The sequence below is a fragment of the Anolis sagrei genome, chromosome 2, assembly GCF_037176765.1.
Source record: "Anolis sagrei isolate rAnoSag1 chromosome 2, rAnoSag1.mat, whole genome shotgun sequence".
Classification (NCBI taxonomy): Eukaryota; Metazoa; Chordata; class Lepidosauria; order Squamata; family Dactyloidae; genus Anolis; species Anolis sagrei.
The window spans coordinates 200550672-200694850 of record NC_090022.1 but is presented as its reverse complement, the minus strand read 5'-3'; positions in this window follow the sequence as shown (position 1 = coordinate 200694850).

Sequence of the window (144179 nt, the reverse complement as noted above, 5' to 3'; positions counted from 1 at the left end):
ATTATAAAATCATTGCTTTGTGTTGCATATTTAATAAGAGTATGGCTTATAAACTAGTTATAAAATATGTAACAAAATAAAACATAGGACTTTATGCCATAGACACATCTCCCGATACTGTTTCACCAACAAGCGTGGCAAGACAGCAGGCAGGTGGGGAAGCATCACCATACTTAGGCCAGCACAACATTGAAGCCAGCACAATATGGGAGCCTTCCCATGTTGGTGAGGAAGTGGGGGCAGAACCTCTACCGGAAGTTGAGGGATTGGCTGGCAAGTGTTGATGTGTTTCACCAGTAGGCAAAGATTTTCTCATTTAATGAGGCATCCAGTTTTTAACTGTTTTGGAGTAGTGCAAACACCTAATGTGTTTTGTACTCATCTAAATAAAAAGTTTTAAAGTGGATTGTTTTAATGTCCAGAAGTTTTGTATTTCAGACTGTTTCAGACATTGTTTTGAGGCATGGTGTGAGCCATGTTGGGTCCCATGTGTAAGAAAAGTAGGGTTCAAATAAAATTTCACCATTACTTGATCAGAACATTAACAACATAAAAGGAAAAAATTGAGAAGGAGAACATATGGAAATGGTTATAGATGTATAGTTGTTTACAAAAGAAACAGAAGAATTTATACTTTTTATGCTTCAGACAAATGGCATCAAAACAAAAGAAGAAATCATATGGGTCTTTATGATTCAAACTGATAAATGATTAGAGCATAGGATACCAGGCACAACTGTGTCTGAGAAAAAAAAGTTCCACTTATCCTGCTTTGAGTCTCCTTTGGGAGAGATAAAACAGGCTAATAATAATAATAATAATAATAATAATAATAATAATAATAATAATGCATGTGGCAATCCCAGGGATAACAGAATTAAAGACATAGTGTAGGATAGGTGATGAGATATCAAGACCCAAAGACTGAGGGCCTTTCCACACAGCCCTATATCCCAGAATATCAAGGCAGAAAATCCCACAATATCTGCTTTGAACTGGGTTATCTGAGGCCACACTCAGATAATGTGGGATTTTCTGTCTTAATATTCTGGGATATAGGGCTGTGTGGAAGGGCCCAAAGAAATAGTTCTTCTTGGAAAAGAAAACACCAGCAAGGGTGATAGATGCTATGGAAGTCATTCCTATTGGACTTTCAAAATATCTGAACCATAAGACCATCGTTAGAATATACCAAGAATACAATCACAAAAAAGTGACACTCAAGGACCTTCTTCATTGCCATATAATCCAGATTATCAAAGCAAATGATCCACACTATCTGCTTTGAACCAGATTATATGAATTTACATTGCTATATAATACAGTTCAAAGCAGATAATCTGGGTTTTATATAGCAGTGTAGACACTTGGGAGCATATCTAACAATACAATATTGATTTCTAGATACAAGTGTACAATCTGAATTATTTATAACCCAAAACCCTAGTCAGTAACACCTGGTACACTGAAAAGGAGGCCCCATCTACATTGCCATATAAAATCCAGATTAACTGCTTTGAACTGGATTATATGGCAATGTAGACTCATATAATCCAGTTCAAAGTAGATAATCTGAATTATCTGATTTGATAATCTGGATTATATGGCAGTGTAGATCCTGCCCGAGATAATAAACTGAAACTGATTCTTTGAAAGAAAGAAAAAACAGAAGGGCAAAAAAAAAAATGTGAGAAGGAATATACCTGTTTGTGTATGAAAATTCTGGCCACCCTCCCTGAGGTTTCTTGCTTTCTAGCCCATGGTAATGAACAAAGTCTGTGTTCCAAAGTTTAGCAAAACCCTGGGATATCACCATTATCCACTGACCGTATAAAAGTAAAATGAAACTGTGTCATCATAGATTTGGCATGAAGAAAGATTGTGATCCTTTCATCTGATACCTTTGAGAAATAGTGCTCTTGATTGTTGTTATATATGTTTTTCAAGGAAGAGGAGCCAACCAAGGGCAAGATGGATGGATGGTATCCTTTAAGTGACTGGCTTGACTTTGAAGGAGCTGGGGGTGCTCTGGCGTGGGCTGGTCCATGAGGTCATGAAGAGTCAGAATCGACTGAACAAATAAACAACAACAACATTTTTTCAAGGTCTTCATAAAAGTGACTCAAAAATTGTTAACTCAAATTAGGAAAAAGCAGCAACATTTTAAAAATGACAACTTTTCAAGTTTCATGTCTTTTGGATTTTGACATTCTCCTCCCCAAACAAAATTGTCACAGTTTCTTCATCTCATATTCTTCACACAGAGAGGGGGGGGGGAGGAGGGAGGGAGAGAGCGCGCAACAAAATTCGCCTCCCTCTAGTTGAAGTTAATTGATTCTCAGAATGGAAACATTTTGGTGGAATACATTCATACTGGATGCCACAGGATATTTTTTATCATTGCATTGAAAAAACACCTCTCAGTTGCAAGCCATAGGTTGCTTTATTTGGCAGTTGTCTTTACCCACATAAACCAATTCACAGGGGAATTTTAACATGCACATGATACTGCTCACAGTGAATATGATATAATCTGTCCAGCGTGGAAAGCATTGCCAAAGAGAGGATGATAAAAAAACATCTGAAGCATTGGCAGTTATATGTCATTGCTTCGAGCTTCTTTAGGCTTAAGTTTTGCCAAAAGTTAGTGAATTGGGGGAATGCCCACCTGTCCTAGTTTGGGAGGTCAAAGTTCTTAGTCTCTAGAAGTTTAAAAGGTATGACATTCAGTAGCTCCCTGAATGCTTACATTAATATTTGTTCATGTGGAATAGGAGAAATATCATACACTCTTTTCAGACCACACATTTACCCCTGAATAATAATAATAATAATAATAATAATAATAATAATAATAATAATAAAAAACTTAGATGCTGCACCAAAGATGTCAGTTTTTTACTTTTGATGGTTGTTCAGACATCCTTTTAATCTTCAGAAAATGAGGCAGTGGTTTCCCATTAAGGAACTTTCCAACCATATAAGTGTTCCTGTAGGGTATTTGAGAATACAATTGAACAATTCCTAAAAGGTGCCAATGTACTTTGCAGGTTTTTCATTTCTGAACGATCACTTTGGAGGGCTAGACATACCATGGTGTCAAAAAGTAAACAAGAAACATGCTGGCTTGCATTACACAGCTGCAAAAATCATGCTGTAGTTCTTTCAGTCAAAGAATATAGGCCTTCGTCCCTGCTCACAAATTTTATTTGTTTTAATAAGCTCTTTGCTTAAATTCTTGTAATCTCTCGCCCGAACCAAAATCTAAAAATTCAGCTTGAATTTTGCTTTAAATAATGCCTAGTGGTATATCTAGAGGTACATTGGTGGGCTTTCCTCAAGGCACATAATTTAGAAGACTGCCTCACATAACATTTTCCAAATACTCTCCACAATTTTTCCTAAACCTACCTGTCCCTCGGCATTTGTGCTCCATTCCAAAACAACAATGGGTATAGAGATTGCAAAGGATGCAAGTGATGGCAAGACTTCTAATACATTTTCTGCTTCTGACATGTTGCACTAAAATCAACCAAAGATAATAAAAATGGTAGAGAAAAAAACATTAGAATAATGGAGTCATAGAGTTGGGCCATCCAGTCCAACCCCCTGCCAAAAAGCAGAAAAATCATGTTCAAAGCACCCCAAAAATATGGCCATCTAGCCTCTGTTTAAAAACCTCCAAAGAAGGAGCTTCCATCACATTCCAGAGCAGAGAGTTCCACTGCTGAACAGTAAAGGCCACTCAGCAATAGAGCAATACTGGAATGCTGAGACCTGTTTTGGACACCATGATTTAGTAAAGATAGTGACAAGCTAGAATGTGTCCAGAGAAGGGTTACCAAAATGATCAATGTTTTGCAAACCAAGCTCTATGGGGAGCAGCTTAAACAGCTGGGTAATGTTTAGCTTCAAGAAAAGAAGGCTGAAAGGTGACATGATATCCATTTTTAAATATTTGAAAGAGTGACACATTGAGGAAGGGCAAGCTGGTTTTCTGCTGCTCTAGAACACAAAAAAATGGATTCAAGTTGCAGGAAAAAATATTCCACCTCAACATTAGGAATAATTTCTTGACTGTAAAAGCTGTTCAACAGTAGAATACACTACCTCCTAGTGTGGCGAAGTCTCCCTCTCTGATGGTTTTTAAGCAGGCTGGATGGCCATCTGTCAAAAGTGTTTTATTGTGTGTTCCTGCATAACAGGGAGTTGAACTGGATAGCCCTTGTGGACTCTTCCAGCTCTATGATTCTGTAATTCTATTAGAGCCATCATATGATGTGTTATTATCCTGGTCTTCTTACAAAGATGAGGGAACATTCAATCATATAATAATGTGATTAATGTGTCTGTATAACAAGATAGAATTCCACAATGTCAAAAGAAGGCAATTGTAAGATCACTTCCTGAATCTCTTTCTATTGGATAATTACCAGCCGTTCCCTAATATCCCATATTCAAGGGAAGGTATTGGAGTTGGTTTCATCCTCCAAGTTTCTGAAATTATTAGTTGAGGTGGATTGCCTAGCCCCATTTCTGGCTTCAAGATAGAAATAGATTTGGTGAATGATGTGCATTGGAAACTGGATGGTAGAGCATGTCCTGCTCTGTGGGACCTCTCAGCAGCTTTAATTAACACCATGATATCCTACTGGGGTGCCTTGCTGGAATGGGACTTGAGGACACTGTTCTACCACATATTCATTTTTGAAGGAATGGTGCTATGAAACTTCTATTTGACTCGGATATTTACCTTGGGCACGCCAAGTGGTCAGCTACTGGCCAAATGACATTTAATAGAATGCCAAATTTGTGTATGTGTGTTTTAAATACAATACAACTGTTCTGTCCCCCATCCTATATATGCTGGGAAAGGTTACCTGGAGGTTTAGGGTTTCCACTTCAATCCAAGAGAGTTGTTTCCATTCAAGAGCATTTTTATTCACAGTAATATTGAATTAAACCTACAAAAGCTGTATTGCTATACAGAACATTCTGTTTTCTGCACAAAGAGTGTGAATTTTGTGCAGAATAAGATCCAAACTGAATAATCTTCAAAAACTCTGCAATTTTCAAAATGTTTTCTTGTATCAGGAAAAAAATGGGTGAAATTTCTCATTGCTTCCTTTGAGAATGAAAGTGAAAAATTGCATTCCCAATTCTGTCCCATTTTAGGCCTAAGAATGCTATGTTTCATTTCCCCCCTTTTCAGTTTTTTTTAAAAAAAAAACCTCTTCAAAAAAGAGACCAAAAGTAGCACTGATATCTTAGAACTACAAGTGAAATCATAATTTATAAAAGCTCATGGACTTGCTTATTATATGTATATAGTAGGCCTGGGTAACAACGCAAAAATTTGGTTTTGTAATCGTTTTGTAATTGGGGTGTTTTTTTGTTTCGTTATTTAAAATAATTACAAAATTTTCCTTTTTAAAAGTTCGGTATTTACGAAAATTCGTTATTATTAACGAATCAATTCGTTAAAATGGCGGACGCGGTTGTGCAACTTGCTCCCTTCTTCGCCCGGCAGGCACTTTGGGTCACCCCGAATTGGCCCTGGCAGAGAGAGGGAGAGCGGGAGCGCGCACGCGCGCGGCCCTGAAACCAGGAGCCCTGATAGGAGTCGTCGCTGCCTCTACTGCTGCCTCCTCCTCCTCCTCCTCCTCCTCCTCCTCTCCACGCTTCAGGCTTCTCTTCCTCTCTCTCTCCCTCTCTTGGGGCCGCCGGGAGAGGCGATGAACCTACCCGGAAAGCTTGGCGATCTTGACAAAGCTAAACACACATCCATCCATGCAGCCGCCTGAGCTCTGCCCGCTCGCCTCGCTCGCCCTTCTCTCGCTCACTCCAGCAGCTCCATGCCTGGGAGAAGGCGGCTTGGCAGAGGGCAGCTCTCCTTCTCTTCCTTTCCCCAGCAGAAGAAGCAGAAGCAGCAGCAGCAAACCTTGGCGGGGACGGGAGCTGCTACCCCCCTCCGGCGAGTTGTTGCACGGCCAACAACTGGCTGGAGGGGGGTAGCAGCTCCCGTCCCCGCCAAGGTTTGCTGCTGCTGCTTCTGCTTCTTCTGCTGGGGAAAGGAAGAGAAGGAGAGCTGCCCTGCCAAGCCGCCTTCTCCCAGGCATGGAGCTGCTGGAGTGAGCGAGAGAAGGGCGAGCGAGGCGAGCGGGCAGAGCTCAGGCGGCTGCATGGATGGATGTGTGTTTAGCTTTGTCAAGATCGCCAAGCTTTCCGGGTAGGTTCATTGCCTCCCCATCCTCCTCTTCCTCCCTCATCTTCACGGCATGTTTTGCTTTCGGGATTCTTCCAGGCTTTCCCTGGGGGTCTCTGGTGCCTCCTGGCGATGCTGGCGAAAGAGGGGCAACTAGGCAGGAGAGGAACCAGTGGCCCCGGTTCAACTTCCTGGCGAGTCCCGGGGGCTCTGCTTCTCCCCACCCTTCCTCCTCCCTTCCCCAGAGCGGGCATCTTGATCTCCATCCCTAAGGGGCATTTATTCTTGCAGGAGCAGAAAAAAGTGAAGCAGCCTTAAATGCCAAATCATTTCTGAGTATATTAAGCAGAATGTCATTCTATAACCAGCGAGAAAAATGCAGCCAGCTGGGCTTAGAGGCAAGAAGGAGTACCAATACGCAGAGCTTTGGGAGCTGAAATAATAACGAAACAATTACAAAACAATTACAAAACACCTTTAAAAATTCGTTTTTTAAAAAAATTGCTCCAGATTGCTCCAGACTGATTCGTTATCGTTTTGTAATTCAAAAAATAACGAATTTTTTAACGAATTACAAATTAACGAAATGAATTGCCCAGCCCTAGTATATAGTCTACTGTAACCATGATATTACTGTCTATGGTATTTAAAATAATAGCTGAACAACTTTGACAGGTGAAGAGAAAACAGCTTCTGCGCTTCTCATCTGTCAGATAAAATTAAGGGTACATTGAGTAAAGTGGAAGAGTCACATTACTATAGGGCAGTAATTGTTTCATCAGATTCTAGCTCCCAGTGACAATCTAGTGAACGACCTAAGTACATTAAGTATAAAATGATAAATTTAGCTTGTCAGGGGATTTGGATGCACTGTGCTTCATAGAGGCAATCCTGGATAGAACTGAAAGACTATAAGTCATGACTTCTGCTGCAAGTTCATCTGTCAGGTAAATATTAGTCAAGTCAGGATGGCTTCACAGGCCTTTTCTACACTGCCCTATATGCCAGGATCTGTTCCCAGATTATCTTCTTATCCCAGATTATATGACAGTGGAGACTCATATAATCCAGTTCAAAGCAGATAACCTGAGATTGGATCCTGGGATATAAGGACAGTGTAGAAGGGGCCTCAGTGACCAGAACCAAATCTAGTTCTATGAGTTCTCCACACCAAGATCTATGAAGTCATTAACTTGACATGGGAGCTGAATAGTAAACATGGTGCTTTCTTGCTGAACTAATAACAGAATACTAAGCCCTAATATTTATTTTGACCGGATCAGTCCAAAGGTGGCATGCTTTCCTATCAGTAAACTCTGCTTTAAAAACCTATTGTTTCAGCTACTGTTACCATGCCTCTGTATTCCTACATTCCATGCTCAGTGGTGATGTTGTCATCCCTGGTGGATGCCACTTTTGTCTTTTCCACCATGTGATTCATCCAGATGTCACAAAGATCACACACAATAGTAATCAGGGAAGACTGACAATAGTCATCATCATAGGAGACTCCAGGAACAGATGGTGAATAGCTGCTCAAGACTTTCATTAGCAGCAGCATCTCTCTCCCTCTCTCAGTTGCACAAACCCCAAGGCCAATTTGCTGTTCTTGCAAAATGGTGTCATTATGACATTCAAATAGTGAAAAACAAAAGCGGCATCAAGCATATAAACAAGAGTAATCCCAAACAATTTCATGAATCATTAACTGCAAATGCTTATCACTGCTCTCTAGGCAGTGTCAGAAGTATCTGGGAGAGAAGGAACACATTGCAAAATAATCTGAAGTGCAAGCAACCATGATTGCAAAGAGAAATCACTAAGGCAATACTTAAGAATTGGGTTGAACTATTTGAAGAGATCTAAGTTTAAAAAAAAACACTAAAAAATGGAAATAGCTGGGAAACTTATTTAATACAGTATATAGGAATTTGTAAACCTTACCAGGTTTTATCAGAAAGATGACAAGGGCGAGGAAACAAGGACAGAGTTGAAGAGTAGTTGGTGCCAATTCTATTATACTCCTGTACATTTTAATTATTTATCATATAATCTGCAATCCATCCTACTAGTTTTCCGAAAGACGTATCTTACTTTATGTACTCATGAATAAGTAGATATTTTTGTCAAAACGATTGATTGAGAAAACCTGGGCTGACTTATTCATGGATCAATTTACATACTATTAAAAAAAGGAACCATCCCCTTATCAGCATAGAGTGGCAAAAGGCAAGAGTTTAGTCCATCCTAAAATAATCTAAAAGAAGCAATCCCAGTGCCATGCTACCACTTCTGGTCTTTTTAATGCCTGAACGGGAAAATAGTAGGGGTGTGCAATTCAGCAAAAATTCATGCCATTTTCAGTGTCCAGTTTTTGGCTACCCTCCTGTTCTGTTTTTAGAGGGCTTCCCAAATTCAGGAGGCGTTTCTGTTTTCATGCCAGAAAGTTTTGGTCCATTGCAGTCAATCGGGAAACTTTAGAGGCTCGTGTCTCTATCATTTTTTAGGACTATTAGCACAAAACTCACCTAAATTGTAGGCCACATTTATTTCTGCAAGCCTGCCAACTTTCAGAAAGTTTTACCAATCCATTGGGGTTTTTTTAAAAATGTTTAAAGTTTTTACCATAACATTTAAAAAAACCACAAGAAGGGGTTCTGGGAATTGAAGTCCCAAGCACACACCACAAGAGGGGAGAGGAGTACACACAGTCAGCCAGGCCTCTGATTGTCTGAGAAAGAAAGTGAGAAACACACAGAGAGAAAAATCTCAACTCTCATCATACCCTGGGAGGAAGCACAAGACTCCGATGTTTTGCAGCACAAAGTGCTGCTGAGAAAGCGAGTTCCCATTTACCTCAGGTGGGTGCAGGAAGGGATGGAGAAGGCTGCCAGGGAAGAAAGTAAAGGAGGAGTAGCAGCTTTCCTGATCAGCGATGCTGCTCTGCCCACACACTACCATGTCCACCTCAGGTAGAGTGCCATTCGCTCACCCCCATTGATTCCTATTAGCCTCCATTAGCCAAAAAGATCTGGGTAGTGTCATTTCTTCCAGTTAAGGCTTCAACTGCCCCCCACATGGCTCAATTTCATGGATTCAATAGCTGATTCCTCTGAACCATCCAGAGCATTTTCAAAAAGGGAAATGTGAACAGCCCTAGAAAATAGTGGCAGCTAGAGGTAGTTGAACTTTTAAATTAGTGATGGACTTTTCCTCTCTCTGCAGAATGACTCTCAAATTGTTCATGGGTATATCAAAATCTTTAATTTTGCCCCCAAAACTTGCCCTCAATGTATACATGAGGTTGATTTATATGCAAATATACATGGCAAGATTTCCAGCAATTCTTTCTCAGATCTCACAGCTTTATATCCACATATGTTTAGTCTCCTAGGCCTTTACAAAATGTGTAGCTTAATCTAGAAGCAATGTGAGAGCAGACAAAGGCCTGTTATGATCAGAATCATCCTGTGTGAAGGAGGAAGAAAAAAATCGAATGAAATGATACCCGAATACAGTTTTCATATTTTGATACTGTTCAGCAACTCCTTTCAGATCACAATCCAGACACTGAGATCTTAAAAAGCCGTATGCCTCTTATTTGTGTGACTAACCAAAGTACTCATTTATTCAAGATTCTTATAATATCACATAATGTGGTTTTGAAAGTTCATAGTACAGAAGGGGGTGTTTCTCAGCACCTTCATGGTCCTTTCCTCTCTCTCATTAACATCAAAAAGAATAGGTCATTTGAAGGTTATTAAAATGTTGGGAAAGTGAAATTACGCTATTTGTCCTGAGATCATCCCTAGTGTAAATGTAGTATAAAAGCTGAACAGCCAAAGGGTGATATTTCATTCCTTGTTGTTGTTGTTGTTCATTCGTTCAGTCGTCACCGACTCTTCGTGACCTCATGGGCCAGCCCACGCCAGAGCTCCCTGTCGGCTGTCACCACCCCCAGCTCCTTCAAGGTCAAGCCAGTCACTTCAAGGATGCCATCCATCCATCTTGCCCTTGGTCGGCCCCTCTTCCTTTTACCTTCCACTTTCCCCAGCATAATTGTCTTCTCTAGGCTTTGCTGTCTCCTCATGATGTGGCCAAAGTACTTCAACTTTGTCTCTAGTATCCTTCCCTCCAGTGAGCAGTCGGGCTTTATTTCCTGGAGGATGGACTGGTTGGATCTTCTTGCAGTCCAAGGCACTCTCAGAACTTTCCTCCAACACCACAGTTCAAAAGCATCTATCTTCCTTCGCTCAGCCTTCCCTAAGGTCCAGCTCTCACATCCGTAGGTTACTACAGGGAATACCATGGCTTTGACTATGCGGATCTTTGTTGCCAGTGTGATGTCTCTACTCTTTACTATTTTATCGAGATTGGACATTGCTCTCCTCCCAAGAAGTAAGCGTCTTCTGATTTCCTGGCCACAGTCTGCATCTGCAGTAATCTTTTCACCTAGAAATACAAAGTCTGTCACAGCCTCCACATTTTCTACCTCTATTTCCCAGTTGTCAATCATTCTTGTTGCCATAATCTTGGTATTTTTGATGTTTAGCTGCATTCCTACTACAGATCAATAAGTATGTGTTCCCCTTGTCTCTTTCTTTCTGTTTATTTAGAACTACTTCTTATTCAACAAGCTATTAACAATAACCTTCTTGAGGAAATATTCTAAAGCCCTTCAGCAGGTACACGCCTGATCTTGAAAAAATAATTTTGTCACAAAAATTATTATTTTGTTTATAAGTAGGTTGGTTAGTTTAAATCAGAATGTATTATTTTTCTAGAATTTATGCTATCAAGGAACAGCCCTGTATTATCATTACTCATTCATGGAACACCTTATTAATGTGTGGCAGGTTCTTTCAGAAGGGCATGTAAAGAATCCATGTGTCCTACTTTTTAGAATTCATACAGGAACTATTAGAAGGCGCCATGAGAAGGGTGTGTAGGGCCTTTAAGTTCCTCCTCAACTATCAGTATCTATACAGCAGACTGGATCTTAAACTATCAGCCACATTATATGCATATCTTACAATTAAACTTCCATTTTATTTTCTAACCATATTGGGTGAAAGTACAAACAAACAAATATGAGGAAGATTAAAATATATGTTCCTTCGTTTCACCAGCATGGTAACTTTACTTTGATGACAACATTTTTTTAAAGGAAAGGAAATGTTCCTTGCACATTAGTCATTTAAACAAGTGTGGTGTTGCTCTGAGCATCACTGTCTACCCAACTATGGTGAAATGTATAGTATTTCTGCATAACCTGCAGCAGTTCTTTCAAAATCTGAAGATTTGCCCATAAATCAGCTCATGTGAACTGTGTGCAAATCTGCTCCCATTTTTGCTGACGCATTCCATACTTTTTCATGATGCATAAGTAGTCACCCTCTTGCCATGAGGATACTGAGCAGAAAGTAGTGGGAAGTTTTCAAAGAGCACAGCCAGTTCTCACATAAAGTTCTGCATACACAAGAGACTATTACCATATCTGTCTTCCAATATGGGAAATATTATCCCGATATAGGGCTTAAGTATCTCAAAGGCACCAGATCCTATCTGTTCTTGGAACCTAAGCAAGGTCTATATAGATTAGATCCTAAATGTCCTAAAAGAAGCAGATGCTTTCTGATCTTAGAAGCTAAGCAATGACAGGCCTGGCTAGTGTCACAAGCAATTCAATGTGCAGATTTGACAAATATGAATTTAAAATGATGTGTGGGAATGAATGGAAGAATGGAAGGATGTATGGGTGGTTGGAGTTAATAATTTTGGAAACACCAGTATAATATTAAGGCCTGCAATGACTAACTACATGCTTGCTGGAACTGTGATCAAAACCTGCTAATGAGAATTGATAAGCAATGTGACAATGGTTCTTTCAAGTTAAGGAAATGTTTGCAACATTCCTTATGTTAAGAAGGAAGTCAACATAAGATGAACACGAATCAAGAAGATCAACATCTGGCCAGGAAACTGAGATGGATCCAGGATGGAAGATGTCTATCATTGATTTACAACTTTGGGACTACATCAACAGAATATTCCTATAAAAGACTCAGTCTAATAATGCTCAAAGTGTGGCAGACTGAGGAGTTTGTTCCACCTGCCATGCTCTGCTCCATGGGAAGGAGAGAGATGGTATATTCGGAGAGTGCAGATATGTTATGGGAAAACATGATTATATACGCTTTGGGGCTTCTTTCTCAAGGGAAGAGGAAGAAGTGTGCTTTTGGAGTCTTAGATTTTGTGCAGGGAGATCTGGTCCTTGGCATTGTTCTTAGAGAAAGAAGTTTTGGCATTTTGGCGTTTTGAAGTTTTGGTGTTATGGAAGTTTTGGAACTATGCATTGGCAGGCTGCAGGAAATCAGGGAGAAAATGATATGGTAATACTTGAATGCCTGAGGATGAATGTGTGTGTGTACATGTGGTGTGAATGCTGTGTGAAAATGTAATTCCCCTTTGTTTGTTTGTTAACCAATGTAATTGTAAATCCAATGTAGTTGCATAGAATCTGTATGTCTGTATGTCCAATGTCATTCTTTGTCTAAATGTTTTTTCTGTGATCTGATATACTCTCTCACACTGGAAATTGCAATAAAAAGAACCTATGCTTCAAAGTTATTGAAAAGCCATTCGTGATATTAGTACTTAGAGGAGAAACTTCCAACAAATACCAAATATTTAAAGAAATGCCAAATACTTTAAGTAGTGTTCTTAAACACTCAGATCATTGTGTATAGCCACATGCTTGTCTCTGCAACACTCATAGCAATACCACTACCTCTGTCTGCACACACTCCTTGCAACCAAACAGATCTCTTCCAAGCTTTGAGGCTTTTTTCGATATTTTATTTCCAGGCAAGCTCTATCAAATTACTGTAGTGTATACTATTTAGTCTGAACAATTAGTTTACCTATGAACTGCATTTTTTAAAAAATACACCCTTCATGTGTTCCTAATGGAGTATCTTGTGGCCCTTCCACACAGCCATATAACCCAGAATATCAAGGCAGAAAATCCCACAATATCTGCTTTGAACTGGGTTATCTGAGTCCACGCTGCCATATATTCCATTTCAAGGCAGAAAATGTGGGATTTTACTCAGCTGTGTGGAAGGGCCCTGAGATTCAAAATCACTTTTTTACAACATGAAGGCTCTAGCACCAATAGCCTGGTATAATACAGGACCTGGCTCTCATGGGGAAGTTTTATTTTATTTTTGTTAAAATTCAACTGAGAATCATAGCTGTGGTTTGGAGGGCACGGTTTGTGTGTCAATTCTGGTTCCATTTCAGAATCTTTTGAGTCAGCCTGAAAATGCCAACTTCCCAGAAAATTGTGAGAGAGTTGGTGATGCAAAAATAATCTGAACAGCTTCTCCTGACTGAAAGAATCAAAAACGGAATATGGAGGCTGACCATGACACTTGAAAGCCTGTCCTGAGCTACTCCAGAGATAAAGTCCACAATCAGATACAATTAATATTGGACTGCTTGACATTCAGTTTTATATTCCATGAAAGAAGAAAAAAGATGATGAAAAAACTCTTGCATAAAACAAATCATTTCTCTGGTAGTGAAAAGGTTACCCCACACACCACTTCCTTCTCTTCTGAAAGTTCAACTGGGGAAATAAATTAAGAATACAGCAACCACATCTGACTCAAATTTTGACTCACAAATGGTTACCTTGGCTAACATGTCATTATACTTGCCCAAAATTTGGGTGAGTAGCCAGATGAATCTAAATATGCTTGCTAAATCAGAAACCATTAAAGAGACATTGTGCGAGTGGGGAAATCCCAGTCAATCCCAATGTGTACTTCCCTAAATGCTACTTGAAATGAAATGATATCTAGAAACTCTAAGCAAAATTTAATATCATCAGAGCCTATGAGAGAATTGTGTCCCTGGCATTTCTTTGGCCTCTAATTAAGGGCAATCTACCTTTTAGAATTAATGTAATTTGATACCACTTTAACCAGTATGGCTCAGTGTTATGGAATTCTGGGAGCTGTGGTTTAGTGAGACATCAAGCACTCTCTGAAAGAAAAGACTGGGACATTACATGGGTTATCTCATTTTACATTACACTGAAAAAAAATTCAATTTCCCCATAACTATTCAGTAAATTTCATGATTGGGGGAGGGGAGCATCTGTGATCAGACAGATGTATACAGAATCAATTACTGTCCACAGAAATGTTATTTGACTCAATTATCTTCACTCCATAAAGTCCAGTACTCAGAAGAGTATTTCCCACATTTTAAGCAAACTGTGCAAGAGGAAGATAAAGGGGTCCAGTCTCCACTTCTCACTTCTTCATTGTGAGGTGGGGAAAAGTCTATTGTGTGCCAGTTGCTAAACTACAGAAGGAAAATTGGGGTTTTCCCCCCATTAATTGACCCTGATACCTTTGTCTGTCTTTTCTTTTCTTTTTTCACAAGTTTAATTGTTGAAAATGTGCATAAGTGCTACTCTGATCTAATGCCATCTGGATGAATAATCCTCTTGGATTCCAGCTAGCATGGTCAATGGTTGTGTTGTGGGTGAGTTAAACCCATCCCAAAGTGTATTTAAAATACCTCGAAGTCCCCCAAAACAAGCCTGAAAACTAAAAAAAACATACTGGGCCATTATGATGGTCCTTCTGTCCTCTTGGCATGTAGAAATATCATGCTAGGAGATTGGGGGGGGGGGGAGGGGGGGTTTTGTTCCTTGCCCTCCCTCCTTGTCTCCTGGTGCATCATTTCTATGTGCCAGAAGGATGGAAGGACTACAAAAATGGTGGCCTGGTAAGTTTTAAGTTTTCAGGTTTGTTTTGGGGGCTTTTGGGGAGAGGGTGGGTGCCATCTTGCAACTTTGGGCTCCAGGATACCAAAAGGTATGAGATGACAAATGGGGACACCCCCCCCCCCCAGTAGTTCCAGGTAGTCCTGGAAGTACCCAGAAGTGAATCCCCATAGGCCCAATACCCTTTTAGACCCAGGCCCAGATCTAATGGGTATCTAACCAATTTGGAACAAAGCAAGTAAATCCTGTTTGTTTGGAATTAATTCGGTTTTACTGGAGGTGTCATTTGGACGCCTCTAGTAAAACTGAGACAGGTCTCTCAGTTTAAAGGCCTGTCTGAATGGGCCCCATGAAATCCAGGGAAGATTATTACACTTTCAGTTAAGGAGTAAAGCAAAAGTCATGTTGGATGTAAGAGCTAGTTGGCTAATGCACAATGAACTTGACCTAGTAAGAAATGGCCTTTGGAGTATATGAGTAATGAGGGAAAGCAGGAAAACTATGAATTTATGTGCCTGCCCTTCAAAGCACAATTGCAACATTCCTCAGTAAGAACTTCAGGTGCTTAAGCCTCATTATCCCAAGCTTTACCTTAGCACACTGTGCTTGGTCATGCAAATCTATGCCATGCTTAGTCATGTAAAGCTGTGCCAGCATAACCATATATAGGCAGCATTCCATTCATCAGAACTTGTTGCATAAAACCTGTTTTATCTATTCATCCTACAACACTACTGCCTCTCTAACATTTGCCATCCCATTATCTCCAACACTTTTAAAATGTTAAATTGTAATCTTCTGGAAGACAGCCAGCATGGTGTAGCAGTTTGGACAATAGGGTTCAAGTTCCTGCTAGGCCACGGAAGCCCATAGGACAGCCTTGGGTCTCTCAGTACCAGAAAACCCATAAGAAGTTCACCATAGGGTTGCCATATGTTGGAAATGTCTTGAAGGCACACAATGATGACAAATAAATCTTCTTAACACAATGATATTTCTTTCATGCTTTAAAAACTTTTCTTCTCCTTTATGATTTTTAACACTTTTGAGAAATGAAGAAGCAAGTCAAACTCTGACAGCTTGCATGGTGTATTTTGTATGTTTTAGTTGGCCTAATAAAAGTATCAGTGTTTTGTGCAGTTTTGGAAGAATATTCAAACTTTGGGACTTGTTCTGTATAAAAATGGGAACATGTGGTAGATCACATATTAAATAACATTTTTCACACAGAAAATAAGTTTCCCTGCAAACAAAAACAAGTTCCCTTCAAAGAAAAATGTTACTGTTTATCTATAGAACATTTATTGTCAGTATAGAAAATTTAAATGTATGTGTGAGAATTCTGTGTGTACTTTTAGGGTGCAAAATTCATTTCAAATTTGAAGATCCTTACCCATCTAAAATTCTCCTTGTCAGGATTTCCAACAAACAAAAACAAATATATTATTTTATTTTTCTATTTGAAGAACAGGGGTGAAATATTTCTCCACCCCTAGGATTGGGACAGAAAATTGTTTAGTCACCCAAATAACTGCTTAAAATGTATCCAAAACCTGCATGTCTAGTGAACGAAAAATACTGAGAGAGATACTTATTACCATATGTCATACAATTGAGTATGGTAATTAAGAATGTTGTTTCTCAACTTTATAAATAACATTGTCGCTATATAGATTTGAGATGTTTTTAAAAGTCCACATAACAATTTAAATCATGAATAAAATGAACATATTTGTGAACAGGTTCATTAAGTATCTGACTACTTAAACTGTGAGCAGTTTCTCTTAGGATTTTGCTTACTTGCTGACCTATGCTTCTACTTAATGTGTGAAACAACACACTGGGACAGAAGGCCACATTGCTTTAACACTCCGAAAAGAAACACAGAGCTAAAACCTTCATTAAGCCCTTTAACTAATTCCCAACTGGTCAGTGGCTTAGAAATGTTCCACTGTCCAAATCTCTCTAATCCTTAATCTTTGTATTCATTTTGCATTCATCATAGTAGACAAGTCTTGGAAAGCCCTTGCGGAATGATCATTTTTCATAGTTTGCAATCATAAACTGCAAAATATTAATCTGGTCATAATATAAATATTTTTGAAGGCTTTCAGCTGAGCTGCTAACAGGACCTCCACGCATAACAAAAATGATCTTGAACAACTCCATGTGTTCAGTTTTAACTATTGTCATCAAACTGGCTTCCCATACTGTAGCTCAAAATCTGTGGCTTTTCATGTCAATGCGTGTTCACTGTCTTTGCTGAAGAAAATAGCCAGACTCCAGCAAGGCTCCTTGGCCTAGATACGCACATACACAAAAAAACACAAAGATTTTAAGGTCTCATTTATTATATTTGTGACATCCCAGAAAACTCTTGTTTAGATGGGCAAAAATGAAATATGCAAATATGTCATTATGGTATGGATCATCAGCTTACCTATAGTAATCTCTCTACAGCAGTGCTTCTCAACCTGTGGGTCCCCAGGTGTTTTGGCCTACAACTCTCAGAAATCATAACAGCTGTAATATTTGCTAGGATTTCTGGGAGTTGTAAGTCAAAACACCTGGGTACACACACGTTGAGAACCACTGCTCTACAGGTATGATGTAAACACAATGCATATCTTGAATGCTTAGCCAGTGTCTATATGTAACATGATTTGTTTACATTTCCATCTCTTTCTTGTATAGTTGACCCTTTGTATCCCTGGATGTTATAATCATTAATTCAACCACCAATTGTTTGATTTTTTTTAAAAAAATCTAGAAAGCAAGCCTTGATTTTGCCATTTTGTATAAGAGATACCATTTTACTACACCATGGGGATTTCAGCATCCCTGGATTTTGGTATGCACTTTTTGTTAGCCACCTCTCTTAACATAATTAAATACACAGATAAAACAAAGGACCATGAAAATTCATGTATTAAAAACACAGAACAAAGATTGAAACACCAATACTAATAAAATGTAAATATAATTTTCATAATTTAAAATTTACTCAGTAGGTCTGCCAGAAGAGATAAGCCTTTTGATGTGTTTTAGATTTTGATAGCTCATTTAGTTGTTGAATCTCTTCCAGGATGTTATTCTACAATCTAGGGGTGATTGATGAAAAGGTCCACTGAGAGATAGTTGCTATCAGTCAGATTCTGACAGGTTGAAATAAATGTTCTCCAGAATGTGGGGTGGATTATATGAGAGAAAGTGATCCTGTAGTTAACATATCCAAATCATGTAGGGCTTTAAAGGTAATAATTAATACTTATTACTTTGCCTATAAACTAATTGGCAACCAGTGGAGTGATTTGAGTATCCATGTAATGCTCGCTCTTAGATGTACCCATAACCAACCTGACTGCCATGTTTTGAACTAACTGGAGTTTCCAGACTATATAGTGGTAGCTTATTGTACAACAAATTTCAAAAGTCCAATCTTGAAGTTACCAGCACATCTACTGCCATATTTAAGTCTTCCAATTCTTGGATACTATTGGTATGAGCTCTTACAAACCCTAGCCAAAGTTCAAGGATTATGGAGGCTATGATCCCACAGCCTCTGGGTGGCCATATGTTCCCTAGTCCGGTATACAGAGCCCGAGATAGTCCTTCAAGCATCTCTTTGTGGGAGATCTCCTCACCATCACTTTCTGGGAAATGTTAAATGAAGTCTCCCTGAGTTGATTTATTTGAATGCCACCTATCAAGTTGTGTTGTAATCACATTCTTTGCCCTCTGGCTATGCTATTGCATAATTTAAAACAAATTTACCCCTAAAAATTTCAAAATAAAGCAGACTGTATTGGTGAAGATGAGAAAAAATCAATAGTCAAAAAAATTACTGTATAGAACCACAATTTATCCATGAGTTATGCCAAAATCCATAATTTTGCCCCCAAAGTCTGTCTTCAACTCATATGTGAGATCAACTATGCAAATAGATATACTACTCAAGGATGGCTAAGGTCTAGATTTCTCTCAACTACTCTTTCATTCAGGGAGTGAACAATGGGCCAAGAGTGTACTTTGCTGCACTGTTGAACCCATTAATTGCCAATGAGGCTCTATAAGAAACTCCATGTCACCCAGTGATTCAGATATTACCAGATGTGGAGCCAATGGACAACAATAACATTACGCACAAAACAAAGAGTCTGATATAAAATCAAATGTGTAATAACGTTCCCTCTAAACCGAGCCCCCTTTGCAAAAGCATTCATTTCCTTTGGAAAGAACATGAGTGTAATTTTTAAAACATGCTTTGAATACATCAGGCAAAATCTGGAATTGTGTATGGGTGGAGAGAGGGTTCAATCCGTCAAATGCTATTTTGTGGGCCATATCTGGGAAATTATGCAACATTCCAGGAACTGCATTTTACACGAAACTATATAATTTTCACTTCCCAAATCAATTCATGAACAGAAACACAGTTATTCTTTCATATTTGTACTTCTCCATATTGTTGAACACACTTTTCTGCTTTTTTTAAAAAAATGCATAGTAAATATGTATATTAATCAACGAAAGTACAGAAATGCATTATATTGTTTGGGGGTAAAAATTAGACAGATATGCATACAAAGTTGTGTGTATTAAGAGAAACACTCCAAAAGGTTTATGTACGCATCAGAGGGTTTTTTTTTAAAAAAAAAAAAAAAACCAAAACAAAACACACACACACACCTGAAAACTAATGGAAAAGAGAGAGAATAAATTTAAGGCTTAAGAAAGACCAAATGTTGTGTTTCTCTAAATATGAAGAGCTTAAATCTATAGTACCTTCTAACTTGTTGAAAAAGTACTGTAGAATCATTGGATGAGGTGTACTACAGATCATCTTGCAAAAGGTGCACAATGCCCAAGAAAAATAAAAGTGTTTGGTACCTTATTCTTGAAATGGAAACTAAAAGTCTCATAATAGCTGGATAATCCAGAAAGGCTGTCTTCCTGGGTTGAGACTGCCCATCTTGACCAAAAGTGAGCCATTACTGAAACTCTATACATTCACACATTTAGCTGCCTAGGGACAAGTCTAACCTGGCTGTTAAGAATGGTTCTAGAGTGTCCCCAGAGGCAGACACAGGCACGTTGTTAAACTATCTACATAGTCCAGTTTGGGTAAGACCACATTGGTCCTGCTACACCAGTGGGTCACCTTTCTTTTTACTGTTGCCACTCCTAACCAGCCTCAGAGCTCTGTCCAAAATCCTGGTCATCATGAGCACCCTGTTATAACATCTGCAGAGGTACTCACAAACCATGAGAGAGGGCTCATACTTCCTCTTGGTTATATAGGCACTCAGTGGATGTCAGAATAAGCTACTCTTAAGGTCAGGAGCTTGCACAGAGCTCTGTGGTGGACTAGAAGTGGCAAAAACAGCAGCATGTACATAATTCATACCCTTTTCCTTGCACTGTTGCAGGGGAAGAATGATGGTGGTGGTGACCTATCTGGATAGTAAATTGGAATCTGACCCAACCAAGCTATCCATATGCTCCCAATGCCATGTGTGGCTTCTATGTTTCAAACAATCTCCAGAACATCCCCCAACTTTGTAAAGTCAGGCCAAGTTGGGGTTTTCATGTCCATGTTGAACGGCCTCAAGAAAGAATCAGCAGAAGGACCAGAGCCATAGGGTAAGATCAGCAGGAAATGTGTAATTGGTACTATCAGCATGCTGATGATATTTCCCGTCTTCTGAGTGTCCATCTACATTGACAACTAAATCTGGGGTTGGTCTGAAGCATTGGTTGTTTGGCCCGCCCCTGGTTTTGCCAGGGTGTTTTCACCTCTCCATTCCTGAATTGTGGCAGGGTGGGAGCAGGCCTTGAATGTTCAGTTGGACTGAACCTGGTTTCCCCCACTGGATGGTCATTCTTACCTTTTGCATCCTTTGTCACCTCAATAGGGTCTAGAGTACTTCAGAGATCTCTTGACCATCACTAAACTGCCTTCGTCAATGTCAGCAAAGCACCCTCAGACCTTGGAGAGAGAAGGGGAAGAAAGAAAGAGTGATATAACTCCTTCTTTCCAAATTGCATAGATTAGCAACGACAGCTGGCAATGGTCAGGAGTTCTGCCAAAGTTAGGTGTCATCCCTTGCTGCAGAACATAGAGGAAACAGGACAACAGCACTGACCTATGTGAACAGTAGAACAGGTTCTGATTCAGAACTGGTCCAGCTATTCACACCCACACACATACACGCTGAAATGAGGGGCTGCTCCAGAGTTTCAGGGAAGCTTCAGAGAATACTCCAACTGGGTTAATTGGTTTTACCCCATGTTTGTGGTCGAAAGTCTCTGTATGTTGTTTGGACACCCAGGAGTGATTTCTGGCCCAATTTGTGTTATGCAGCCCATGGAGATAGGCCCTGAATCATATAAAATTGTGTAGCTGTTAAATTGGTATCAGGAATTAGCAGTAGGCTAGATCAAAATGAATGAGCAGAGGTTGGATCTTGAAATATGAGTAAGGGCTCAGATTCTGGTAACGTCTCAGTACTATACTATAATCCATTTAGTGATAAATGGCTAGCTTTGGATTCCCACAAAGTGTGCTAAAGAAAACCCTTACGACCTTATCACAAGGCTGCAGAAAATGTCCCATGTCACTCCGCTTCACCAGGGAGAAGCTGCCACCTCATGCCCCACATCACCCAGCTCCTCTGGCTGCTGATCCCATGGCAAGAATTGTGGTGTGCATGTGGTGTATGAAGCTTCACCTATTAAAATCAATGGCAACACAGGAAGCCTCCTTCACCCATGGAGCTGGAATGGCATCATCTGATGGGAGCCAGCTGGCTGGATGGGTGAAGTCCTTAATGTGCATTAGTGTCCTGTGGTTTGTGTAATCACCACCCAGGCCTCAAACTGGTTCCAGGATTTCCTTTGTAGTTATCTGCACAGGGAAAACACTTTCTTCAACACTGGTTTGAGAACTGAATTAAATGAGCAGTGTAAATGGGGCTTAAATTAGCTGAGTGCTAACTTCTATTGCAGTTTGAAGTCATTCTGCAGCAACTGAAGTGAACTGAGGGCAAATGTGGATATATTGGAGGAGGAGAAAGAAATTGGGACATGTTTAAAACAAATGTGCGTTGAAAGAGAACAAATCAGGACTGGCACTATTGAATTGGAAGAGTAGGAATATATGTAAAAAAAATCTTAAAATTTGAGAAGCAAAAGATCAATCAGGTGCCCTTAATATTTTGGTGCTTTGATCAAGGGCAAAGCATGCTAGGAAAAATAAAAAAGTGTTATCTATATCTGTAACAGTCTTACTTCAATAAGTTCATTTTAATCACTCAGTGCTAGAAGAGGAACTGTTTTGCTAAGAGAAAAAGTTCTCTGCCAATTTCCCCCCCACATATTTTAGATTTTGAATGGAGAAGATGGTTACATCTAAGAAATAGATATAAAAACATGGAAAAATTATTTCCTCTAATATCTGAGTAGAAGTTGTGGCCAAAAATGTTTTGGTTTTTTTTTTTAAAAAAGAAGGAGACCCTCTAGGAAAATCGGATATGCTTGGAATCCCCAGGTTTAAATTAAGTTCTCTTAGAGTACAGTTGGCCGTGTCCAGCCTCCATTTTATATATCCTGCTTCCTGGATATATAAAAGTCACTTATAAATGGTTACAGTATCCAATAAAAAGGGGATTCTTAAAAAGACAGATCATGTATAATAGCCATAAGAATAAACAGGGACAGACTACACAAAATTATGACACATCCATGAGGGTAGCTGCAAGCTCATCAACTTACCTTCCTTGTTTCCAAGTCTGGAAAACTTATTCCGTTGAAGAATGACAGGCTCAAATCATCCATAATAGAACATGATAGAATGAAGCTACCAATCAAACAACAGCAACAAAAAAATTAAAATCTGTAGAGAGACAAAATAAACCACTTTCAACCAACCACTTTCAAAATTCATATGGAATACAGACATATTTCTCATTTCCTTAATGAAAACCTTTTTCATTAAAGCAAGCTTTTATGGCAACAATGTTTAAGAACAGGTGATGAATGGTGTTATCTTTAATATCTTTTTACTTATTCATTTTAACAATGTTTTTATAGAATTGTTTACTAATCACAATCTTTAATTCTCATATTTATCTTTTGCAAGTTTTAAATTGACTATTTTTTAAAGTTGTGAGCTGCTTTTCTCCTCTTAGAATAAAGTGCGAAACAAATGAATTTAATCCTATAATATACTGCCTTGATGTGTGATCGAGTGCCCTTCTTTGGAGATTTCAGAGATTGAATGGTCATCTGTCGAGAGCTTTGATTGTGTATTCCTGCATGGCAGAATGGGGTAGAACTGGATGGCTCTTCCAATTCTTTGATCCCATAGCTGGGAACCTGTTGCAGTGTGAAATGTTTCTGCTCATGTCTCCAGCCAGTCAGCAAGATGTATTCTCTTCAACTGTCCCCATGTCAGGCAATCCTACCAATTGTTAGTCCTCTCTCACTAACTTCAGGGAGACTCTACAGCAGTGTTTCTCAGCCTGGGTGTTGGGACCCCTGGGGAGGAGTCACAAGGGGGTGTCAGAGGGTAAGCAAAGACCATCAGAAAACAAAGTATTTTCTGCTGGTCATGGGGTTCTGTGTGGGAAGTTTGTCCCAATTATATCATTGGTGAGGTTCAGAATGCTCTTTGATTGTAGGTGAACTATAAATCCCAGCAACTACAACTCCCAAATGTCAAGGTCTATTTTCCCTAAACCACCAGTGTTCACATTTGAGCATATTGAGTATTTGTGCCAAGTTTGGTCCAGATTCATCATTGTTTGGGTCCACTGTGCTCTCTGGATGTAGGTGAACTACAACTTCAAATCTCAAGGTCAATGCCCACCAAACCCTTTCAGTATTTTCTGTTGGTCATGGGAGTTCTGTGTGCCAAGTTTGGTTAAATTCCATCATTGGAGTTCAGAATGCTATTTGATTGTGGGTGAGCTATAAATCCCAGCAACTACAACTCCCAAATGACAAAATCAATCCCCCTCCAACCCCACCAGTATTAAAATTTGGGAGTATCGGGTATTTGTGCCAAATTTGGTCCAATAAATGAAAATACATCCTGCATATCAGATATTTACATTATGATTCATAACAGTAGCAAAATGACAGTTATGAAGTAGCAACAAAAATAATTTTATGGTTTGGGGTCACCACAATATGAAGAATTGTATTAAGGGGTTGCAGTATTAGGAAGATTGAGAAACACTGGTCTACAGTAACTTTTGGGAAAAGTATACCATGAAATCACCTGAAGGACCTAGCAAATGTATATATAGACAATTTTTCCCTAGACGCAAGCAAAACCATTGATATGAATTCTGCTGCTACCAGAATATTACTGTATGGCTTATCCCTGGTTTGAAACCCTTGGATTTTACATGGATTCTCTTCAAGGGTGAAGCTGCTTTGTCCAATTGATTTTAACATAGGTCAGTAAATAGTCACACAGAACCCTCCAAGCCCAAGCAGAGATGTACATGGTAATTCACCCACAAGAGAACAGGTAGAACATACAGAAGCATATGCTATCCTGCAATCCAATTCTCAATGTGTGATTAATTGTACATCTTAGCAATCTCTCTGGGAAGGCTGTAGAGTGCTTATTTTTTTCCCTTTGGGCAGAAGTTCTTGCAGAGAAGAACAATCCCATTAAAGCAATGGATGTCAGGAAGTTTGGCTACAATGGTTTCCATCTGCCACATTCATAAGCCACAGTCCTGGAAGCAAACAACAATACAAACAAACAAACAGATTTAGAGAGAACTAATAAAAAACCCACTTTTTGTGCATCCTCTTGCTCTGTCTCAAATCAGAATGTCTTCAGGGAGAAGAGCAAATAATACTGTATTCACAATGTTCAAGCCTTTTCTTTTCTCCTGTTTGGCTAAAAACTGACACAATGTGGTATATAAACACAAATTCACAAAGCAGCAGAAAACAAATCAAATACATGGTAGTCTGGAAAATATTGGCAATGGAACTGCAGCCTAAAGTGGGATAGGAACAGATGCACACTTTGACATCTGTGGCAAGCATTGTCTGTGTACTCATCTGTATCTAGTGATTGCCCTGCTACGTGCTTGTGCAAATGTACAAAACACATACAAACTGTAATTTAAAATGTGTGTGTGTGTTGAATGTTGGAAGACCTTCACTAGGATTTGCAGATGGAGCAATAATATCTGTGCAGGAACAACTACTAGTTACTTACTGTTAGAAAAATGTTCACATGTCATTCCCAACCAGCATGCAGAGTGGATAGCTTATGCTGCACAGACTTGCTTCCTTCTAATCCTCTAATCCAGCCATGAAACACACTAGATGTTGTGCTGTTAAATGGTTTTTCATTGTTCTACCTACATGACAGAACTGGGGGTGGGGGTGGGGTGCATTAATATTTTCAAGAATTATGTTCTTGTACCTTCAATGGGGAAATAAATTACACATTCACAAAAAATAGAGTCTTTCTCATGGTATACCCTACCAGGGAAGCGAAAGAGCAGACAAAGAGTCCCAGCCCTTGCTCTTTTCTAGTGCCAAATGGAAATGTTTTCCCCAGGTTAATAAAGGATTCTTAATCAATTTCCTTCCTTACTTGCTAATTAACTGAAGACTTAATGTCATTCTACACTACATTGCAGTTATCTTATTTGCTTTTTTAATTTGAAGTGGCAATATGGAAAAAATTATAATATTGATGGATGAATAAATCTAGACAACTGTTTCATAGCTGCATATGTTACTTGGCCATTATTGTCATGATTGCAACCCACCCCCAACTTACTTTGTTGAGCATTAGCTGCAGAGGAAGGAGGAGGATCATTCTGCTGATCATGCAATAAGTGGTCTTGTCCAGCATTTAAAGTGTTACTTAACATGGACTTGTCCCATGTTTAAAAAAAGACACACTTTGTGGCACTGTGAACCATTGGGCCAATTCCCATTTGGAACCAGCTGAGGTGTCCAAATGGTCATCCTACTTTCCCTAGGCTTGGGTTGTGCTTACCTTCCTTCTCTTGTCCTCAGCTAACTTGCAACCACTGGACAAAAAACTACTGATGTCACATCTGCTGACATTGGCCAGAGCAACAGAGTGATCAGGGAAGAGAGGGGAGGAAAGGAGGAATCAATCCCCTCCTCTCTCCCACATCACTCTGTCATTCCAGATAGCATCAGTTGATGTGATGAGCAATGACAAGAAGAATCCTGTCCTTGAAGTCACTTCAGTGCCAGAATACTGGCACAGAAGCAGTACAGGCTTATCATGCCCAGTAGATGACAAGAACATGGCACAAACTGCAGTTATTGATAGGATTTCCTGTCAATACTTGGGATCAAGTTTATTGCAGGGAGGTGGTAGACTGGATGTAGGTCTAGGAACTGCTAACCAAAATCAATGGTCCTATTTCAATGCTGGTTTGTCACTTTCGTGTGTTAAAATACCCATACCGCAGAATAATTCAGCAAATAATGAAGATTTCCTTACAATTGATAAGCATGCCTATCACCCATCTAGCTAAGCCCAAGTGTCTATGAACCGGAATGCTCTATTTCAACTTCCTACAAAAGATTTAGATCCAATGTCATAATTTTCCCCATATTTCATGCACACCCATGACAGAGTTAATTTATAGCACAGAACAAATTAAGTATACAAATTTCCCTGTCATAACAATCTTACCAATAATACTTTCTATCCCATTAGTTAAGAAAAGAAAACTGGATAAGTATCTCTTAAGGATGAGTTAAATAAAATCCCAGGGTTGATATAATTAAATGTGGGTTGGAATGACTGAGACATAATTAATTCTAGATTAGTGCATGAAAACATTCCAGAAAGCTTTCACACAGTAACATTACTCAAACTAATTTTCATAGTACAAAAATCTCCTCTTGTAAAAGAGAGATGCCATGGAAAACTGAGAGTGAACGTTAAAAATGCCATTTCTGCTGCTTTATCAACATTTAAAAGCCAAATGTTGGAAATCTGAAGAACAGGCAGGAATCTCCTTTCATATGTGGTGAAAGAAATATTGGAGACAAAGAAATTCAGGGGAAAATCCAAATAATATTAGACATCATAATTTCAATTTAAAACAGATTATTTTTATTAGGAATTACAGACTTTGAAATAAATAACAAAAAATATAAACTATTTACATATCTTATAACAGCAGCCAGAATAATATATGCTCAAAAATGGAGAATGAAAGAATTACCAATAACAAACAAATAGATTCTGAAAATAATAGACCTAATGAAAATGGACAAACTAACTCAATCATTATGTCAAGATCTCCTGGGAAAAAAGAAACCAACAGAGTGGTCACCACTATTACAATATATGAAACAAGAAAAAAATAAACTGGACAGAAAGGACTGATATATAAAACTAAAATTGCTCTCTAGAGGTGAGGGAATAGCAAGAAACACAAATAGGAGAAGAAAAGGACGATGATAACAGATGTGGGGGAGATTGGAAGTCAACCTTTCTTCTACACCCATTTCTATCCCTTTTTCCCTATATTCCCTTTTTTACATTGGTCTTTACCCTCCACCCCTCCACCATCATCATCCACATCCCTCCTACCATACACTACTATTTTTATATATGTTATAAGATATTTTAATTAAAAAATATTCAAAAATGTGGGTTCCAATTCTACCATTGCATTACTATATATTTTATATTTGTAGCCATCCCTTTCTCCATGGAGATTAATGACCTCATCAGAAGCCGGTGGCAGGAGACAGTGGCACTCCACATGGGGAATTGGGTGCCCCATGCCTCACCTTGCCCACATCACCCACTGGGAGGGCAATCATATGGGGGAAGTGTGAGCACACATGGAGCGCATGTGGTGCATGTGGCTTCCCCCCACGGATACAGACAAGCCTCCCATGTTGCTGCAGTGGTGTGCTGGCTCCACCCTTCTTCACCCACAGAGCTGGCATGACATTGTCTGATGGGAGCCAGCTGGCTCCATGGGTGACCAGGGCTAGATCGGCATATACCGCTAATTCTAGCCTCGTATGATGAGGTCGTATGACAGTGTACTAGCTTACATTATTTGCATGTATTCTCTATCAGTAATTCATCTTAACCTTGTTGAAACATGATTCATTTGTGCTCATCAGAAAAAAATGGGAGCCTGTGTGGTGTAGTTGCTTGGCCATTGACCTAGGACTCTGAAAACAAGATTTCAAATCCCCTTTCAGACATGGAAACCCACTGTGACAGTCGGTAAGCCACACACTCTCAGCCCTAGAGGAAGGCAAAGGAAAACCCTCTATGAACAAAACCTGCTAGGAAATCCCTACTGTAGTTTCAACTATTGTTGCCATAAGTAGAATACTGCTTTAAGACAGTCCACAACAACAACATCAGTAGCAATCATTAGAGCAAATGGGACCTATGCATCATGTGGATGCCATAGAGTCGGTTCACCCTACCCTGATTCATTTGGCCTGTATAAATGACTCTATGCTTTCTTTGTAAATGTCTTTGTATGTATTAATGTTAAATTTTGTTGTCAGAGTGTGTGAAAAAAATCTTAGAGATAATATTTGAATATGCTAAAATGAATAGCCTAGAACAGATCAACTAATAGGTTACAGATTCAGCTGGATAACCATTTGTATTACGTGAAAGAAGAGACATGGAAAGGTGGCAAAATCACCTTGCCTTGGCTTCCTTCCAAGAGCCCTTGTTCCAAAGTTGTCCTAAACATATTATTTTTTTCCCAGGTTAGGCTATTGTAGGCCAATTTGGCTCGACCAGGAAATTGGCTTTTTCGGGTAGATAGGGACTTTTCATCAACCCATTTAGGGAGCATAAATGTGTCCCAGTTATTTAGCCAAGAGCCATTTGAGTCAAGTATTTCTCAACAACCCTCTTTCATTTCAACTTGAAATAATAATAAGCATCAGGACAATTATTACGGCTTATAATTGATGTGGAACTTGAAAATTAATTCCTATGACATGACTTGACTGTCAAGGTATTCAAACAATCCCACGATCATCTTAATAACACTATTAATTGGTCATTGTCCCCTCTCCATATTTAATTTTACAGCTTTTTGGAAATGACTGGAATTTCTTGATGGGAGCAAGTTGGCATTGTTTTCAAGTGATTCTTTTGTTTTATTGTGACTGAAGATCTTGGTTCTATTTAATGAAGAAGAAGAAAGAAGAAAGGAGAGAGCTACATTGGGTTTCCCAGCTGCCATTTGTTTGCAAAACCATTAAGATGAGAAATATTTTGTTCTTAAGTTTCTGTCCTGGGTCCAGTTATTAAATGAATAAATGGATGGCAAATAGAAATAATCCTATTCATCCCTAACATACTTTTTAGCTTAGACTAACTGTAGTCTGTGCAACTTTAAATGGATCAGAAGAATGGCATCCCCTAGTAAAATATTCCCTCAGTTAGACTTTCATTTGATTCAGGGTTTCCAGATGACTTGTCAATGGAAGGAAATGGTCAAAATAAAATCTTGCTTATTACAGCTTCATGACAGTTTGGAAGCTTGCAGATACAGGCCAGTCTGGAATCCGAGCAGATATTTTGAAGCACCAAGGAGAAGAAGAAAGTTCAAAGTCAGGAGCTTTATAATACTGGACAAAAGTCCTATTTATTTATTGAGGCACTTGATACCTTCAGCACCATCCACCAGGTCAGAGCTAGATAATTTGTGGCTTTGCAATCCCCCCCCCCCCCCACCACCACCACCACCACTCGATACCATCAGTAACTCTCACTACAGCAAATGTTAAGGCATTATGGGAAATGGTCCAAAATATCTGGAGGACTACAGCTGCATAACTCTGATCTAGCTATTTACATTTATGGAGATGCAACTTGCAGCAGTAGTTCAGTGTTCCAGTACATGTTATAAATGGTCTATATCTCATCAGCCCCTGGCAGCATCTCTGATGAACAAATATGATGAGAGTCATAGTCTGACAATATCTGGAAGACCACTATTTTCCTAGCTGTGCTTTAGCAAATATACTTTTTCCTTTATCAGAATGTCTGTTATAATACAACCAAAATTTGTAATTCTAGGGTGGATCTACAGAATAGAATTAATGCAGTGTGTTGAGGCAAGGTATTACAGCTCCCATGATTCCATAGCATTTAGCCATGGCAGTTAAAGTGGTGTTAAAGTGCACTAACTCCACACAGTAGATGCACGATTAAACCTGGAATGAACATGAGGTGTGAAAAATGCAGTGAAAGTATGAATAAAATTAATATCATAAATAGAGATACATCCCACATATGAAGGTAAGGGACAGACACATAGAAATCTGTCAGTATAATTTTGCCGAATTTGTCAGAATCTTTGTTGTCACTCTCATCCTCTGTTAGTTTATAGGACTGTTTTTTCTCTAAACATAAATATACCCGTGTTTTTATTAACAATGCCTACATATTTATATCTCTATGCACTCAGTGTAATGCATTTGTGGAATTTCTCTAATGTAAGCATTTTGAGTCACACATATTTTTTCAAAAGAACACAATGGTTGTAATTTTTTCCACTAAATAATCACAGGCCTCGGTAAAAAATGGACTTTAAGGACAAGATATACTTCATCACATCTTGGGAAATGTGAAATGGATATATTTCACAGATATATTTCAACTGTCTTCTCTAGTCAGTTTATAGTGTTAGAATAGTATTTTAGAGAAACAACTTGAACACAAAAGCTGCCACCAGCAGTTAAGTTCTGGGACTTCTTTGACTCCTGTTTCCAAGACTTCAAAAAAAAATCTATATTCTTAACATTAAATATTCAAATTTAGGAACACGAAGGGCACAGACCGCATAAAATTGTTGAAAGACTTGTTTTGAATGCTATATTTTAAAAATTAAAAGGTTAAGTATTGGACATTGATAGAATATTTCCTTATAACAAACATTATTGAGTTCACATGTTTATTTGCTTTACACTGAGACCTTCACATTTCCAAGTTTATTTTTTTCAAATTTGATTATATGCAGATTTGATTCATTCAGTTGTCAGTCAAAGTTGATCATAGAACCATACTGTAGGCCCAAGGAATTCCTAGAGATAAATTCTCTCTAGTGAAATAAAACAGTGTTTATTTGTGGTTCATAAGGGTCCTGAATCCCTAAACTCCGCGAAAATAGAAGGAACTCATAATCTGAGTTATTCATGCTGTACCATGGGGTTTGTAGAGAATGGCATGTAGGATAGCAGTCTTGATCTTAGAAAAAAATGTCATTAACTCTGTCCTTTTAAAGTTGCCATTTTCTGATTGAGATTGTTCCCCGATTGGGCTACGGAGCCTGTAGTTATTTGAAAAATGGGGGGGGGGGTGCGTGGGAATGGTGGGAGTCCAACATTTGTAGAAACTATCATGTTGTTAAAACAAAAGTAACAATCTAAATAGAAGAGATTGCAAGGTGAGATCCCATGTTTTAAGATAGACTTTATGACAGACATGGGCAAACTTTGTCCCTCCAGGTGTTTTGGATTTCAACTCCCATAAATCCTGACTGTTCAGAATTGTGGGAGTTGAAGTCCAAAACACTTGGAGGGCCAAAGTTTGCCCATGTCTGTCATAAAGTCTATCTTAAAACATGGGATCTCACCTTGCAATCTCTTCTATTTAGATTGTTACTTTTGTGTATCTCAGAGTGGCAAGATGTGCAGAAAAAGCTGATGGATGAAAGACAATTACTTCTGTGATAAGTCATGTCGAATTACTTAGACCATCTATGAACCATCCTGGATTTTTTTAAAAAGAAAACTGCTCTAACTAGAACAGCCAGATATTTCAATTCTGATTTATAGCAACTGTAAATGTGTCTGGAAATATTTATAGAGATGGGCTAAAGTGTTGTTACTAACACAAAAAGTATCATTAAGATATCGAAAATGCCACATGATCAAAGCATGGTGTTGAATGTCAGTGATTTATTAGGTAGCTGAGTTATTTTAATCAACTGACTATACTGGAAAGCTGTGAAACTGCAATCCTTTTACAGGAGGAGACCAGACTTTAATGAATTATCTGCAAACCAGCCAAGGGTTCGCTGGGGCCATATTTCCTAACTCTCACCTTCTCTGATTCTACTCTATTTATTTCTTCTGCTTTATTTTTCTTTTTTTGAGATTTTTCAGTCTTGAGACATTGTCAGAGCAGATCTTACCATGAAGCAGAATGGGGCATTTGCCTCACACAGCAGGCATGAGCTGAGCATCTACACAGTTAGAGTGCAGCATAAATTGCCATTGGCAGAGTTGTAATCTGTTTCCATTATAAGGCTAGGTATACTTCATTTAACAAGGCTCTGACATGATATCTCCTGTCTCCTCAAGAGTAAGCAGATTAAAAGAGGAAGCAGAGGAGCCCATGAAAGAAATGGTGTAGAACGGTGGTTCTCAACCTGTGGGCCCCCAGATGTTTTGGTCTACAGCTCCCAGAAATCCCAGCCAGCTTATTAGAATTTCTGGGAGTTGAAGGTCAAAATGCCTGGGGACCCCCAGGTTGAGAACCTCTGGTGTAGAAGGATGCCTCCTGTATCCTTTAAGTGGGTGGTTGAGCTGGGAAGTGGCAATCCTGTAAATAAATTCTCCATCTTCTTTAAATATGGAATGTCATGCAAAGAAAACAATTCCACACACAAAGAAGATGATTTCCCCTACTTTCCCCAGCTTCATCTGATGAAATCCAAAGTCTTTTTTATGCTTGCCCATTTCCCCCTTTCCTCCTACTCCTCTGCCAAATTAAAAGGATTTTTTTAGCAACATCTACACTGAGTGGGTGTTGAAGACACACTGAACTTCAGAAACACATCTTGATCTTGGAAAAAGAGGGATTCTACACAGATTATAGTGTAGCTATGTGTGCCTTCTTACAACAGAGAAGGCAAACAGGAACAACCTTTGGAATCCCTGACCTTGCACTAATAACAAAACAGAGAAAAGGGGGAAACAGAAGGCCTTTTTATTTACCCCAGGATGTTTTCTATAAGTTTGCTTGCCAAAGCTAACTCATAAAAAGTGAAGGCTGGTAAAAGAAAAAGATACACCTGAATATATTTTGGGAGAAGATTTAGTCTCTGGATTTAGTCCCTAACTCTAGGGCTTAGTCCATAACCCTAACCCTGCAAAACTTACCTGAGTTATTTATTTTACACCGACCTATCTACAGTTCTGAATAAAATGCTGAAATATATCACACTGCATTTATTTTTGTGAGGGGCAAACCTATTCCTCTTCTTTCCAAGTTATTCTTCCTTTGCTAAGTTTCTGTTGCATAAAGAATGTCCAGAAACATGTCTATATCACTTGTACCATGGATGCCTATGCAGTGCTGCTTATATGAATCATTTTTGACATTTGTATGTTGGCCTTTTATTGGGCAATTTCACACATTCCACATTGGTAATCTGTGGATGCCACAGAGATGGCCCAGGATCCTAGCCATGTAAAAATCTTCACAGAAAAGCCTTCAGAAAATAGATTCAAAATGTCCATGTACACCCTGCAGAAATGAATACTGGGATCCCCACACCCATGACCAACTCCCACGGTGAGCCCATCACCACACCAAGAGGCTCTGAGGACCTGTGTTGAATAGAAATATTTGTTTCGTCTCCATGCCTGCACAAGTGCACATGTAGAATGAAAACATCACTGCTTAGCCAATAAAAAATGTGCTCTGCAGAACATTCAGTTGCAATCCAATACCAATGGGACTGTAAATGCTTTGCCTTGAAGTGAAGCAGTCTGGCATGAAATGAAACTGTTAGTATGGAAGAGTTATTTCATTGCATGACAACTGAAACGCATGTTGTGGAAGCATTTACATATGTTCTTTTGAATGCTCCAATTTGCTTCACTTAGATAGAACACAGATAAGAATATAAGAATTACTTTTGGTTTATTTTAATAATCCCCTCCCTCTTAAAATAAAAATAGATCCACCACCCCAAAACAGTTCTTTTCCTCCACTGATACACTCCCTCCAGAAACCTGTCACTGTCACTGCTGCTCTAGAATCACAAATAGTTCTCACTTCATCCATTTCAGGAGACGAAATGGCAAAGCTTTCTCTGCCAGACTTTACAACTGCACAGATAGCTTGTTTCATAAGACTGAATTTATCTCCATATGACAACACAGAAAGATAACGTTCTCCCTGACATGCTAAAGCTGAGAGGGCAAAGGATGCTAGTTTGGATGGTTTGGATGAGAAATACTTGGGATTAATGAACAGTTGTTGGTTGAGGATACAGGGAAAGAATGGCTGAATATTCCAGTGATTTAACATTTCACCATGCAGAAAATAGAACCAGGAAGGCTGCTGAATCTTTTAGCCATTACAGTATAATGCTCATATCAATGACATCAGTATTTGAGGCTTCATGTATCTAGGTCCAACAACATATGTCCTTGCACCATGACTCTATGGTACTTTTGACCTAGTATTATCCATGGTTCACTATTATCCATGTTTTAGTTCCTAGCTGTATATACCCAGTTCCTAGGTCACCAGACAGTACTCTGTTTTGCACTTCATTCACTCCCCCAGCCCTATGTTACACTATTTGCACTATCCCCTGCCCAGCCCTTTTATAGTTTGGTCTTGCTCATTTTAGAAATCTTGGTCATTGTTTTTGTTCAACTTGGTCTGAAGGAGCGCCAATGCAATTTGTTTTATTCTGTTATGTTTAATGTGTTTTATTGATATGTATATATATTTTTGCAGTTGTATAATATTGTGTTCTACTGATATTGTTATTGTCTGAATCTGGCATTGAATTTTTGCCTTAGTTTGTACGCGGCCTTGAGCCCCCCTTCTGGGGTGAGTAAGGCGAGGTATAAGTACAGTGAATAAATAAATAAATTAGATTGTTGTATTTTATGATGTTCCTACTTTAATGTGTTTATTTATTTAGAACATTTATACCCCGTCCATTCTCAACCTCCAAGGAGGGACTACCAACAGGCAACCATTCGATGCCGACACAATATAAACCCATAATAAAATACAATCAAATCCCTAATATAAATATAAATGGCCAGGTTAAAAACATCATCTAAATCAGTCCAAATTGTGGTCAGCAAAATCTCATCTTTGCCAGTAAAATCAGTCTAATCTGCAAATGTGCAAATGAGTTTTGATTTATGGATTGTTTGGTTTTAAATTTTGTGGACATTTGTCCCATATGTAAGCTATCCCAAGTCCCTTCAGGGAGATGGTGGCAATGTATGAGAATAAAGTTATTATTATTATTGTTATTGTTGTTTTTGTTTTTGTTTGTCCACTCAAAGACTGGGAATGTGCGTCAAACAAACATGGGCCCATACTGTGTAAAATGAAATAATTATTTTTCCATTCTGTTCTTCACATTATGATAGTCAGGGAGAAAGAAGAGTTACCTCTTCAATCATGAAATTGATTGACAAAAGATATGTAAGTTAAAATCAATTCTAAAAAAAAAAAAAAAGCCAGCATTTCCCATTTGAATAGTCAGCCATAGTTCATGAATTCCAACATTTTCAAATCTTTTCATCTAAAACAATAATGTTTATAGCCTATGATACACAAAGTCTGTCTAAATGACAAGAACAAGATTTAAAACCCATTTCTTGGAAGACATGAGAGAACTACACATTTTTTCATGTCAAGCTGGGGTCACAACTGAAGGAAGAAATCCAAACATGTTGAATGCTATTTTGCACCTTTGATTTTTTTTTCCTTTTCTGCTTTCAACATGGTTACAGTTTAGAAGAGAAGAGGGATTCCTGCCTCATGCACTTTTGAATCTCAAAACTACAGTTTTAGGTCTACCAATATGCTGAAAATTATATCTTTATTTTCAACTAGCTTTCTAAAATAATATATTGTATTTTCAACTTCACAAAGAAAAGAAAAACCCCTTCCTCGATGTAAGATCTTTTTCAGCCAAAATAAATAGTGCAACTTTGGTAAAGTTGTTCAAAAGCATTTAAGGAATGTGTTATTTCTTTTATCACTCTGTTACTGTAAGAAGGAGCCCTCGGTGGCACAGTGGATTTTGTCAGAACCGCTGAACTGCTGAACTTGCTGAATGAAAGGTCAGTGGTTCAAATCCAGGGAGTAGGGTGCACTCCCACTGTTAGCCCCAGCTTCTGCCAACCTAGCAGTTCAAAAACATGCAAATGTGAGTAGATTGATAGGTACCACTCTGGTGGGAAGGTAACAGCGCTCCATGCAGTCTTGCCAGCTATATGATCTTGGAGGTGTCTACGGACAATACTGGCTCTTTGGTTTAGAAATGGAGATGCCCACCAACTTCCAGAGTTGGACACAGCTGGACTTAATGTCAGGGGAAAACTTTACCTTTCCCTTACTGTAAGAAACTGAAAATGGTACTTTCAAAATAACAACACACTTGGGATATAGGCTAAACCAAGAAATAATGCCAATGGTTCTCCAAGTTCTCAAAGTAAGTATACTAACACAACATGAGGATGAATCTGCATTTTTATTCATTGAGCTAATGTACTCCGTTTGCAATCCTCGTAACCATTGCACAAACATTCAAAGCTGACTTCCATCTTACATCTAGTTATAGAATTCTATTTCAAATTTCACTAGTTATTTTTCCTGATGAGAAATGTTCACAGTAATTTTGTGTTAAAACAGAAATATTCACACTATTTGTTTTAAAAATCAAATCTCTCTTATCAAAAATGGTGTGCATGCCTTTTAGGTATGTGAGAAGTAGCCATGCTGTTCTACTTACTCTCTCGGGGAGTAAGGTACTACATGGGCCAAAACACAGAGGCCAATTTAAGTCAATGGGGAGACCTTCATTGACTTCACTTGAGCGTTGAATAAGAGCCTTTGGCATTTGGACTTGGAAGACACCACCCTTTTCACTTGCCAGTTCTGACAAAATCCATTTGAGCAAAGCCCTCATCTTTCAAATGGATAGCACATATCTGATAGAGAGGAGGAAGGAGGAGACCGAGTGTTTCCATTTAAACTGCATTACTAAGGACGCCTCTCTTGATTTACGCTGCAGAGGTCCTTGCCAAGTTGGCATTCACATTCACTGGAATAAGGAATGCATCCCGTTGCAAGTTCCAAAAGAATTAGAAACAGACTACACTTGAAGAAGACAGGGGGAAATATTTGGGAATGTGAAAAAAAACCAAAGACGTCACAGACCCAAGATCTGATTCCTTTCTTACTCATTTAATGATGTCCATTGTAACATTTTGTTTGATGACAATAACTTTGGCACTTCGTCCTGTGATGGCTTGTGGGAACAAGAGGCTGGCTCAGAAGAAGAAATGGAGGGATTATTACGCACATATTCCATGCAGTTAATGGCCATTATTTTATTTCTTTTTTTACTTGTTCTAGGACTGACACCAGGAATGTTGTGTTTGGGATTAGAGATATTGTGCATGTTCTGACCTCTTCTGATGTGGGAAGAAATAGGAGTGTCCAACATAATCACTATAGAACATTAGGGAGATCCAAAGCTTAGGATGCATCTCAACTGTAGAATTAATGCAGTTTGACAATACTTTAATTGCCGTGGCTTACTGTTATGGAATCAGGAGATTTGTAGTTTTACAAAGTCTTTAGTCCTCTCTACAAAAGAATGCTGACATATCACCAAAATACCAGATCCCATGGCTTCATAGCATTGAACCATGGCAGTTAAAGTGCTATCTAACTGTATTGATTTCACAACAGATTTCACCCAGATTCCTCTCACTGATCATGGTGGCTCTGGGATTCTGGGAGTTGTAGGCTAAACATAAAACTTCTCCAAGTTTTCACCAGCCCTAGGAATGAATGAATACTATGACACTGGATTTTCTGTACCTGCTATGAATGCCAATGGTCCAACTTTCTTTGGGCCCTTTCCTGTTTAATTATAGTACTATGGTCCCCGTTTTACTGCCATGGTCCCTTCCCATACAATCCGGGGATTTCCAACTCAGGCAGTGATATTTAGAATTCTGAACCAAAGAGCTTTAGTGCCTCTTCAAACTACAAATCCCAGAATCCTATATGAAGTGGACTTACAGTACTTTAATTGTCCATTTTGAGTGGGTTCCTTGTCCGGTAACCAGAGCAATATTTATTGATGGTAGTCACTGAGTTTATGGATTTTAAGCTGACCTCACATCCTCCAAAACTAGGTTTGGCTATGGCTCACCATGAATGCTGATGACAATCTGGATACTAAAAATGGCAATCCTTTTAAAACTAAGAAGATTTTGGTGGCTTTGCTCTTGAGATTAAGGCAAAGGAAGTAGATTTTGTACACTTTTGTATTTCAACCAGGAAACAAAACATGTGCACCAACTTGGACACAGCATGATACACAGAAATGCTGGACCACTCTAACAACTACCATGTCAGACTACATAGAGAAGGCATTGAAATCCACAAGCATGTGGACAATTTCAACAGAAAGGAAGAAACCATGAAAATGAATAAAATCTGGCTACCAGTATTACCCTAAAATCATAACGGTAAATAAGGAACAGCATTCAAAAACAAGTGAACTCCAGACAAGAAACAATCAGGGAAAGTTAATCACCTCTCAACAAAGGATTCCCCCAGGCAGTAAGAAGCCACACCTTGAAAACTGCTAGACCATTAAGTGCTAATCAAGGTGACCAATTGAAACGTTCACACCTACCTCCAACAGACAAGAGTTTTCTCCCACCCTGGACTTTCCACAGATATATAAACCCAATTTTCCTAATTTCCCACAGACCTCACAACCTCTGAGGATGCCTGCCATAGATGCAGGCAAAATGACAGGAAAGAATGCTTCTAGAACATAGCCATACAGCCCAAAAACTTACAACAACCCAGTGATTCTGGCCATGAAAGCCTTCGACAATACATGTGCATCTTCATCCAAACATTTCTTTGTTTCTTGGATTTCAAATGTTACACTGGAAAGAATAAACATGGAAAAACTTGCTCTCTTGAGGATCCAAACACTTCCTGCTTTAGCTTGGACCAGAAACAAGCTCAGGATGGAGTCAGACACAGCAGCTTTTGCTTCTGAGGACCAAAATACTTAAAATACACTGGAAATATTTGATTCAACTTCTGGGCACAGTTTCAGAAAAAAACCAAAAAGGATTATTTTTCCTTTTAATGGATCCAAACTGAATTGTTCTTTTTCAAAGAAGAAAAAAAAAACCCTTTCTACTAGATGGATAGTTAGTTGTAATATGACTCTGGAGAACTATAAAACGTTTTGAAAACCTCAAGGTTTACCAGCTTTAAAGATCCACAGTTTAGTACACAAAACAGGACATCACACTTGTGAAACATTTTGGCAGCAGAACTATCCATCTTGAAATCATTTTTTTATTTTCCAATATTGTATATGATTATTAAAGTAAACCAAATTCTTTTCATTTACTGAAACAGTTATGTAGTCAGAGTTATACAGGATGCATCTACAGTGTAGAATGAATACTGTTTGACACCATTTTAAGTGTTATGGCTCAATGCTATGGGATTGTGAGAGTTGTAGTTTTACAAAATCTGTATTCTTCTCTGCCAAATATGCTGCTGCCTCATCAAACTACACATTCCAGGATTTCATGGCAGTTAATGTGGTGCCAAACTGCATTCATTCTGCTCTGTAGATGCACATGGTGTATGTATGTGTATGAATATGTGTGTGTGTGTTCATTACATATTTATCTTGTGAATCCCAAGCAGCATACATTGCTCATGCTAACCCAATTTTATCCCCAGAACAACCCAATCAAGTCAGTCTGAGATTGAGTAACTGATCCAAGGGGTTTATTTAGGAAAATGGGATTTCTATATCTATGGAATGTCCAGAGTGGGAGAAAGAACTCTTGTCTGTTCAAGGTAGGTGTGAATGTTTCCTCCACCTCATCCAAGGTGAACTGAACCATCTCAGCTGGGCTCTGCAGGCCAATGGATACTCCACCATAGACATCAGAAGATCTTCAAGACCAAGAACAAGCCATGAGAGTAAAGACAAAGATTCACCCAGAGGAAAAGTGTTCTTACCATACATCAAGGGAACCACTGACCACATAGGGAAGCTGATGAAGAAACACAACCTACGAACTATCTGCAGACCAACTAAGAAAATCCAACAAATGCTACGTTCAGCAAAGGACAAGAGGGATCCTCTTACCTCTTCAGGAGTCTACTGTATACCATGCAGCTGTGGACAAGTCTAAATAGGGACCACCAAACATGAATGAAGAAACATGAAAGGCATTGAGACTACTTCAACCAGATAAGTCAGCCATAGCAAAGCACCTGATCAATCAACTTGGACACAGCATATTATTTGAGAACACAGAAATGTTGGACCTCTCTAACAACTACCATGTCAGGCTACATAGAGAAGCCATTGAAATCAACAAGCCTGTGGACAATTTCAACAGAAAGGGGGAAAACCCATGAAAATGAACAAAATCTGGCTACCAGTATTTAAAAAAAATCTAAAATCACAACAGTAAATAAATAACAACACTGAAAAACAGGAGAATTCCAGACAAGAAACAATCATGGCCAGCTAATCAACTCCCATCAAAGGATTCCCCCAGCAGTAAGAAGCCAGACCTTGTAACTGCTGGGTCATCAACTGCTAATCAAGGTGGCCAGTTGAAACATTCACACCTACCTCAAACAGACAAGACTTATTTCCCCTCACCCTGGACATTCCACAGATATATAAACCCCATTTTCCTAGTGTGGTCTACCTCCTCCCCATGACTATCCTGTCCCCTACTGTTGATGACAAATAGTTGCCAATCCCATCAACATTTTTTCTATTATCTTGTTTGCTCTTTGAGCAAATAAAATAAAAATGGAGACACACACACTCATATATATTGTTTTCTTTGACCATCGGAAAAATGTTGTATGTGTGTGTATATACATATACAGTGGCTTCGGGGTGATGAGTCGTAATTGCTTTTTGTGGAAATTGTTGGCTTCAACAAGTATTCAGATCCTGACCCTACTGTTTTTGAAGAATTTCCCTATGCTTTTCTCTTAAGCACATACAGGCTTGCAAGAACTGTATCCATGACTGAATGTTGACATATAATTGATCACTAGCATGATGGTTCAGCATGCATAAGTGTGACGAACTTCAACTATACACATGTGGATGCTTCATTGCATGAACGAACAAGTGTCAAGCCAGCTTTCTCCATCACAGAAGCCAAATAAGGTTCCACCTTCTGGCTAATTTATTATTTGGTTGTTAGAAGCCATGAGTGGGATGATGAAACAACTCACATCACAAGGATGGTTGGCATTATGAACTTGCTTTGTACTCTAGCCAGGTCAGATTTGGAGGAAGCCTAAGGGGGAAAGGAAGAAATACTAATGCTTGAGAGTTTCCAGTTTTAAAGCCTATTTAGAAATGAACAAGAGCCTAATTACTACACAGACACATTTCTCTCAATATCTTCTGTGAGACAGAAATGAAATCACCAAGAAATTGGATAACATGATTCATGGGATAAAAATAATGGTTAGTAAACTGGGAGCCAGTAGAAAAAGGGGAAGATCTTGTTACAGGTTAATTGATTCAATCAAGGAAAACACAGTCCTGACTTTTATAAGACTAGGGCAGGACAACTGGTGACCAGAGCTCTTGAAGGTCTCTCATTGATAGGGTCATCAAACTGACTTGATAGCAATTAACAACTGCACAACCACCACAACAACATTGCAGCAAATTACTACTTCACTTTCCTGTTACTATGCACCTCTGCAATCACAATCACCTGGGGCAGCAGTGAAGATGCATCTGCTCTGTAGAATTTATGCAGTTTGACTCCACTGTAACTGGTATGACTCAATGCTATAGAATTCTGGGACCTGTGTTTTGGTGAGGCACCAGCACACTTTAGCATTGAATTTAATAATGGAAAACTTCATTAATTATGTAACGTAGATGCACCCTGAATTATCCAGGATCAGCTATAGAGAGTACTTTGACCTTGTCATGATGGAGTTCTACCAGTTTGCTTCCAGTCAAACTGCAGTAACTATTACACTTTTATCCAATGACAGCACATAATATGAAAAAAAAAAACTCTCATACATACATTACAGTATTTCTTTGAATCTCATCTGCACTTCCTTCCCATCCATTTTCTATATCCAGTTGTAAGACTTTTATGTGTTTTTGCATGGAATTTGTCACATTTTGAAACAAAGATTTCTTCCTCTTCATACTACAAATGCATAGTTTTTACATGAATGTACATTTTTACCACAATGACTAAAAGCTCACAGGTGTTCAGATGCAAAATGCAATGAATCTGAGGAGATGCAAAAGGACTGTTGCCCCATGAAATGCTTTTCCATCCCTAGTGTTGTAATTGTCTTGCAAGTAAATCCTCAACCACAGAATAAGCTATCTTCATTAGATGTAGGGCCATTTCTATCGAGGATCTGATCCAAGAGTCTTCAACTGTATTGACGTTATATTTTTGGTACTCTATTTTGGGTATATGTTGTAGAACCACATTCATTACTGTCTACATTTAGATGCCGTTATACCAACGTTGTGCTTCTCTTCATAGGTTACATTAAAGACTCTTCCAGGCATATTATATAATAGTATTTTTTTATAAATGTGTGTGTATGTGGTGGCCTCTTTGACTTCACCACATTTGCTCATGCTGAAAATAAAATTGATTTCTGAGGCTTCCAGAATTTAAATGAAAAGTATTGGCTGAGTGTCTTGATTGTTAAGGGGTTTTTTATGTTTCTTAATATCTGTTCATATATACACATCTTACTAAATAGATCCAGTATCTGAAACACAAACGATTTTCTGCACAGCCCTATAAGGTATACATTTAAATGGACAATTCTCTTTTTTTGGCACTTTTCCTTAATACATGCAATTTTGACTGCCTTTCTGAATTGCAACTCACACCGCAATATTCAGAAAAAGCCTCTTGTAGTTCACAAATGGTAAATATACTGATCTTTTCAAAGTTTTGAATTCATGTGAAATGTAATGTGCAGGTCTGAAAATACTTTGGAAGATCTTGAAAGCCAAACAAGGTCAATCCTGATTAGTGTTTGGATGCAAAGCTACTATGAAATATCATGTCTTGTATTCCATAGGTTATTTTCTAGGAAATGTCGTAAGCCATTATTAGAAGAAGGCAATGGCAAACCTCTTCCGGTTACATTTTGTCAAGATAACCCTGAAATAGCATTGCCACAAGTCAATTGATTTGAAGGCACATAACAACAAGAATATGTTTAGTTCCATATGTCTTGGGAAGATGGTAGGGATGACTCACATCACATGTCATCCAAGTTTACCAATGATCTGACCTGTTGTTTCAATAGAATAAGTCTTGTATTTCTTGAGCCTCACATTCTCAAGAAAAGAAACCGTAAAGGTGCAGCACTGAATATGAAATAACAAGAATGTTGTAAGGTGTTCCAGCCAAAAGTGCTACAGATAATTTTATCAGACTCAGTTTCCCCCTTGGACCCCTCCTCTCCTTGTCACAAACAGAATTGCTTCCCTGAACACACACATTTACTCACATGTTGTTTCTCCCATGCATTTCCTCAAACTTTAGCAAATGGTCTGCAGGAACTTAGACCAATCTTGTTAAAATGCTATCCAAAGCACAAATCAGAGAAAGAAAGGGATAGACTGGTGGAGGGAGAAGAGACCAGAAAGCCCAATGCCTGACATTTCTTGGCAAGCTCACTTTGAGTTGCCTAGGAACTTGTTTTGAAAAACAAACACCATTATTTGCTTCTTTTTCAGCCAGCAATGTAAAATGAACTATACAGAGATGGCAAAGAGACATGTCCCCTGGCTATTCACCAGGGCAAATGATTCCTTACTGTTACAATTAGAATATTAATGCCAGGTGTTTGTGTGCTGAAGTATAAGATCCTCGGCACTGTATTTCTCTCCTCTCCACTGAAGATAAAGGATAGCTCCCCATAAATAAACAGTGCTTACTAAGCTGCTTGTGCATTCACCTTGCTGAAACCATTCCCCATCAATGGTCAATAGTTCAAGCAGTAAGTTGAAGAACAAAAAATGCATTATACTTTGCAAAGTAGTTCCTTAACTGCATTAATCATTATTTTGTCCTGGATGACATTGTACTCTATATGATGTATTCAGCTATACAAATGTTTAATCTTTTAAATCTGTGTTTAACTCATTATTACATTTAATGTGTTTTCACTAATTACATTATTTTTATTGTTTTAAATTGTTCAACTTGTTTTAATGTTGCTTGTAAGCTGCCCTGAGATATTTTGATATAGGGCAGAGTAGAACTAATGCATCTGATTCCATTTGATTTTGGAACCTAAACAAGGCTGTTTCTGGTTAATTACTGGATGGGAAATTGCCAGTGAATACCAGGTGCTATAGGCTATATTTCAGAAGAAGGCATTAGCAAAACCATCTTATATTATTTGCGTAAGAAAACCCTATAAAATTCATGGTGTCACCACACATCAAAAGGCAACTTGAAGTTATACATATAGACAGAGAAATATTTTATTAAATAAACAGTGAAATAAAATAACATGTGAGTCACAGTTTATAACAGCTTTCTCCAACTTGGCATCTTCTAAATGTTTAGGCTAAGACTTTCATCAGGCAAGGTCAATGATGAGAAGTGACAGGGATTTTAGTCCAAAATATCTGAAGGACATCTGAGATGGAGAAGTCTGGTCTCCAGCACAGTTCATCTCCCTTAGAAAGATAGTTTTCCATTTTATATAGCGCCTGGATGCCAGTCATGAAACACAAGAGAGATAAAACATCACAAACCACAATGCATTCTACCATTTGAGGTGTTTGTAACATTTTTTTTCATGTGGGGAAAACTGTGGGAAAACACATTGCCATCACTTGGTTAGTTTACAATTTTATAAGGCTGTTGAAAGAGAGATAAGATCACTCTGTGGGATGCTTCTCGCAGTCATCAGTGAAATATCACTGCTGTAGTTGATACAGAAGCAAAACCAGACATGCCAACACTGGGGTGCTTGAGAATTTTGTTTAATTGCATTTTAAACATGCCCACCTTATATTCACACTTCCCAGATTAATAAGAAGATTGTAATACAGTGTTTCTTTTGTTTTTCTCATTCTTTGGCACTAATAATGCAACACAGGTTTCCTTTTCTTTTTAAAAAAAATCAAATTCATGCAAAGACAGTGTGGAACAAACCTATGAATTAGTACTTGTGAAATTAACTGAGGCTGGGAACAGAGCAGTCAATTCCTAGCAGGATCTTTGTTTATCCACTTTCAAAATTATGTTGCAAAGATTTATTAAGGCTTAGAGGTTTATGGACACTTTGTCATAAACCTCCAGTTGTCTCTGAGTGCTTTTCCTTCTTGGAGTTGCCAGAAAATGCCCACTCCTCCATCACATGGCCATCCACCATCTATTGCCCACTGTGGATACTTTCAAAAATTGTGCCACATGGCATACCTCATACCAACACCAGACACATAAGGTTTGAATCCAACACCCCTCCAGAGGTGATTTGGGAATCAACCACTAGTAGTTTTCATATGAATAAGACAAGTGAATCTTCTCCAGGTTTCCGTTTGAACTTTAAAACGGCACTATCCAAGTAGCTAACCCTATTATATGGATAGAATTCAGAATCTTGGATGTCTTTTTTCATGACAGAAAATCTGAAATGGTTTCCCTGTCGCATTGGCATTAGTGCCACCAGAACCACTGCTTCTAAATAAATAGGTTGACAGAATTAATACACTAGATGCCACAGATCCTACTTTATCCTAATCACAAGTAAAACTAGACCTCCACTTTTCAGGGTCACTGGTGGGGGGTTAGTCCAGGAAACACTATTTCATTATGAATTTGTAGCTAAGTAGACAATGAAGTACATTGTTTATAGCCTCTAAGCCAGAATGAGAGCTTAGTAGAGAAATGGATACACATGAAGATGAATGTAGAAGAAAATGTCCGGCTTGTCTTCAAGAATGTATTTCAGGTTCCTTATACCATATCCTTATGCCTTTCCTGGCTTTATATTCTAAAATCTAAAATATTTTATGGAAATGAACACACCAATTAAGTATTTCTTCATTAAGATGACAATCACATGCCAAAGGAGCTGGATCAGACAATATCTGATTGTAGAAATGCTGGTATTTTTATTTTTATTCATTTATTTAGTATCTATCTTTCACAGTTCTTTAGACCTCTAAAACATTGTTTCTTCTCATCTTTAATTCCAATATTTATTGTACAATTTCTCCCTTAAGATTGTCTCAGGCTTGCTTTTGGACACATGCTGAAGTTATCATTTCCATCTTCACCCACCCCCAGATTACCATTTGCACCTCTGCACTCATCACATTAATCACTTTCCTGCCCAGGGTTCCATAGTTCAATGTGATCTCAAATGTGTCATTTGCAGTGCCATTGGTGCCCCCATGGATCAGAAAAGGAGGCACTGCTTTGTGTCTTTGATGAGCTTTGGCCACTTGTCAGTGACATCCTGGATATGTGCACACTTCCCAATTTATCTTAGCCAGCTGGTACACAGTTCCCTCTAGACTCCTCAGTAACTATTACCACCAGTACTTTTATTTTTTATTGCTGTAGTTGATGGTTAAATTGGTTAATTCTTTTGCCATAAAATATGTCTTATTATTACTGGTCTCCTATTTGCACATATTCACCATTGTGTGGGTGAAGAATTTCCAAATACCTTGTGCATGGTCTGCTTCTTAACTGTCAGTCGCTAACTGTTGGTTCTCTAGGATCAATTCTTTCTCTGCTCTGTCCAGGAAGTCTTCATGTTCACTGATTCATTGAAATCTCAGTATGTAGCTGCAGTATGTTGACCTCCTCTCTGAAAAGAGTCACTAGTTTGCACTTGCTGCAAGTGTTAGTGAGGTTTTCTGGCAAGAAACCAAATATTACATACACACATTACAGGAAATAATGACAGATCCTTCTGCCTTCATCCCCACAGTTAATTTTTCACTCCTTTCAGGCTGATCTGACTGGTATGCACTGCTAGCCTTTGGCAACTGAACTCCAAAGACTGAAACAGCAGTTATATAAAGCTATTAGCTCCACCCCTAGCTATGTCAGTGGATGAGAAAAAGATCCCTTAGGACTTCATCATGTGAAAGGACTTAAAAATTGTCAAGTATCATAACCCCCTCCCATTAAAAAAAACAGAACTCACTTTCTACTGTCTCCTCAGAGGCAAATCAAAACATGCTTCCACTTCATGGTCTACTTCAGCACTGAAAAGCCAAAAGTCACTGTCGAACAATGTAATGATAAGACAATAACATCTCATTCATTTAGGACATTGTGTTTTATAGTATCATGGTTAACAGTAACAGCCCTCAAGATTTTCTAAATCAAAAGATCTGTCCTGCCAAAAGAGAAAGTTTTCATTTTACAAATCTTTTCAGCCAATGTTATGTAGCATTTGCCAACAAACATTGTTACGTAGTGTTTGCCAACAAACAAAAAAACATTGGGATATTTAGGAGAAGCAATGCAATATATTCTCAGTGGGGCAAAAGTTGGAGTGGTTGACACTGCATGTGGTCACCATTTCTTTGCCAACCAGCCATTATTTTGCATCTGTCTAGTAAAACTTTATCTGGAAAGCATTTGATACTGAAACATAAAAATTACATACAAATATTCCAGAATGTGCCAGATTCCATATTTCCCTGTGTAAAGATCCATTACAAATCTAAAAGTTCATGTCATGAATGTGAAATATTTATGAAATAAAATGTATTCCAGGGCATTAAACTTGTTGGCACTTCTTTGGTACTTTGAGATTGACAAACCTCAGCTATGAAATCTCACATGCCAGGAAAATATTACAATATACTAAGGCACAGAGCCAATTTCTAGTTCGAACTAGAATACACTCATTGTTTTAATCAGATTTACACAAGAATTGCCTTCCCATCCAGCAAAACAATTATAGGGTTTATCTAGCTGAGATGAGTGATTGCATTTCAGCCTAAGTGCTGTTGAAAGTGAATAACAATGTTGTACAAGTCATCCAGCAAATATCAACTATCAAATACTGTCAAAGATCAAATGCTTTCAATTATACCAATAGTTTTCAAGCTGTTGGAAGAAATGGTACCCTAAAAAGAAGAATAGTGAAGAATGGGTAGGTTTCTTGCTAAAAGATACTGGCTTCTGCCCCAATGAGCAGCCATAAGATACCTTTTCATTTCAGAATGATGACATCCATAAGAGCTCCATGTAAAACAAGCATGTAACCACCAATAAAGGATTCAGGGACACATATCCTCTTGGTGTCATTTATCTACAGTTCCAAGGGAAATACAAGAGTCAACATCCTGAAAATTGCAGGTTTCCTATTTCTCATATAATATACCTTCAAATCATCTGTAACACACACTGATGATATGACAGATGGCAGGGGTTACTTAATCAACAGTGGAAAGCATTTCCTGAACATAAATCTTGGGAAATACTGTGACATGCCATTCTGTGTCAGTTTCAAAAGACCTCTTCACAAGGCTCCTGGGGCTGTGCCATGTCACTGGCCATTGCTGGAAAAAGGTAAGGTGTGCAAGGTGGCTCGTGGCACCCCATATGACTTCCCTCCTTCCCCCATTATATAGTGGGGATGGGACAAGGTGCCTTGTCCATGTGCCATCATATAGGAGAAAGAGGAGCAATGTGTGTTGCCCCACCACCCTTTCCTCCATCACACAGGGGAATTGAGAGAAATTGAGAGGAAGCTTCATTTTCGGGTTGGAGCTACCCAAAAAAAACAGTTTCCTCTCTATCATGGAGGAGGAAATGTTTGCAACGCTTCTCCTCTACTTTAAGATGAATGTGGGCAGGGCCATGCCAGTGCCGTCTGATGACACGCAGCAGGCCCCACCAACAAATGGAAGAATGAAACAACAACAAAAACCCTGTGTATAAAGGTCCTAATATGATCCCAGTGCAAGTTAAGTCCAGCCTTTCAATGTTAATTAAGAAACTGCATTTCTTCAAATAAGTTCAAATCTTATCAGGTAGCCAACACAGCACCAACCATAAAGGCTTTCCTTCATCCAGGCAAACATGGAAAGTTTGAGGGTGCCACACTGGAGTGTTCAGGATTGAAATCCAAAGTAACTTGCACTTTCTATGAAAGTTGGACAGTGAAAATATCTGACAGGCAGAGAAGCAGTTCATCTGAAATGATAGAGAAAGGTTCTATGGATACTGTGGACTGATAAAAAGAAAAATAGTGGATTGTAAAGTAAATCAAGCCTGAACTCTCCCTAAGAGGAAGATGACTAAACAATGCATGCTAAAGGTAGGCAATAGGATATGGCTAGATGCACTTGAGAAAGCCAGGATGACCCTTCATTTGCAAGACCTGAGCAGGGCTCTCAATGACAGGGTGACTTGGTGGTCTCTCAGTCTTAAGGTTACCATATGTTGATTATATATATATATATATATATATATATATATATATATATATATCGGTATACACAGAACTTGAATATAGTTTTTTAAAGTTCAACTCTCTGAATCCCCAAGGTAGGATAGTTAGGGGCCATTCTGATTTTTAAAAGTTCTGAACGTTGTAGTCCAAAAACAATAATTCTCCTAAGGGTTGTTGTTATTATTTTAGGGGCAGAAGTAATATTGGATTTAGCCATGAGTGTGTTTTTTTCTGTATAAAAGACAATTACTTTTTATTTCTTGTGAGTAGAGAGGACATGGATTCCCTTTAAATCTTGCCCCACCCACCCAACAAACTAAATTTAAAGAGAATTCTGGAAAGTTTCAGTTATATGACCCTCTCCCCAAATTAATGAAACATGAGTTTCTTTTGCATTTCAAATAGCATGATTTGTTGTGGTTTGGAACCCACTGAAGAAAGGACACGTAAAGCATTCTCAAATCAAACTGAGATTGTTCCAAAAGCATCCAAGTAGATTTTTCCATAAGCAAAAATCAAAACCAAAGCTAATTGCATTGTCACAGTGGCGGGGAAAAGGATGATAACATCATGAAATATTAGTTAAAATTTCTTAAATGAATATTTCCATTGGTGTATAATACAGTGAAAGCTACGTTTGCTTAGCAACTCTGCCAATAAAACTAGAGACCAGGTTTCGAATCCCCAATTATCCATGGAAACCCATTGGGTGTACTTGGGCAACTAATACTCTCTCAAGCTCAGGGAAAGGTAGACTCCCTCTGGATGACTCTTGCCAAGAAAACCCCATCATAGGTTTGCCTCAGAATTGCCAGTCAGAAACAACTTGAAGGCACACAACTGACAACAAGTCCATGCGTTTGGATGCTGACAAAATTCTTCATCTGAATTTCTTCCTAGTCTTAATTGCAGGCTTACATCAATGAATTAAAAAGTAGATATTTATTTTGCTCTTTTAAAAAAATTCAGATGGTATATGGATGTCACATGGAAGGAGCAAGTTTATTTTCTACTGCTCCAGAAATCATTAGATGTATTCAAATTGCAAGAAAAGGGATTCCACCTAGACATTGGCAAACTTGTTAAACTATTTCCCAATCATATAGACTGCTTCTGAATGTACGGTACTCTCATTCATTGGGGTTCTTTAAATGGAAGTTTAAAGAATTGCAAAATATTTGTATATACTAAAATGTAGCTGGAACTTGAAATGGAACTATTGGGGATGTACACCTTCACTCATTCAATGTTTACTTATGGGGATGAAAGATGTCCGAAGTTTTCTTGAGATATGATGAAAAACATTTTAAAATTATTATTTTCACATTAGCTTTTTGAGGATGGGGAGGGGGGCATTTTATGATTATTTGTTTGGTTGATGTTTTTTAGCACAAATGCTATGGTTTAGAGGGGGCGAAAAGAGTTTTAATGCTGAGGTCTTCGGCCATGAAACTTAAAGTGCTGTCAAACTACATTAATTACATGGTGTAAATCAGTCATGGGTATTTGGACTTCAACTCCCACAATTCCTAAAATTCTGGGAGTTGAAGTCCAAAACACCTGAGGGGCTGAAATTTGCCCATGCCTGGTGTAGATGCACCATAGCTTTTAGACTGAATTATAAAGTTGCTTTCCAAAGTCCTGAAGGTCAGTACATGAGATAACTCTCTTAAAATTCAAGCCAAACCCCAAAGTAGACACTGAACCATAGAGTTGGAAGACACTGCAAATGTTAGCTAGTCCAATTCCTGCTGTGCAGAAATGTGTAAAAGTTGATAATCTAAAATCTGTTAAAAGACCTGTAAGGAAGGAAAGTCACACACCTTTCCTTGGGTAGGTAAAAAGAAGAGAATAAAATTATTAAAAGTTGCTCTGAATATGCGAAGGAGAAACAGACATAAACAGAATGAATCTGGCAGCTGTTTTCAAACCCTCAATGTAAAATAATAGTACAGAAATCTTTTGAGCTCAGAATTCTTGGTAATTGCCTTGTAGGTGGATTTCAAGAAACTGTCAGCATCTTCTTGGCAACCAAGTTGTCACTTTAAAATAAACTAGCATTAATAAAAACACACCCTGCATTTAAAGAGGAGTTCTAGATGTTTGGAAAAAAAAGAGTATCAAAACAACTAGCCGAAACCAACCCCTATCTGCATATGTATGGATTGTGAAACTATGATCCTTAACTTAATGTACCAAAAGAGATCAGATTAAATTCAAAGCAAGCATAATGAGGCAATAAGCTTTCTTAAATAAATAGTTTCTCAACTATGTTATTTATTCCACATGATATGGACAGAAAATATTCAATAGATACAATTTCTGAGAACATTAGCAATATATTTTTGAAGGTAGAAGGTATTAAAAACCAATTTTAAACAATAAGAAGAAATGCTGCAGGATTCATACCTTATGAAGCTGAAAGGATCTTCTATTGAGAGTGAAACAAAAATAATTTTCCTCTGGGTGGATCTTTGTCTTCACTCTCGTGGCTTGTTCTCAGTCTTGCAGCTCTTCTGATGTCTGAGATGGAGTATCCATTGGCCTGTAGAGCCCACCCCACTCAGACCCATCATGAGTGCCATTGGATCCCCCACGTACGACTTAACAAAATTTCTTGCTGCATAGTTACAAAGCCATATTGAGCTCACTACACACTACATCAAGGACTCAGCACACTTCATAGAAAATCTCAAGCTAAATACCAATGACAAACTGATCAGCTTCGATGTGGTATCTCTATTTACCATGGTCCCAGTAGCAGACACCATTGCACTAATCAACCAGAAGTTCCCAGAAGACATCACAGCTCTGTTTCACCATTGCCTCACCACCAGCTACTTTCAGTGGGACAATGAATTCTATGAACAGAAAGATGGAGTAGCTATGGGGAGCCCTCTCAGTCTGGTCATAGCTAATTTCTACATGGAACACTTTGAAAAACAAGCCCTGGAAACAGCAACAAAAAAGCCCACTATATGGTTCAGATATGTGGATGACACTTTCACCATTTGGAGCAATGGAGAAGAAGAACTAAACAGGTTCCTGGATAATCTTAACAGCATCCACCCAGACATCCAATTCAACATGGAAAAAGAAAATAAAGGAAAACTGCTTTTTCTAAATGTCCTAGTCATCCATAAACCAGATCAACAATTGGGTCACACCGTTTACAGAAAGCCCACACACATGGATAGATATCTACATAAAAAATCTAACCATCACCCAAGCCAAAAAAGAAGCACCATTAAAGCCTTGGCAGATCATGCAAAAAGAATCTGTGAACCCCACCTCCTCCAAGATGAACTGAACCACCTAAACTGGGCTCTACAGGCCAATGTATACTCCACCTCAGACATCAGAAGAGCTGCAAGACCGAGAACAAGCCACGAGAGTAAAGATGAAGGATCCACCCAGAGGAAAAGTGTTCTTGCCATCCATCAAGGGAACCACTGACCGCATAGGGAAGCTGATGAGGAAACACAACATACAAACTATCTACAGACCCACCAAGAAAATCCAACAAATGCTACGTTCAGCAGAGGACAAGAGGGATCCTCTCACTTCTGCAGGAGTCTACCGTATACCATGCAACTGTGGACAAGTCTACATAGGGACCACCAAACGCAGCATTGCCCAAACACGAATCAAGGAACATGAAAGGCACTCCAGGCTACTTCAGCCAGATAGGTCAGCCATAGCAGAGCACCTGATGAATCAACCTGGACACAGCATATTATTTGAGAACACAGAGATGCTGGACCACTCTAACAACCACCATGTCAGACTACACAGAGAAGCCATTGAAATCTACAAACATGTGGACAATTTCAACAGAAAGGAGGAAACCATGAAAATGAACAAAATCTGGCTACCAGTAATAAAAAAAACTCTAAAATTACAACAACAAAACAACAGAGGAAAAACAATCAGGGACATCTAATCACCTCTCAACAAAAGATTGCCCCAGGCACTGCCAGGCCAACACATGCTAATCAAGGTGGTCAGTTGAAACATTCACACCTAGCTCCAGCAGACAAGAGTCCTTTGTCCCACCCTGGTCATTCCACAGATATATAAACCCATTTTCCTAGTTCCAACAGACCTCACTTCCTCTGAGGATTCTTGCCATAGATGCAGGCAAAACGTCAGGAGAGAATGCCTCTAGAACATGGACATATAGCCCGAAAAAAACCCTACAACAACCCAGTGATTCCGGCCATGAAAGCCTTCGACAATACATTTAGGTGAATGTTAGGCACACTTAGATAGCCATTTTCTGGAAATAGTAAGAGTCAAAGCCATAAAATCCCTAATATTGCAAGATATGGAGGATTTGTTGTTTTATGTTTTATTGATTTTATTGTTTATGGAATTTTAAGGATGTTTATATGCTTTTAAGTGTTTATATTATTGTGGCATCGAATTGTGCCAGTTTTGTAAACCACCCTGAGTCGCCCTCGGACTGAGAAGGGCGGTATAGAGATATAGTAAATATAAATAAATAAATAAATAATAGAAGGCTAGTTTAGCTAAGGCAGTATTGGTTTCTAAGAAATAATTCAAATAGCAATAAATGTTGGCAGGACAAACCAATATGAAATTTTTAGCCACACTACCTAGGTGATGTGTTTGAGGACATATATCTTTGGCATCAGAGAAGAAAATCATGGCAGGAAAAATGTGTTCAGTCTGGTATTTTCAAATACCAAATTTGAAACTCATGTTCTCCCTGCCTGAAGTTTAGTAGTGCATTAGCAGTCTTTGCAAGAATGTTAACTACATTTACAGAGCCAGATTTTTGGTCTGTATTCCTACACAATCCCAGATAGTTGAAACCCTGTGGCTTCAAATGTTGGAGTTCATAGTTTATGTGATGTCAAACTGTGGTAATTCTGCAGTACAGATACATGTGATGACCTATGAAAAGGTCAGAGTTTGCCCTTCTGCAGGGTCTGGTGGGGTCTTCCAGTTATTACTTATTCAGTCAATTTGGTCATTGTAGCAGCAGCTGCAAACGTTAGCTGAGGTCAACAATTAAGTACAGCAAACAATATTTTACACAACTTGTTCTTATAGATAATTGAAGAGTTCATTCCCTCTGCCTAATGTTGAGAAGAGAAGGGAGGTAGAGAGAAATCTATCAGATGAGCCATAACATGGTGCAGCAGTGTTTTACAACCCATTTGGACAGAGAACTTGTGGATACAATAAAACACACACTACTATCACTTAGATTTTTGGTCAACGGCCCAACAATTACTAAGAAGCACCATCTTGTTCCAATCAAGAACACATCAGTACAAATGGGAGCCTAGTACCTTTAATTCATTTTTAGGTTGACTCGTGTACAAACAATGTAATCAGATGCTTTCTATATGCAATGCTCTTGCCAACAGGGAGACAGTCCAAGTGCAAATAGCAGCACACATGTGACTAACTTGAAATGCTATTGCTCTCTAGCTTCCCAAACTACATTTCCCAGAATGCTGTATTCAGAGTCTCCCACCCAACTTGGCTACTCCCACCTCCAGCTGCCCTTCCTTATGGTGACTGACAAAAGGGTCTTAATTTAAAACACTAGCAATAGTCTTGGGCGAAGTTGCTTAACGAAAAAAGTAACAAAATGTCATTACTTTCATTATAGTAACATTTTTATTAACTATACTTTAGAAACACTTTAGAAATGAAATGCTGACACCCCCAAGTTTTGAAATGATTTTTGAAACATTTTAATCGATCGCACATGCCTAGTATATAGACATTAAATCTGTGGAACAAGTATATTGCCCTGCCTGTGTGTGTGTACTTTTGCATGTGTCTGTAGATGCCTGGCAAGTTATGGATTTTGTAGGCTTTTCCTAGGCAAGGAATCATCAGAAGTGCAACCTACAGCACCTGGTATTCATTGATGGTCTTCGATCCAATTACTAACCAGAGCTAATCCTACTTAGCTTCCAGATGGGATCTGATATCTTTAGGGTACTTAGACTTTGTTTTTCTATAAATATTGGAACAATTAAAACAGATAAGCACACACACATATGTACATTTCTCCTCCCAAGTTTGCAAAATTTGTGTTGTTCTTTTTTATCTGTTTGTTTGTTTTGTTCTGTTAGAAATGTAATACAATGTTCTGGTTGCGGATGACACGATAAATAAATAAATAAATTTCTCCTCCCACAGTTGTGGTTTTCAATTTTACAGATTATTCACAGACTTGATTAATATGTTCTTTCTAGGCAACTATAGGTTCTCCACTATGAATGTAGGGTTAACATCCACTATAGAATTGTGCTGGAGGACCTACAGATTCCTAGAGGTAACATTTATTTGGGTATTTGCAGGTCCTCCAGTATTTATTTATTTATCGTGTCATCAGCAACCATTGTATTACAATTCTAACAGAGTAAAACAAACACAGAGATTAAAAAGAAAAAGAAAGAAAGAAAAAAAACCCACACAGATTTTGCAAATTTGGTATTTGGTTAAATGTCCTTTGACCAGTATCTGGCCACTTGGAGTGCCTCTGGGGTTGCCGCAAGAAGGTCCTCCATCGTGCATGTGGCAGGGCTCAGGGTGCATTGCAGCAGGTGGTCAGTGGTTTGTTCTTCTCCGCACTCGCATGCCGAGGATTCCACCCTGTAGCCCCATTTCTTAAGATTGGCTCTGCATCTCGTGGTGCCAGAGCGCAATCTGTTCAGCGCCTTCCAAGTCGCCCAGTCTTCTGAGTGTCCAGGGGGAGTCTCTCATCTGGTATCACCCATGAATTGAGGTGCTGGGTTTGGGCCTGCCACTTTTGGACTCTCGCTTGCTGGGGTGTTCCAGCGAGTGTCTCTGTAGTTCTAAGAAAACTATGTCTTGATTTAAGTCGTTGACGTGCTGGCTGATACCCAAACAGGGGATGAGCTGGAGATGTCTCTGCCTTGATCCTTTCACTATTGGCTGCTACTTCCCGGCGGATGTCAGGTGGTGCAATACCGGCTAAGCAGTGTAATTTCTCCAGTGGTGTGGGTCGCAGACACCCTGTGATAATGCGGCATTCTCATTAAGAGCCACATCTACTGTTTTAGTGTGGTGAGATGTGTTCTACACTGGGCATGCATACTCAGCAGCAGAGTAGCATAGCGCAAGGGCAGATGTTTTCACTGTGTCTGGTTGTGATCCCCAGGTTGTGCCAGTCAGCTTTCGTATGATGTTGTTTCTAGCACCCACTTTTTGTTTGATGTTCAGGCAGTGCTTCTTGTAGGTCAGAGCACGGTCCAAAGTAACTCCCAGGTATTTGGGTGCGTGCAATGCTCCAGTGGGATTCCTTCCCAGGTAATCCTCAGAGCTCGGGATGCTTGTCTGTTCTTAAGGTGAAAGGCACATGTCTGTGTTTTAGATGGATTAGGGATCAGCTGGTTTTCCCTGTAATAGGCAGTAAGAGCCCCTAGAGCTTCGGAGAGCTTCTGTTCTACCATCTCAAAGCTCCCTGCTTGAGCAGTAATGGCACGATCATCAGCATAGATGAAACTCTCTGTCCCTTCTGGCAGTGGCTGGTCATTTGTGTAGATGTTGAACATGGATGGAGCAAGCACGCTCCCCTGAGGCAGGCCGTTCTGTTTCCGCCATCTGCTTCTCTGGCCCTGGAACTCAACAAAAAAGCTCCTGTTTTGTAGCAGGTTTCCTATGAGGCGGGTGAGGTGGTAGTCCTTTGTGATATTATACATTTTTCTCAGGAGGAGGCGGTGGTTCACAGTATCATAGGCTGCTGACAAGTCTATGAAGACAGCTCCTGTGATCTGCTGCCTTTCAAAGCCATCTTCTATGTGCTGAGTCAGGTTCAGCACTTGCGATGTGCAGCTTTTGCCTTTTCTGAAGCCAGCTTGCTGTGGGATCAGACAGGGGACTATATTTTCCATAATTCTATGCAAAATAAGTCTCTCCAGAACTTTGTAGAGGTGGCACAACAGGGAGATTGGTCTGTAGCTTCTTGGGTCATTACGGTCTTTGCCTGGCTTCAAGATGGCGATGACTTTTGCTTTCCTCCAGATTTTGGGGTCCTCCAGTGTGATTCTGCTTCAAGCAAAGGTTGATCATATAGTTGTGCTAGAGTATTTAGATATTTCTAATGAGGTGCTTTCTCAGGTACAAATATAATATATTTTAATGGTGATTTTTCCTCTTTTGTAGGGGCTCCCGTGGCAGTAACCCAAGAATGTGGAGGGCTGATTCTAGCTATGGTGAATGCAGGCATGTAGCCGGGGGGGGGGGGGGGGGCTTGAGGGGCTTCAGCCCCCCCCCCCCCGAAATTCTCATGGTGGTTCACGAAAAGGCCTTACTGGTGCATTATTTAAACTGTTATGTTTATTCATATCATGATCTGATCACCATACTCAATATATCCCATATACATGGGGGTATTGGGGTAATGATACAAACAGTTTGCTAGGCTAGACCCTCTTTCACTCAGACTCAGCCCCCCCCCCTGAAACTCAGCCCCCCAAAACCCCCCCTGAAATTTTTTTAGCCCCCCTCCCCCGAAACGAAATCCTGGCTAAGGGCCTGAGTGAATGGTTAGAAATGTGCAAATGAACCAAAATGCATAAAAATCTGTAAACATTAGGAAAAATGTGTAAAGATTTGCATAAATGTCCATGCATGCACACACACACACACCTACATTCTGAAAGATTGAGACAAAACATGAATGGGACTTTAAAAAAAAACAGTTTTCACATTCACAGCTACAGAACTGCCATTGCTGTACAAGTACTCCCTTTATTTGCTCAGAACAAAGCTAAAAACCATTCAAATATGCTTTGATTACTTTCCCATGTAGAGTTTAACTATAAATCACATGAACATATAGACCAAATCCTTCCCATGTTAACCAGCAGAGGTTAAACTTTCCCCAGTCATTGTATTTTCCATTCTATCTATATGTTGATTTTCTTTGACTTCACTTGTCCCTATGGGCATTGAAACAAGGCCAGCCTCAAAGGTGACAACCTTATCTTCCTTTAAAAGGGATAATCCTTTGTGATTATTTTTTAATAAAGAACCAAACAAGTGAGAGGTATGCCTAGATTTCTGGAAATTCTTGGCAACAGCTTCAGTGATGATGGATATGCATTAGATGCTGTAAGAGCAAATACTTACTCAACTGGTTCGCCCTGCTGGCAAATGATTTCTTCACCTTCTAGAAATAGCCCATGCCCCTGCTTTGTTGTGTAACAATAATTAACTAGTAAAATAGATGTACAGTGTATTTTGACTCATTCAGTTGGCTAGATAGGAAAAACTATCCCTCACATGAAATGTGGTTATACATGTTCAGCGAAGTACATTTTCTGTCAGGGTGTTTGATGGGGTAGAGAAGTGCTAATTAACAAATGAGTTGGTTATTTTAAAACTAACCCTCTAACACGGCCCAAGACAAGAGAGTAATGTGCTTTGACATTCACCAGAGCTTCAAAGACAAACAGAGAATTATCCAGTTCCTTGAAATTTTAGGGCCAAAACATAAGACTGTGAAAGGGTTTTTGTGGGGTTATAGGGATGACGTTTTATGATATCAGAGAGATGAAGAAGGCAAAGGCTGGGCTGGGTGGTGGACCTGCTTCTGAGTTAGCTGATTGTAGAAAGAAGCATGAAGAGACCAGCAATTGACCAGCAGTTGGGTGTACATGACAAGGGACTTCATCACATGCAGTAAATTCTGTGCTTCTACACTGTGGTGAAGTGTGAATTTTAATCTGCAGTTATGTGTTATTATAGATAGGTGTTTAAAAGGGTAAGTATTTAAACTAGCATAACTGGGGGGGGATGGTAGCCAGCTCAGCTCAATCTGAGCTGGGTTGCCATGGAAAAAGGGGCAGAGCCAACTGCCACTTGGCAGGGCAGCCATTTTTAAACAATTAGTCTGTAGTCAGCGAACTACAGGGAAGGCTGGTTGTGTGTTGAGAACCAGAAAGGTAGTCTGTAGTCTAAGAACTACAGGGAAAGGCAGATTCTACTGTGTTGAGAAACAAGAGGGTTTAGGCTTTTAGCCTGTGAGGTTTAGATAGGTCAAGTTGAGTTATTTAGATTAGTGGTCAGTGTATGAGTAAAAAGGGAGAGAGAACCCTAATAAGAATCTTTACTGCAACAGAAATAACATAAGGAAAGAATAAGCTTGCAATTGAAGTAATCTGTTAAAGAAAGATACACATTTTGAAGGAAAATTAGTTTAAAACCTGTTTAGTGGAAGGAATAGTCATCTTAAGAGTTGTTTTATGAAATGTATTAAATGTAACCTCTGAAGAAATGTGCCTCTAAGAGTTAAGAAACATTGAAACAATCCAGCTTCTTCTATACTTCAATAAACTTGTTACAGTTTCTTCTAAAGCCAGTCTCTGTTACAAATACTTTCAAGTTAAGCCACGCTACACATTGAAGAAAGCACAAATCAATATTACAAGCTATTAGTTGTGTTATCATTTTAGTAAGTCCTTACAAAGTGGTGGCTCCTTTATAAATCGTTACAAATTGGTGGCCTCTTTGCATACACATTTTAAAAACAGGAGCCCATCACACGGCATTCCATGGTTTTCTAGTCTTTTGCTGTTTCTAAAGGTGCTTTTTCCTGACATATAAAACTCGATTGGCAATTGACTTCATTTTCAATTCCCCACGTAGAGATGGGGGAAAATGGCAAATTTCAAGTGTAATGGGAATCCCCCTTGTCTGCTTGTAAACAGTACAATGATATTGTGCTAGAGGGAGGATCCGAGATGGGCAGTACTGTTTCCTTTCTTCCGCCATTACCATTTTGGGACTGTGGAGGAAAGAATGGTAATTCATTTATTTTGTTATTTATTTTGTCTGTCACTTATTTTCCAAATGGGGCACTGCAAAGCTAAAGGGCATAACTACGATCCCCAATGGAATAAAGTTCATAGTGTGATAGACAACATCACCAAAGTGGACAGTTGGGTTTCGATGCTGGCTTGCCTCACATATGTGAGAAAGTCCAAAGACAAAGGAAACAGGGAGGGAATGGTGGTGAGATACCCTTCAGTTAATAACAATTTGTTATGCTGTCATATTCCCCCAAATCTTCTTCCTGAGGTACCTATCTCTTTTTGCCTGGTGGTGAACTTGGCCCAGTAGGGAAAAAGAGAAGGGATTATCCTATAGATCTGAGTAGCTGTCACTTCAATGTATAAACATTTTATGGCAGCAAAGCTATACTACTAGAAGTTCACAGCATTCTGAGAAAACCAATTGTAGTGATGCAAAAATCTGCAAAAAACCAAAACAAAACACAAACCAGAACAGAACACGTGTCCGCATGGAAGAAGGAAGGACATATATACTTTGGACAATGTCACGACCACAGTTCTGCCTCCAGAACTAAAGAATGGCTTTGAAGAATGACTCATAAAAGGAGTCTCACTATCTTCTCAACAGAAGAAGCCCCAGTGGTGCAATGGATTCAACCCTTGTGCCGGCAGGACTGAAGACAGACAGGTTGCAGGTTCGAATTCAAGAAGAATGCAGATGAGCTCCCTCTGTCAGCTCCAGCTCCCCATGTGGGGACATGAGAGAAGCCTCCCACAAATATGGTAAAACATCAAAACATCCAGGTGTCCCTGGGCAACGTCCTTGCAGATGGCCAATTCTCTCATACCAAAAGCAACTTGCAGTTTCTCAAGTCGCTCCTGACATGGAAAAAAAATCCTGACAATATAAAACTTGATTGGCAATTGACTTGATTTTCAATTCTCCGCGTAGAGATGGGGGGGAAATGTTCAACCTTCAAATGAACAAGCGTCCATATATTTCTTCCAAATAAAAGAGTTGAGCAAATTCAAGTAATAGCTTTAAGCAGTTGGAGAAAAAAAAATCACAAAAGCCTCTTGTTTTAAATGTGCAAAATGTGACTATACTTTCAGAATATTCTCATCAAAGGAAGAATTCTTAAAATCTAATGTTCTCTTCAAAATTAAGCAAATTTCATATGTCATCCCCTCCCCCCACCATTCAAAATGAAGATTTCCAGGACTCAAGTAAAATGTGAGGTTACTAGCTAGAATGAAGAACACCACCTCGTAACGGCAGGAAATTTAAAATGATAGATTTAATGCATAAGAGCAAGAAAAGCTCCTTGAATTTTTGATTAATAACATAAGCTGAGCATATTTACTTAGAAGTAAAGTTATTTACTCAGCATGAGATGCAAATATGCATAGAATTCTAGCCTTAGCTGTAAGCCACGTGATTGTTTTAACCTGCAAACTTCTCCTTTGAAGGAACATAGTGCAAAACCTCACTGTCCCTAGAGAGGGATTTCATTTCACACGAGAAGCTAAAAGCTTCCAGTGTCTATAATTACAGTGTGCCTGAATGTTTTGTTCTTCCTTTCCCTCTCTACCCTCTTTTCTTCCCATGCCATGTACTTTTCATTCTGTATCAGCTAAGCTTGAAGGAAGGGGCTATTTTATTTATATATATCTTTATGCTGCTATGGTGAGAAAGCCAGCATGGTGTAGGGATTTGAATACTAGAGTATAACCAAGTTTGGCCTTGAAAGACAGTAAGAGACATTGACCAAGTCACATGCTCTCAGCTTCAGAGGAAGGCAATGAAAAAATTCTTCTAAACAAGTCTTCCCAAAAAAGCCCTATGATCAGTTTGCCTTAGGGTTACCATGGGTCAGAAATAACCTGAATGTGCAAAGCAGCAACAACAACAACAACAATTTGTTCTTGGAGCCTTTCCAGCTGGAGAGAGGGGTATCAGTGCTATAAATAAATACACAAAGCTTTGAAAAGTTGTTTCCAGAGTATGGCTCCAAAAAATCCCCAGTCTGCATGAAGAATTGCATTAGAATTAATGCAGCTTAACACTACTATAACTGTCATGACCCAATGCTATGGACACATGGGATTATAATTTTACAAGATCTTTAGCCTTTTCTGTCCAATAGTGCTGGAGCCTCTTCAACTACAACTCTCGGTATTCCATATCACTGAGTCATGGCAGTTCAAGTGATGTCAAACTGCATTAAATCTGCAGTACAGGTGCACCTTAAAAGATCATTCTGTTGTCTTCTCCCTTCCTTTTTCTTCACCTATTCCCCTCTTGCCTTCAGTGGCAGGAAAAAAAAGCCAATGGGATTCTGGCCTGCATAAATAGGCGTATAGTGTCTAGATCTAGGGAAGTCCTGCTACCCCTCTATTCTGCCTTGGTCAGTACTACAGTACTGTGTCCAATTCTGGGCACCACAATTGAAGGGAAACGTTGACAAGCTGGAATGTGTCCAGACGAGGTCGAGTAATATTATCAAGGGTCTGGAGAACAAGCCCTACAAGGAGCAGATTAAAGAGTTGGGCATATTTGGCCTTCAGAAGAGAAGGCTGAGAGGAGACATGATAACCATGTATAAATATTTATTTATTTATTTATTTATTTATTTGATGCACTTATTAACCGCCATTCTCAGCCCATTTGGGCGACTCATGGCAGTGTACAATACACATAAAAGACAATTACAAAGAAGCCAATTACAACAACATATAAACTATACAACAACTACATACTACACTAAAAATCCGCTTCGTCTCATAGTGGAATCATAACCAGTCTCATATTCCTTGTTCCATTCCAGTCTTCTTTACCACATTGTCGTAGCACTTAATTAAATGCCCTCTCGAACAGCCATGTCTTAAGGCTTTTTCGAAAGGACATGAGGGAGGGCGCCTGTCTGATGTCTGCAGGGAGGGTGTTCCACAGCCGGGGGGCCACCACCGAGAAGGCCCTCTCCCTCGTCCCCGCCAGCCGTGCCTGTGAGGCAGGTGGGATCGAGAGAAGGGCCTCCCCAGACGATCTCAAGGTCCTCGTGGGCTCATAGGCCAAGATGCGGTCCGAAAGGTATTTTGGGCCGGAACCGTTTAGGGCTTTGTAGGCCAAAACCAGCACCTTGAATTGGGTCCGGTAGCAAATCGGCAGCCAGTGGAGCTGGGACAACAAGGGCGTTGTGTGCTCCCTGCCACCCGCTCCAGTTAGTAACATGGCTGCCGCGCGCTGAACCAGCTGAAGCTTCTGGGCCGTCTTCAAGGGCAGCCCCACGTAGAGAGCGTTGCAGTAGTCAAGGCGGGATGTGACCAGAGCGTGTACCACCGTGGCCAAGTCAGACTTCCCGAGATACGGGCGCAGCTGGCGCACGAGCCTGAGCTGTGCAAATGCTCCCCTGGTGACCGCTGAAACCTGGGGGTCCAGGCTCAATGATGAGTCCAGGGTCACACCCAAGCTGCGAACCTGCGCCTTCAAGGGGAGTGCGACCCCATCCAGCACAGGCTGTAACCCTATACCCCGTTCGGCCTTGCGACTGACCAGGAGTACCTCTGTCTTGTCTGGATTTAATTTCAGTTTGTTCGCCCTCATCCAGACCGTTACAGCGGCCAGGCACCGGTTCAGGACCTCGACAGCCTCCTTAGTAGCAGGTGGAAAGGAGTGACAGAGTTGGACGTCATCTGCGTACAGATGACACCGCACCCCGAAACTCCGGATGATCTCACCCAGCGGCTTCATGTAGATATTAAGCAGCATGGGGGACAGTATGGAACCCTGTGGCACCCCACAAGTCAAAGGTTGTGGTGCGGAACAGGAGTCCCCCAATAACACCTTCTGGGTGCGGCCCTCCAGAAATGACTGGAGCCACTGCAAAGCAATGCCCCCAAGGCCCATTTCCGCAAGGCGCCCCAGAAGGATACCGTGGTCGACGGTATCGAAGGCCGCTGAGAGGTCCAGGAGCACCAACAGGGACACACTCCCCCTGTCTAGCTCCCGGCGCAGATCATCCACTAAGGCGACCAAGACCGTCTCGGTACCATGTCCCGGTCTGAAACCAGACTGTGCCGGATCCAGATAATCCGTGTCTCTCAAGAATACCTGGAGTTGTGAGGCCACCACGCTTTCCATGACTTTGCCCAAGAAGGGGAGATTGGAAACAGGCCGAAAGTTGTCCAATTTAGTGGGGTCCAGTGATGGTTTCTTCAGCAGCGGCTTTATGATAGCCTGTTTTAGGCTCGCTGGAATCTTGCCTTCCCGAAGGGAGGCATTCACCACCACTGTTACCCACTCAGCCAATCCCCCTCTGGCCTCCCTCAGAAGCCAGGATGGGCAGGGGTCTAGGATGGACGTGGTGGGCCTCATTCCTCCAAGTATCTTGTCCACATCCTCGGGTTTCACAAACTGAAAAGAATCCATCAAAATGGGACAAGCAGGTGCTCTTGTTACATCCTCGGAGACTGCATTTAACGCGGCGTCCAGCCCAGAACGGATCAAGGCGACTTTGTCTGCAAAGAACCGAGCAAATGCTCTCCCAGCACAAGGAGCTGTTGAGACTCCAACGCCAGGCTCGAGACCACCCCAGCTAGCTCAGGTAGGGAGACTGTAGTGCAGCGAGGTGGACGGTAAATATGTGAGGGGAAGTCACTGAGAGGAGGGAGCAAGCTTGTTTTCCACTTTCTTGGAGAGTAGGACGCAGAACTATGGCTTCAAACTACAGGAAAGGAGATTCTAACTGAACATTAGGAGGAACTTCCTGACTGTGACAGCTGTTCAGCAGTGGAACTCTCTGCCCCAGAGTGTGGTGGAGGCTCCTTCTTTGGAGGCCTTTAAGCAGAAGCTGGATAGCTATCTGTTGGGGGTGCATTGAATCTGCTTTTTCCTGCTTCTTGGCAGGGGGTTGGACTGTTATACACTAATTTTGTTTCAACTCAATGTTTCTATGATTCTATAAGTCATTTCCATGTTGAACTCTGTGGAATGAGGAGGTTGGCATTGTCTACTCATGAAACATCTATGTGTGTAAAACACCAGAAAACATGTTTCATGCCACTGTGCAATTCATATTGCCAAATGGCGGAGGCTTATCCGCAGAGAGAACAACAAATATCCTCCTAAGATAGACTCAACGTGGCTTTTGTACCATGTGTCTCAGAACACAAAGGTCACTGTGGATTTACTCATTTCAGTGATATGTCAGAGTAATCTGGCTTGCTATAGCTAATGTTTTATTAATACTGAGCCAATCCTTGTTCTGTTTGAGTGTTGGCAAAAAGGCAATTTCCCTGTGACAGAGGTGAGGCCAGGACGGGAGGAAAGATAAATGTATTTCCTGCAATGTTATAGGGGAACAGCAGGTTGCTAAAAATGTGTCACCAGGGCAAGAAGGAAGAGAAACTGTTTCTTTTCTTGGCTTCCATTTGGTGTAACCTAGTGAAAATTTCATAGCGTCTCATGGAGACACATTTAGACTAGGCTGGGTCCTCCAAATGCTGCTAACCTACGATAATTTTCTCACACCATGGACTAGACTGACTGGGATTTATGGGAACTGGAGACCAACCACATCAGCCTTGCAATGAAGCACTTCAGAATCATTCACATTACATAAACAAACAGGGCCCAACATGTATCAAGTCTACCATATGTCAAATCCATTCGTCTGTGCACTAAGAGACCCCAGAATGTGGTGTACTTGTTCCTAGTCACTAAGCCAGGATGCAGACAGAATATCAACATATGTGAGAGACTTGTCTCTTTGCCATAACCAGTCTCACAATCTCTCATGAGCCAATTCTGGATTTCTGTGGTGTATGCCACTGCATACACCACGGTTTGGCTATCCAAAGATTATCCTGAAATTTGAAATGCTCCAAAATCCAAATTTGTTCTCCTGGATGGCTGAGATAGTGACACCTTTCTTATCTGATTATTTTTGTTATACACTTTGTTTCATGGTCATACATTATTTTAAAATATTATATATAAGATTACCTTCAAGGCTATCTTGCCAAGAAAACCCATCTTAGGGTCATCGCAAGTTGGAAACACCTTTAAGGCACACAATGGCAACATCAATGTATATAATGTTGTAGGAAACATAAATGAATGTTGTCTTTAGCCTTGGACTCCATCTCCAAGATATCTTGTTAAGTATATGCAAATATTTCAAAATCCCAAAATAATCTGAAATTGGAAACACTTCCAGTTCCAAGCATTTTGGATAAAGAATACTTAATTTGTATTAGGTTATTGGTGACCATATAGCCAGAAGTCATTTCTGAAATGGAAAAAAAATCAAATCTGGAAAGAGCTCTCCAAGGTGCTGTATCTATATGTGGTGTAAGGTTAAGCACTTTGGATACTTCATTTAATGGTCACATTAAAACCCAGAGCAGATTGATGATCCTACTGCAAATGAGAAAACAAAATTAGACTGGAGACCTCATAGTTACAATACATGGCCTAATTTTTGACTTGTCAGTTCTCAAACCTTTCTTCTTCTTTTTTTCAACATCTAACAAAATATCTTCCTGTACACTACAATTGTTTTTGAGCCCTGTCATGAAAACCTTCATCTTAGGTAATTCCTATCAAACCGATATAATAGTTTAAACATTGCTGGTTAAAAATACCCCAGCATCAGTCCAAACAAAATGTCAGAGCAGGTTATTATTGGATGATCTTAGATCTTGTAATTAGTTCTCTTCCCTTGGTTGGAATTCTTAGTATGAGCCCTTTCCCCCCGCTCAGGTAGCAGCATTGCGTGATGCCACATGCCTAGCACAGTGAAGCTAAAAAAAATCCCACTGTTGTGATGACTCAAGAGCCTACAAACTATCTCTGGCACTTTAATATTTTAATTACTCCTTCTACTTAGAGCCAACTTTCATAAGCAAATAAGCATGGCATGCTGACAAGCTGGGTGATTTGTTTCTTAAAACCCTACTCAGCTTGTTAGACTTCTGATGGAACTGGGAAGAACAGCACTCATTGTAATTGCCACTGAAGTGAAAACTCAGATCCTGATGTTCTTGTGGAAGGTAATTGAGTAAGTCAGAAGGACTGCACCCTTTCCTGCCTTTGCTGTCATGCTGTAAAAACAAAAGCGAAGTCTAAAGCAAATGGGGAAAACTAAAATGAAAAGAGGCCTCCTGGCATTCCTCAACAATCCCACTTCAAAAGGCCTAGGGATAAACAGCTCTTCATTGGAGATTAATGATACTGAAACCACTAAAAGTCCATTGATCATCCGTATAGCATTCCTAGCAGAGCCTGGAGCACATGAGATTTAACAGGTTGTTTCCTAGGGGAAAAGTTAGACATTAAAACATTTACAATCAGTCTGGAAAATTAATATATCCCAAAAAACAATTTTTAAAAAAACCATCAGATAATACATTTTATAGAATCATCTGTTCTTTTCAGGCCATAACATTATGCATAAGCTATATCTCATAGACTTTCAGAGTTGGAAGAGGTCAGGAGGGCCATCCAGTCCAATCCCCACAATCAATCTTCTCTAGATGAAGGTCTCATTTCTATCCCACACCCACACATATATATTATTTTTATGTAGGATATGTGTATGTTTGTATCATTGTGAAAGTTAGACAGTAACGAAAGCTGACAGGAAGAGAATCAACACATTTGACATTGAAGAGAGTTCTACAAATACCATAGACTTTCAGATTCATGATGAAATTTCTATTTATTTTCATTTTGTTGTATCTTCTTAGGAATGGTAGAGGCAAATAAACACTCAGGTAGCACTGATTTCTTTTCCCAAAGTCAAGAACCATTCACCAAGTCCTGAGATTGAAATCATCAATCTTCATCTGTATGTGTTAGTTATGATCAAACAAAACAACAAACCTGCATGCCATTTGATGCATTCCACTTTTGGTGGTATCTTTATCAGGACTTTATTTTAAAAAGCCCAGTTTAAAATAAATTCTGTTGTTTTAAGCATGCTTGTGGAAGCTGAGAAATTCTGGAATCTGAAGCCCAAAGAGTAACTTCTCCAATCTCTGTTTTAAGAAGCTGCCAAAAATAAGAAAGAAAGAAAGAAAGAAAGAAAGAAAGAAAGAAAGAAAGAGCAAGCCAGGAAGTTGGTTGTATGTGAATAAGTATCTGTAGAAATTTGATCTGAGCTAGGTAAAGTGTTGTTCATTATTGTCACTTTACAATTATTTATTTCACATTCTCCAAGATTTCAGCTTATCATATAAAAAAATTTGCTTCAAAAACCTGTTTTTGACATATAGGAGAGGTTGACTTATAGAAGATTATATTATATATGGGAAGTTTTTAATTTTTCATCTTGAGGAATTCCTTCAGTCACATCAAACCATGGTTAACAAATGTGTTTTGCAGGATTCCGTAGATTCACGTTCTACACTGTTCTACACTGTAAAACACATTCATAACCTCTCTTAGTGGTGAGTGGATGCCAGTTTATTGACAGACCACTTTTTTAAGTGGTTGTCTGCTATTAAGTGGGCAAAGAAGCAAATTTCTCTGTTCCACATTAAGATGAATATGAATAATATCCAAATAACTGCTTTCCGCATACTTGACAATAAAATAACAAATAGTATCACTAACATTAAGTGCTGCCTCTTCACAGCATCCAAAATCTGCCCCCAACTTCTTGTTGGGATGGATCATGATCATTTTAACTGCTTCTATGAGGATGTTTGGAAAGATTTTAAAGTGCCTCAGTGGTTATTGGGACTACATCTAAAAATCCCTACACTCAAGCTTGTGAGACCAAGCTTTAGCTCATCAACAAGCCCTGTACTTTTCAGGGATTGGACTTTAGCCCTATAAAGCTAGATCTTTGGTGTGCTCATTCGAGGAAAAAGTAGTTTTTCACCCGATGCATATAGCAAATCCAAAAGATGACTGATAGAAAAGTCATAAAACAGAAAAGGCCTCTCTTCTGTTTACCCACCACTGAACAGCACTTGACAGTCCTCTCAACCTGCTGGGAATCCAACCAAATTGACCTTGGGAAATGTTTGCTCTTGGAGGAGTGCCAGCAAGTGCATGAAAAATGGGCAAAAGGCTACCACCTCATTTGACCCTTACCTTGACTTCAAGGTATTTGGTCTTCTGTGTGACTATATTAAAATCTGAGATATACATTTCCTTGGCAGCAAAGGAAACTTATGTTTATGTGTGCCATTTTATTACATTCAGCTGACATTTAATACTGTACTTTTCTTGGAATTTTTTTTGTACTAAGGTTGTAAACGTTTTTCTAGGTAACCCAGCTTTCACTTCACTCTCTACACTAATAGAAAATGATTGGTATTTGTCCTATGTAGCTCTTACGACTGACAGTTCAATCCTACATTCAGGAACAAATTTCATGGAGTAAACGACCTTGCTCCCAAGCAAGTGTGGACAGGCATATTGCTGCAACCCATGTTTGGGTCTCATGCAACAGGAAATCATACTTAGAGATGCAACCTACATGCAGAAAATGAATCAAAAGAGAGGTCAGGAAGTATAAGGCTTTATAAAACAAGTATGTGATTCCACTGCCATTGCACCATTGTTGAAGAGGAAAGAAGACTGGTTCTTTTGTGTATGTATGGAGCTTCCCTTTTTCTGTTTTAAAATGGCAACATGGATCCTCATGACATGAGAATAGTCTATCAGTCAAGGGATTTGTCTTATGCACACACATAACCAAATATGACATGCATATTCTGGTGATGAGAAAAGTAGCATCCCCAACCATTTTCGTGATATAACATTTCAGTTTGAAAAATGCTATCATATTTAAGAATCTGGAATACAGACTATCCCACATCAAAACCTTGGAGTTGGAGTTAATGTAGAGACAATCTCCAAAACAAAGCTACTCTTTTGGAATTGTGTTTTTGGGATGTTTTTAAAAAGCTCTTTGGAGGAAACAGGTATGGAGGTTCTCCTAGATGAGGGACACATAATCCAAAAAAGGTTAAATCAGGCAGGTGGCTGCACACATACACAGGAGAGACAGAGTGCAAGCCAGCTGTGCTCACTGCCTACCCCAAGACAATGCCTCCCTGCCTACCCAAAGATGATGCCAACACTGCCTCCTCCATGCCCAGGACCTGCCCCCTTCACCTCTGCTTTCCAAAGTCAGGGCTGCTTCATTCATCTCCTGGTGAGGCCCCTTCCTTGCATCAGCCTCAACTGGACCCTAATGGATGCCATCCCCTCCCCACCTGCACCACACCAGAAAGTTGAAGGAAAAGGTGATGCAGAACCAGTGCGGACAGCCCTGACTCTGGTGAGGCAACAGATCATGGGAGCAGAAGAAGGGAAGGAGGCAATGGCAGCATGACTTGGGCAGGTAGAGTGTCCGACACGCACTCCCACTGTCTCTCCCGTGTGTGTGTGCTCACCTACCTGTGGCCCTTTACTATATTAGGTGAATGTAATGTGCACCCCAATTTTGGTATGGCAATTTAGCCAAAAGAAAAGGTACACCTTAGATTCACACAAATGCTTTATATTTTCTTGTTTAAAAACAAAATCTAAAAAATGGGAAGGGGGGGGGTCAGGTTGCTGGAATGGAAAAATGAAGAATGCACCATGAATCAAGCTTCTAATGATGTTCTTCTTTTAGACTAAATGTGATGAAGGCTTTCAGGCCAATCCTACTTATTTGGGTATTGCCTTGAATTTCTTAAATCAAACATGATACTAAAAAAACCCTTCATAGATTTGATATTCATAGTTTCACTTACATATGCTCTTAAAATAGTGTTTAAAATAGTGTTTTTGTGCCTGTCGAGGTCCTCATGTCAACCCTATGGTATGCCTCCTGCCAAAGCATAGTCAAAATTTAATATTCACTATTATCTACAGTTTCAGATATTTACAGGGGTCTTGGAAGATGTCCTCCACAGATATGGGGATCATATCATATATACATGCTACTCTCTCTCAAGCCAGTAAAATGTCCTCATTGGCTTTATATAGATAGTTAAATCTGTTACACAGAGTAAAAAGGTTTTATTTCTTGAGAAAGGGCATATAAATGAAATTCTTCCCTGAAGGAGCCAGTCCTAACACAACCAGTAATGACTATCCATCAGGTTTTTCTTTCTTGTCTTTTCTTTTCTTTTTTCTTTCCCCTCCTTCCTCTTGGCCTTTTCTGATGAGTCAGAAACTTGGCTGTCCTAAGAGAAAATAACTGCTCCACTTACAGCAGAGTAGGGTCAACAAGGCTAATACAATCTGACCTGCTTGTTGACAAGGCGCCTATAAACCGCTTGTTTGTTTTGGAGCTGTTCTTGCCTTTGGCAAGTTTGCTTCAAAAGTATACAAGAAATCCAAATATTTAGCCCTATGGGAAGGTAACGTACAAGAGAAATATATTGGAGAGGACAGACAGTTTGAGCGTTCTCTCTGTTAAACCATCCCTAACTTAAAGACAAAGCATATGTCAGTGAACATCTGTATATTTTATTCCCCCATTTAAAATACAGAGAAAATTCCAGATGCAGAGAGAATTTCCAGGAAGAAAAACCACTCTCAAAAGAACCAGGTTAGTTATCCATCACTGAAATTTTTCACACTTTTCTTCCGGCAAATTCTGTCCTCAAACTTTTGCAAAACCTGAGAGGTGAGTCAAGGTTCATCTGCTTTCTGCATGTGACCTTGCCTTTAAAAGTAGCATAACTGGGATTTGTTGTTTCCCATGTACAAACATAAGTTTGACACTACAAAAATCCTCAACCAGGATTCAGTTATGTGTGTTGTTCAACATATAAGAAAACAGTAGCAATAGTGTATGAGCTGTTTTGCATCAGTCCCTAATGTGGACGTAATGATGGGATTCAGAAACTGTGTTCGTGCAGGTTGAAGTCTTTGGCAATGACTAACTCTGTCCCCTGGCTATCAGAGTGGGGCAGGGCAGGCAGAGTTTTACATAACATCTTAATCGAGAATTCTGATTACTGTTGCCAGGTTTTCAAAATAGCAATAAAGGGCAGTTGAAATTCATGACACGCAGGGTTGACAAGCAGGAATTCACCATTAAGTTCTTGTTGCATCTAAGCACCAAATGAAAGTATTGATTTTGGTCAACTTAGTAATGCATTTCTCTGTAACATTAACATATCATCCACATTCATAAATTATATGATGCACATTTCCATCTTCACAAAGATCCCTCTAACCCAGTGTTTCTCAACCTGGGAATCAGGACCCCTGGGGGGATTGTGAGGGGGTGTCAAAGGGGCCACCAAAGAAAATCAGAAAACACAGTCTTTTCTATTGGTCATGGAGGTTCTGTATGGGAAGTTGGGTCAATTCTATCATTGGTGGGGTTCAGAATGCTCTTTGAGTGTAGGTGAACTATAAATCCCAGCAACCACAACTCCCAAATGTCAAGGTCTATTTTCCTCAAATTCCACCAGTATTCACATTTGGGAATATTGAGTATTTGTGCCAAGTTTGGTCCAGATCTATCACTGTTTGAGTTCACAGTACTCTCTGGATGTACGTGAACAACAACTTCAAAACTCAAGGTCAATGCTCACCAAACCCTTCCAGTATTTTCTGCTGGCACATGGGAGTTCTGTGTGCCAAGTTTGGTTCAATTCCATCATTGATGGACTTCAGAATGCTCTTTGATTGTAGGTGAACTATAAATACCAGCAAGTAAATCTTCCAAATGACAGTCAATAACCCCACCCCCCACCCCATCCCACCCGACCCAACCAGTATTCAAACGTGGGCATATTAGGTATTTGTATCAAAATTGATCCAGTGAATGAAAAGACATCCTGCGTATCAGATATTTACATTACGATCTCTAACAGTAGCAAAATTATAGTTATAAAGTTATAAAGTTGCAACGAAAATAATTTCATGGTTGGGGGTCACCACAGCACGAGGAACTTATTAAGGGGTCATGGCATTCAGAAGGTTGAGAAACACTGTTCTAACTCAAACATGGATATTTGGGGTTTGGTTTGTTTGTTTTGTTACATCTTGTTCATTCTATATAACAGGATGTTGTAAGACTGCATAAAATGATGTAGCAGGTCGAATTTGGCCCAGAGGCCTTACATTTGACACATGTGCTTTATAAAATGAAAAGCATTCTAATACCAATACAAAGTATCTCAATTATATTATATGACACATCAGCTCTATAAGGAACAAGTTGACTGGCTATCAACTATAGAACATGTCTTATAACAGAGTGAGCAAAGTGTCATCTGTGGGCCACTTGAGACCCCAAGGGCTGTTTATCTAGCACTCGGAACCACCCAGAAAATGCTTCCAGAATGTTTGTAGGTCATCTGAGCCTCCTTGAAATCAAACTTTCCCCCTAAAATGCTCCAAAATATCCACTAGGACTGGAGTGCATATCCTTCAATTTGTATGGGTCTTCTGTACAAAAAAAAAGTGCATTATTCTTGCCCAAGACAGGACTTGTTTGAAATTCAAAACATGGTGGTAGTGTCCTAGAAGTGTATGGGAAGGTGTTTTGATTTTTTAAGGACCAATCATGGCCCTTCCAGGTCTTTGGCAAGTTAATTTAGTTCTCTAGTCTTCCACAGTTGTCCAACCCATCTTATAAAGGTAAAGATTTTCCCCTGACATTAAGTCCATTCGTGTCTGACCCTGGGGGTTGGTACTCATCTCCATTTCTAAGCCAAAGAGCTGGAGTTGTCCGGAGACACCTCCAAGGTCATGTGGCTAGCATGACTGCAAGGAGTGCCATTACCTTCTTGCCAGAGTTGTACCTATTGTCATGTAATATGTTCCGCAATTGATGGTGGTTGGTGATGGATTAATGTAAGTATTAGTTCTAAAGGGTTTAGTAATCTGTAAGTAAGAGTTCATGGGTGAAAGCAATTAAGGATGGAGGTATGCAAGAGATAGGTTGCAGCTGGGTGTTTCTGGATACATGGAGTATATCTGATTTATACATACGAGTAATATCAGGACAACTCTACTTCATACCTTTGCTGTCCTAAATAAAACTGGCTCCTGTGTACTGACTTCTGAAAAGTTGATTGAACAAACATTGGGGTTTATCAGCACAAGCAAAGCTGCCAAGCCAATGTGGATAACAGAAGTTCATTATCATTGTGCCCTTTCTCAAAAGAACAGAATTTAAAGATAAAGGCTCCCTCTTATATTAGAGATAGTGACAAGGATTAAATAGAGGTGGGTCCACACCAAACCTCTACTGCGATTCTATTGTAGGTTTTGTTTACTTACACAACACAATGGAGGGAAAGGCATACGTTTAGGCCAAGGGTTAGGACGTTTACACAGCAGAGTCCAGCTTAATTGAAAAAAATGACTTAGTTAAAGAATTTTGATTTTTCAAGTGACCCCAAACGAGAAGAAACAACATCCAGCTAAATATTTACATTTCATAGAACTTAGAAAAAAATCTTACTTTGACTACAGATTCCAGAATCCAGAATCTAGGAACTTATCCCATTGGAGGGAGGGGGGAGGGTAGAGTATCGAAATGTGGCATTTAGTCCCATAGCATTGCAAATCATATTTTATCACATGTCATCTGAATTTGCTGGTTTACCTGTTAGAATCACAGACACCTTAAAGGGCCAGACTCAAAAGTGGCTTCAATACAGAGTTTATTAAAACAAAGGAAAAAGGACGCAGAGCCACTGGTCAAAAATGCAGTGCCACTGGTCAAAAACTTAAGAAACAACCAGTCCTGGTTCAAAAAGGTTTACAGAAATATCATCCAGATTAGTTGGATAAAAGAAACGAATCAACAAAGCGTTCTTAGGTCAAACAAAAAGACACAGTACACAACTAGTTAACAAAAGGAGGAGCCGCAGGAAGCGAAGCGTCGTCAGCCGAAATACAGGGTTGAAGCGGGAGAAATCGAAAACAGCGCACGTCCAGAGTCCATAGAAGCAGCATCTTTAGCCAAGCTGATCCAGGTCCAGGAAGGGAGAAGTCCGCACTCACGCGAAGCCAATCCGGGTCAATAACAAGTAAACAATCATGAGATTCAAACTGCAGATCCCAAACCAACACCGAACATGAAACTGGCAGCAGCAAGTCACACAGCACCCAAAACACGAACGTACTCCAATACCTTGCCTTCTGCAAGGACCCCTCATCCCTGAACCCACTTTTATTTACAACTCATCATCAGAAGATGAACTGACCACCACCCCATCATTAGCCCCCGCAGCTGCTTCCAGCTCTTCACGTGAGCCACCTTGTCTTCCCCTCCAAGTCCTCCATCTCCTGTCAAGACTTAGATCCCCCCACAACTCAGTTGGATCCCCTGATTGCTAGTCTTCACCCCCAGAGAACTCCATAAAGGTATCACTAGTTGTCGGCTCCTCACAAATTAATGTACTTCTCTTATCTTAGTCCAATCCGTGTTGTCTCCTTCTTCTCCTTTACTCATTGACCCATCATCCCCAGAGAATCCTTCAAATGACTCCTCATCTGTAGGCACTGTAAATATGTCCCGGATCCTCTTTCTCTGCTGCTCATCATCAGATTCCTGCTCCCGAGTAACCCTTTTTCCCCTTCTGGCACCCACACTACTGCTTGTAATGTTACTCACAGGCTCTATTACAACATTACCCATTACTATGCATTGTCATCCTTATCCCACAAGTGAGTAGATTCCCTGCCCTCTCTCTTTTTAAAAAAATGTGTCTAACTTCAGCGTTGCAAAGGATTGAACTCTAACATTAAAGGCAAAGAAACTAGCAATCTCCTAAAGATTGCATTTAAAGTTTTTTTAAAAAATACTGAAAAGGATTAGGTGGCTGCATTATGTCAGAGTACTGGAGACTCATTGCTGATTGGGAGACCACCCAAAGGACAGCCCATTTGCCCATGTCATCCTATTTGTTTCAATGTGGGAGATTCCAAGAGCTCCCCCATCTCATGTATTTTGGGGGTTTTGGAAATGGCACTTTTTGGGGTCGGTATGGAGAGGCCCCCAGAAACATCCGTGTTATTTTAACGCAGCTGCTTCTGGGACAAAGGTCTGTCTGGATCTGGCCTAGATCCACCAGCACAATTCTATGGTCACCTTCTGGCAGACATTGACTGAAAAGTCACATCAGAGGACCTAGATGTTCCTTGAGAGGCTTTCTCTCAGGTAAAAATGTTGTGGGATTTGCTGGTACATAAAGCAATTTATAGTTTCCAAAGCAAGACCTCCTCGAACCACTGCAAGCTGGGTAGCAAGTGTCCTAGAAACAAGCAAAAATACAGCAGAGTCCTTTCACAGCAAAAACATGCACTTCTTCCCATCTATCATCAGAGTCAAACTGCCAGCATCTGACCTTATCTATACACACTGTTGAGTAAACTCAAAAATTCAGGTTTTCATCCTAAATATCTGGAGGCTTTAATCTTCATAGTTACAGTTCATACAAATATATAAACAGGATTCACTGACCCACTTTTCTTGTACTTGTAAACAATCAGAGTAATCAAATAGTCACATACAACATAAACAGATACTTACACTGGCTCACACAGGAGAGAGAAAGATGGATTCTTTCATCCTCCTTCTATAGCCACCTGCTGATAGGTCATCAGTAAGGTACTCTGGCTTATGCAACCTCCCTGCAATAACCCCTCACATAGTTATAACTCAGTCATTACCACATTCCCTTAGGTATTGCATCATGACATCCACAGTCATTACCCAGATGCTATCAGACAATCACACATTCATCAAACAGTATTTTTATGTGATTACAAATACTGTGCCATTTCGATCTAACAAAAAAAAGTGGTTTTGTATTCATAGTTTCTACATTTTTCAGGGGGTGGGGCTGTGCCTCTCACCCCCAGGAAGATGGAAGGCGTACCATATAAAATCAAAACCAATCCCAGATGTGTTGGATCTTTTTCATCAGCACTGCCATCTCCCCAAGACTTCAACTGGATCCCATCTGCAGAGAAAAATCAGAAGTTATAGATTTTCCAGCTGGATTTGTGACGAAACACTCTGTTCTCCTGGGAATAAAAACACCTGCAGCTACCTGTTCTAGTTACCATGGAGTAATAACACACATTGTATTAGTAAGGGCTATTCTCCCCTTTGGGTTCCAAGGCACTTTAAAGACAAGTACCTAAATTCTTCAAATAGGCAACAAGTTACAATATATGAGAGCTGGACATTTTCCATCACCAAAGTCCTTTAGTTTGGGTTCAGACCTGCCTTTTAAATGTATTTAAGGACATGCAATTAATTCTCATTTGTAGCCAGTCATGTTTGGGGAACTTGGAACTGGACAGAAAGGTAGAATATAAAAACATATAAAATCAGAAAAGTATAAATAAGTAACATATTCCCAATTCTGTGATTAAAAAACCTTTTTCAATATCTTTCCTATTTTTGAAGTAATTGGGGTGCTGAAAAACACAATAAAAATGCCATACTGTGCAAGTTCTTTCACAAATGTCATTACTAATTTCATGCAGTCACATCTTACAACATGGAAATGTTAAAGTTGTGAAAAATACTGGATTCAGAATGCCACGTTTCTATAAAACCAGCATGCATTTTTTTAAAAAGTGTTTATGGCCCTCAATTTTCCAGGCCTGTGATTATAATATATAGCAATATTATATATTATGTTATTATATAATAATATATTATATGTTATAATAAAACACATTATATACTGTAAATATATTTCAATATATAATATAATGTCCTATGATGTAATAGCACATCATATAATATTGGCCCTTCAGTTGCCAGGGCCCGCAAGGTCAGCTAATACTAATTAAAATCAATAATAAAATACAGCAACGAGCCAAAGCAGCAAGGATATTATGCCATAGGTGAAACATAATATTAAACTTATAAAGTAAACACCTGTCTAAATAAGAAAGGCTTTGTCATTCAGCAATATGTAGACCAAAAATGCCAGTCTGGCGTCCTAGGACAAAAGATAAAGGTTGGCCTTTAAGAAGATCCATTCTAGGATGCATATAATACCATACTTGTCATGCTCCTCTTTTCATTTTTGTCTTTTCTTCCCTTTTCTCATATCTCCTATTTTAAATAAGGAATGGATAATACACTGTTTATGAGCCATACATAACCAAACTGTGGAATGGCAAACTATGACTCCAGAGACTAAAATTTGATTCTCTGCTTGGTCATGGAAACCCACTGGGTGCCCTTGGGTGAGTCACACACTCTTAATTCCTGAAAACCTCACAAAATGTTAAATCTTAGGGTTCCATCAGTCTGAAACTTCTTGAAGGCACACTACAACAGCATGAACCATTTGTTTTTTGCAAAATCTCCACAAAAAAACCCATCTCATTTTGGAACATAATCATAGAATTAGAAGAGACTACAAGGACCATCCAATCCAACCCCCCACCAAACAGAAATATACAAAGCACTCTCAGTAGATGACAATACAGCCTCTGTTTAAAAACCTTCAGAGAGGGAGACTTCCCCACATTATGAGGGAGCATATTCCAGTGTTGGCCAGCTTTTACCACCAGGAAGTTCTTCCTAATGTTTAGGTGGCATGTCTCTTCCTAAAAATTGAATACACTGCTCTGTGTCCTATTATCTATATAGCCACAAAAAATAAGCTTGCACCCTAATCAATATGACAATCTTTTTAGTATGGATACCCACCTCATAGCATGTCATCCCTGAAGAGGTTCACCTGGTGCTTATATCATGATGTTTGGATCTTAGAGCCTGTCTACAACTTGATGTCAGTGAAAGGGCCTAGTGATGGCCAGGAGTTCTCCAGAGCTACATTAAGATAAGCAGTGTCATTTCATCCCTTCTCCCACAGCTCTTGACCTGAGTCTGAATTCTGCTCAGCAGGATCTAAGCACTGAGGGATTTTATTCTGATGTGTCATGGTATTTTGTAGGCATGCTAGGAATTGTATTAGGAAGGAATGCTGTATGGCCTTTGCCAACTGAAAGTAGAACCAAGCTCAAAGAACTGACCACTGAATGCACTGACTCATGGTGAGTAAGAGTTAGCCTCTGAAATGTTCCAGGGGAAGAGAATAAAAACTTATTGTGTTGCTTGGCAGAAACATCAAGAAAGTGAGAACAAGGATACATCAAATGAAGTGGGACCTCAGCAATGTATGGTACCTAGAAATCGGTCAGCAGACTTCTTTATCAGACAGAATCTTAACATACTACTGCGCCAATCTAATTTATTCTTCTTGCATATTTACTGTCAGGGAAATGTATTTTAGGAATCTTGCAACCAAAAATATGAATATAATTCACTTTATATATCATTACTTTTTGGACTGGTATGAGAGCTAAGGTGTAGATTATAGTGTCCCTTCCTCAGCCCAGGTTTAAGAAACAGATATCCCGGAAATTATTTTCAAATTTAGGAAGACAAGATCTTTAGTATGAGGTCTACATCTGTGGGTGGGTGACTCATACAGTAAAAGGATAAATAAGATGCTGCTCCTTTCAAGTTTCTGATCAACCTTTCTATATAAAAGGCTGCTCATATTTGTATGTATACTTGAGTGTGTGTTATTGGGTCCCTGCATCTGAAAAAAGATCAACAATGTACCCTGATAAATAAGGGTATTGGATCTCCAGAAAAGAATTCTCTCCTCCCTCCACTAAATGTTTCCTTCCGTTTCCAGATTTGTGACATTGCAGAAAGCAGTGTTCACACTGATAACTTTTCAGTTTGCATTCTCTTGGGAACTCTGCCTGTATGTGTATGTGTTTGTCAAATGTTTTTGATATGACCAATGGGCTAATCAATAAAATGTACTACAACTCTGCCTGTCCCTTCTTTAAATGCCTCTGTTTTTTTTCTAAATGCTCAGCTGATGTTTTAAGTTGCTGCAATGCAGAGTAAAGAAAAAATCATGCTGGCAGACTTTTTATTTGAGGGGGGGGGGTTGCTTTCATTTTGCTACCTTTGCAGATACATCCTTGAAGAAGAGTCGTTCAAGAAATAAAATTGCAAATTGAAAGCCATTAAGCAGTAAAAAGTTTCCCTCTGGCTCTGTGGTACAAAGTACACCCTCCCCTTTTACAAAGTCCCCCCTTTCCCCAGAGGGATTTGGAAAAGGCTTTCTCTAAGTGAGAAATCCCCACAAGATCTCATATGCAGAAGGCTCCGCCAAGCTATTTGGGCAGACTGTGTTTAGTAACACTTTCAATTTCCTAGAGAAGCAATAATTTAATAAAGGCAAACTAGAGGGTGAGGGGGAGTAGGGTAGTTGCACAATAGGCAGAGGATGTTACACATTTGGAAACAAAAACAGTCCCCGGGAATCAGCTGAACGCATTCTTTGGCCCACTGAGCAGCAGCGTAAACCAAAATAAACAGGTCCATTCTACTCACAGTGGTAACCATTTCTCATTAATTTTTGTATAAGAAAACCCATTCCAGCCAATCCTATAAACATCACTCCCTCTAATCTTTCGATGCTCATTTCATCAGGAAGTTAGTAGGATGTGGCTTTGGGACAGCACTTTCCCTTGTGGCAGCTACTGGCACTGATATGAACACATGGGTTTCCCATTAAACTTCTCTCCATAGAAGAAGCCAGGTCTCAGCATTCCAACAAGCACTTCGAGCATTCCTTTGCACTACAGATTTACAAAGGAACAGAATTCATAACAGGGTTATGAAAATGCTATCACAAGAAGAGAGTGGCTGGATGAAGCTGGAAGTCTTGCTATCTAAACTTCCCCAACCTGGGTCCCTTCAAATGTGGACAAAGTGGTGGATATGAAGGATGGGAGCTGTAGTTCAAAATATCTAGAGAGGCCACATTTGAGAAAAAAAACTCATAAATAGAACAGAATATGATAGAATCATAGAGTTGGAAGAGACCACAAGGGCTAGCCAGTACAATCCCTGCCATGAAAGAACACACAAAGTGCTTCCAACAGATGGCCATCCAGTCTCTGTTTGAAAACATCCAAAGATTGAGTCGCCACCATGCTCCAAAGCAACATATTCAACTGCCAAACAGTTCTTACCAGCAGAATATTTCTCTAATATTCAAGTAAATCTGCTTTCTATTGCTCCATGCCATACATTAATTATATCTAGAATTAACATAGTTTGACACTACTTTAATTTGAATTCATTGCTCCAAGTCCTAGTTTCCATAGCAGCAGAAAACAAGTTGCTCCCTTTTCCTTATGGCATCCTTTCACATATTTATACATGGCTATCATGTATAAATATGTGAATGGCTTTTATGTAATTTTATGTAAATTATGTAATGTAATTGGTAATTTAATGTTGTGTATTATGTTTTAGATTTTCAGTGTTAGCATTGAATCTTTGCTGTTAGCAGGTCTGAGTCCCTCTGTAGAGGTAGAGAAGATCGGGATATAAAAGTTTTAAATAAAATTAAATAAATAAATGTAAATGAGTGTTATGTTTAGACTTGACTTCCTTCTCCAAGATACCTCATTATGTATATGCAATGTATTCCAAAGTCCAAACAATTTCAGAATACAGAACATTTCTGGTCCCAAGCCTTTCTGATATTTTCCAACTTTACCAGCTGCAGTGCACTAAAAAAGATTGGCCCCAGATTAACCATGATGGTAGCCACATATACAGGGCCAAACACCTTGGAGCACCTTGATATTCAGAAAAGTCCAGCAGCCTGAAGACCTCATTGGTCCCATTGGTCCATCCCCCTTATTCACATTTTGCTACCATTGCTCCTCAGCAGACAAAGAGTTCCCTGAAAGAGCCTGGCCATCATTTGTTGCCTCTACTGAAGTAAAAATAGGGCACCCATGTGATCAGGAAGGAGTGGGTAAAGTGACCCTCTCCATCTTGCTGATTGCATGGGCACCCCATTTTGACTTCAGCAAAAGTGACAGTGACCAGGAGCTCCAAGACTGGTGAGGAGCTGTTGTTGCAATATGAAAATAATTCATTTCTTTTCTTCTCTGATTAGCACAAGGAAAGAGTGATGGCAGTAATGTGACCTGTGCAGAATGGATCAGAATGGAATGGACCCAATCCAGCTTTTCAGATGGCTGCAAAGACTCCAGATATTCCAGATTTTCCTGCAAACTCTCCCAAATTTGCTTAATATGGTGCAAAATCAGATTAAGGCTACTTACTGGATACTTACTGGAAGTTGCTGTGCATCTTAAAGACTGTCAGTGCTGGAATTGTGGTGAGTATGTGTGTGTGGTTTGACCCCTAAATTGGAATGGTGTGGATTTGAGTGCATGGGACATGGTGAGGTCAGGTTGGTGGATGATGATAAGCTGAAGGGTGGATGGAACAGTTGCCAATGTGTCACTTGGGCTCCTGCTTATCTACAAAAGGCTGGAAAGTTCAGCACTATTTTTTCCACTCCATAAATACACAAATCTTTGAATATTTCCTTACCTTTAGATGTCCTTTTGAGGAAGGTAATGGGGAGGAAGTACTGTAAAACATGTAAGCAAAATTGAACTCAGTAGGATTTACATCTGAGTAGATCTGTATAAGTTTGCACAATATACCTTTAATCCAACATCCACTTTCCTGGGAATTAAATTTTTACAATGAGGGCAGAAAATTAGAAGAGGGTAATGGCAATACATGTGAGGAATGAGCTAAATGCTCTGGCATGCATCAGATCCAATGGGAGTGCGATGAACATTCAGAATTACAGAAAATGCAGCCCTGCCAGTTTAAAACAAGGCTGCTATCTAAAAAACCACTCATTTTATTGTAGGCCCACTGACGTCAATGAGATCATTGCAGAATAATTTGAGGGAAAGATTTTTTTTCTAGATTTGAGGAATTCTGCCAAAAGAGGGATCCAGTGCCTACACACGGGCTCCCTTGGGAAAGAAACATATCTTTTACTTAATCTGTTAATTCAGCATTGAACACCCCGAGGCCTCATTCTTTAAAAAGATATTTCTTGAGAATAACCACATTATGGTTAGAGCTGAAGGAGCTTCAGTTGGATTATGTCTGGCAGAAAAGGGAGATAAAACGGTATTTCACCAAATCTTAGTGCCAAAACTTAAACGATTCAATTTCTTTATGTGTGTAGTGTGCTAGTTTTGTCTTAGGGAAAAAACCTATGAAGGACTTACAAAACTAATTGTAAAATGCAATTTTCTGCACCATATTTAGATATCAGGCCTTGAGACTCATTCAACAAAATGCTGCTCCTCCCCCTTTCCCAAATTACCGCACAGTGCCCACCAAAACTTGATACATTGTTTTCTCACAGACATCTATATACAGTATGCATGTATGTGTATATGTGTGTGCATATGTATTTTATATAGATATAGATACAGATATCTACACATAATTTTCTTTTTATTTGTATTTGTTCTATTTTTCTTTGTTCTTTTTGAATGTTGAATGTTGATTACTTTGGATGGGAATGAGAGTGTCTGTACTGAGATAAAACAAAATGGACAAAAACTTGTGCTGATATTGCAATTCAAGATTTTAAGAAGCCATTATTAGGCTTGGTTGATCAAAAAATGGTTCAAAACTCATTTCAGATCTAGGGGGCACTGGTGGTTCTATTCTAAGAAATATAAACTTATTAGTATTTCAATGGTAGTGTGGGCCTGCTTTTGGCTGATGAGATAGGATTGTTGTTGTTGTTGAGTGCTTTCAAGTCATTTAAGACTTAGGTTGACCCTGAGCAAGGGCTGGGTAAATGATATTGGAGGGCTGTATCCGGCACCTCGGGCCTTAGTTTGAGGACCCCTGTTATAGGGGATCACTCCACCCAACCCAACCTTCAGACACATTCATACTGTTGGAAGCCACTGTTTGTGCAGCTGAGGCCCAGCAAGATTGGGAAATGTAGCGTCAAGTCCCCAAAACACACTCCAGAAAAAAGGGAGAGAGCCCAATAAAAATAGCAAAGCTTTCGTGGTGAGCAAAAAAGATGTTTCCAGAAATGACTTTATTAATTTCACCCTCTCCCTGCCTCCCAAACAAACGTTTCCTTCTTTCTCACTCTTCTCAGGCTCCAAACGCTTCCTCTCTCAAAATGTTCCCTTCTGCCTTGCCTTCCTCCATTATCAAAAACTCCTTTCCTCTGGGTCCCCACCCTTTCTTTCACCCCACACCCAACAGCAACAAGCAGCAGCAGCAACAGTCCAACATCCCCTCTCCTTTCCCTGGCTGCCAATGAGCCTTCCAGCCATGTGCTTGGGTTTATATACAGCAATGGCTACCAGATGCTGCAAACCCCTCCCCTACCCAAAACATAACCCTTGATTGGCTGGGAGGCAAGGGGCTTAGGCTTTGCCTCCCAGCAGGCTTAGTTGCATGAAAAACACTTCATCATAGTTCCGACTCACTTCCGCATCCCTGAAATCAATCGCGCAAGGCGAGTCGAAACTATAGGAGACTACAGCCTCACGGAAACATGGCAGAAGTCCCTTCGGAAGGCAAAAACATCATTTTTTTCTGAATTATTCCACATCCGAGCAAACCTATCCAATCCTAGCTTGCATTGCTCCCCTTGCTATTTTAAGTGAACATGGCCTCCAGAAACTCATATCTGGTGCTTCTCATTTCCATCTGAATCCTTTATAAGAGCTCTGAGTTAAGCATTTATTCTGCTTCTACTTTTTTTAAAAAAGCTCCCACCATTTAAATTACATAATAAGCCCCTAAAGGTCAAAGCAAAATTTTATCCTTGTCTCTAAAAAGAAAATCATCAAATCTTATGTGAGGCTTGGCCAGAATTCACAAATACTGAAAACGAAACCTCTCATACTCTCTGACACCTGATCTTATGAAGTGTTGCATAAGTAGAGTCAAAGGATTCTATTTTAATCAATTCCATAAAGTGTATAAGTAAAGGAATTGTGAGGTGAAATTTGCACTACCAGGTGCCTTACATATACTATTTTACTAGCTTCTTCTCTCTTTATTTTCTCACAGTTTACACATTATAGTTTAGAAACATGTAATTGTTCAGTTAACAGAGAACAGAATATATATATTAGGATGTATAATAGAAGAGTGTCAAAGATAATAGTCCCTATACGATTAAAGTTACTCTCAATGAACTGCTCGTTCAAAACATCATTATCATTCTAGCTGCCTGAGAAACTGCAGAAGTGGTTTGAATGTGAGAATTTGAAATGTTCTGAGGCTTTGGTCCAGATATTTTTGATGTCAACTACCAAAACATTTGAAGCAGAGAAGGGTAAGAGCCACTGATCCCAATAGTCTTAGAGTGCATCTACAATGGAGAATTAATGTAGCTTGAGACCACTTTAAATGTCATAGCTGAATACTATGAAATCATGAAAGCTACAGTTTTGAAGGGTTTTTATTCTTCTCTGACAAAGAGTGCTGGTGCCTTACCAAATTACAAACATAATGGATTCCACAGCATTGAGGGGTGGTAGTTAAAGTGGTGTCAATCTGAATGCTCTCCCGGATTCAGTCTGAATCCAGGAGAGCATTTATTTATTTATTTATTTATTTATTTGATGCACTTATTAACCACCATTCTCAGCCCATTAGGGCGACTCATGGCGGTGTACAATACACATAAAAGACAATTACAGAGAAGCCAATTACAACAACATATAAACTATACAACAATTACAGACTACACTAAAAATCCGCTTCGTCTCATAGTGGAATCATAACCAGTCTCATATTCCTTGTTCCATTCCAGTCTTCTTTACCACATTTGCACTACTAAAACCTGTGCGCCAGCTGCGCCTGTACCTTGGGAAGTCTAACTTGGCCACAGTAGTCCACGCTCTGGTTACATCCCGTATAGACTACTGCAATGCTCTCTACATGCCTTTGAAAACTGTCCGGAATCTCCAAATGCTCCAATGAATGGCAGCCAGGTTGCTAATGGGAGCGGCACTCAGGGAGCACGCAATTCCTCTGTTGCACCAGCTCCACTGGCTGCCAGTCTGCTACCGGTCTGGCTTACCTATCCGAACGTATCTCTCCTTATGAACCATCAAGGACTTTAAGATCGTCTGGGGAGGCCCTGCTCTCAATCCCGCCTTCCTCGCAGATGTGTTTGTCAGGGACAAGAGACAGGACCTTCTCTATCAGTGGTGGCCCCTCGGCTATGGAACACCCTCCCCAGGGATATAAGATTGGCTCCCTCCCTTCTAACATTTAGCAAAATGGTTAAGACCTAGATCTTTGAGCAAGCTTTTTCTACTGGAGCATAATTAGATGTAAACGAATATATGGAATGACTGACAATGTAACTGGACAACGATTTTAGTAAGGAGATCTTGTTTGTACAGATATATTTGCTTTTTAAATTACATTTTAAATGTTGAATTGTTTTTATAATTGTTTTAACTGTATTTTGATATTTGTTATGGTATCGAATCTCTGTCAACTGTGAACCGCCTTGAATAGTCTCTGGCTGAGAAAGGCGGTATACAAATGTGGCAAATAAATAAATAAATAAATTTTACAGTGTAACTCCACCCTCTGAGATGGATACAGCTATCAGTTTAACTTTCTCTTCAAACATGAAGGCAAGAGAGATTGAAGACTACACTTTACAAAACTGGATTATGATCTTAGACTAACTGCAGACTAAGAGTGTCTCTGCATTGTAGAATTTATTTATTTATTTACTGTATTTTTACCCCGTCCTTCTCACCCCATAGGGGACTTAAAACGGCTCACATATATAGGCAACAATTCGATGCCAAAAACATACATCTAATAGAATAAACATGTACATTAAAAGTAGCCACTAAAACATATCAACATTAAAACTATTTATTTAAAATTATGCAAACCAATACCATAGTCAGAGTTCATTCCAGTTGTTATTGCACTATTCTGATTTTACATATTGCACTGGTAAATTGCTAGCTGAAAGCTTGCTCCCACAACCACATTTTTAGCTTTTTCCTGAAGGCCAGGGGGAGGGACTGATCTACTTTCACTAGGGAAGGAATTCCACAGTCGAGGAACCACCACTGAGAACCTCCTGTCTTTTGTCCCCACCAACTGCCCCTACAGTTGGAAACCAACTGCTATTCAAACCTGGGATTTATTATTTGGTGGGACACCATAATTCTTTGGCAGAGAGAGCTAAAGACCTTAAAAAACAACTGTTCCCATGCTTCAATAGCATTTAGCCCTCACAGGTATCTAACTGCATTAATTATCCACTGTTGATGCCGGAAGAAGGAAAGTGTGATTATGAGGGCGATACAACAATACATACTATACATAAACTCTTAGAGAGTATACACATAATACCAATTAAATGTTATGGCATACCCATTTATTTAAGAGAGATTCATGTTTATGGGTATATTTGGCCTGCCAATTCCAAAAATTGCACCATTTTTCCCTATTAGCTCTAGTTTTTGAGATATAGATTACATGCCATCTGCTCACTCATCAAAATAATGATAACCATATCTAAGAAACTAGAGTTAATGCAGTTTAATCAATGTAATTTGGTCCCCAAATAACCCCAGGAACAGGCCTAAAACCCAAGACACCAAGAATGCTTTTGTTGGGCTGTGTTATTGTCTGCTGAAGCAGATGAGGAGTAGACCAAGTAAGTATGCCCTGCCTGAAAATCTTGAATCCAGGAGAGCCCAGTTTGAGTAATGTAATTGGCTTGCAAGTCAAAAATACTGAGTATAAGAATGTAAATTCTTCTCTGTCTCTAAGGAGGATCCCACCGAATTTTGGAGAATGTCAGCCATATACACTCAAGTGCACTTCTGACGATCATGTGTTCCATGGAATTCCAGACATCTGGTTCTGATCACTGTACTGACCTTACTGAAATAATTATTTAATTACTCTTATTTGCACTTTCTCCATCTCCCTCCTGTTTTCCTCAGTACTCCCTTTCCTGGCTGTGAAGATCCACATAAAAACTTTGCCAGAAACCACTATTCCTCACATGAGCTCAATATGTAATAACAAAAACAGAGCCTGAATACAATTGAAAGAAACTCCGCAGAACTTCAGGGTAGTATACTGTGTTTCATCAGTATTTTAAATAATAATTCCTGTACCTTCTTCTGTCTTTAATTAGATGTCCTCATTGTATAACGAAACCATTGGAGAATAAATCTAACCACAATTTTACGAGTTTGTGTCAGCTGAACACTTCGACAGCTGGTGTACAGGTCCATACTTATAATATCAATCAAATCTAGTTCTTGATTTGGAGGTTTCTCTTTTATTTTCGTCATCCAAATTTGGAGTTGCATCAAGAATGCTTTAGACCTTTGAATCCTGCCAAATTCTTCTCCCTATTTGACTCTGAAATTGCTTAGGAAAATTTATGCTTCTCTCCTCATTGGCTGCTCTGTAATCATACTGATCAATCACAACTAAAGGGAACATACACCAAATATTAAGAGAAACAAGGCAGCTGAATTTGAGCCTCAATATTATTATTGTTATTATTATTATTATTATTATTATTATTATCATTATTATTTGAAACACAACAAGAAGAGTCCACAGCAAAAAAGATCATTCTGCTGGCTGTTGTATTGGATCACATGTCGGATACTTCCCAAGTGTATAGGACTGTGTGATGTATCGGCGAATAATGCGTGCAAATCCCAGTAGGGTGGCCTTTTGCAGCTGGCAGATGGTAATCTTGTCAACGCTCATAGTGTTTAAGTGCAGGCCAAAGTCTTTAGGCACTGCACCCAGTGTGCCAATCACCATTGGGACCACCTTGACTGGTTTGTGTCAGTGTCTTTGCAGTTCGATCTTTAAATCCTCATATCGAGTCAGTTTTTCCCGTTGTTTCTCTTCAGTCCTGCTGTCACCTGGCATTGCAACATCGACGATCCACACTCTCTTTTTTAACATGATCATGATTGTTGTTGTTGTTGTTGTATTTTAACATTGTGTACTATTATTGTAATTGAATTGTTATTGCTTTAGTTTAATTTATTGCTTTTTTTTACTTTAACTCCCATAAAGGGATATAAGACTGATGAAAATAAGAATCTAGATTCATCCCAATCTTAAAAGATGTACAGTTTACATTTAAGCTTGATTTCAGTAAGGCTTTCGACAAGGTCCCCCATGACCTTCTGGCAAGGAAACTAGTCCAATGTGGGCTAGGCAAAACTACAGTGAGGTGGATCTGTAATTGGTTAAATGGACGAACCCAGAGGGTGCTCACTAATGCTTCCTCTTCATCCTGGAAAGAAGTGATGAGCGGAGTGCCGCAGGCTTCCGTCCTGCGCCCGGTCCTGTTCAACATCTTTATTAATGACTTAGATGAAGGGCTAGAAGGCAGGATCATCAAGTTTGCAGACGACACCAAATTGGGAGGGATAGCCAACACTCCAGAGGACAGGAGCAGGATTCAAAATGATCTTGACAGATTAGAGGGATGGGCCAAAATTAACAAAATGAAGTTCAACAGTGACAAATGCAAGATACTCCACTTTGACAGGAAAAATGAAATGCAAAGATACAGAATGGGGGATGCCTGGCTCGAGAGCAGTACGTATGAAAAAGATCTTGGAGTCCTCGTGGACAACAAGTTAAACATGAGCCGACAATGTGATGTGGCGGCAAAAAAAGCCAATGCGATTTTGGCCTTCATCAATAGGAGCATAGTGTCTAGATCTAGGGAAGTAATGCTACCCCTCTATTCTGCTTTGGTTAGAACACACCTGGAATATTGTGTCCAATTCTGGGCACCACAATTCAAGAGAGATATTGACAAGCTGGAATGCATCCAGAGGAGAGCGACTAAAATGATAAAAAGGTCTGGAGAACAAGCCCTATGAGGAGCGGCTTAAGGAGCTGGGCATGTTTAGCCTGAAGAAGAGAAGGCTGAGAGGGGATATGATAGCCATGTATAAATATGTGAGAGGAAGCCACAGGGAGGAGGGAGCAAGCTTGTTTTCTGCTTCCCTGGAGACTAGGACGCGGAACAATGGCTTCAAACTACAAGAAAGGAGATTCCATCTGAACATGAGGAAGAACTTCCTGACTGTGAGAGCCGTTCAGCAGTGGAACTCTCTGCCCCGGAGTGTGGTGGAGGCTCCTTCTTTGGAAGCTTTTAAACAGAGGTTGTATGGCCATCTGTCAGGGGTGATTTGAATGCAATATTCCTGCTTCTTGGCAGGTGGTTGGACTGGATGGCCCATGAGGTCTCTTCCAACTCTTTGATTCTATGATTCTATGATTCTATGAATGCAGAGTTTATTATCTTATGTTGTAATTCCAGGAAACTGGCATTTTTCTCCCCTGGGATCCTCTTGGGAACATGGGCACACCATCAAAATGTTCCCCTAAAAACAAAGTGTTAGTAAAACTTGACAGTCCACTTGAGGGATTTGCAGATATACAAAAACTGCTTGGTGGGCACATTTTGACCATCTTGATGTAAATTTTATCAAAGCATTCAAGTGAGATTAAAAGTAAGACTTAAGCAGAGATAACAGCCTGGCCCCGTCTCTTTCATCATGAAATACCTTTCTATACCTGGAGCTGCTCCACATGTCCATAAACCTCAGGGTTCCCAAAGGGGTACATTCAGCATTAACCACATATACATGATGGTGCTTTCCATTTGTCTCCAGCCTGGCAATCACACCAAAAGATGGAATTCCATGGTGCTGCCAAGCAGGATGCTCAAAGATAACACATGCATGCAGGCCCGTAACCAGGATTTTGATTCAGGGGGAGCTGAGTTTGATTTGGGGGGGGGGGGCTGAGTCTGAGTGAAAGAGGGTCTACCTGAGCAAACCTTTTGTATCGTTACCCCAATACCCCCATGCATATGGGATATATTGAGCATGGTGATCAGATCATGATATGAATAAATATAACAGTTTAAATAATGTACCAGTAAGGCCTTCTCGCAGACCACCATGAGAATTTCGGAGGGGGGGCTTGAGGGGCTTCACTGACCACTTATAATGCAGTTTGAAGACAACTTGACAGCATGGTGTTGCAATAACATGCACAGAGAATGTACACAAAAACCTGCATTAAGGATTTTAAACCGAATTAAGCAAAGTCAGGGCTTACTCCAAAATAGAGCCCATAATGCATGTCAACATGCCTAAGAGTAAACTACATCGCTTGGAGAAATCAATTAAAGATGAGTGTTGTAGCACTGTCCCCTCACACTCATAACCTGGACCGAAGAAAGTCAAGAAAGATGTATTCCTTGAAAAGAAGTATGCTTGGAGAGCATTCATTTGGTAAGAAGTTGATGACTAGAGTATGGTGCTTTTCACCTTGTGGATACAATAAATCGCCCCAGTATCAGAAATATTTAACATTATGGAATGTTACTGAACACTTTTGAAGTGTTCATGGATAGCAATTCTTAAAGCTAAGGAGGAAACAAGGCATAACTTGTCCGGTTTCACGTTTCCATTCAAAAGCTGAAAAATCTAAATCCTACATGATTTCATTGGGAGTAACTTGCAGGATAATTGGACCCTGACTTGCTTAGAAAGGTTTGCCAAAGTTCATGATCCTGAGCTTAAATTTTGAGCCACTCAGAGACAAATTGTGGTTTTAGGTGAAATTAAGCCAAACTCAGTGGTTTAGACCCCAAAACAGACAAGCTCAGTTTTGCTTTGATTTTCCCTTTTTTTCTCTTTTGCATTTAGAAAGCGGAACTGAAACCACACGAGTGGTTCATGTATAATCATAGCTTGAAATACAATGCAAGGAGAAGTGTTTTTAACCTTTAGTTTTCCTCTGTTAAGGATCCTGCATACAAAGTGTCATAACTGATGTTAGCCAGACTTTCCCAATGCATTTCTTATTCGTTTAGCCATTGAAATAGTGAGTGTTACCACTTCTTAAAGATGAAACAAATGATTGCACATATAATAACACAATACTTACAAGTGTTATTGTATATCAAAGACATGCCGGGAAAACAAGCTAATGCTCTCTCCCTCCATCCTACATACAATAATAACCAAAACACATTTTGAACATATGAAACATTTTCAATATGCTTTGAAGTTCTTGGGATCTTCTGAGGTTTGGTTCCAGGACCCCCCACAAACACCAAAATACCTGGATACTCAAGTCCTGTTATATACAATGACAAAGTAAAATGATTAAACAAAGGTTTGCTTTTGGGATTAAGAAAAACATTCTCAAGGCATGGGTGGCTGAATCCATGGATACAGAATCTGTAGATATGGAGGGGTGAGTATACAACAAATATTCATTCTGTTTGTGGTGAGGCCTTATTATCATTTTTTCTGTGTGATAATTTAAATATGCAACATTGTTCACACTTAAAAAATGACCTCTAGATGACATGTATCTTTAAAATACAATAGATAAAGTGTGGCCCTTGGCTCACATGTGGTCTCCAAAGGCCATTTTTGTTCCCTACAAGAGCCAGACAGAAATTCAAAATAAATGCCCCTAAATGCTTTCTAAAGAGGGAGGTTGGCATTCCAAATACATTTGGGGCTCTTTGAGTAAATTTAGGTCCACAACATATGCTTTTTGAAACAGGAGGAGAACAGGAAATGTCTTCCACCCAAATCCTGTTAAGAAAAATGCCTTGAACAGGGAGGTCCAAAACCATGGGAAAAATGCCACCATGTGTGAGGAAGTAATTTTCTACAGTTACCCAGCCCTACTTTAGGCCATAAATTGACTATGGATCTCATCGCACGGAGATCAAAATTGCGGGTGATACTGGGGAGGGGGGGAGTTCACCATGGATTGAACATATGAAACACATTGTGGTGAATCTGGCATGGGGAACCTGTTGCCCTGCACCCCACATTGCCCACATCACCTTTTACCTAATCCCACAGGGGAAACATTGTGTCTGGCGTCCCCCCATTCTTCTCAATGATAAGCCTCCCATATTCTTGCTGCTGCCTCTTACAACAGTTTCACCTCACTTCAGGGACGGAGCCCCACCGGAAGTAGATCTACATAGTCTGATGGGATCCAGAAGGCTCTGTCCCTAAAGTGAGGTGAAACTGTCATAGGATGGGCAATTTTGCCTGTGTGATGAAACCCTTTAATCCACTGTTGACAGCAGTGCATAGGAAGATCCATATTTGGTCATGCCAGAGAACCACCAATCTAGAAAAGCATTATGTTCCCACAGTGGCCAACCAGAGGTATACAGGATGTCTACAAGAAGAACTGAAGCATACTAGCATCCTCCAACTCCTGTTTCAGAGAGACAGTTTTGTTACTGGACACAGTCTTTTGGTTAATGCTTCTTGCCTTTTTACTTTTTGGTCATATGTTGGTGTCTTGACTTTTAGACCCTGGGATTATCTGAGGCACTGATTCAGATTGTTGCAGCAGATAGACTGTATCAGCTCTAGTTTCTTAGATATGGGTTATTGTGATTTTCTATGGGCAGGCAGATGAAGACTGTAATATGGTATATGATGTTTCTCAAAAACTTGTCCTGATATTCAATAACACTCTTTGGTGTTTGGTTTATGCATTTTCTGATACTTTCAGGAGTTTTTAATCTGTGAATCAGTGGTTGATACTTTTCTTTTTTGTACTGAAATATGTTAAATATAAATAAAGTTTTATTATTATAACATAAATGGCACAGTGCTACTAGTATGTATATTGAGGACATATTTTGGGTTTCAGTGACTTAGCTCTGAACACAGTGACATTGAGGGAAAAAATCTACAGGAAGCAGAATCCCAAAGCCAAGCTATTTAATGAGTTGCAGAGGTCTGCCTTGATTCACCCAGGCTAGAAATATTCACAGCGGCTTTTCTTGTGGTCTTCCATACTTGGTCCGTTTCTATTCATTCTCTAAAACCAGGAAGTGTGGGGGTGTTCAAAAGTGAAACCCTCATGAAAAGTCAACCAAAGGACTTGTTTAACCTCTTCAAACCAACATACATATCCTAGGTTTCCCAGATTAGAATTTCAAACTAAACAAAGCCATTCAGAATAATCATTGTGGATAATTAAACTTGAATTGTATGTCAAGGAAAAGTGAAAAAAGAAAACTCAGGTGATTTTAGAAGGCAAAACAATAATAGGTTAACCCTATTAGTCAACTATTCCCTTGCCCATCACACTCATTTTCAGTTCTCCCCCCACCCAATTTTTCATCCTACCTTCAGATCATCAGCCAGCATTATATAACCCAGGCCTCACGGGATCCCTTAGAGTTATTTTCCCCTCACATATTTTGTACTCTTAAAAACCCTTGGGATTCTTCCAAGCCTCTGTATAAAACTCATAAATATAGCTGTATATAGTCATATGTAAGTCTATAAAATTTAATCAAACAATTGGCCCCCAAAACCTGGATTGACTTATCCACAGGTCAATATGAGTACTGTACCTTCCCTGAATAGGGTGGCAAAAAGCATGAGCTTACTATATCCTGGAAAACTGAAAGGAAGCACTTAGCAATGTCTACTTTCTTCATCACAATGTGGCTTCTGGCCTTTCTGAATGACTGAGAGGGAAATTGTAGTGGTGGTCAGTGGTGACTAGTCTCTTTAAGTCAGTAGTTTTCAACCTGTGGGTCCCTAGGTGTTTTGGCCTACACTCCCAAAAATCCCAGCCAGTTTACCAGCTGTTAGGATTTCTGGGAGTTGAAGGTCAAAACATCTGGGGATCCACAGGTTGAGTACTGGCCCCATTTCTCTCTTCATGGAATGATCCCCTGACGTATCCATGGGTCACATCAAAATCCAAAACTTAGCCTCAACTAATACTTGAGGTTGATTTAAACATGAACATATATGGGTTTTTTGGACAACAGAAATGTGGGGTATTAGGAGCTACATACCAAAACAGGTAACATTTCCAAGGTATCCCTCTGAGCTAATGAGGCAGAATATGACATCATACCCCCCCCCCCCCCCAATCTTGAAACTCAGGAGAGTTTATAAAATGACCCTTATGATTTCCCACTCAGGCAGTGACTAAACTCCAAAGGTTTTGGCTTCAGCAAGGTTGCAGCATCATGTGCCCTCAAACAAGAACTTGGCATCCTAAAGTGATTATCCTCAGAAGAGCTCCAAAGAAAACTTTTAAGTGCTGGTTAAGAAAGCAAATGCAACTGACTTTTGCATGATCCAGCAGACAACTTTCCATTTTCCTCCCTTCTTTCTGGAAGAATCACATGGAACATTATATTATAACTGGTTCAATTGGCCTAGTGATTGCTAAATGTTGCCGCAATCCTGTTTGTAATCATAAACAGAGTAGACCAAATATAAAATACTGTTCTCTGCACAGAAAATGCTGTAATTGGAGATTTATTCTAAAGAAAATTCACACATCCATGATTTTCATAGACAATATCTTTTTCTGCACAGAAAATAATATTTCTGCATAAGGATATATTTTATGCACAGAAAATGCTGTTTTCTTTACAATTTTCATACAGTATTGCAAAGGTTAGCATTGGCCCAGTTTGCTTCTTGTCAGGGTTTTTTGAAATGCAAAAAAAAAGGTTTTCCCATATTGTTTTCAAGTATTTTTTCAAGTAAAATAATCTTTCCATTTCAGTTTCTTTCCAGTTTCTTATCTAGCTGTGGGCACACCTGCAGAAAACTGCATTTGCAAATCTCTTTCTCTTAGTGTGATTATAATGTTATATTAAGATGTTTTTAATTCTATGTTATAATTGTCTAAATGTTTGTTTATTTTCTATGTTTAATATGATTTTAATTGTTTAATTTATAGTTATATGTTATCATTTTAGTTATTATACTTTAGTTTTAAAAATATGTTGGCATCGATTGTTCCATTTGGGCGGCAGCAGGCCAACAGTAAGGTAACATTGAGTGATCAGATTCTCCTCTCCCATTTGTCTTTTTGTAAAAAAAAAATGATGGAATTGCACTGTTGTACTAAAAATAAATAATAATGATTAAAAAATGAAAGGAACTGTAATAGTATAGGAAGGCTGTGGTATTGGGGGAGGGGGGTGAAACTACAATCATAAAATCTCAATGGTAAATCAGGGCAATTATCTTAATGAAAAGAAGTGTCATATCAGAATCATTAAGTTGGAGGAGACTATAAATCTAACCCATATCAAAGATATTCAACATGGTATTTATTCATCCTTACATATGCTAACAAGGCCATAGCAGAATAGAAAACTGGTGTGATAAAGTCCTAGGAAGTAAAAACAACAAGAGGTAGTGAAACACACTATGGCTTTATAAGAAGTCTGATAAAGAGAGTAAAGTAGTCTCAGGCCCCTTTTACACTGCCCCATATAATCCAGATTATCAAAGCAGATAATGCAGATTATCTACTTTGAACTAAATTATATGTGTCTATACTGCCATATAATCCAGTTCAAAGCAGATAATCTGGATTTTATATGAGGCCCCTTATACACTGTTCTTATATTACAGGATCTGATCCCAGATTATCTTATCTCATATTATATGGCAGTGGAGACTCATATAATCCAGTTTAAAGCAAATAACCTGTGATCAAATCCTGGGAACTAAGAACAGTGGAGAAAGAGCCTCAAATACTCAACTAGGCTATCTTAATTCTTGGCAGAATTCTTGCCATTAATCAGAGCTATTAGTCTTTTTCATAAGTACATATACCCAGTTTTAAAACTGAAAATTACATTTGCCATATCTATTAGTTGTTTGTTATAAGATATTATAAATCTCATGAAGGTATTAGAATAAAATAAGAACAATATTGGCAACTGTAATTTTTTCCTAGCCAAACTTCACCTTCTTCCGGTTCAATATGAGCTCAGCGGATTATATCTCCCAGCTTCCTTCTCATACTTACGAAAACCCCTTTCATAATCTCTTATTTTTCCGGCATTTTTACATTACATTTTTTAATTTCCTGGACTTTTTACCATACATCTGGGCTTGGAACCTACATAACTGTATGGCAGATTTCCACAGGGAAATTAAAGTAATGGCTCTTGTTCAATTATTTAGTTGTTCTTTATTAATACAAAAACCAGCAATAGCTACTATTTTAATAAATCAATGGTGGCAGTCATCAGTTTTCTACACATTTGTACACAAGCCTCATGTTGCCTGGTTTTCCTTTTATTTACATAGAAGTGCATACACAAGTGCCACGGACTCTGATCTGCCACGAGATATGATCAAATTTTTCTTTAATGCATATCTTCATATGAAGAAGGGAACGCCTAAACTAATATCCCAAAAGCAGCTGGGACCCATCACTAATTATGGAAAGAAAACAACCTTTGGTGAAAATCATTCCTCAGTCAAAAACAGGGAATCCCCAGCTGCATTTATGGAATTCAGCTGCTGGATCTTAGCCCTGATTTTCTGGAGAGCAATTTTTTTTCTGCCTTATGAATGTAAGAAATTGAACTGTTTTTCATTGTATGCTATGTAAATGTTTTACAGATTGGTGCTGAAATAAGTGAGGCTATGAAAACAGCCATAAAAGAACCAGAAAATATCCTCGATTGTAAAGATATACCTTTGAATGCCAATGTGATGTTACAGATTTCTCCAACTGAGCTGGAAAGTCAAGAAACCTGTCCAAAAGAAGATCAGCTCATCATAAATATAGTAGTAAAGGAGAAATTGGTAGTAGATAGATACCATAGACTTCAGAAAGACGAGTGAATGAACATCAGGAGAAATTAAGAAATTAAATGAATGAACATCAGAAGAATTAATGAACATCAGAAGAGATTTCCTTAGAAGCAAACATGGGGCTGAAATGATGTGACTTAATGGAAAATATATCTCAATTTAGAAGACAGTAGAAAAAGATAAAGACTCCCTCATAAGTGAATAGATCCAGTCAAGAAGCCATGGCTCTGAGCAGAGCTGTTAATATGGTGACTTAGAGAGCTATCATTCATAGAATGAACATAAACCAAAGTTAACTTAATCACATTTAACAATAACAACAAAGAGAAATAATTATATGCAAATATTCAGAATGTCCAGTTATGACAGTTGGATAGTTTTTAATATCCCATAATAAAGGCCTTTCACATTTTGGGATGTCACCCATTTGCTTTTATTTTGGTAGGTGTGAGAATACAGCTTGAAAAACTGAATGCTGTCTGTTTTAAAATATTGCTATATTGAAGTGCAGTGTAATGCTAAAATGCAATTGTCAATTAACTATCGGATATCAAAAGACAGATTCTGAAATAAGGCATACATGAATATCAATATACACAAGCTGGATATTCAGCAAATAACCTCACAACCTCTGAGGATGCCTGCCATAGATTCAGGCTAAACATCAGGAGATAATGCTTTTGAAACATGGCCATACAGCCTGAAAAACTTACAGCAACCCAGTGATTCTAGCCATGGAAGCCTTCGACAATACATATTCAGCAAAAAAAGAGACCAGGATTGATCATTTCTCTTGTATTGCACACAAAAGCCAGTCAACAACTTATTTCTGATTTTACATTATCTTGCCAGTCTTGGATTGTTTTCTGCTAAACTAAAATGCAACAAGACAATAACTCATTGCATACCCCACACCTTTAATAATGTCATCAATGAATTGGAATACAAACTTGCTATTCTGGATTTTGCACCTCGTGTTTTTTTTTAAAAAAATTACAATTTCTGAGAACTAGAACTTTTTTGTTCAGTTTACACATTTGCTTCATTGTGTAACTTGGCAAATATGGATTTCTGAATGCAGAACTAGCAAAAGATTTTGTCTGACCTTACTTGGAAGAGATTGGGGAAAGGGATAAGAAAGGAATTGAAAGAACTGAAGGAAAAACACTTGAAAAGGTGAAGCAAGGGCTGTGTGTATGTATGTGTAAGTGATATAGAGAGGAATAAAAGGCACACGATAAACAAAGTTGTGTTCTCAACACTTCTTTGCTCCCTTAATATGCACTGTCAGAAGAAGTTGTTTTATTCTGATTAATGGCAATGCCACCACTGGAATCCCGGTGCCCTTTGCCCATTTCCAGTTGTCTAGATTCTACACAAGGTATGAATTGTGCAGCTCTCCAGAGGATGTCAACTGTGACTACTAGCAGCACTGACCAGAACAGCCAATGGTGACATGATCCCACACCTGGAAAGTCTCCTGATGCCTATAAATGCATGATGTTCTTGTGTTAGCACTTGAGATTTGTTTTAGACCCTCAGTAAAATATTGCATTTAGTGTTTATCTAAGAAATTCGTAACTATAAACAGAGTAAAGTTTATTGATTAGTCCACTGATCTTATCAACAGTAAAAGACAAAAACAAAACAGTACATAAATCGACACAGAGTTCAATGCCTTATTCTGCATTGCTCCCAATTCCTTTCCTCATATTATTTGCTGCAATTCATACAACTATCTAAAGCAGTAGTTCTCAGCCTATGGGTCCCCAAGTGTTTTGACCTACAATTCCCAGAAATCCCAGCCAGTTTACCAGATGTTAGGGTTTCTGGGAGTTGAAGGCCAAAACATGTGGTTGAGAACCACTGATCTAAAGTGATGGAGCTTTAGTAGCTACTAACATAAGTTCTTGGGACAACAGGAGTATGAGGCTCTTTCTCATGTTGTTCTCTTTATGTCCCTGTGTCAATGAGATGATGAATCCCCTCTAGGTTTTAGTATGAAGCTTAAAAGCTAGCCAAGATTCCCAATCTTTTCAGAAGACAAGAGAGATTTATCTCATAAAGCTACTATTCTGCAGTAGTTGTGCTATCATAGATAGCAGATATATACTGAGATGACCATCTGTGATATTGCACATTATTTAATTTGTTAAATTGTGCAGCTTTGATATAATGCATGTTCTGCATTCTTTCCTAATTCTGCTTTCCTGCACTTCACTGCTCTGTAGATTTTTATTTTTTATTATTTTCGAGCAATTTCACAATTTCAACAATGATTTTCTTCTTTTTTTAAAAAAAAAAGGATATACCTACAAAATATAAAATAGAAGGAAAGAGAGAAAATGTCTACTTAATATAAAATACTTTATTGCCAGCCTGCTGGTACAGAAGTGTAATGGACAGATACATTGCAGGATTGCAAGTTATTGACAGGTTTTGCAAGGGACAATTACTTACTTTACTTAGGTGATCCCTCATTGTCCGAGTAGGATAGTCTTCCAAGATCAGTGTACTGGTGGGTCCGTAGGTGACTGTGGAGCCCTATTCTTGATCTGCATCTTCTCCTACAGTGAGGGCAATGGTTTCCAGGTGGAAGGCAGTCTCAGTCAGGGTTGGCTTGACGCACCTACCTCTTGGCACATTTCTCTCTTTTGCCCTTCATTTGTGCCTCTTCAAATTCTACAGCACTGCTGGTCACAGCTGACATCCAGCTGGAGCGCTCAAGGGCCAGGGCTTTCCAGTTCTCAGGGTTTATGCCAGAGTTTTATGTTTATGCCAGAGCCATCTTTAAATTTCTTTTCCTGTCCACCAACATGCCATTTTCCATTTTTGCATTTGGAATAGAGCAACTGCTTTGGGAGATGGTGGTCAGGAATCCAGACAATGTGGCCAATCCAGTGGAGTTGATGGCGGAGAACCATTGCTTCAATGCTGGTGGTCTTTGCTTCTTCGAGCACGCTGACATTTGTCCGCTTGTTTTCCCAAGAAATTTGCAGGATTTTCCGGAGGCAGCGCTGATGGAATCGTTCCAGGAATTGCATGTGACGTCTGTAGACAGTCCACGTCTCACAGGCATAAACCACTGTTAGAAGAACAATAGCTTTATAAACAAGCACCTTGGTATCCCTACGGACAAGGGACAATTAGGAGGAGGCAGACAGGCAGTGGAGATGTGCATGGCATCATGTGATAAGGACTATTACCAAATGTGACGGTACACCTTCAGTGCTAGTTTACCTTCCTTGATGACAAAGTTCTGAGACAGCACCTTGGATAGTTCTCTTAAAGTTCAGACTAAAATCCAGTGCAAAATTGCTTCTCAGTCCTTTATGCTTCAGTGGAAATAATAGCTGTTCAATACCAATCTCAATATTGGTTTGCATCTCCTTTCCATCTTTTCACACTAATTGCCTTTGACAGATAAAAACTTGTTATATTGTTCAAATTGACAAAAAAAAGGGGGAGAATACGCTTTGGAAAAACAATAGGGCCAGAAACACACACATACCCTCCATTGCATCATGTTCTCATTAGCCTTTCAGCTGAATTTCAGCTAAGTTATCAGGCAACTTGCCAAAAGGAATCACATACAGCATAACTGCATACCAAAGAGATGAAGACATTCAAGGCCACAATACAGAAGATCTCTCAAGGGTGGGCTTCTTCTCTTCTTCCAAAGATACTGGTGGGATGACAATACAGCTTTACGCATGTTGCTGCAAGAAAAATGCCGAGAAAGGAAAAAAAAGAAGACACCCTCTGTTCTTCTGTGTTAACTCAGCTGGAAGGTTGCTGATTTTCCACAGCTGGATCCCTTGCTGAAGAAGTAATGATATCTAAACTGAATGATCATGAAGCAAAAAGACACAGAAATCTCCCATAATCTCAGCAGGTTGTATGTGTGTCACTAGGCTGGTAACATCCAGAACACTTAAACTTCCTGTTTAGTTGCGCGAACACATCCTTTCCCCAAGAATATCTCAGGGAATCTTTCAACAAGGGTCAGAATGAAGCCTTACAATAATATATTGCTATGGCTGTTGACTATCATAGAACTGAAGATCTGTAATACCACCTACACTTGGCTGTGACTTCTGTTGGGACTCTTTTCTCTGAATTCAGTGAATATCAATTAATCCTTTTCACCTATGTCATACATATAATTAATTTTTTATACACACACAAGTTGCCACTTTCCCTATGAAAAATGTTTGTATACCCCCAAAATTTCTCTGGTGGAGCAAACAGCTGGGAGGGGGGGTCATTTGGAAAACAGAGTTGAATTTGGTCTAATCCAGATTTATTTGCTTTTTAGTTTTAATTTTATTGTATTTTACTTTGCCAGAATCTAAACAGAGGTCCACCAATAGAGCTCTATGTGGGGTATATCAACACTGCAGAATTATAGCAGGTTGATGCCACCTTTACTGCAATGATATAATGCTATGGAATTCTAGAAACTGTAGTTTGGGGAGATTTTTCACCATTCTCTGTCAGAGAGCTCTGGTGCCACAGCATACAATGAATTCTAGCATTCCATTTGATAGTGATGTGGTGTCAAACCGCTATAATTCTGCAATGCAGCTGGTCTGACAATCTCATTTAATTTGGTCCACTATTTCACTTTGTGTCTAGACATTTCCCAGCATAGCCATAAGATTTCTTTCCCATCTTATATTCCATTCAAATATGTAATGTCAGCAGCATTGCTTCTTTCCAAGGTCATCCTTATTTTCCATTTTCAATTTCATAGAATCATAGGGTTGGAAAGGCAAAAAGAACCATTCAATCTCCTGCCAGGCAGGAATACACAATCAAAACACTTCTGACAGATGGTCATTCCGTTTCCATCTGTTTAATTATAGCTGGTATTATTCATTATTTTTCAATTGATTTTATTGTGCACTGCCCTAGGGGCCTCAGATATAGAGTGAAAGATACGTATTTTAATAAAATAGTGTAATTAAAATAAATAAAGGGGCTTCACATGCTCATATGGAGCGCCACCTGACTACAGCTGGATATCCACATTTTGAACTGAATAAAAACCTATGTGCAGCTCCATATAAAGCACACTGCAAGAATTCAACCTGGTGTTCTGGCATTAAGTCAGTTTTCCAATATTAAGCAAACATAATGGAGGTTTAAGACATTTTGGATTGAAAATGTGTCATAATTTCTTTGAAGCAGAAGAAGAAACTGACTGAAGATCTGGTGAGGACAAATAAAGACAGAAGATGTCAATACACACCTCGTGCAGGGCTTCACTGTTGTTAACAGTCTAAAGTAAATATGGAGGTTCTAACCACCACCAGAATTTGGTGACAGTTGAAATGATTTTCTGTGATGCCAGTGCACCTTCCTACACACTTTCGCTTCACTACATAAATACAGCTTATTTCTTTTGTTGTCTGATTTCTTTCTTTTCCTGACTGAAGCAGAAGAAGATTCAGATGAATATATTTTGGAACAGATCTTAAGTGGTCGATTTTCCCTTTGGACCTGGTGCACCAGCTGTTATTATATAAACCATTTATTCCATCATTTAATTTCCACACCTTTGCTTCATTTCTAGTAATGAATTCACTAGCAGTTCTTGGATGGAGATCTTTTAAATGTCAGCAACATCCACCATAAGACACTAGCCAAGACTATATTTTTGCGGTAAAAAAAATTGCAATCTGTCAGCAATAGCTAGCAAGGTGTGTGTCTGAGTGTCCATACATGTGGAAGGCCCATATTCTCAAAGAAATATGACCACTGACGTTCAAGGAAAAATAATATTAAAACCGATCTGATATTTCAGGCACCATCCCCTCATTCGTTGCACATGTAGCAGTTCAGCTGACTTGCGCTGCTGTTTACATTGAGGCCTCACTGCCGTTGGGAGATGTTATAGGGAATCAGCTCTGTCCATCTGTGTATATTCTCTTGTTTTATTGCAATAGCATTTTATTCATATTTTTAAAATGAAGATTTTGCCTCTGGCACCACAGCTGTTTGGCTTTCAACTTCCCCAAAGGTTTTTATATGTATATTTCCTAATCAAATGAAATTGAACGCTTCATACATTCAGGTTCATAAAGTGATTGCAGCAGAATTTTGATGACTTACATGTGTGGATTGGATGTTAGAGATCTTAAAGCATGGATAGCACTTCCATAAAATTCCTTGTAGACTCAAGAGTGTATCTACACTGTAGAATTAACGTACTTTGATACTACTGCCATGACTCTATGCTATGGAATCCTGGGATTTGTGGTATGGTGGGGCAGCAGTACTCTCAAGGCTAAAGTACTTGTAATACTACAACTCCCTACATCATTGATGTCAAAAAAAACATTAATTTGACAGAGTAGATGCACCCTCAAACACAATGGCTCACATTATCTGTCACCAATCCTCAAGTCTACAGTGATCCAGGAATTGTTTGCAGAGCCAGCACTTTAGCACTCTTGATAAAGATGTCGTTATTGTATGTCTTCAAATTGTTTCTGACTTAGGGTGATTCTAAGGAAAACTTATGACATGGTTTTCTTGGCAAGATTTGTTCAGAAGGGGTTTGCCAATGTCTTCCTCCCACACTGAGTATGAGCTGCCCAACAACTCCCAGTCATTTTCACTGACAAGTGGGGTTTCAGACTCTGGTCTCCAGCATCACAGTCCACTGCATCATCATGGAAATTCAACTACATCATTACATACCTTTTCAATAACATCTGTTTAGTTTTTTACCCACTGTAACATGCATTGCTTACCATGTAATTGTATGCTTTGTTTTAATGTATTTGGGCTTAGTTTTTGACTGTACACATTTGTAGATGTTTGCAATTTCAGAAAAGATAACTATTCATATATATACTTCATTTCTCCAAAGTACAACTTGAGTGTCCGAGAGGAGTGAATTTCCGACGCAAAGCTAATGGGCAAGCTGACAACTATGAAGAAGTACAGATACAGTCACTAGAATGAAGGTGGGAAAAGAGTTGGTAGCAGCTGAACTTGAACTTAGGCTAAAACTAACCTTGGCAATGTGGGGGGAAATATAGGGTAGACTCATGCTATTCCATACCTTGGGAGGAGGGAAATTGTTTGGCCAAGTTTTTGAAGCAAACCACTTTAATTCTTGCCTTCTGAAATGTGATCCACCAATTGCATGCAGATTGTTAATGTGAAACTTATTGTGAAACTCTTTTTTAAAAAAAAACAGATTGATGAAAAAGTTGAATGTAAAAAATCATGCCTGAATGCTTGTAATATTATCAAGGATGTGATATTCCTTCCATTGATCCTGAGATTAGAGAAGAGAGTTGGAGAGGAAATTTGGACTCCTGGTCCATAAAAGTTGTTTACTCTACCTTATGGTATGGTTGATAAACATTTTGTTTACTTTTTAAATAACAAAGTGTAAAGCATCAGTCTACAATGAGGCCTTCTGAAATCATGCCGGCCTGTGCGTGTAAGCCTGCATGTTATGATCATTTCTGAATTCACCACATTGTTGGATGCCACTCCTTGGTTCTGTTTGCTCTCGTGTTCAAAGTTACTCTGTTTCCTTATCCCATACATTGCCACTAGGTATTTCCTATTGTTGGGGTGATTAAGCCAGGATTATAATGTTACTGCTGGTAATGCACCATGAAGACATCTATAGAAATGAAATTCCCTGTTTTCTTTTAAGCATGGATCAGAGTGATGAAATACCTGTTTTTCTCAATGCTCCAGCTTCTGTGACGAAGGAAGAACAGAAGAGAATAATGAGAAAGACAGATACATTGTTTTCCTCACCAGGAAGTCTTACCTTTTAGGTGCAGCTTGAAAAAGAAGGTTAATTTACTGCAGGCAAAGAATTAAATAAAAACTTTGTAACTTTATGTTAACACGCCTAACCTAGCTCCATATGAAATATCAAAACGTGGTTATATGTAGCACATTTTAGCTACTTTTGAATTTCAGTGTTGCACACACAATCTCTGTCTTTCCTGCTCTATGTAATGATGATGATGATGATGATGATGATGATGATGATGATGATGATGATGATATTCTTATACCCCACCTCCATCTCCCCAAAGGACTGCATGCCCATAAGACAATAAACAATAAACAAATAATCCATCAAACAAAACACAATTAAAATAAGAACATAATCAAATGGAGTTTGACTACATATCTTCCTAGTCTTCATTACTCCATGGTGGAAAACAGAGAATTATTGGATGGAGATGACTGACAAAGGGGGGGTCTTCCACACAACACAATTATAGCATATTGATTTCATTTAAACTGACATGGCATTATCCTTCAAAATCATGAGATTTGGAATCTGGAGAGGCACCAGAGATATCTGGGTAAGGGTTTAAAGTGCCCCTTCTCAAAGTGCAAATCTGAGGATACCTTGGCAGTTAAAATGGGATCTTGGTATATAACTGTGTAGGACTGAAGGGTTGAAGTCTGACCAGAGTACAGCAAAAAAAAGAGGAAAAAACTGACAAAAGCTTATCTTGGCACCCTACATTGTGACCCCACCCGATAATATCTTTGAATCCCAATGTGCAATTTCTAAATTGAGAGTAATGCTTTGCTGATGCCCCAAGAATATTTTATATTATTGATTGATAGGTTTTAATATATACAAATCATGCAATTCACAGTCAGAGTAAAATGAAGAACAGAAACCAAAAGTAAAAGATAAAAAGAAAAACATATGTGAAGATAGGCAGGCATAATAACTCTAAGACTAAAACTAAGCTAAGACAAAGGACACATCTATGAGGCTGATCAGGCTTTACCTTGTGCAAAGCCACTTAATAGTTCTGGGATAAGCCTATTTAGGGGACAGCATGAATTCTGATGCAGGATTCAGGTTCTCCCCAAAGTTAGGGACTGTCAAGGTATCTGAGATGGTTCCTAACCCAAACCTGTTCCAGCTGTCTTGACTGCCATTCCATGTTCCCCAGCCTCAGGCGACCCAGGGACATTAGATGGCAGTTCCCTGTTGCCTCCTCCCTCTGTGTTGTGATTGTCGCCAGTGGCACACCTTCATGTGGACACTCTGCCTGATGTCAACCAGGGTGTCCACTTCCTGAATTGGATGAAATGGAAGTGCTTTGCACTCTCCCAACTTTCTTAGTGATATGGCTGAGTCATGCCAGGCTGCTTTATCACTGCAATCTTGCTGTTGAGGCAAATGGGAATGTATTAGATACATACTTGTTTGAAAACCATCACTGCAACACCATTTTCAGTGCTATGGTGCCCCCATTAACTTTTCCTCATCTCTTTCAGCCCTCCCTTTTCTTGCCCTGTCTCTTATCTCCTCTCCAGCCTATTCCTGATCTTCCTTTCTTAGGACTTCATCACACACATGGGGGTGAAACACAGGAAAGTGGAGAAAAGCAGAGGGAACCATTTTACCCCATTCCCTCCTGTCTTTCCCCAGTTTCTGGAATGGCCAGTCATCCCACCTCCTTTCTTTACCTATGTCCATCTTTCCCCTGCTTTTCTCCATTTGGAGTCAGGTGCCACCAGACTTCTGAAAATTCTGTTTCCATGTGCTCTGAAAATGGAGCCCCATGAAGTCCCACCAGAAGTGCCCTTATGACATGGCCTCTGTGGGACTTCGTTTCCAAATATCATTGAAATTGAGCCCTAAATCCATGGGATCAAGTTCTTAGGCTTTACAAACTGAGTCTTTTCACCACTCATTCTGAATCCAGGGAATATTGGGTATGGGCTCAGTACCATATCTGCTGGTTCTGGGCAGCCACCTCCTTTGTATGGCCCTACAAGTGATCCTAGCCATACATGGAAGTTTGTCCATGTCCATGGTCATGACTGATGTCAAAATTAGGTACCTGTGCAACCAACAAGGATGATGGGTCTGATATCCTCTCCTAACATGTCTGTGATGTCTGACATCACAGCTAGTTACTCAACCAGAGCTTTATAGACGACTATAGTGGCAAAGATATATAGATGAGCTATCCTATTTTCCTACACAGATCACTGCAGAAAAAGGGTGATGGTGGTGGTTTTTATCTGGACAGGGGATCAAGCTGAAAAACTCATGTCAAGTTCATCTCAGGGTTGCAATAGGCCAGAAATGACCTGAAGGAAAACAACAACATCAACGGGCAATCAGGCTATGTACCAGCCCCTTTGACAAGAAAGAATAGGAGGTGGCACATGAAATTTTGTAAAGTACTGAATAACATGTGAAGACAAGTTTGGGAAAGGTGTTTGGGGGCTTCTAAATATCCAAGGTTGATTAGCGTTATAACCCCCAGATTATTTTTCCAAAAGCTATAATCAGAGTAAAAATAATAGAAAATGGTGAAACTTTCATGGTTAATATGTTCTGCCCAAATACACAGGGACATCTTCAGAATATCCTATATATATTCCCCTGCTGGCATGAAAATAGACGTAGCTGATCATTTCCCCATGTATAACTTTGCTAAAGCTTTGCTGCTTTACTGAGAAAAAGTAGTTCCTCCTAATCAATGGTTTGTGCCACCAAGACTTAATATATTACTAATTGTTTAACATATGTCCAAATCAAAGATTTCCCAAGGAAATATAAATAGCAAAAGAAAACATACATTGCTAACCACAAAGAGCTTAAGTTAGGGAACAGATTTATGCAAGAACTGATTCATTGAAGGGTAAAAATTTAAAAATACCTCATAACCCAAAGTGAATCAGAAGAACATAATGTCCATGCAAGTTTGATGCCCGTTCCATGCTGAATACTTCTGGCCAGACCACTGTGCCATCTTGCTGGGAGGGAAATGAACTGCGTGGACAGAGCAAAATCTTTGTGTAAACAGCAGGAACTCCAGCATTGCCTAAATTCCTCACAGTGCCCAGAAGCCAAAGCACTTCATGACATCTCATTCTTTGGAAACAAAAACCCTCTCAGAGAAAAAATAAGACTGAGGACACATTTCAGGCAGAGATACCCCCCAAACATAGGGAGGCAAAAAGACAGAGACATTCAGAATGGAAAGACATTGCACAAAGCTGTCTTAAAATCCTCACCATAATTAAAAAAAATACAAACTGAACATAGTTATCAAATATAGGAACAAGGAGAGAGGAACTCAACTGTCCTTTAATTGTGTGCAGTTTATCTACCAAAATTATTCCTCTTCTTTTTTGGTCCCTGCATATGTGTTTCGTTTCTTGAACAAAAAAAAAAGAATGGCTAGAATTCTTTTGGGAAATTACAAATGCATTAAGCATAATCATTATGGTGCTATATGGTGACAGTTCTCCTCAGCTCCACTTACTGGATAGTACCTATTGCAATTAATAAAGTCTGTTCACTGTCAATTGGAAAGTAGCTGACAGTCTCATCCTCTCCTTTGAGTGGTTTTCAGTACAACATGGAGAAGCAAGGTCTCTGTCACAATTATTTCTTCTTCTGGAGATCACTCCCACAAGTGGGAGGGGGGGGGGGTAATCAACTAGCTACTACATGAACAACAAATCCCTGTCTGTCATAATGATTGTGGCCCAGTAAGTGAAGTTTGGGAGACTTCAAGCTTCCTATGAATTCTCTGTGTGGTGTAGTTGTTTGAATGTTGGACTATTATTCAATTGCCCATTCAGCCATGGAAACCCGTGATCTTGAGCAAGTCATATGACTTCATTAAGGTAAAGGTAAAGGTTTTCCCCTGACATTAAGTCCAGTCGTGTCCAACTCTGGGATGTAGTGCTCATCTTCATTTCTAAGCCAAAGAGTCGGCATTGTCCGTAGTCACCTCCAAGGTCATGTGGCCGGCATGACTGCAAGGAGTGCTGTTACCTTCCCGCCAGAACGATACCTATTGATCTACTCAAATTTTTGCATGTTTTCGAACTGCTAGGTTGGCAGAAGCTGGGGCTAACAGCGGGTGCTCACTCCCCTCCCCAGATTCGAACCTGCGACCTTTCGGTCAACAAGTTCGGCAGCTCAGTGCTTTAACCCACTGTGCCATCAGGGGCTCCTTCATTACATACTGTAAAATCAGCATTTCTATACATTTAAGAAATGACAGCCCATGTTACCTTTCACACTAAGCAAACTTTAGCTGTGGGGATAAGGTATTTTGCTGTTTCTCAAGTGTTGTTTTTCCGACAATTCCAAAAATGGTTGGCAACCGACTTATTTTAAAATTCCCCTCATAGAGACCACCAAAATGGCCAATTTTTCAATATGATGTTAATCCCTGTTGCCTGCTTGTAAATAAAATGATGACGCTGTGTGGGGGAGGAGCCGAAATGCCCATTGCCCCAGCTCACCAATGCAGAGGCTTAAGGAAGGGGTTAATTTAAAACCACTTTCTACGATCGCCAATGCAAAGGCTCTGGAAAAGATAAAGGTACTTTAAAACCACTTCCTACAATCCAGGGTAATATATATTTTTAAAAAGATAAATAATCGAAATCCTGGAGAGACAATGAGAGGAAATCTCAATGTAAACAACCCCAGGGAAAATGCCACCTTAAGAAAGGCCCATTTACACTGCCAGATAAAATCCAGATTATCTGTTTTGAACTTGATTATATGGCAGTGTATATGAAGCCAAAGGTGCTTCTGTTTCAGTGGAAGGGTCTTGAGTGCAAATGACCCCAAGGAAAGTGCTGCCTTAAGAAAGATGGCTTCAATGCAAATAATAGAATGATAGAGTTGGAAGAGACCTCGTGGGCCATCCAGTCCAACCCCCTGCCAAGAAGAAGGAAAATCGCATTCAAAGCACCCCAAATGCCCCCATGAAAAGTGCTGCCTTAAAAAAGATGGCTTAAATCTGCTTCAGTGAAAGGGTTGTGAGCACATATGACCCCAGGGAACATGCCACTTTAAGAAAGGTGTTTAACTCCATTTCAGTTTAATGGTCTTGAGTGCAAACAACCACAGGGAAAGTGCCACCTTTTAAAAAATGTCTTAAATCTACTTGAAGGCAATGTTGCCTTAAAGGATGCCTGTTTTACAAAATGTGCTGGTATCCTTGAAATGGAAGGAGTCATTGCATGCCCGTGTGATGGAAATAAACAGATGGTTGAGTAAGAAGTTAGCATGATGGGAGTGAGTAAATTCTTCATCTTCTTTAAAGACAGAATCCCATGAAACTCCACCCTTTCCCCTGCTTTCCCTCGTTTTCTCCAGCTACTTGTGATGAAGTCCATACACTCTCAGCCCCAGGAAATCCCAGAACTTCTACCTTAATGTCATGTACAACATGTAGCTCAACTCCTCTACCTTACAGCTCCAAAAAGTTACTTTTGTGTCTAAAACTCCAGGAATTTTCCAGTCTCAGAAGAATCCCTAGTACCGCAGAGATGGCAGCAAGGGGTGCCACAATTTCTGCCATGGGTCAATCAATGCTATAGAATTCTGGAGTTTGTAGTTTTGTGAACTATTTAGTCAGAGAGCTCTGATGTCACAACAACTACAGATCCCAGAATTTTGTAGCATTTAGGCATGGCAGTCAAACTGATATCAAACCGCTCTAATTCTGCAGTTTGGCTACAAGCTAGGAGAATAACTACTAACAGGGAGAATCTGGGAGTTTTTATTTTTTTAAAAAATCTGGATGCAACTTAAGTAGAGTCTATTCCTCTGACAAGGGGTGGAGATGTACGGCACAGATGACACTGGGAAACAGGTTTTTGTCACACAACCCTTTCCTTCATCATGTGTTAATGCTTGAATAGATGGTATACATTTAAAAGATACATTTAAATAGATTTTTTTAACTGTTGCAGATTCAGATCCCCCCCCCCCCCCCCACACACACACACACACAATGTTGTAGATTATCTAGCAGCCTTACTTATTCTCTGAAGGCCTTGGGTGGCAGATATCCCACACAGAATGTACTTGATTATTGACAGCTAGTCTTTATAATCTTTCTCATCACAATGAAACTGACCTGTAATGCTTTTTGAAGAACTTCCTGCTCCTTTGGAAGGTGGTGTAATGAATAAGCAGGAAACACCTGTTTCTATTCTAGTCCATTTCCATTTTTTTTCTATTGTGTGGAATAGCGGGATGGGAGAGAGAGTCATCACTTGTATAACCAAACTAGTTAGACAAACATTACCTCTATAATTCCCATCATATGCTGATTCCGTGCATGTACCTTCAAGTCAGCTGTTGACTTATAATGACACCATGTATTTCAGAGGATTTATTTTAGGCAAGGAATACTCAGAAGGGGTTTTGCCAGTACCTTCTTCTAAAATATAGCCTACAGCACTTCTGAACTCCCATCTAAGTATCAACCTAGGGTGACCCTGCTTAACTTCCAAGAACAGATGGGATCTATAGCCTTTAGAGTATTTTTTTCATAAAACCTTTCAAATCCTCTCCTACCTCTTGACAAATCTTGGACCTTGCAAAGCAAAGAAAGCTACTGGAATAAATATTTCTTGAGAAAGGTGGAACAAGTATCTCAGGTTCCATCTACACTGACATATAATGCAGTGTAACTAGTAGCTACCAAAATGATGCAGCAGGCTAATGTGTTTTGGCCCAGGGTAGGCCTTATACTCCAGATTTTTAAAAATCAGTAAAAAATTTGGATTTTCAAGAAAGATCCAAATATTTGTAGGTGCTGTGGCTGTGGACACCACACCTGGGAACACCATGAGCAATCCCAGATGGCGTCCCCACAGCCATTCCACAATATCCAGGCAGCCCATTGAGGTGGGATGGCAGTGCCCCCAAAGCATCCCTACACCCCAGTTCTTTACAAACATAATAGGGAATTGTCATTACCATTGCAGGAGGTTGTCCTCTTCCTGGATCACATCATTAAGGACTGATGGATCTTTGTTAGAGGGGAGGAAGGCTTCCTGCGGCAAAGCTCCATCACATTCTGAGTGATGTGAACCAGGAAGAAGGCAGCATCCTGAAATGGTAAGGGTGATTCCACATTGTTTTTCCAGGGAATGGGTGTGCAGGAGGTTTGGGAGGCTGTGTTCACACTCAGCCATGGTGAACCAGAATCAATACAGCTGGGGGTGGGTGGGGACATCGTGTGGCTCCAAACCTGCATTTTTTGTGTTGCTTTGAGCTGCATTTTGAGCCAATGTGGAAGTGCTCTAGAACATTTAAATGAAACTTAGGCATCAAAGATATATCAAGACTCTTCCTGCCAAATCCAGAAAGTTATAGAGTATGATAATCAGTCCTCTGTGTGTGTGTGTGTGTGTGTGTGTGTATACACACACACACAAATTGATATTGCCTTTTCTTTTGTTGGGGAACATCCTGGTTATATGATTTCCCTGGGCCTGAGATTGGGCCTCAGAGATTTCTGCTCTGTCAGAAATGTGGCCATGGGACTTCACTCTGACAAAACATTGAAGTTGTGAAATTCTAGCAGTGGTGTGATAATCAGGGTCTCCCTCTGAGATGTTGCCTTCATCCCTGATCATGTAAATGAAGCAAGACCTATGGTCTAAGCATCAAATAAACTACTACGTAAATGAAGCAGGATAGCAGCATCATGCAATAAAATCGTACATCAGACTAGAAGGTAAAACAAGGCCCTTCAAATGATGGCTCCACAGCTTTAAAAATCCTCTTAAGAAATGGAACAAAATTTACAATCCCAAAGAATAAGGACTGGCTGCTGAAATTGACTAACCTAACTGAAATGGATACATTGCATTATTAATTAGAAGAAAATCATTAGCAACACTTCTGAAGAACTGGGAACCCTTGATTGTCTTTGTTGTTGTTGTTGAAAAAGGAGAAAAACGTGTTATAGATGGGTTTTGAGAATTAATAGGTTTGGTTAAGCCAGTGCATAAGTAATACAAATAGTTTTATGCAGTAAGATGTATTACCATCATTGGGAAAGTCAATGCAAATTCTTTTGTTACACATATATTCTTAGTTGCTTTTGCTTTTTTCTTTTGTCTGAATATATTTCTTTCTTTCTTTCTAATGTATTTGAAAGTCTTTAAAAAGAAAAAAAATGTATTGTTGAAGGCATTCATGGCCAAAATCACTGGGTTGTTGTAGGTTTTTGGGGCTGTATGGCCATGTTCTAGAAGCATTCTCTCCTGATGTTTTGCCTGCATCTGTGGCAAGCATCCTCAAAACCTCAAAACCTCACAGCCTCTGAGGATGCTTGCTGCAGATGCAAGTGAAACATCAGGAGAGAATGCTTCTAGAACATGGCCATACAACACACAAAAAACCTACAACAACCCATAAAAAGATCTCCCAAGTCCCTATTGGAGACTTCTAAATGAAAGGTTTTTTCTTCTTCTTAGCTTTCTCTTGATGGCTTTATAATGGACTACTTTAGGATCATACTGAAGGTCCAGCTTCAACATACTCCGTCCTCGTGCAGTTTCCTGAGACCCTTACAAAGCCAAAAACTGATTAAGGACTGCTCTGTCTCATTCATCCCCGGTGCATAGTCTGTGGTTTAGAGCTATGATTATAGATTCCCCACAATATGTTGGACTGACACCACATCAGGATCATTGTGGGAAAATTAGAAATAGCAGTTGCAAACCATCAGTAGCAGAATGGAAATGATGCCTCAAATCTAAAGTCTTATTGGTTTGTTCTCTAAAATTTTAGAATATGACTATTTTAAGTTGCCTTATGGGGAACATGGGGACACCGGAAGTTGCCTTATATAGATATAGCTCAGTTAACGTTGTAGATATGTTCCTGGGCATCACTTAGGCCCCATCTACAACTGGATCTACACTAGTGCCCTATATCCCAGGATCTTATCCCAGATTATCTGCCTATCTTGAATTATCTGTCAGTGTAGACTTATATAACCCAGTTCAAAGTGGATAATCTGGGATGACATCCTGAGATATAGAGCAGTGTAGATCCGGCCTACACTGCCTTATAAAATCTAGATTATCTGATTTGAACTGGATTATACAGCAGTGTAGAAATAATAATAATAACTTTATTTATATTCTACCCTATCAGGGCACATTTCAACAACAAAAAGGCAAACATCCAGTGTGTGAAACAACAATAAGTACAAATACAATTATAAACCTACCAGAACCTAAAATAAACCAACCTATACCACAATAAACCCACATGGGCCAAAATAAACCCACATATATGACCAAAATTATATCATACAACCTAAAAATTAAATTAAATTAAACTAAAATTATATCAACATAAAAACATGAACCTTAATAGGATAGATCTACACAGTTGGGGGGAGGTGGACTATAATTTTGACAAACTATGGATGTGTGCACACTGCACATATCTTATTTGTAGAGAGAAAAAACATGAAAAACAAATTTAACCAACACAAACTCACCAATATTTCAATGGAAAGTTTGGTCTTGCTTTTTGGTGGATGGGATAGACAAGTTAATCAGGATTGGTGTGCCTTCAAGTTGTTTCAGACTGAGGGTGACCCTATGTCTAAAGTTTAGGGTAGGGACCAGGTAAATGAACTTGAAGGGCCACATCTGGCCTTAGTTTTGGGACTCATGCTATAGACTATAGCTCCCAGGATCCACCAAACACAATAGCAAAAGTCATTGGTTTTGCTGGCTAACATGTTTGAAAAAAATTAGTCCAATTTATTTAGCTCTGCTTAATGGTGACATCAATACATATTAAATGAAACAACCAGCATATTAATGTATTTGGCCAAAGCTTTCATCTAAGATTACAGAAGAAACAAAAACACCAAATACTTGTCTACACAAAGAAAATTAAGTACCTAGCCTTCTTTCTGGAACATGGGTCCAAAAATCCTTTGTTTCCCCCTCACAATAGAGGAACAATAAATTAGCACAACTTATGCAGTTTGACATGATAGAGTCCAGAAACACGAGTGGAGGTGTAGGATAACTCTCTGTCTAATTTTGTACTTTGTTATTGCTGTGACAGCACTGATTTACTTCTGCCAACACCCGCATGAATTCTCAGGTTCCTGTGACCATAATGCCACCCACCCACACCTTCACACAAAGAGTAGATTGTGTGCCTTCTCCTAACAGGGGACTAAAGTGTTGAAATCAAGCAAGATGTTGTATATTTGTGTGTTCTTTTTGTGGGCAAAGTCCATGTTTGAAGCATTGTCTATGACAGTATTTATTTTGACTAATTTGAGGAAGAGGAGGAGGAAGAGAGGTTACAGAGACTTTGTGCAATATTTATTGAAACTCATCTGCGTGTTCATCATCTGAGGCCATTTGGAGCTTAAAGCTGCAAAACTATTTCAGTGATGTTTTTACAAGAGAGAGCATAAAAAAGTTTAAAAAAAACTCTCAAAGCTGTGTCGGAAAACTGCTTTCCAGAGCTACATTGTGCAAACAAGTTTATTATTGTTTTTTCCATTCCAGATGTTTATGGGATTTTTGGTTTTCAGAGTAATTCTTACTGCAATTACCAAATAGAAATGGAGAATGGCTGTTCTAGTCTCATAACAAGCAGGCTAGGACCATATTCTATGTGAGGATTAAAGAGAACTACAAGGCTTATTTTTAGTCTTAGTTTGTAATGTTTTCTCTAAAAGGAGATTCGCCAGTTCTACAAATGTAATTCATTTTAAACTCCCAGCATTCCTCTCTATTGTCTCTGCTGGCAAAGGTTGCTGGGAGCTGAAGTCCGACAACATCTCGATGACTGAGTAATACCCGTTGATTTAAAGCATGTGTATCTTGACATTTTGATGCAGAAGGAACCACTTGGGATGGCTTAAAATAATTTAAAACTGAATAACTATAAAAACAACACTATGGACTTTATCACACAAGTCGGATAAACTGCAATTATCACACATTTGGATGGATTTCACTGTGTGGCACTGGGACTCTCCAATAATCACATTGTATTTGAATTGTGATTGGATCTTTTCTTTTCATTAATGGGAAAATTTGTCAATGAATCCAATATCACTGTTCTTCTGTTATTCTTCCTTGTGTGATAATGTGTTTTCACTGCAGTCCTAATTTGTGAAGGAGAGGAAGCCAAAACTTTGTGACTGCAGAATTGCAGCAGAACAGGAAGGTGAAAGGGAAAATAGAAAAAAATGTGTACATGTGCTCAGTAAGGCAAACTTGGGTAAGAAACAAGGCTGTGCGGAAGACCAAGTGGGGGAATTGATATCCACAATGTGCCAGCATTGCACAATTGCAGGAATGTGTGAAAATGATTGTTCAAATAACAGTATGTTTCTGTTTGCTTCAAGAAAGTGATTGCAAAAACACAACAGGTTAGTGTGATAAAGCCCTTGGGACATTTCTAGTCCCAAGTAGAATAGATCCAAATGAATCAATTTTTAAATGGTGAGTCATTACTTACATAAATTATAATGATATACTGTAATACATCAACTCTTGCTGGGATAACATATAAAAAAGTGTGTGGAGCTTAGCGACCTCCACAGGCTAACGACACTCCTCATCATTGTTTTTGCTCACTATGGATACAAAGCAGTTCTGCAGATGTCCACTGCTGTTCAAGCTGCCATTGTCCTCCATGAGCTATTTATTTATTTGTTTGTTTGTTTGTTTGTTTGTTTATTTATTTATTTCTATCCCACTGTTCTCCAAGATTGGGACTCAACGCGGTGGATCGGGACTCAAAGCGGTGAATCAGGACTCAAAGCATATGCTGCTGTGGCTTTTGATGCTTCAAGCTTTGTATTAAATATTAATAAATATCTGCCACACACAAGAATCATAAGATGCATTCTACACTGCCAATTAAAATAAAGATTATCTGCTTTGAACTGGATTATATGACAGTGTAGACTCATAATCCTGTTCAAAGCACATAGATTATCTGCTTTAATAATCTGGATTATATGGCAGTGTAGAAGAAGCCTAGGTGACACCTGAAAACTTTTAAACTTTTCCCTCCAGACTTTCTATCTTTTTAGGCTGTTTTCAGTCACTTTTATCTGAATGTACCTTTTACAGCGATACAATTTTCAACGTTTTAATAGCATTTTTATTTCTGTTTTTAGGATGCTCCAATAAGCTATTTTAGTCATATAGCTAAATTAAAAAAATGGTGATGGGAAATCTGTTTCAGTCTTCAAGAGTAAATGGATTGCCATATACAGGTGGTATCTGCTAAGACTTTATTTTAAAAACGTGCTTTTTATTGACATTTCTAAGTGGCTTGTGGTTTCTGTTCAATGATGAAAAATAAATTAAGAAACCACTTGTGTTCCATCCGAAAGTTTTTAATGCACTTTAAAGTACTTTGCTTTTTATTTTCCCATTTGCACATACACATTAGTGATGAATAGGGTTTTGTTTTGTTTTTTTAAACTATTCAACATAATATTGATTCCAATAATGAGCAGAACACCTTGATCAGAAAGTCATTTTAGGTGAGCCCACTTTGAGATAAACATTTGAGTACTGGAAGGCAAATAAAAGCTTGCAATCATCCTGTTACCACCATCAATAAGACAGAGGAGGCAAAACTTTGGCTTTCTCAGGCAGGCCAGCCTGCATTATGAAAAACCTGGCTATAATACAGAAAAGCAAAGTTTTTATTCTATAGGTTAGTCCCAACTAGAACAAACCCATCAAACCATTGATTGATAAGTCAACATGTTCTTAAATTCCACTGGTTCAATGGGTCCCTTCCAGTTGGACCAAGCAATGATTCAGACCCAAAAATACAAATGTTAGTGATGCGAATGATGGGCTATGTCAAGATAGGTACATTGCACTCTTCCAGATATTGTTGCATTGTATCTCTTATCATGCTTCAACCCTATCTATGCTGACTCAACCCAATTCCATCAGTCCAACATCTGAATGGTCATATTTTGCTAACTTTTAACTTACTCCCTTACAATACAGTTAGCCCTCTACATTCACTGGGATTAGGGACACAAGACATGTATGAAAGTAAAAGAAAATGGTGAATAAAGAAATATCTGGATTCTCCTGTATGACTTGAGAAAGTTGACCATAGAGATACATTGGTGGACCCAGAGATTCCATGGGAGAACATTTTAATCAAATCTATGAATAATCAAATCTACAAAAGTCAAAACTGCAAATGTGTAAGAACTTCACTTTGTTTAAATAACTAGACTCATAAGGTTGGAATGGAGAACACAATATTGCTTTTACCAAGAGATATTTAGACGTCATGCAGGCAAAGCATTATAATGCTCCTCCCTCATTTTTTTATAAAAAATATTATTTAGATGGTTAGCAAGAGTGTTCGGATCTAAGGAAAACATCTGCTAATAGCAATGAGGGCAGTGGTACTATCTTGCGTTTCCAGAGTTTGCTCAAATGACTAATTTTTTTTCTAGACACACAGCAGGAATGTTTATGATCATAACAATGATGTTTATCTTATGGGGATTATGCTGAAACGAGTTTAATTGTATTAGTCGAAAACAGATCAATGCCGAGGCTGATGTAATGTGTTTAGCATCAATATAAAGGTTGCTAAGTGTTGTGCTTTCAGATGGAATTAAAGGAGCAATAGGACAATGGAACATATGGAAGCCATTTGGGGTTTTTTATGTTTCTGTCTAGCAAGAAGAATTAGTGTGTTTGCTAAGTTTCTGGAGGGCCATCGGTGCTTTGCATTAGCAGTTTTTCTTTCCTTCTCCTTTGAGTTAAACCTGAACCCAAATGTTTAGAGAGTCTTAAGAAGCCTGACAGCTGGTTGTAGCTTGCAATTATTCAGAACGTGCTTCTTAATGGGTTATAAAAGTTGTGGGATATATACAGTAACATCTCAAGCGTGAGAGGTTGTATATAGACGTGTGCCAAAAGGCCTTGTGGATTGAATTTATCAATCTATATTAGTAACGGCAATGTAATAATGATGGCAAAAAAGGGTCTGGTTTTTCTCTGGGCTTCAGAAGGATCTCCCAATCAATAAAACATGAGCTGGTGGAGGAGATGCCGATTGATTTTCTTGAAGACAGATGACATCTATTGTTATTGTGTGCACAGGGCAGTTGCACTACATTATATATCTATGGTACCCTCCTATTTGTTAGATAAGGATTTGTTTGGATCTTGGAGACCACACTGGAAATAACACTAGATGCAAACTACAGCTCCCAGAAGGCAATGTGATAAAATTCATGGGCATGAAACCAGCACACATAAGTCAACAGCATGAACTCGTGACTGAATTGCCAATGCTATAGAGTGATAGTTTTTTCATTGCTCACTGAGAAAATTGGTCCAGAGTATTTGATCCAATTCTAAGCCAGGCCAGGATTAGTTCACTTTTCAGTAAGAAGTTGCCAGGGTGGTGGGGCTTAAAAGCATTTGGAACTTAATAATTTCTCAGTGCCCGGGCTCTGAATCCACCAATCAGTATGGCCCATGTGAACCACCACCCCAACAAACATTTTTCCTTAGACATACCAGTTTCCTACATACCGGTTTCCTCTACATAGCAGTTTCCTTGTCACATTGGGGTTAGCAACTAAGACACAAAGTGTATACCAAGGGAAAAGCTTATGTTTATGGAAGAACTTTAACCAAAATTTAGGTGCCAACTATTCTTTTCATCCCTACAGAAAAAGTCACATTTTCAAAGATTGTCTATGGTTCAACTTGTGCGGTGAAAAAATGTCTGGTTTAGATTCTATTTAGTTCTTCCCTGGTTGAATCCTATTCTTATTTCCCTATGGTGTAGGATACAATATATTTCTGTCAAGTTATTCCAATTCTTCACTTTTTCATGTGGCATTCCTTCCGCAATGTCTACACACACTCCATAAACAATCCAGTGCAGCCAGTTCTGTTCCAGCCGGCCGTACTTTCCTATGTAACCATTATATGACCACAAAACTAGATTGTTAAATAGGAGGAGTATCCAGAAGAAAGGGTGACAAGATTTCCAACAGAGAAGAATTATGAAGATATGCGCGCGCACACTCACATAGAAAGAGCTGAATACCTTTACATTTGCTGAACTCTTCATACAATTGATTCACTTTGCCATCTGACTGTTTCTGCTATGTCCAGGTCATTCTTTCCCTTGTGATTTCAGGTCAAAAATTGAGACTTGGTAGCTGGTTATTTGTGATGTCACTGAGGAATTTAAAGTTGGGGTTGAAAGTTGTCAAAAGACCCAAACTCCTTCTGCAATTGGATTGTGAAAATAAGCATAAGGGCATACTTATTGAAACAATTAAAAAGACTATACCTGAAAAAAGGTCAGGACCAGACAGATTATCTGCAGCATTTTACGTCCCTTCCAGACAGGGCCAAATCCCGTGAGGAACTGGGATATTTAATCCCAGAGCCTGAAGAACTGAGGTGGCAATAAGGATTGACCCCCCCCCCCCCCGAAAATCAAAGGATGTGGTCTCAGGAGTCAATCCCCACAGGTCAATACCTGGAAAGATCTAGACCTTTCAGTAAGGTCCAGATCTTTCCATGTGTTAAATTAATCCCGAGTAAAGTGGGAAATTCTAATTTACTCTAGATTAATACAGGTTTACCTGAGGCATCATTCAGACCCCTCACGGGATTTAGGTCCTTAGGTGCTTTGTGTCTCTATTAAGAAAGAACAGGGGGATATAAATAAATAGAAGAAGAAGATAAATTTGAAAATTGGTTACTTCAACCATTCAAAATAGTGAATGTCCTAAAGCAAGGGTGGATACCAGATTCTTAGAGAAATGCCGATATTACAGTGGTCCATAAATAGAATATATATGAGAAATTAACAAAAATGATACACCCAACATAACTAAATAATTACTATAAGATGTTTATTACAATTTTGGCAAGCAGATTGAGGAAACATATTTCTGAAAACATAAAGATCAGGACATGGAGTAGGGGTGTCAAAAAGTCTGCTAAGGAATAACATAAGAAGTGTTCTTAATATTATTGAATGGTTTAGAATATCATAATGACCAAAAGGCTGTGTTGAATTTTTTAAAAGATGTAGAAAAAGTATTTGACAATTTATTTCAGGTATTGGAGAGAATGGAGTTTGGTGAAAATATAATCCGGGCAATGAAGGTAACCTTTTCAGTTCATAGGACCCAGATCTTATGGAATAATCATACATCAAGAGTAGCTGAAATGCAAAACAGAAACAGAGAATCTTGTCTTCTCTCACATTTACCGTTTATGTTGACTTTGGATACTCTACTGAGAGATATCAGACTAGATGACAGAATCTAAGCATTCAGGTGTAAAAAAGTAATAGAAGCTGAAAGCATATGTGGGTAATCTTGTGATAATGACACAAAACCCATGTAAGCTTTTTGGGGGATTGAAATAAGACATTTGGGGCATGCTCTGGGTGTAAAGTAAATTGTGATAAAATAAAATTGCTATATCTAAGTTATCTCCTAATTCTGAAATTGGAACAATCATTAACTGCTTGTTCACATTTTTAAATGGAAAAGAGTGTTAAATATTTGGAAGATGCAGTTATGAAGAATAGCAAGTTATTATTTCAAAACAACTATGGAAAAGTCTGGAAAGAAATTAACGGAGACTTTGAAAAATGGGGAAAGTAAAATGTATCCATTCTGGGTAGAATTGCAGTAAAAGTTAATGCTTTGCCAAGGCTTTCATTTCTCTTTCAAATGATCTCTGTTATAAGAAATTGAATACCTTTTGTGCAATGTTAGAAATAAATTTCCAGATTTGTCTAGTGGGCAAGAAACCAAGAATCAAAATTAAAACATGACATGATGCTAAGAAAAGGGGTGACTTGGGCATTCAAGGCCAAATTGCTAGGCCTCTTTTGTATGACTAAAGGTATTCTATTGCTTACAGGTGTGAAACTATAAAAACTCTAAGATCATAATTTAAGATTTAGGTGGCATGAATATCTTTGGGATGATAAAATGAAGACACATGATAATGATTATGCGTCTACAGGTAGATAGGTTGAGCACAGGCATGTAGCCGGGGGGGGGGGGCTTGAGGGGCTTGAGCCCCCCCCCCCCCCCCGAAATTCTCATGGTGGTTCGCGAAAAGGCCTTACTGGTGCATTATTTAAACTGTTATGTTTATTCATATCATGATCTGATCACCATACTCAATATATCCCATATGCATGGGGTTATTGGGGTAATGATACAAAAGGTTTGCTAGGCTAGACCCTCTTTCACTCAGACTCAGCCCCCCCCCCCCGAAACTCAGCCCCCCTGAACCCCCCCTGAAAAAAATTTAGCCCCCCCCCCCCCCCGAAATGAAATCCTGGCTACGGGCCTGGTTGAGCATGCTGGGAAGAGTAAATATGATATAACTGGTGGATGTATATGATTTGCCAATGTGATACAAGAGCTCATCTCTCATGTCCTTTGTATCCCAGCTATAAAGAAATGTATGTGTTTTGTCAAATTGCTATAAAAACTAAGTGTAATGAAATGTTCTTTAATTTCTATAGAAAAATATTTTTTCTGCTTCAAGATCTAGATAACATTTCATTAACTTCATCCTCTACCATTCAACAATAATAGTTCATACAGTGAGAATGTGAGGTGATAAAGGGAAGAATCAAATCCAAACTCATGTGTTCTATTAGCACACTTTTAGTTCTTTAGCTCTTTAGTTCTTTATCTTCACAGGTCTGTCCTGTGACCTATTTCATACTTTCTTTGCACTGATGTGTGCCTTCAAGTCATTTCTGATGTACGGTGGCCCTAAAGCAAACCTATCACAGGGCTTTCTTGGCAAGATTTCTTCAGATGAGAGTTGCCTTCTTCTGAGGCTGTGAAAGTGTGACTTGTCAAAGCTTTCCATGGCCAAGAAGGGCTCCAGAGTAATAGTTCATTGCTCAAACCACTAGCCAGCTCCCTCTTCTTCGCATAGTGAGCATGTATGCGCTTTCAAGTCACATATTAAATTATGGTAACCCCATGAATTTCATAGAGTTTTCTGAAGCAAGGAATATTCAGAGGTGGTTTTGCGAGTTCCTTCCTCTGAAATATAGCCTATGGCAGCAGGTAATCATTGGCCATCTGTCATCCAAGTGCTAACCAAGGCTGACGATGGGCTTCTATGCCATTTAAGACATTTAAGCAATAGATTAAATAATGGCATTCAAGTTTATAAATATTTTTGTGCAGCCCTCATGTACTTTAGTATATTTTCAGCATTACTATTATTAAATATTCTGGAAATACTTTTTTAAAAGAATGTAATAAGTCGAATGGGAACTTGAGTTACCCAGATACTTGAATTTGCTTGAGAACTATGTATACTGGAAGGATGCTGTCTATCCAACTATATCCCCTGATCTCCATTCATCTGCAGAATGGCAACTTCAAAAAAGAAGCCACAGAATTCCAGGCTATAAGTAGCATACAGTGGTTGTTTGTCCCAAAATACTACCACGCTGACTATGGCAAACACAAATTACAAGCTTTACCTAATCACAGATATGCTACCAAGTCATTTTTGGTTTTCACAAATGACAGTGAGCGGGTTGCAGCCTTGCCACTGCCTGCATTTGGTTGGATTTCTGTTCTGAGCTCTGCAGATATTCAAAGGATACTAGCTCATATTTAGAACAAGGCTAAATGGAGTGGAAGGATTGTTAATACTGACATCATCTGAGTTTCTTTTTATGCTTTGTAAGAAGAGTACGCTATGCACTCCCTTAGCCATATCAGTTGGTATGGATATAACCTGTTTGTTATAAACATAGGAACACTATGCTTTCAGAAAGAACCGAGGTGCCATGAAAAGACAGCAAGATAATCACAGATCTGGAAGGGTCCTCAATGTCCATCTAGTCCTACTCCCTACCAGTGTAAGATTCCACAATTAAAGCACAGTTGAGAGAAGGACAAACAGCCTATGTTTAGAAAGTATCACTGAAGGAAAATCCACCTCCTAGATTGTTCTTCTCTTTAGGAAGTTCTTCTCAATGTTTGGTTGGAACTTTTTTTTCTTGTAATTTGAACCCACTAGTATAGTTACTACCCTCTGAAGCAGCACTCCTTTAGCTATTTGAAGTAAGCATGTCACCTCTCCGTCTTCTCTTCTCCAGGATAAACACACCCAACTGCCTCAGCTCTTTCTCATCGATATTAGTTTCCAAACCATATTTTAACTCTAATGCATTCTATGATTCTTAATGTACACTGGAAAGCACGGTTTTTTAAATTGTCTGGAAGATTTCATGACAATGAAATTATCAGGAAAACAAGATCAATGGCGGTATTTATTGGCTCAGAGGGTCACCACCATTTATTACTTTCTTGCCATGGCCCCCATCCTTATAAAATGTATACAACACAGCTGTTCCCAGCAATAGGGATGCAGCAATGGGAAAGAATTACCTCTTACATCTCTGCCAAAGATGCGACTCTTAAAAGCTCTACCAAGAATATAAATGGTAGCAAGCTACTCACACATGCCATGCTTGTTTCTAAATGCAAAATATAATGTAAGAATTTCAACCATTGGGATATTCTGATGAATAAAATGCTAGGTGGATGCTACTTCCGTTTCTCAGACTGTGGATTGTGAGAAGGAGGGGTTTGGATGCAACATCCACCAGTGCCCTACTCTCCACAGAACTCAATCCCTTAGTGTGTCTAGCTGGATTTTAAGATGGGTTTTGGTGCCATTTTTTATCATGGCACTTGTTCCACAATCATAACATGTGATGAACAGGAAAAGTTATAGCCATGAGTTTAACTTATGATATCATGACTGGCAATGGCTGGGTCTACGCTGCCATATAATGCAATTTGAAACTGCATTAACTCACCATGCAGTTTCAAATTGCATTATATGGCAGTATAGATCCAGTCTATAACAATGATAGCTGCATGAGGGTTTTCTTTGCAGAAAACAGCATATTCTGTGTAGAAAATAAGTTTCCACTGCATTTTCTGCACAGAAAGTGATCTTTGTGATTCTGCACAGAAAGTAATTTTTGCACAACAAATCCCCAGTGTGTAGTTTTTGACAACTTTCTCACAACAAAGACAAACACGGACAAATTAATAATCAGTTTTACTTGTGAATATGGATTTTTTTGGTTTACATGTCTTGGAAACAAAAGTCAATTCACCATTATCTATCCACACTTTTCTTTTCAACATTTATGTTTTCATTTCTGCAGCTAAATTTACAGAACAAAAAAGACCATCTGATCACTTTTAGTCACTTCCAGCTTCCCAGAGATGTTTGTTCATGTTAAATGGTTGTCACCAGAATATCTTTATTTCTAGGGGTGCAAGAAAATCTCCAGAATAGGCCAGGGGACATCCAGGGCTTTCAGTGGAGGAAAATGTGAAAAATTAGTATCTATAGAAAACAAGAAGAATGCAAAATGCAGAATACAAAATGATAGAGAGCTCTAAAGAAACACTTGAGCTGCCAAGGAGTCTAGAAGTGTGATGAAATGTTGTTCTTCTGGAATACTAAACTTTGTTGGGTTACAAGTTGGCAAGGGCTGATGGCATAGGATTTAAGCTCACAGTGTGCAGGTAATACAATTTAGCAAACACTTCTGAATGAGCTTCAAGTCTCCCAAGTATCCCTCAAGACTTAACTACTTTGCTCAAAGTTGTCTAGATTATCTCTTGTTAAAATAAAGTCAACCAACAAGATCATGAGGTTTCTGTTCATCAAAGCAGTCATCAGCCATGGGCAGTTCATTGGGTACAATGAAGGTGCCACCTTAGGTAGCAGATCCTTGGGGGAGCATGAACTATTTCTCCTGAACTCCTATTTCTTACCTTAAGCCAGTGGTTCTCAACCTGCGGGTCCCCAGATGCTTTGGCCTTCAACTGAGCATCTCTGGCACTGAAAGTGTTGGCCTGGTGTGGGATTCCTGTGAGAGCACAGCCTTTCTGCTGGTATACCGTGCGCCCAGCGCACCAGCGGACAGCCTATCCCAGCTGCTTGAGACTGTGTCGGAGTGGTCCCTGAGGTTCCCCAGACTTATCGTCTTGGGGGATTTCAACGTCCACGCTGATGCAGACTCTTGTTCATCAGCGGCTATGGACCTAGTGTCTACCATGGAGACACTAGGACTCTCCCTCTGTACTACTGGGCACACGCATCGGGCGGGCACACGTTAGATTTGGTTTTCAGCGCAGGAATTCAAGTGACCCAAGCCTCCACAATAGAGGTTCCATGGTCAGATCACTGCGCCCTGAGAGTTCGGTTGGAGCATGCCTACCCACGCTGCCAGGGCGCCGAGCCAATTTGGGCTCGCCCAAGGAGACTTATGGAACCCAGTAGGTTCCAGAATGCTCTGAGGGATCTGGAGCCTGCCAGCGACTCGATCGATGTGCAGGTGGACACATGGAACATCAGGCTATCCAATGCACTCGACGAGATCGCCCCTAGACGCCCTCTCAGACCCCGCCGAAATCGGTCTCCTTGGTTCACCGAGGAACTTCGACTGATGAAGCGGGAAAAGAGACAGCTGGAGGGCGTGTGGCGAGAACTCCGTGACAGAGCATCGAGATCAGCTTATGAGGCATTCAGGGAATTCTATGAGCATGCTATCACTGAGGCAAAGCGAGTATATTATGCTTCTTTGATAACGTCTGCTAGCTCACGCCCAGAAAAATTGTTCAAAATAATTCGATCTCTAACAACGGTTCCTACCGTCCCAAAAAGTGGTAATCAGGCCCCTCCAGCCGAGGTTTTTCAGAGCTATTTTGCAGACAAGATCTCGCTACTTCGCCGGGACCTCCCTGCCACAATTGATACAGTGAGAGAACTTGAGACCCCATGGCCACTTGCTGGGCCCATCCTCGACTGGTTCATCCCGCTGGATGCAGGGGCTGTCGATAGGCTCATAGCTGCAGCTAGACCGACCACTTGCTCCCTCGATCCGTGTCCCTCTTGGTTGGTGAAATCCTGCTTGGAGGGATTACGTGACCCTCTGTTGAAGATCATAAACAGCTCCCTTGAGCAAGGAGTCTTTCCAGAGGGTTTAAAAGAGGCGGTGGTCTCTCCTTTGCTGAAGAAACCAGATTTAGATCCCTCGGTTCCCTCCAGTTACCGCCCAGTTTCAAATCTCTCGTTCCTGGGCAAGGTGATTGAGAGGGCAGCAGCGGAGCAGTTGCAGCAATTCCTAGACAACACAGCCAGACTAGATCCCTTCCAATCTGGCTTCCGTGCAGGGCACGGGACAGAGACTGTGCTGGTCTCCATCACGGATCACCTTCGATGCCAGCTTGACCAGGGCGGGTCAGCGCTGCTTGTGCTATTGGATCTCACAGCAGCATTTGACACAGTCGACCACAATCTCTTGACCCACCGCCTTGCTGTTGCTGGAATCAGGGGGACAGCTTTAAACTGGCTGTCCTCCTTTCTTCACAACCGTGGACAGCGAGTGGAGAGGGGAGGCCTGGTCTCTGAGAGGTACCCTCTATCTTGTGGGGTTCCTCAGGGGGGCATTCTCTCCCCTCTGTTGTTTAACATCTATATGCAACCACTTGCTCAGCTGGTTCGAGGTTTTGGGCTTGAGTGTTATCAGTATGCCGATGACACTCAGCTGGTGCTGAAGATGGAAGGCCGACCGGACTCTGTACCCGATTGTTTCCATCAGTGCCTCGAGGCCGTTACTGGATGGCTGCGTGCCAGCAGGTTGAGGGTGAATCCAGCAAAGACGGAGATCCTATGGCTGGGTGGACCGGGCAGTGGGGACATCCATCTGCTCACCCTGGATGGTGAGGCGTTATGCCCGTCATCATTGGTAAAGAGTCTGGGAGTCCTTTTGGACCCTCTGCTGACAATGGAGGCCCAGGTCTCCGCCGTGAGCAAAACCGCCTTCTTTCACCTGCGGCAGGCTAGACAGCTGGCCCCCTACCTGTCCAGGGACGACCTAGCTACGGTGATCCAGGCCACGGTCATCTCAAGGCTGGACTACTGTAACGCCCTCTACATTGGCCTCCCTCTGTCGATGATTCGGAAGCTCAAGTTGGTACAAAACGCAGCTGCTCGGCTTCTTGCGGGAATTCCGATGAGATGCCACATAACACCAATCTTACTACAGCTGCATTGGTTACCAATTGAGCACCGGATCACTTTCAAAGTGATGGTACTCACCTTTAAGGCCTTGCATGGTCTGGGGCCAATGTATCTAAGGGATCGTCTCACCCCCTACCAACCCCAGAGATCCCTCCGCTCTGAGGACCAAGATCTATTGGAAGTCCCCAGTGTCAAGACCTTGCGTCTAACGGCAACCAGACGCAGAGCCTTCACAGCAGTGGCGCCATCAGTCTGGAATGCTCTGCCACCTGAAGTTCGTGCCCTGCGGGACTTACCAGCTTTCCGCAGGGCATGTAAGACATACCTGTTCCGACAGGCTTTTAATGTTTGATACTGTTGTTTTTAAATTGTTTTAAATTGCTTTTAAACTTTGCTAGATTTTAGCTATTCTTGTAAGCCGCTCCGAGCCCCAGGGGAGTGGCGGCATATAAGTTTAAATAATAAATAAATAAATAAATAAACTCTCATAAATCCTAACAGCTGGTAAACTGGCTGGGTTTTCTTGGAGTTGTAGGCCAAAACACCTGGGGACCCACATGTTGAGAACCATTGCATTAAGCTATTAGATAGCTGTAGGTATCAGTCTAAACTTCACCCCATAAACTGGCCTATTAGCTCATCACCACTGCTAAAGTCAGAGTCAAATGCCAGTACTATTTGCTTTGGTATGTAAATCAGAAAGCGGGTATCCATCTCTACTTTCATCTCAGGCAACAAAATCGCTTGAACCAAACCTGAGCTAATCCTATTGCGTGGCAAAGCAGAAATAGATTTTAAAGAGAAAATGTCAACAATATAATAATTGTGGTACAATGCAGAACCAGACCTTGGAAGAGTTAGTTTTGGAAGAGTTAGTTAGCTGTCCTGGTTCATGGGAAAGCTGACTGGAGATTCTGAGGTTTATAGGTGTTTATAATTTGAGGCAGGCAATTTACAATTGAAGCAAGTTGATAGTGTCTTTGGCTGAGACTTATCAGAGGAAGTCATTCCTCTTCTGTTGTTCTCCCAGTGGGAAGCTGCTTGGAAAAGTGTTTCTTTTAAAAACACAAACTGTCTATTAATGACCTCCTTTTGTAAAATAAATATTTTCCAATGGTCTTCCACTGGGGGCACTACAGAAGCAGAATGACACCATATAAGTCCGCTGTAATCCTGGTATAATTACAATTTACCTACTTCATGTGAAAATGTCCATAGTTCAAACCCATCAATACACACCTATATTGATTCCTTAATCCACAAGTGATCTCCTTAAATGTACTTCCCATGAATATGATTCTTCTCTGGAGAAGGAGAGGGTTGGTAGTCAAAGAATTTGGCTGCTATACAGTTTCCAGGTTTGAGAAGTGGATTTCTTGTGCAGAGCCCTAATGAAACCCTTCCTTGTACTTCCTCCCTGTGATGAAAATAGAATTGAAACTATTAATCCTGTTTAGTTTATTGGGACTTATATTTATAGAGTGTGGCAGAAGAGAGATTATGATGATAATCAGGCTTGACACAGCATGTGCAAGCAGAGGGACAGGCCTCAGTTGAACACCATCTCAAGTTTAGCTGCAGCCGGTAAACACTGAGCATAAGGCTTCCCTCTCTCTTGGAAACACCAGGGTTCACTAATGAAGGTCAAGGAGTTTCATGCAAGAGGGAAGATACACATTTTTTGAGAAAGGAAAAAAGTTTTACTGCGGTAGATTTCCAGATTTATATATTAAGGGAGAGACCCATAAAAAAGAACCAGCAAGTAGGCAGAAGAGGAAAATAATAGCGAATACAAAGTAATGAGCCATAACTTCACTCCTTTTGTAGTCTAACCTTAACTGATTTTGCAATTTTTACTTGAAGAGTTTATATCCTAATAATTTAAGTGTCTTTTTTACTTCACAATTTGGAATACTTATATTTGCATGTATATATTCCATCAGATATCTTGGAGATGGAACCCAAGTCCAAACACAAATGTCATCGATGTTTCATGTGCACCTAACACACATAGCCTAAAAATAATTTTATACACAATATTTGTTATATTATGGGCACGAACCATCAGAAAGCAAAGGTGTTGCTATCCCAGCCACATGTGTAGATAATTTTGGATATTTCATTTGAAATTGGAATATTTACCCACTTTAATTGGTTATCGTTCTGTAGACATAGGATGGTGCATACAGGATTGCCTAAACTATCACATTTCTCAAGAGCACTTCAAGAGGAATTATATAGCTATCACTTTAATTTAAACTGATACATTTTGGTTTATTAGAAAGAAATGTGACATGGATTACGTTCTGTTTAAAAATAGATTGAAAGATTATTTTTCTGCAGTTTGTCTTAGATCTGAAGTCTGCTTTGTGGTATTATGTGTACAAATTTGCATGAAATTATTTATCAGGCATTTCTGTGTAACAAGCAGAGACGGGTGCAACAAACTATTTTGGTCTTACTCCAGCCCATGTCAATAGTAATAAATGTGTTCCCTCTTGTCATAAGTTTGTGCTGTGCTTTTCTCTACAAAATTAAAAACTCATACGTTGTGCACATGTCTGCATAAAATACATATTTGCATTCATATTTTTGCACAAATGCTTGAGTTAAGATCTGCATCACAACATTCCTTGGAAGCATTAATTTCTCAGCTTCTTTTTCTCTCCCTCTATTCCTAATTCTTTAGGTGTTTAAACCTTCTGCAACCTGATCTCTGTGGTCAGGTGTAACAGAGAAATCTTAAAGAGAAAAAGAAAATAATAAAAAGGTGATATACTAAGGATTTTAAGAATATCCATTAGGATTCCTGCGGATCATATGCTTCCCTGTCACAGGAGATAACTTGCACTATAAGTCTGTGGCATGTAGTAGTCTGAAGCAAAAAAAAATGTTTTTCTTAAATATTCATGTTGAGAATTACTGCAGAACAATCCCTGTGCAAATTTTGGCACAATCAGATCTAGGATCATTTTCTTTTGTATGCTTTTAAAACTATTTTCCTTATTTACAAGGATTACCTGCTGCTGCCGTTTTCTGTCAGCAACGTCTCTGATCTCCATGCCATCTGAAGCGTACGGTGCCCTTTTGCGTGGGTACAGGTTTTTGTGACCACATTGCAAGCAAGATCCAAGATAGCATTTGCTTCCAAACAGCATTGATGTGAATCATTTTTCTCTCTCATCGGCTGCCAGTTCCCATTAAATCTCACAAGATAAAGTCCCACGTTTTGTTTGTTCTGTGCCTCGCTTGTGTGTGTGAGTGAGTGTACAAGCATGCTTCTTTAAACTCTCATCCTTTCAAAAAAGACAAGTCCGTATCGCTAGTTAGATTTTCAGTTATTAGCATAGCAAAGTTTGATGCCAATAGCTCTAACAATGAGGGAGAAAGGTGTCCCTAAAGTTTCCCCATTGGCATAATTAATTGCTTAACAAAAGTAACGAAAAAATAGTTAACGAGACAGCCCTGTCCAATTTCAGGAAAATTTTAGAAACAATTTCCCCCCACCCCCTAATTCCATAAAGAGTATTGAAAATAAATCTCATTGATTGCACAGGCCTATTAATTATAGTACTATGATCCAGCTTTAATTGCCATGGCTGCATTCCTGTGAAAGTCTGGGATTGCTGGTTCAATGCAGCATCAGAGATATCTTTACTCAGAATTCCAAATGTTCCTTCCTAGGCTCGAGATCCCAGTAGTCCATAGAATGCTTCTCTGGATGTTTACATGTGAAGTTTCTATTCCAGATCAGTCCTGCTATCATTGATAGCAGACACATACCAGGATGAACACCTTCAATACTACGCCTCTATTGCTTCAGACAAGAGATGGTTTCTTGTGTCAATCTATGGTCCCACGATAGGTCTTCCACATACTCTCACAACCCTACCTTCTCACATTTCTGCAGTTCCAATTTAATTACTTTTTATTTGTTTAGAGTAATTGTTTAAGATACACAATATAAAATAAACAGAAAATGCAGTTTGGAAATAGCAAGATAGTGCAGATAGTGGCAAAAGAGAAGAATCCTGCTCCTGACATCACTTTATTGCTAGCATGCCAGCACAGAAGTCGAATGGATCCATTGCACAACATAGCTGATGGAAATATTGCAGGATTGATAAGTTATTGATAATTTTTTTCCTATCAATATTGAGGGACTGGTTAATCAGGAGGAGGAAACAGACAAGTAGTGAGATGCATACAGTATCATGCAGTAAGGACCATTACTATCAGCTTCAATGCTGGCTAGTCTGCCTCATGTAATAAAGTTCTATGGCAGCTAAATGGTATAATTATGTATTGTGAATTCTTTTCCATCTCTACTCATCATTAAACTTTTTTTGTGTGTCAGGAGCAACGTGAGAAACTACAAGTTGCTTCTGGTGTGAGAGAATTGGCCATCTGCAAGGACGTTGTCCAGGGGATGCCCAGATGTTTTGATGTTTTACCATCCTTGTAGGAGGCTTCCCTCATGGCCCCACATGGGGAGCTAGAGCTGACAGAAGGAGCTCATCTGCGCTCTCTCCAGATTTGAACCTTTGACCTGTCGGTCTTCAGTCCTGCTGGCACAATGGTTTAATCCATTGCGTCACTGGGTGCAAACAAACTGAAGTGTGACTGCACACTTTTTTTTCTTTCTCTTTTTTCCCCCAACTATCCTGATACTTCTATTAGATGTAAAAAAAAATAACCATGAGAGAAGATAAAAGCAATGATAACACTGATCAATGTTATTATTCTTCATAGGGATTGAATAGTGCATGTATAGCATACCTCCGCGTGCAGATGTTTACAATATGCTGAGGCCATGTTAGATTACAGCCATTAACAGTTATGACTGTTCTCAGGGCCTTCAGCAGTGTTTTTTCCACGAGTTCTGTTGCATTTATTGGATTTCTGAGCAACTAATTGAAGGACTCCTATGATTAGATTACGATGATGCTTACACGCAGCATGCTGGGAAGTGTAGTATAACCAACCACACAGAGAGATAAATGTGGCCACCTCTGCAGTTTGGCACAAATTGAATGAACTCCTTTGTCATTGGCATCTGGATCACTTGCAGAGGCCAAACCTTCATTCTGGGTCCAGACATGCCTGAGGAAATTTGGATTCATGTTGAGACTGTTCTTTATTCCATGGTCCTATTTCTCCATTTAAACAGACCAATGTTTCAAATGGGAAGGAAATGTGCCTGGAAGATTGGCGACAGTGACTGACATGGAGCAAAGAGCTGCAGTTAAATTTCCAAAGTATTTGCAAATTAGCTACCCAAATCTATTCAGATATTAATTGGCCATGATCACCCCTTGTGGCTCTGGACAGGTCTGTTTTCTTTTGTGGTTAATTCCCTATAACCGCTTGTCTTTTATGATTATCATTATACTTTTTAAAAAGTTTATTGAATTTTCCCACATTTCTTACTGTTAGTGGAAGCATAATGCCATCTCATTTCTACCCCCTCCTCTCCATGCTCCAGAACCTTGTTAGATAAAGGCAAAATGCCAAGATGGAAAATTGTCACCAAATATAGACTGTCTGTACAGAGAATGGTAACCCACATCCACGTACGCACAGCCCTCTTGTCTGAAGCAGAATTGCTTTGATTATTATTTTTTGGACTGAGTCCTGAGGCAAACTAACCACAAAATGCAGGAGTTACTGAATGCAGGAGCTAGTAATTGAAAAGCTACTGGCCATCAGTTGGTGACCACATACTTCTGAGGGTTCCCACTTCTGCTTGCTGCCTTTGGTACTATCTTAAGGGGTTTTTTTTTTCTTAATGGCAATTCATATACTATTTTCTCGAATATATAATGGTATTGTGACAAAATGTGTGCTGAATAAGATTTTCCTTGATTTATTATTCACCTGTTTTTGGGTACAGGCAACTTAAAGAGGTCAGATTACTATTCAACAGTTTTACTGCTTTTCATATCTTTTTCTTTCCTCTCTAAATATTATGTCAAACTTGCACACATATAGAAGTATGAACATTTCATTTAGAATCATAGAGTTGGAAGAGACCACATGGGCCATCTAATCCAACCCCTTGCCATGCAGGAAAAGCTCAGTCAAAGTACCCCTGAGAGATAGCCATCCAGCATCTGTTTAAAAGCTTCCAAGAAAGGAGCTTCAACTACATGCTGAGGCAGAGAGTTCCACTGCTGTACAGTTCATACAGACAGGAAATTCTTCCTGATGTTCAGGTGGAATCTCTTTGCCTGTAATTTGAACCCATTACTCCAAGACTTAGTCTCCAGGGCAACAAAAAACAGGCTTCCTCTTCCTTATCCTTTCACATATTTATACATAGCTATCATGTCACCTCTCAACCTTATCTTTAATTCATTTTCATATGACTCTTTCAAAATTATCTCTAAATATCAGAAAGAACTTAAGAGAATGATTATCCCAGACAGAGAGCTTTGATGGCTTGTTTTAATTCTTGTTATATTCCATCAATTTCAGTTTGACCTGGGAACCCTATGAATGAGGAACCATCAACAACCCTGCCCAGATCTTACAGACTGAATCAAGCAGTTAGAAAAGTGGTCTTCCTCTTTTCCTTCCACTTTCTACTTTGTCAAGTGTTATTATCTTTTCCAGTAACACACTGTCTCATGATAAGTATTATAACTTTAATTGAGTTATTTGGGCTCAGATTTGGAGTGTGCGTGACTCCTAAATATAGGTTTGAATCACTGACTATTTAGCTATATTTGTGGTGTCAAATTAAAATGGCCAACTCCTTTTTCTGACAGGCCCCTAGGCGGCAATTCCTTCTTACGGGGCAGCAGCCACTGCAATCAACAGAAGCCCAATTTCCCGTTGATCACAACCTAGCTCCCACCTCTTTCCTCATGAGCTATCTCCAGCATAAGGAGAAACCATAACAAAGATCCTGTCTCTCCCTGTTGTACTGGAGAGCATTCGTGGGAAGGGATAGAGGTGGCAGTCAGCAACGTCCCAAGTAACAGGAGAAAAGGATCCCTGTCAATTGCAGTGGCTGCTTCCCAGTAATTGAATATTGGGGTGATCAGGATAAAATTTACTGTATAGCATTGCTGCTATGGTGTTTAAAGACAGTTATTTCTCACATACAGTTCTGGACTTTGTCTTTAACAATGACATGAGAGAAAAAGAATAACATGGTTCTCTCCATATCAGGAAAAGCTGGGTCTGTTGAATTTGACCTGTTTTTCCTGGAAAATGAAATATATCAATAAACCAAACAAAATGCTCAGCAGAGCATTTTGTTTGGTTTATTGATATATTTCTTTTTCCAAGAAAAACTTCCCAAAATTCACAATCTCCTTCAAAAATTCAACAGAAAAAAGTTTGGATACTAAAAGTTCAAATGTGAGAGAAAGTGAAACACAATCATTCAGTCCTTTTTAAAAAAAAACAACAGAAATTTAAAAATAAAACCAACGGATTTTTAAGGCTCGAGAATAAGCCAATGTCAGCATGCCTTACTGGGTTGTAAAACATTCAATAAAGGTCAGGATGACCAAATTCAATAATAGAACTTATTGTGCAGACATTTTATGTGGTCTAGAAGTAATTATCAGTTACAGGTTGATGGTTTGTTTTGGCCATTCATACTTTCCATATGACTGCCAGGGTGGTGTGATGATTTGAGCGTTGGACTATGTTTCTGATTATCAGGGTTCAAATCCTGATCAGCACTGAAAGCCATTGGATGGCCTTGGAGAAGTGACACTACCTCAGCCTCAGGAGAAGGCAAAGTCAAAGCTCCTCTACACAAAAAATGCCTTGTGATGGCTTCATTTTTGAGTCACCATAAGGGACTCATAGTTTTGAAGAGCCACAGGTTGTACTTTTTCCCATCTCTCCTGTAAAGGGCTGTCTAACAACAAGCAATAAGTGGGGACAACATTGGACAAGGAAGCAGAAGTGTAATTTGCACTTTCTGGGATGTAATTTGCACTTTCTGGGAAGAGGGGCCGACCAAGGGCAAGATGGATGGATGGCATCCTTGAAGTGACTGGACTGACCTTGAAGGAGCTGGGGGTGGTGACGGCCAACAGGGAGCTCTGGCGTGGGCTGGTCCATGAGGTCACGAAGAGTCGGAGATGACTGAACGAATGAACAAGAACAAGAGGGATGCAATAATAGAATCATAGAGTTGGAAGAGCCCTTGTGGGCCATCCAGTCCACCCCCCTGCCAAGAAGCAGGAAAATCACATTCAAAGCAACCCTGACAGATAGCCATCCAGCCTCTGTTTAAAAGGCTCCAAAGATGAGCCTCCATCACACTCCATGGCAGAGAGTTCCATAGCTGAACAGCTCTCACATTCAGGAAATTCTTCCTCATGTTCAGGTGGAATCTTCTTTCCTGTAGTTTGAAGCCATTGTTCTGCATCCTAGTCTCCAGGGCAGCAGAAAACAACTCTACTGGAGTATGCAATGTTTCTTTCAGTGCTTCTGTATTTGGTCTACTGATAAATCAATGAACAGAGGATATTTATAATAAAAAAAACAAGAGTGAGTTGTAGTTAATGTAAAAGTATGATGCCTATGTTTATAGTTGAATGTGAATCAACATATTAAGCTTTCAACAAGCTGCAATTACGTGCCTGCTCAACAAAGGACATTTTGCACTGATTTAACCTTTTCCACATCTTGCTAAATCAGGGGCTCTGTGCTCTTGTTTATTGCTGTTGCAGCTGCCAAACCACAAGTGTCTAAATCTGAGGCATCAAGACCTGTATTTCATTTATTTGGATGTTTTACCAAAGATTCAGGGTAGGCAATCATTATTCGGAAAAAATGTAGCAAGAACGTGCAAGTATCTTTCTTTATCAAAGAAGACTGTATAAACCTGTCTTTCATTTGCTTGCCAAATGAAATGTGCTATAGTTTCTTCGAAAGCTTCACATACTTACAAAAGATTGATGTCATAGGGACAACCACAAGTTGTATTCGTCTGCCCAGTGCTATTGCTTTAGAACTCTTCTTCACATGCAAAAGTGGGGAGAAACATCATTTCTCAGCCTTCATTTATTTCATTCTCACATGCAATAATAAATCATTTCAAAAGGAAATATAATGTGAGGCATGGACATTTTCTCATTTTTCTTTCTTTTCTTCTACTTTTGGTAATCCAGGAGGTATTGCAAAAAAAACGCAAACATTTTCTCACAAGCTTAGAGTAACGCCAAAAAGTTTGCATGGGATATAGTGCCATTTGTGCAAAATGCATTGCTATTTGTACAAATTTGTTGTTTTGTGCAACCTCCAGGTTTTCCATGCAATCTTTTGTTTTGGAGAAATTCCCAAATTACGGAAGATCTTATGGTGGATCAGTGGAGTGTCTCAATGTGTTGGCACACACTTTCTGTGGAAATTGAGAAAATGTTTAAGTGTCCACCACTCTCCAAGGTAAGCTATCCCATTGTCAAATAGCCCTAATTATTTTCCTAATGTCTAGGTGAATTTCCTTTCCAACAATTTGAATCCATTGGTTTGTATTCTAATTTTTGGAGCAGTAGAAAACAAGGTCTCTCTGTCTTCCATGTAATCACTTTCCCACTCTAAATGTGCCCAATTTTCAATCATTACATATAAACTTTAACTCCCAGTCTTTTTATCATCTTAAATACATAAATAAATAAATAAAATTCATTTATATGCCGCCCTATCTCCCTGTGGGCACTCAAGGTGGTGGCAGCAGCAAACATTCAATGCCTTAAGGTACTAGCAAAAAACAAAACAACCAAAGCCATCCAAATCAAAAACAGATCCAACATCCACATCAGAGTGATAACAAAACTATTACCACAAATTAGACAATGACATAACAGAATAACACAATCATACCCTAATGTTAAGGAAACAAATTTAGGATTAAGGCTAATAAAAGTTTAAAAAATGTAAAGGTAATTTTTTTAAAAAAGCCAATATAGCCAAAGTGGCAAGCTATTTTTATTCCATAGTGTCTATGCTTCATGTTCTATGCATCCTCCTCTCTATATGCTTACATAAGAAGATTTTCAGTTGTTTCTTAAAAGAGAGTAAGGAGGGGCCCATTTAATCTCTTTAGGGAGGGAGTTCCAGAGGTGGGGGTTGCCCATGGAGAAAGCTACCTCTCTCATTCCCACTGTCTTTGCTTGAGATGGGGATGGGACTGAGAGCAGGGCCTCATCAACTTATCGTATCACCCTTATAAATCTTACCATCTTTTACCTTCCTTCTCTAGACATTTTCCAAGTTCATGTTCCACCTTGTCCATATGCAGAGAAGTGGACCTACCATTACCAGTCAGTCTGATGTGGTGCTCAGCCATCTAAGGACTAAGGATCACTCAAAGCTACTTCCACTGCTCCATAATTTGTTTATTTTTATTTTAGAGTAGTTTCAGCAATGAATACCAGAAAAGAAAACATAGATATAGAGTAGTAAATTAATAGAAAACTGATAGTGAGGAGTGGAGGGAGAAGGGGAGAGGGGAATCCCACCCCTTGATGGCACTTTATTATTGGAATGTTTGCCCAAAAGATAGGGAATGGAAACATTGTGGGATTATGAGATTTTAGCTGGATTTTGACCATGAATAGCAAGGGATGGGTTAATTACTAGGTGGAGGCAGACCAGAAGCAGGATGTACATGGTCTAGCTTCAATTTCCGTTTGCCTGACACATGCAATAAGTCTTAAATTGCTCCGTATTCTATTAAGACATATCTCTAAATTTTGTTCGTGTTGTTCCTCAGGAATTTTGAGAATAGAGATTTACTGGTATCTCTAGATACCATTAAGTAATGATGCACCTTCTAAGGACCTTAAATACTACAAAACACAGCAGAGTCCTTTACCAGGCTATTGTGCCATCCTAGAGGCTTATCATTCTCTCTTCCACCATTCCAATGAAAGACAACCCTAGAGCAACAATAGAACAATCTGCAATGAAAATTTTCATGGTGGCTGGCTAGCCTACTCAGAATTCAAAGACTGGCTAAGAAATGCTGGCATTTGACATTATCTGTGTTAAGCCTGTTATTAATGTTTTCCAACTGTTCTATAAGTAGCATTGGGAAATGCATTTATCAGAAAGTGCATTGCTCCATAACAAAAAGGAAGTGACACAGGCTGCTGTTTTTCAATTTTGTGAATCGTTTGACCCTTCCTGGTGCTTCAGTAATATCAAAAAAAAAAAAAAGAAAAAAGAAAAAGAGGAGACAGACATTATGAGTCACAAAAACTAGCCAAGTAGTGAAACTCAGGCAAAGCCGATATTCCATTGGTCCTTTAATAAATTTGATTGAAAGTGATTTAGAAATAGAACACACTGCTGATTGGGAAAACGGGCAGAGGAGATTGTCTACCCAAAGGGAGAGAAAGACAGTTTTGTTGTGATGACTCTTCCATCTGCTACTGTCTGGATCCTTTGATTTCCTTAACCAGCTGCCAACATGTTGGCATTTATGCAGGGAATAAGATTGATTCTAAGACAGAAGTTTACCAAATGTAAATTTTACTTAGTAATCAAGCTATTTATCATAGCTTTCCCATATTACAAGCTATCTTTTGGGTAATATAAGTAATTTTTAATGTATGTGTTTGGTTAGGAAGAGCTTTTTAATATGTGTCAAGATTTTAAAATGAAATCTTGGTGTCATATTAGTGATTTAGATATATTGGGAGTGGGGGATTTCTCCTAACGCAACCCCAAAAAATGATGGAAAATGATGCATATCTGCATTCCACTTGCTGGCAGAATGAGTCTCCTCTCCATGAAGGTAAAGGGGGTATGCAATTATGATCATAACAACAGTGTTACAATCATAATAATAATGAGAACAGAACTGAATTGCTACTTTAGCAATAATGTTATCATGATTGGACTATTGCAAAAAGCCCACCCAAATATATATTTACCAGTTAATATATCATGTTTGGCACATGAGTGAAAGGTGTTTCTATCAGGTTTACTGGAGGAATTGGGGCAGAAGAGGTTACTTTGTTGCATGTTTAACTAAGTAACTAAAACTGTATTCTGGCAATTTCTTCTATATTTGCCACTATGTCATAAAATCCAAGAAAGCCCTAAATACATAAGACCGAGTTACCTGTGGAAACACCTGTCTGATGATTCAACAAGTTTCTGAGATCTGCTTGGAAACCACGAAGAAGTCCTGTGACAGACCAGCTCCCGTTCTACAGAATATCATCCCAGCTGAAACTAGAGATAGGCCAACTCTACTTTGTTTTTGCTCTTTGCTGAAAACCCCAATTCTTAGAGAAGCACAGGCACAATTGTATTATTATATTTGTTTTTACTGGCTTAAAAATCATGTTCAGGCATTTTAATTTACTCTGTCCCAGGCTGAAGTCTTTTCTTATGGAATGGTTTAGACGTTCTATAAATGAAGAAACAGTGAAGCAATGCTACATCTCCTCTACCTCTCTAACATATCAACTCTTAACACATTAATATAGCTGGGAAATTTATTTTGAAGTAATTGCACAGACCATCAAAAATTATTGGTGTCTTGGTTTTTAGACCTGTTTCTGGTGTTATCCTGGGCACTCATTCAAAAAATTGTATTGGATAGACTGCATCAGCTTTAGTTTCTTATATATAGTTTTTATGATTTTCTATGGGTGAACAGACGACAACTAGCATGTTACATATGTTCTTTATCCTAAAATCCAGGGCTGTGCCATTGTTGGAATCAACAGGTCAGATATACCCAGAAAACAGAGCCCAAAGACCATGTGATGAGTTCACTTATGGTCATATGAGATCTCAGTGCAAATGGAAGGCAGATTCTTATACTTTTGGTTGACAACCTTGTTGACCTCCTGCCTCAGGTAGGGAGAGAACCTAGGCTATTGATATTATCATTCCCACATGTCCTCCAACCAGGCATTGGCCTCTGGGTAATGAGAGAGTTGGATTGCCAACCACAGCATGAAAGGAAAAAAGTCTCACAACAACCTTGACTAAACATGGGAGAGAGATCATTATATGACTTACTCTGTTGCAATGACGAAGGTTTTCCTCATACCTCTCATTGCTATGGAGATATTCTGATTTTTATTTTATTTCTTATTTTTGTAATTCTTTTGAGAGGTAGAGATCCATCTCCATGAGAGCTAGAAGGTGGTTTCAGGTCAAGGCCAGTATACATTTATCTAAGAAATTCTATTTATTTATTTATTTATTTTAGGACAACTTTCTCCTTGAATGGGACCAAGGAAGCTCACAAAAAGAAAAAAATGAATATTTAAAACAGAAATGTTAAAACAATTAAATTAATCACATTTCTCACATTTATATCTTACCTGCATTTTGAGCAATTGAGTAATTGCTTTTGCCACAAAAGGCCAATAATACTTAATATTGTTGGAACAATACTTAATATTATTGGACTACTTAATGCATAATGAGATTTCTTGGAGATGAGACCCAAGTATAAAGACAAATTAATTTATTCTTCATATACACCTTATACACATAATATGATGGCAACATAATGTTTTTCAGTTTTGTGCATGAAACAAAGTTTCTGTGCAGTCATCCTCAAGTGTGTCACTATTTCAGCCATCTGTGTGGACAATTTTAGAGTATTTTGAAATTCCAAATAAGGGATTTCAAAATAGTATCAAGTAAGTTTGCCTTAAATCTCTATTTTAATATTTTGCTCTTCCGGCAGTCACCAGCCAATCCCTCTTCAGTGCCAGAAATACAGCTTAATGGTGTAACATTAGAAAATGTTGATCATTTCCACTATCTTGGCAGCCACCTCGCCACAAAAGTCAACATTGACACTGAAATGCAACACCACCTGAGCTCTGCAAGTGCAGCTTTTTTCTGAATGAAGCAGAGGGTGTTTGAGGACTGGGACATCCGTAGGGATACCAAGGTTCTTATTTATAAAGCTATTGTCCTCCCAACCCTGCTATATGCCTGCAAGACGTGGACTGTCTACAGACATCACATGCAACTCCTGGAACAATTCCTTCAACACTCCAAGTTGCATTTAAAGCACTTGATGAGTTTACTTAAAGAACTACCTACTTCCCATATGAATCTCTGACAACATAGATCCAGATCATCAACCTACTGTGAAGGTTAGTCAGACTAAGGACCTCAACACATGAGGATTTTTTTGCATCCTAGGATGCTTCTGCTCCAGTTGAGTGACGGAGCCCCATGCTGCCCATCATACAATGTCGCCTCACTTCCAGCGGGGCTCTGTTGCTCAATTAGGGTGGTAGTATCCTAGGACACTGCCAGCAACATGATAGCTTTGCCATGTTCTATTAAGAACAATGGGACTACCATGGGGGAAGGCACAGAGAGGTGCTTCCCTAAGTGTGATGAAAAAGCATTACTGCTGCCTACTGCCACAGAGGCTGGGAAATTGGTACAGTGAACCTCATCAATTTGATGAGGTCCTATTAGTGGGCACAAGACACAGAAAATTTGTATTAGGGTTGCTGGAACCTCTGAAAAGAAGTAATTTAACTCCCCATTTGCTTTCAAGTGGGCTTTCCAACCTGCCTTTGGTTAAAATATTTTTCTAGGTCTTATTATTGATGACTCCCCCACCCCCCCCCCCCCCACAAAAAATCCCTGCAATCCTATTTAATTTGCTTGATCATTGGCACAGAGGAGATAATGTTTTATGCTGCATTTTTAGTTTAATAGTCTAGATAACAAATAATGTTTTTAAAGAAGATAATGATTGTAAGTTTTAAAAGTCAGCATAAAATGATGCTAGATGATAGATAGAAGGATAGAAGGATAGAAGGATAGATAGATAGATAGATAGATAGATAGATAGATAGATAGATAGATAGATAGGTCCCACTGATTATTCTCCAGACTGAAAGCAGGAAACATTACATAAAATTGGCATACTATACTATACATGTTTTAACATCATAAGTTTGAATCTCTAAATGTCATAAAGTTGTTTTTAAAATACAGAGCCTGTCCAGGTAAACAATCTCAATTTCTTAGCCTTCCATTTCTCTGTATCAATGCCTTCACTGTATAATGAGACATTACTTGGAGCTTGTTGCCACAACAAACAGAGATACACTTACATTTGGGGCGAAGGGAGAACTGCAATGCGTACTGAGTTTCCATGCACTTTGAAAGATTGGGGAAAGCCCAGAATTGCAAAACTCCGACCAAGTTGCAAAAGTGATCTTACTGATGTAATGTGATGCATTGATGGTGATTTCAATGGGACATCTTCCCACTCAGCACTAACCCTCTTCTGACAGTGAGATAGCTCAATCATTCAGAGAGGTGACAGA